General features: G+C 35.1%; 22 protein-coding genes across 31 annotated transcripts; 10 read left to right on the top strand and 12 right to left on the bottom strand.

The window, feature by feature from the left end:
- The first annotated feature begins 895 nt into the window (after positions 1-895).
- On the top strand, positions 896-6,999 carry LOC109194073 (homeobox-leucine zipper protein ANTHOCYANINLESS 2-like). 4 transcript variants are annotated; one of them, XM_019344939.1, is made up of 10 exons: positions 896-1,150; positions 1,278-1,320; positions 2,584-2,801; positions 2,887-3,004; positions 3,084-3,773; positions 3,881-3,982; positions 4,064-4,276; positions 5,310-5,484; positions 5,565-5,923; positions 6,112-6,999. In XM_019344939.1, exons 3-10 carry the CDS (start codon positions 2,593-2,595, stop codon positions 6,511-6,513), a joined length of 2,268 nt encoding a protein of 755 aa, XP_019200484.1. In that variant the 5' UTR covers positions 896-1,150; positions 1,278-1,320; positions 2,584-2,592; the 3' UTR covers positions 6,514-6,999. The 4 variants fall into 4 exon arrangements, with proteins under 4 accessions (XP_019200484.1, XP_019200482.1, XP_019200483.1 ...); XM_019344937.1 differs by lacking the exons at positions 896-1,150; positions 1,278-1,320 and adding exons at positions 2,187-2,197; positions 2,245-2,424; XM_019344938.1 differs by lacking the exons at positions 896-1,150; positions 1,278-1,320 and adding an exon at positions 2,206-2,424 and having other exon boundaries at positions 6,112-6,528; positions 6,628-6,999.
- Positions 7,000-13,365: 6,366 nt separating this feature from the next.
- On the top strand, positions 13,366-16,816 carry LOC109194074 (E3 ubiquitin-protein ligase XBAT33-like). 2 transcript variants are annotated; one of them, XM_019344940.1, is made up of 10 exons: positions 13,367-13,629; positions 13,730-13,789; positions 14,033-14,104; positions 14,255-14,442; positions 14,640-14,800; positions 14,888-14,946; positions 15,058-15,104; positions 15,203-15,346; positions 15,524-15,618; positions 15,887-16,816. In XM_019344940.1, the coding sequence occupies exons 1-10, from the start codon at positions 13,453-13,455 to the stop codon at positions 16,426-16,428; spliced, it is 1,545 nt and encodes a 514-aa protein (XP_019200485.1). In that variant the 5' UTR covers positions 13,367-13,452; the 3' UTR covers positions 16,429-16,816. The 2 variants fall into 2 exon arrangements, with proteins under 2 accessions (XP_019200486.1, XP_019200485.1); XM_019344941.1 differs by lacking the exon at positions 13,730-13,789 and having other exon boundaries at positions 13,366-13,629.
- A 343-nt stretch (positions 16,817-17,159) lies between these two features.
- LOC109194076 (CEN-like protein 1) lies at positions 17,160-18,592 on the bottom strand. Its single transcript, XM_019344944.1, has 4 exons — positions 18,260-18,592; positions 18,074-18,135; positions 17,942-17,982; positions 17,160-17,688 (listed from the first exon to the last, which is right to left on the bottom strand). Exons 1-4 carry the CDS (start codon positions 18,461-18,463, stop codon positions 17,471-17,473), a joined length of 525 nt encoding a protein of 174 aa, XP_019200489.1. The 5' UTR covers positions 18,464-18,592; the 3' UTR covers positions 17,160-17,470.
- A 9,881-nt stretch (positions 18,593-28,473) lies between these two features.
- Positions 28,474-30,282, bottom strand: LOC109194075 (heat stress transcription factor B-2a-like). The gene is made up of 3 exons (XM_019344943.1): positions 30,030-30,282; positions 29,663-29,939; positions 28,474-29,583 (listed from the first exon to the last, which is right to left on the bottom strand). Exons 2-3 carry the CDS (start codon positions 29,921-29,923, stop codon positions 28,834-28,836), a joined length of 1,011 nt encoding a protein of 336 aa, XP_019200488.1. The 5' UTR covers positions 29,924-29,939; positions 30,030-30,282; the 3' UTR covers positions 28,474-28,833.
- Positions 30,283-39,078: 8,796 nt separating this feature from the next.
- Positions 39,079-40,872, top strand: LOC109193842. Its single transcript, XM_019344671.1, has 3 exons — positions 39,079-39,519; positions 39,928-40,016; positions 40,547-40,872. Exons 1-3 carry the CDS (start codon positions 39,279-39,281, stop codon positions 40,631-40,633), a joined length of 417 nt encoding a protein of 138 aa, XP_019200216.1. The 5' UTR covers positions 39,079-39,278; the 3' UTR covers positions 40,634-40,872.
- A 277-nt stretch (positions 40,873-41,149) lies between these two features.
- LOC109193814 (3-hexulose-6-phosphate isomerase) lies at positions 41,150-42,072 on the bottom strand. Its single transcript, XM_019344638.1, has one exon. It carries the CDS (start codon positions 41,881-41,883, stop codon positions 41,275-41,277), a length of 609 nt encoding a protein of 202 aa, XP_019200183.1. The 5' UTR covers positions 41,884-42,072; the 3' UTR covers positions 41,150-41,274.
- A 1,237-nt stretch (positions 42,073-43,309) lies between these two features.
- Positions 43,310-46,378, bottom strand: LOC109146513 (protein phosphatase inhibitor 2-like). 3 transcript variants are annotated; one of them, XM_019294175.1, is made up of 5 exons: positions 46,292-46,378; positions 45,635-45,691; positions 45,026-45,138; positions 43,920-44,102; positions 43,310-43,802 (listed from the first exon to the last, which is right to left on the bottom strand). In XM_019294175.1, exons 2-5 carry the CDS (start codon positions 45,637-45,639, stop codon positions 43,546-43,548), a joined length of 558 nt encoding a protein of 185 aa, XP_019149720.1. In that variant the 5' UTR covers positions 45,640-45,691; positions 46,292-46,378; the 3' UTR covers positions 43,310-43,545. The 3 variants fall into 3 exon arrangements, with proteins under 3 accessions (XP_019149720.1, XP_019149722.1, XP_019149721.1); XM_019294177.1 differs by having other exon boundaries at positions 43,920-44,081; XM_019294176.1 differs by lacking the exon at positions 46,292-46,378 and adding an exon at positions 46,162-46,266.
- A 1,530-nt stretch (positions 46,379-47,908) lies between these two features.
- LOC109146512 (membrane steroid-binding protein 1-like) lies at positions 47,909-50,044 on the bottom strand. Its single transcript, XM_019294174.1, has 2 exons — positions 49,640-50,044; positions 47,909-48,522 (listed from the first exon to the last, which is right to left on the bottom strand). Exons 1-2 carry the CDS (start codon positions 49,948-49,950, stop codon positions 48,132-48,134), a joined length of 702 nt encoding a protein of 233 aa, XP_019149719.1. The 5' UTR covers positions 49,951-50,044; the 3' UTR covers positions 47,909-48,131.
- A 1,328-nt stretch (positions 50,045-51,372) lies between these two features.
- On the top strand, positions 51,373-53,574 carry LOC109146561. Its single transcript, XM_019294226.1, has 2 exons — positions 51,373-51,685; positions 53,315-53,574. Exons 1-2 carry the CDS (start codon positions 51,521-51,523, stop codon positions 53,387-53,389), a joined length of 240 nt encoding a protein of 79 aa, XP_019149771.1. The 5' UTR covers positions 51,373-51,520; the 3' UTR covers positions 53,390-53,574.
- Positions 53,575-53,644: 70 nt separating this feature from the next.
- Positions 53,645-59,962, bottom strand: LOC109146560 (DNA mismatch repair protein MSH3). 2 transcript variants are annotated; one of them, XM_019294225.1, is made up of 13 exons: positions 58,851-59,962; positions 58,202-58,390; positions 57,793-57,957; positions 57,299-57,397; positions 56,965-57,213; positions 56,444-56,534; positions 56,283-56,374; positions 56,052-56,183; positions 55,712-55,972; positions 55,560-55,631; positions 55,044-55,193; positions 54,325-54,816; positions 53,645-54,187 (listed from the first exon to the last, which is right to left on the bottom strand). In XM_019294225.1, exons 1-13 carry the CDS (start codon positions 59,856-59,858, stop codon positions 53,852-53,854), a joined length of 3,336 nt encoding a protein of 1,111 aa, XP_019149770.1. In that variant the 5' UTR covers positions 59,859-59,962; the 3' UTR covers positions 53,645-53,851. The 2 variants fall into 2 exon arrangements, with proteins under 2 accessions (XP_019149770.1, XP_019149769.1); XM_019294224.1 differs by having other exon boundaries at positions 56,283-56,534.
- Positions 59,963-66,113: 6,151 nt separating this feature from the next.
- Positions 66,114-67,581, top strand: LOC109193840 (WD repeat-containing protein RUP2-like). Its single transcript, XM_019344668.1, has one exon. The coding sequence runs from the start codon at positions 66,265-66,267 to the stop codon at positions 67,420-67,422; it is 1,158 nt and encodes a 385-aa protein (XP_019200213.1). The 5' UTR covers positions 66,114-66,264; the 3' UTR covers positions 67,423-67,581.
- Positions 67,582-71,155: 3,574 nt separating this feature from the next.
- On the top strand, positions 71,156-74,146 carry LOC109194005 (pre-mRNA cleavage factor Im 25 kDa subunit 2). Its single transcript, XM_019344841.1, has 7 exons — positions 71,156-71,402; positions 71,657-71,702; positions 72,337-72,430; positions 72,591-72,664; positions 73,092-73,178; positions 73,275-73,385; positions 73,589-74,146. Exons 1-7 carry the CDS (start codon positions 71,284-71,286, stop codon positions 73,658-73,660), a joined length of 603 nt encoding a protein of 200 aa, XP_019200386.1. The 5' UTR covers positions 71,156-71,283; the 3' UTR covers positions 73,661-74,146.
- Positions 74,147-81,630: 7,484 nt separating this feature from the next.
- LOC109194002 (transcription factor LAF1-like) lies at positions 81,631-85,275 on the top strand. The gene is made up of 3 exons (XM_019344838.1): positions 81,631-81,841; positions 83,354-83,483; positions 84,470-85,275. Exons 1-3 carry the CDS (start codon positions 81,703-81,705, stop codon positions 85,068-85,070), a joined length of 870 nt encoding a protein of 289 aa, XP_019200383.1. The 5' UTR covers positions 81,631-81,702; the 3' UTR covers positions 85,071-85,275.
- Positions 85,276-85,420: 145 nt separating this feature from the next.
- Positions 85,421-87,446, bottom strand: LOC109194004 (remorin-like). Its single transcript, XM_019344840.1, has 5 exons — positions 87,049-87,446; positions 86,418-86,474; positions 86,241-86,328; positions 85,970-86,051; positions 85,421-85,860 (listed from the first exon to the last, which is right to left on the bottom strand). Exons 1-5 carry the CDS (start codon positions 87,272-87,274, stop codon positions 85,666-85,668), a joined length of 648 nt encoding a protein of 215 aa, XP_019200385.1. The 5' UTR covers positions 87,275-87,446; the 3' UTR covers positions 85,421-85,665.
- Positions 87,447-94,097: 6,651 nt separating this feature from the next.
- Positions 94,098-96,606, bottom strand: LOC109194003 (transmembrane ascorbate ferrireductase 1). Its single transcript, XM_019344839.1, has 4 exons — positions 96,268-96,606; positions 95,198-95,246; positions 94,915-95,114; positions 94,098-94,610 (listed from the first exon to the last, which is right to left on the bottom strand). The coding sequence occupies exons 1-4, from the start codon at positions 96,409-96,411 to the stop codon at positions 94,311-94,313; spliced, it is 693 nt and encodes a 230-aa protein (XP_019200384.1). The 5' UTR covers positions 96,412-96,606; the 3' UTR covers positions 94,098-94,310.
- Positions 96,607-101,613: 5,007 nt separating this feature from the next.
- On the top strand, positions 101,614-105,523 carry LOC109193998 (centrosomal protein of 290 kDa-like). Of its 2 annotated transcripts, XM_019344833.1 has the most exons (7): positions 101,614-101,935; positions 102,070-102,270; positions 102,357-102,479; positions 102,986-103,023; positions 103,107-103,209; positions 103,557-103,844; positions 103,908-105,523. In XM_019344833.1, the coding sequence occupies exons 1-7, from the start codon at positions 101,864-101,866 to the stop codon at positions 105,198-105,200; spliced, it is 2,118 nt and encodes a 705-aa protein (XP_019200378.1). In that variant the 5' UTR covers positions 101,614-101,863; the 3' UTR covers positions 105,201-105,523. The 2 variants fall into 2 exon arrangements, with proteins under 2 accessions (XP_019200378.1, XP_019200377.1); XM_019344832.1 differs by having other exon boundaries at positions 101,615-101,935; positions 103,557-105,523.
- Positions 105,524-105,633: 110 nt separating this feature from the next.
- Positions 105,634-106,557, bottom strand: LOC109194008 (heavy metal-associated isoprenylated plant protein 39). Of its 2 annotated transcripts, XR_002056358.1 has the most exons (4): positions 106,435-106,557; positions 106,278-106,356; positions 105,804-106,154; positions 105,634-105,773 (listed from the first exon to the last, which is right to left on the bottom strand). XR_002056358.1 is itself a non-coding variant. In XM_019344843.1 (3 exons), exons 1-3 carry the CDS (start codon positions 106,441-106,443, stop codon positions 105,898-105,900), a joined length of 345 nt encoding a protein of 114 aa, XP_019200388.1. In that variant the 5' UTR covers positions 106,444-106,557; the 3' UTR covers positions 105,645-105,897. The 2 variants fall into 2 exon arrangements, 1 of the variants encoding a protein (XP_019200388.1); XM_019344843.1 differs by having other exon boundaries at positions 105,645-106,154.
- Positions 106,558-113,224: 6,667 nt separating this feature from the next.
- On the bottom strand, positions 113,225-114,362 carry LOC109194006 (heavy metal-associated isoprenylated plant protein 31-like). The gene is made up of 3 exons (XM_019344842.1): positions 114,310-114,362; positions 114,066-114,144; positions 113,225-113,625 (listed from the first exon to the last, which is right to left on the bottom strand). Exons 1-3 carry the CDS (start codon positions 114,313-114,315, stop codon positions 113,285-113,287), a joined length of 426 nt encoding a protein of 141 aa, XP_019200387.1. The 5' UTR covers positions 114,316-114,362; the 3' UTR covers positions 113,225-113,284.
- A 1,612-nt stretch (positions 114,363-115,974) lies between these two features.
- On the top strand, positions 115,975-119,235 carry LOC109194000 (O-glucosyltransferase rumi homolog). The gene is made up of 7 exons (XM_019344836.1): positions 115,975-116,136; positions 116,583-116,840; positions 117,128-117,648; positions 117,764-117,956; positions 118,208-118,272; positions 118,475-118,685; positions 118,749-119,235. Exons 2-7 carry the CDS (start codon positions 116,670-116,672, stop codon positions 119,109-119,111), a joined length of 1,524 nt encoding a protein of 507 aa, XP_019200381.1. The 5' UTR covers positions 115,975-116,136; positions 116,583-116,669; the 3' UTR covers positions 119,112-119,235.
- A 1,596-nt stretch (positions 119,236-120,831) lies between these two features.
- LOC109194009 (DNA-binding protein HEXBP-like) lies at positions 120,832-125,559 on the bottom strand. The gene is made up of 6 exons (XM_019344844.1): positions 125,051-125,559; positions 124,776-124,917; positions 124,101-124,192; positions 123,828-123,953; positions 121,213-121,472; positions 120,832-121,128 (listed from the first exon to the last, which is right to left on the bottom strand). Exons 1-6 carry the CDS (start codon positions 125,366-125,368, stop codon positions 120,978-120,980), a joined length of 1,089 nt encoding a protein of 362 aa, XP_019200389.1. The 5' UTR covers positions 125,369-125,559; the 3' UTR covers positions 120,832-120,977.
- Positions 125,560-128,127: 2,568 nt separating this feature from the next.
- Positions 128,128-130,720, top strand: LOC109194001 (tubulin beta-1 chain). The gene is made up of 3 exons (XM_019344837.1): positions 128,128-128,661; positions 128,982-129,251; positions 129,852-130,720. The coding sequence occupies exons 1-3, from the start codon at positions 128,268-128,270 to the stop codon at positions 130,529-130,531; spliced, it is 1,344 nt and encodes a 447-aa protein (XP_019200382.1). The 5' UTR covers positions 128,128-128,267; the 3' UTR covers positions 130,532-130,720.
- A 1,237-nt stretch (positions 130,721-131,957) lies between these two features.
- On the bottom strand, positions 131,958-134,872 carry LOC109193999 (oxalate--CoA ligase-like). Its single transcript, XM_019344834.1, has 4 exons — positions 134,573-134,872; positions 133,328-134,375; positions 132,721-132,824; positions 131,958-132,423 (listed from the first exon to the last, which is right to left on the bottom strand). The coding sequence occupies exons 1-4, from the start codon at positions 134,771-134,773 to the stop codon at positions 132,205-132,207; spliced, it is 1,572 nt and encodes a 523-aa protein (XP_019200379.1). The 5' UTR covers positions 134,774-134,872; the 3' UTR covers positions 131,958-132,204.
- Positions 134,873-138,951: the final 4,079 nt, after the last annotated feature.

Genomic DNA, 138,951 nt, shown 5'->3' with positions numbered 1-138,951 from the left:
ATTAAAATAAAATACATATCATAATAAATTCATAACTAAATATACAAAAACATTAATTATAAACTCCAAACATCCATAATTTCAAATTAGTATTTATATTTATATTATTATTATTATTTATATATATATTAAAAACTTCGGTTAACCGTTCGGTTAATTCAGTTAACCGACCTTTCGAACCGAATTAACCGTTAACCGAAGTTTTAAAATTCCTTTAACCATTAACCGAACCGAAAAAGTTCGGTTCGAAAACGGTTAACCGAACTTTATCGGTTCGTTCGGTTAACCAAAAATTATCCGAAGTTTGCACACCCCTATCGATCACCATTTTTTTTTTTTTTTTTTTTTTTTTTGTAAATTAAAGTTAAATAAATTGTGATACTGCAAACATTTGTTGTTGATAAAATTTTAATTAAAACGAGCAGTATAACGATAACAAAGTTTCATCGCGAATATTAATTATTGAAGAGATGGATGGATTCTTAGAGTTATAAATTATAATATTGTTTTATGGTTCTAATTATATTGGTATTGTCGCAGATAATATCGGATCAGATAATGTACCGTAAGAGCAACGTATGAACTGTAATACTAAATCTTATTTTGCGATTTTGATTATATTAGTATAATCTCGCATAATCGTGTACTATAGCTGTAATATTAAACCGACATGACTAAATCGTATTATCAGCGATACAAAAGATAATCGTGCCGATTATATAAAAAAATCTTATAATTATAATAACCATATAGGGAGATTTTTTTTTTTAATTTTTATTTTTATTTGATGTGGAGTGTGGACCCAGGGACCTGCCCTCAGTTTCCTCTGTACACACCTCTATATACTCTATATAGCACGGCACCACCACCATTTATTTTTTCTTCCTCCATCATTCTTCCTTTATACGACTATGATAATCACATTTTGCAGCGCTCTGGAGAGGAAAAATGATCGTAGATTGAACTCTCTCAAGACATAGAGAGAGAGAGAGAGAGAGGATTCTCCCAGAATTCAGTGTTTTTCTTTACTGCCATTTTTCTTTGAGGATTTCGATTCGTTCCAGGAATCGAGACACAGAGGAAATAAAAGAAAAGAAAAGAAATCCTCCATCCTCACCCACTTTGACTAACGTGCGCCGTTGCAGACACAGTAAGTCAGCTCGCAATCTGCTGATATGATATGACTTATGAGCTTCATTTTCCTTTTTTTTTTTTTTTAAATAAATTTTATTTAATCTCCATTAAAGAATTCATTTTTTTTCTCTCTCTCTCTTCAGATCCCGACATCAGCATCTGGGTGTAGAGACTTCACTCGCAAAGGTCCACAAATCTGAACTTTTGTATTTACCCACACGTTAATAATATAATATTCGAAAAAAGCTTTCTTTTGTTTTAACTGTTAGTGGGTATATGCCAGATAAATATTTGTTGTTTTTTTTTTTTTCTTAAAAATTGCTTCTTTATCCGTACAAAAGTATATTTTTGGGGGTTATGATCTCATTGACAGAGAACTGTGTGAAAGGAGTTCCAATCTTGATTCTGGAAAGAGTCAACATAGTTGACAGTGGTGATCTTTTGATCTTCACAGTATTTTTACTATTTTCAATTTATGTTTTTTGTTTTTGTTATTGTTGTTGCTACTATAGTACATTTTCCTTTTTGTAAGGTTAATGAAAAGCCCAATCTTTTTTTATGTTTCTTTTTGGCTTTTCACTTTCTGGGTGGTTTCCTTTGAGCCATCTTTTAAACTCCCTTTCGCTTTCCGCTTTATGGGGACTTTCTTTGCCATGACAGATTGACAGCTATTAGCGGTCAAACCCATGCCCTCTGATTGAACGGGACTAGGGTTTTTTTTTTTTTTTTTTTTTTTTTTTATAGATTGACAGAGAGAGATAGAGAGAGAGAGAGAGAGATAAGTGCAATAAGGGGTCTTGGTTGGCTTGTACCAACCCATTTGCTTGTTCATAAATTTTGTGGGTTTGGGTTGGTGGAGTGGCGAAGTTCATTGGGTTCGAAGGCGGTGTGGAGTGTAAAAATCTTTAAAATCACTGAATGCTGTGTGCCCATGCGGCATTAATATGGAAAAAGGGTTGCCTTTTATGGTGTGGAGATTAGTGTAATCTGGACAGCCAAGAAGGGGTTCAAAACTTCAAATTCCATCCGTTTTCTGAAATCTTTATAGAGAGAGAGAGGTTGGGTTGTAAGGAAAGTTTAGTTTTTTATTTTTATTTTAGAGAGAGAGAGGGGTTTTGGGTGTTTATGATGACGACTTTTGGAGGCTCCATAGGTAGTAGTGGTGGTGGTGGCGGCGGCGGTGGAAGAATGGTGGCGGATAGTAGTCCATACAGTAGCATGACAACTCAGCCACAACTGGTTGCCCCACCTATGGTCCAGCCGCCCCGCTCTATGTTCTCTCTTGCCCTTGTATGAATCAATCAATCCATTCATCTTCTTCCCCCAAACCCTTTCTCACCAAAATCAAACTGTAAAAAGAAAAAAAAAACAAACTTTTTCCATTTCTTTATTTAATCAGTCTTCATTTCTGCGTTTTGATTGCCTTGCATGTCTGGGTTTTCCGTGCAGAAACCCAAAATGGAGGGCCTGGGTGAGCTGGGAATGATAGGCGAAAACTTCGATCCCGGCTCAATGGGAAGAGCTAGGGAAGACGAATATGAAAGCCGGTCTGGGAGTGAGAACTTTGAAGGTGCTTCTGGGGATGATCAAGATACCCCAGGAGATAAATCTTCCAAGAGAAAGAAATACCATCGCCACACTCCCTATCAAATTCAAGAACTTGAATCGTAAGCTATAGCTATGGCGTTTTTCTCTTTTCTTCTTATCTCAGTTATCTGGAAACTTGTATTTACAGTGGGTTTACTGTTGCAGTGCTTTCAAGGAGAATCCGCATCCCGATGAGAAGTCAAGATTGGAACTTGGGAGGAGATTGAACTTGGAAAGCAAGCAGGTTAAATTCTGGTTCCAGAATAGGAGAACCCAAATGAAGGTATATATGATAGGAGCTTTGTCTTTCATTTCTTGTGTATTGTATAATATACTGAATTTGTGTGTTTTAACTGAATCAGACACAGTTAGAGAGGCACGAGAATGCGATTCTGAAACAGGAAAACGATAAGCTGCGAATAGAGAACATTGCGATGAAAGAAGCTATGAGCACCCCAATTTGCAACCAGTGTGGTGGGCAGGCGATACTAGGCGAAGTTCATGTCGAGGAGCATCATTTAAGGATCGAGAATGCGAGGCTGAGGGATGAGCTTAATAGGATCTGTGTGCTTGCGAATAAGTTTCTGGGAAAGCCGTTTTCTTCTTTCCCCGGTGCAATGGCGCCGCCTGCAATGGCGAATTCCGGGTTGGAATTGGCGGTGGGAAGGAACAGCTTTGGCGGGATGAACCCGGTGGACAGTTCGTTGCCCCTTGGACTTGATTTTGGCAATGGGATTTCGAGTGGTTTGCCTCTGATGTCCTCGAGGGCTAATCCAAATATGACTGGGGTAGAGGCATCTTATGATAAATCGGTGTTTATGGAGCTCGCGTTTACTGCCATGAATGAGCTGCTGAAGCTTGCTGAAATCGGGGAGCCTTTATGGTACCGAAGCTTGGATGGATTCGGGGAAGCATTGAATCTTGAGGAATTCGATAGGACATTTCATTCTTGTCTTGGAATGAGGCCAACTAACTTCATAACTGAAGCAACTAGGGCGAGTGGCACCGTAATTTTCAACAGCATGGCCCTTGTGGAAACCTTAATGGATGCGGTAAATTGAACGAGTTTTATCCTTCATTTGAATGTCTACGGGTCATTTCTTGTTTTCTTAGACTAATTCCATAGGATATATATATATATATACTTTCCTTGTTGCAGAATCGATGGTCAGAAATGTTTACTGGCCTTGTGGGAAGAGCCTCGATCATCGATGTAATTTCCAGCAACTCTAGTGGAAGCAGAAACGGTTTCTTGCAATTGGTATATATGCACTTTCGTTATCTTTACCGTTCTTCTATTGTCTATCCCGAAAACTATAGCTTGAAATAATCGTGTTTGCAGATGCACGGTGAACTCCAAATTCTTTCTCCATTGGTACCCATTCACCATGTGAAATTCCTTCGGTTTTGCAAGCAGCATGCCGAGGGTGTCTGGGCGATCGTTGATGTTTCGGTTGACATGATCCGAGAAGGCACACAACCGCACGAATTTCCCAGCTGCAGAATTCTTCCTTCCGGGTGCATTGTGCAAGATATGCCAAACGGTTATTCCAAGGTAATTAGTAACTACGAAATTCATGTCTTCTGATAACATAAGATCCTCCATGATTTCCTCGAATTTGTTTAGGTTGCCCTTTTTGTTTTAATTCCTTAATCTGCTTGTGGTAATTAAGGTCTTTGTCGTAATCAACACATTTTCTTGTCTGTGAAAACACATAGGACTATACTATCTTGACCCTTTTAGATATATGAGAATCTGAACCTTCTGTTATTATTTTATTGATGGAGATGCCACTTTAGCATTTTAAAATTGCCCGATCAGCGAATTCCAATGTTTGGGTTTTTTAGTGTCTGACTTATATATTCTATTGAGCACTGCCAGTCTGAAGATGTGTAAATCGAGGGCATCCATACTACAATATTTCTGAATCTCCAATAAATAAATTGTTGGGTTTTTGGTTGAAAGGTAAAAAAAGCCTCGGAACCGTCACCTTTTTTCCCTCCACAAGCTTTCTGTGCAGTGCTTCTGTTCTTGCACAATAACCCTGCGCCTTTCCAGGATTTGTTTGCTAACCCCGAGGCTTCGTGACCTGGAGATACAATCTTATATTGTGCTCTCTTTCATCATCCCACAAATGCCGCCGTCTTGTTTTCTGTCTCTTTTGGTCTGCACTTTAAATACTATTTATCCTATTATGAAAGACAGGATTGAAGTTTCTATTATCTCTTTGATCCCGGAGATTGCAAAATGAACGGGATGTATTTTGAAACTTGTTCCTATCTTGTTATCTTCTTCCCTCCCGTAACTGTTAAACCATTAATTACCACTGTAATTGTTTCCATTCTTTTGCTCCTACGTGATATTATTATATTATTATCATCATTATCATTGCAACACTAGCAAGTCACCTGAATGTGTCAATCTGGAATATAAATCGTGTTTTAAAAAATAATTAAGTTCGATCCTTGATTTCGCTTGTTTGGCTAGGGTTCTCCACAAAAATACGTTTTCTTAATAATTGATGTTATGCTTAATAATATTTCATGTTTCTTGTCATCGTACAATTCTCTAATATGTGCTATTTCAGGTTATATGGATTCAGCATATGGAATATGATGATAGTACTGTCCACAATTTCTTCCGACCGATGATTAGGTCCGGTATGGGCTTTGGAGCGCAAAGGTGGCTTGCCACCCTTCAGAGGCAGTGCGAGTGCTTGGCAGTCATAATGTCTTCGTCGATGCCTAGTACAGACAATTCAGGTATTTCCCGTCAATTTTGTTTTAATCTTAATGTCTTTTATTAGCTTCGGAAGTTCTGATGAAGTCAAATGTTGTCACAGTTGTTAGTCATGCTGGTCGGAGAAGTATTGCGTCATTGGCACAACGGATGACCCGCAGCTTCTGTGCTGTGGTTTGTGGAAACATTTACAAATGGGAGCCGATCCAAACGGGAAATGGGGACGATGCTGCGAGGTTGAACATGCGTAAGAGCGTTGGTGAACCGGGAGAGCCCCCGGGTGTGGTCTTAAGTGCCACGAAGACCATTTGGCTGCCGATTTCGCGGCAGCATTTGTTTGATTTCCTAAGGAGCGAAGAAACGAGGAACCAATGGGATGTCTTATCCAACGGCACCTTGCAACAGATGATCCACATTTCTAAGGGCCAGGATCCTGCCAACCAAATATCTCTATATCGAAACGTAAGTGTTAAGAGTCCACATTGATAAAATAAGATAGAACAAATGGGTTCATAAGGCCATGGGTTAGACTAGCTAATAGGTTGGATTCAGTCTTTTAATGTAGTTTGGCTCATGTGCATTATAGCCCAGTTGAGTGACTCTTCCGTTTCCCTCGAATCCCGCTAATTTTCTTCGACTTTTACTTGCAGACTGCTTCTGCCAGCGTGAACCAGAACAGCATGCTCATTTTGCAAGAATCGTGTAATGACATCTCGGGCTCCCTCATCGCATACGCTTCAGTTGGTGCACCCGAAATGACAATGGTGATGAACGGAGGGGATTCTTCGTGTGTAGCTCTCCTGCCATCCGGATTCTCTATTGTTCCCGATTGTTTTAATAGCTCAGGCTGGCCCGACGATCATCCCAAAGGAACCCTCCCGAAAGAAGGTGGCCCGGGCAACAACAGCACCGGAGCTCTACTCACTGTCGGTTTCCAAATGCTAGTGAGTAGCCTCCCTGGTGCCAAGCTCACGCTGGAGTCTGTCGAGACTGTAAACGCACTCATCTCCCGTATGGTTCTGGACATCAAAGCTGCTTTCCATTGCAACTGACAAACCCCAACGCCCGTGAGTAACATTCCCCGCCCCGCCACACATTTTCTAGCCTTTTTTTTTTTTTTCTGTTTTTTTTTTTTTTTTGGGTTAAAGAACCTTTTTACATATCAGATGGTCATATTCATATTATGATAATATAAACACCAAGGATGCATATTAGGAGCTTGAGATTGAGACGAAAGTTGATAGCACAGAGGGTTTTGAGTCAAGAACGAACCGAAGTGGATCCTCGTACGGTGTTTTTGAGGGTATTTTTAAGGTAAAATACGGCTTGGCATCATCAAACTATAGAGGGTGGTGGTTCGGGTATTGACTCAGTTGATCCGCAAAGACAAACTGCTCTTTGTAACTATTTTTATTTTTGTTTTTGTTTTGGTGTTGTCAGTAGTATTGACAAGGAATTCTTTTTGTCTTTCTGCTGCTTCAATTTCTTTTCTTTAATTACTGTTTTATCAATACAAAAATGCGTGGTTTGTGGGTTTATATCTTTTTTGTTTTTGTTTGTGTGTGAGAGGTGAGAAACTTGCCATCTGTGTACGAGGGTGTGTATTGACTATTGAGTAAATTATATTTTAATTTAGGTTGTTTATACTTTATAGTTGAGTTGTTTAAATCAAGAAAGTTATTAGGATATTTTTGTTGAAAGTTGAGCTTGTAACATTGTGGTTATTAAGTTAATAATTTGATCAAAATAAGAATATTTTTTTTAAAAATAAAAATAAAAATTTGATAGTACACTTTTTATGGTTTGGAGTAACTTTTTAGTTGATGAAAATAATTGATTTTAAAATTAAATTTTGAAATGGCAGAAATAAGGTCCATGGCCTATTTACTTGAGGAAATCGTTATGCTGGGCCTAAAAAATTTTGGGCACTTGAGCTCCAAGTGCGACCACAAAGCCCAATTTGATATTTTTAGAAGGATTGTGTTTTAACTCCATCGTGATTACCTTATATTATGGACCAGAGTTTACACTCCATTGTGGATTTTGTGTGTTGTGAATTTTTGTATCTTGTGTTATGAAATTCGATGCTTTAAGAGTATAAATTTTGTGCTTGAAACAAATTAGTAATTATGTCTTATGTTATGAATTTCTGTGTCTTGTGTTGTGAAATTTTGTCTATGAATACAAATTTAGTACCTAAATCAAATTTGAAAAATAAGTAAATATATAACATGTGTATGTGTCTTGTGTTATGATTTGGGTTTCCACCATCGGACACATTGATTGATCTCCTGTTCAATTGTAGATATTTTTTTTTTTGGTGAGACAGTTGACCTAGAGATTTTGGGTGTGTTTGGTTCGCACATGGAAATCGGAATCGAAATAAGAATCGAACTTGGTAATGGTAATGAGTTTTGATGGAAGTATTTTGCATGTTTGGTAATATGGTAGAGTTGGAATGATTATCAATATTGTTGTTTGATTGTGTATGATCTTATTATGAACAAAAACGCAAGATTGAAATCAAATTACCAATTAGAAGGGGAATAATGGAATGAAACCAATTTTTTTTTGTTAGGGAATGGATTTTCTAATTAAAGGGGTAATGAAATCTCAAAGTAGTGTTCTATGAACCTTTCAACCAAACAATAACGTAACAATGACTTTGATTCTCATTCATGATAGCTAAACCCATAAACCAAACACACCCTTAATGTTGCTCTGTACCCAAAAGTCAAAGATCGAACCATTGACCTTTGGTTAAGGATGAATGAGTCTTTTTTTCACTCAACCACAACCCCTTAGTTAATGCTATGTGGACTCTGGTCCATGATATAAACTGCGGTTCTAACTTCTAGAGGGTGTTTGATTTAAGTTATATAATATAATCAAGGGAATGTGAGATTTAGGTTGTTACATTTCTATGTTTGGTTCATGTTATATCACTTTTTCAATGGAATAGTACTTTTTATCAATAAATGCAACATACCATCCACATAAGATTTTGAAGAGAATGTGATTCTGTAAGAGAACATTTCAATTTTGGTCCATTGACTATTGGGGTTATGTTAATTGCAACACTTGACTTTCAAAAATGTTAATTTAGTACCTTAACTATGTAATTTCTATCAATTTTGGCCATGCCGGCCAAATTTCACCGGAAAAATTTAATGGGTCAAATAATGAGGGCATTTTAGTCATTTTACTCAACACCCCTTTCTTCTCCGATCTTCTCCCCCATTTCCGATGAGAAATGGGTAATTTTCTTGCATTCCATCCCCTCCTATTGCCACCAGATCTGACCCACTTCTTCATTCACACACACAATTTGAATTGCAATTGCTCAATTTATCATCCAGTTCCTCATCTTCCTTAGAATTGCAATTGCAATTGCTCAATTTATAAATAAAGAATATATTTCGCCGCCGACAAGCCGGAAATAAAGAATGATAAAAGCAAACAGTCTGCTCATTTTGAAGAATAGTTTAACGGCGGGTTTGGGTTCAAGAGAGAGGCATTGAATTGCAATTGCTCAATTTATAAATAAAATTTAACGGCGGGTTTGAAGATGAGGAGTAGGATGATAAATTGAGCAATTGCAATTGCTCAAACTGAGCAATTGAAGAACAGTTTAGCGGCGGCTTGGGGTCCTCCGGCTACAGTATAACGCCGGAAATGGAGAAATTCATCGGAGAAGAAAGATGTGGTGAGCAAAATGACTAAAATACCCTTGTTATTTAACCCGTTAAATTTTTCCGGTGAGATTTGGCCGGCAATTTGACTGGTGTGACCAAAATTGATAGAAATTACATAGTCAAGGTATTAAATTAACATTTTTGAAAGTCAAGTGTTGCAATTAACATAACCCCAATAGTCAGTGGACCAAAATTGAAATTTTCTCGATTCTCTAATAACTCTATATTCTAAGATTCCCTTACATATTTAATATTTTTGACTTTTTTATTTTTTTTTTAATTCTAATTATAATGTAATACTCTAAATATATTTTCTGTTAGCTTATTATACATTTCTTACTTAATTATTTTGGTGATTATATATTTTATATATTTTATTTCTTATTCCGTCATGTTAGCTTATTTTATTTCTTAAGTTCAAGTCCTTAATTAATTATTTTTAAATCATTTTTTAAAGGAACTCATTTACTTTTATATATATATATATATATATATATATATATATATATATATATATATATATGTTACCATTGCCTTGTTTATTTATTTTAATTTTGAAGTTCATTGATATACATAAAAATGTGTTAAGGGCATTAAATTAAAAAAAAAAAAAACATAAAACCTGTTTATATTACATAACCTAATTGTAATTAAACACATGAACCTAACATTCCTGAAGTAATTTATCATTCCGTGAGCCATACGATCCCTACGGGCTTTGACAGCTCCTACCTTTAATAGGAATTGAATTTCGTACTTTGATTGATATTAAATTTATTTGGATTGGTAATCAATAGAATTGTGTTCAAGAACTCCAATTTAACATTATTGTTTAGTGTTTATATAGTTGTTTCAAAGTCAAGATCGTTATTTTCTTGACTAGTATCATTTGACGGTAAAATAATTAAATTAATAAGTAAATAAATTTACATCTTTTTACCATCTGTGAAGGATATCCATCAATGTATGTATAAAACTATCATAGATAATAATCTATTAATATTCAAGTATAGATAAATTATTTATTGAACAATATGCCAAACAGACAAAACAATTATCTATATTGCGTGCACGCACAAGCTTGTACTAGGTTGGGTTTGTCCGGCTTCATTCGTCATGGAAATTACTTGATTTGATGAGGGTTGAGGGAGTAGTATGTATTGTTTCTCAATCAATAATTGAGATTGAGTCGCACCGAAAGGTATGATCGAGTTTATAGAGTATTATATTGATGTGGTAAATACGATCGTACCTACAAATACATATAAACAGTAAGGTCGGATCGTAAGCGGATTATTTTGTCATTTGCTTGTTAGTTTAAGTGGTTGAGCTCTGGTAAAGACGTGTGGTCAGAGGGTTTCAAGCTATATTGTGGTAGGTAAAAGAGCAAAAAAAAAAAAAAAAAAAAAAAAAAAAAAGAGTCCACCTCTAGCATTAAATGCGGTATTTATAGCTAGGAAAGGGAGACACATGTCGGGCTCCCAGCATGTCTGACACGTGTTGCATATGCAATCGGCTGACTCGTGAATAGTGCCCGTCAGCAAGGTGAATAGATATTCCTGACCATCCAATGAGAGATGTGGTTGGGTTAAAATTAGAAACCTAGGTCCAAATCCATAAGTAACTTGGCTCGGGAAGACCGTTCTGACTTAAACAAGTCGGGGTTGATCCCATGACAACGAAACACTACTGCAATTATGCATTAGCTCGATCGTCGCATTTAGGTAAGGAATATCAAGCTAATGGTTGGTCAAGGTCGGGAATGATCCCTCGCTGTGACCTGACCAGGCACCGAATTGGTAAACGGTACTATACGTAGAGGGAGGTATACTTAGGGAGCATTCTCTTCAAGCATGATTCTTGTACCAACTTGTTAACGTCATCTCGATCGAGTCCCTTGCATAGAATTTTCCTAATATGATTTACCTCTCCTATATAGTTTGTGAGTTATTACACATGAGCGCATTTACCCATTGCAAACCTTCAAATACGGGCTTCAGGGATAGAGATTGAGTATTAGAGTTTTGATCATAATTGATCTTATTCAATAATGTAATGTAATTGTTATCTACTTGAATTAACATCTTGTTTATTGCATACAAAACAAAATACCTTACGGTAGAATTTTCATTATACTCATGAAGGCAAGACAATTGATACTTTTTAGGTTCATCATATTAAGAATTATCATTATGTTGCAAATATCGTTACAAAATTTTCTGTCTACTAGTTGGATATTTTTGTTAACAAATGTAAAATATACGATCCATATAAATTAAATTATTAATTTGTGGTGGATATAATATACGCAAGTGAATGAAACATATCAGCTTTTGTTGATGACTTCATCTAACATATATTTAATGTTCATTGGTTCAACCATCTTTTCTTCCACTTGTTAAATTAGGTACATAAGTTCGTGTTAAGTACGTTAGGAATTTTAGTTGGGAACAAAGCAATATTTATTAATCACTGAAAAAAATAAAAGAATTTTTAATTTAGACATATAAAAACATGAGAATATTTTTTCATTGCTATTAATAATGGCTTTCCAATAAGAGTCAAGGATGTCTTATATTGAAAAATTATAAAGTAAATTTTCTTTTAAGTAAGGGACAAACTTTGTAGATGCGACCTTTGTTGAATTCATATTAATTTAATATTTGTGAAAATATTGAAAAAAGAGGAATTTTCTCATTGTCTCAATATACTTAGTTTGTGAAGTTGAGAAAGACTCCTAAATGTTATTTATGTCGTGAATGACTTACCCATGCAGAATATAATGATAATTTTGTAAATGTACCATAGATTTATGTTACATATAAATAGGATACTAATAATCCCAAATATATTATAATCACAATTAATAATTAAAAAAAAAAAACTATTTTGTTCCAATGTACGTAATAAGCACATTAATTACCAAATAATGTAAATCTTGTATCCTTATTTCGTTTTCGATCTTTATTCTTGATTTCTTGATCTCGTTTTTTCAATAGTACAGAGTTCTTGTGGTCACAATATGCTTGGGTTGTGGAGTTAAGAAAGACAAAAAAATCCACACCAAAAAAAAAAAAAAAGGAATAAAGAGTTGTGAAAAAAAGACAAATGCAACAACACTTGATGATGAACTATAAAATAAGGGAAGTTTGAAGGGCATTATAAGGAATGAAGACAAGCACATAAACTAAAGTTAAAGAAAGGTAAAGTTGCCTTGGCATTGCCCATCATGTTGCCCCCCCTTTTTTCCTCCCTTTGCTTTCCCAAAGCTAAACATTTTGCAATTTTCATATTATTTTTTAGCCAACCAAATTCCATGGTGTTATACACCTTCCCAAATAAATAAATAATACTTAAATGAGAGAAAGGGAAGACAATAGGTTGGCATGAGGAGTTAAGTTTCTCTTAGTTTCAGGGTCATCTTTTCATTTTTGATATAAAAAATCCTCAAATTAAATGAAAAGATTTTCAGTGATTCCCATCAAAATAAAAAGTGTATAATATTTTAGTCATATCAAGTTGTTAAATAAAGAAGGAAAAAAAGTAATTTTTTTAAAGTGTTATCATTTCTTGTTTAAACATGACGATAGAGTAGTATGAATCATTAAAATTATTCTCTATATCTAATATTAAAATTTATTAATTATTCCGTATATATTATTGAGTTCTTAATGATAATTGATTCAAAATGATATGAATTTGATTTTTGATGTTCCTAATATTTCACATATAATTTGAGATCAATGACATGCCTTGTCCTAAAATGGTCCTTTACCTAATCTTTGATCTGCCATAACTTTCTTTCTTTATTATTAATTATTATGCCTAACTATTTATTGGTTCAAAAGATATTATCAAATTATCCTTTTACTTTTATTATTATTATTTCGGGTACGGTGAAAAACCTGTTACCAAAATGTATACTGAAATAAATTTTATTTTTATGTAATAATTCATAAATTATATATATAAAAAAAAGACAACTACAATCAAAATACCGTACGAAAATCATGTTTTGTTTACATTTACTTGATTAACCTTTTCTAGGCTTGTTTTTATCGTATTTGTTTGTATGACAGTTGACCAGATTTTCACTTGGATGGGTCTTCACTTAGAAAACCCCACTTGGCCACTTCCAACCAAAGCTACATATAAAATACGAAGACACAATTTTTATGTATTTACTATTTATATACACTCCGTATATTTTAGATTCTGATAGAGAAATTTGAGCTATTTTCCATAGAGAGGGAGAGAGAGAGAGAGAGAGAGAGAGAGAGAGAGAGAGAGAGGAAGATGGGGAACTCCTTTGGTTGCTCTGCGTCGGGAGAGAGATTGGTGTCGGCGGCGAGAGACGGCGACTATGTAGAAGCCAAGATGTTGCTGGATTGCAATCCATGTTTGGCAAAGTACTCAACTTTCGGTGGTCTCAACTCTCCTCTTCATTTTGCAGCCGCTAAGGGCCATAATGAGGTACTGCCCTTTTTCTTGCCCTTCATTTCAGTGCCATCAAGTTTTGTTCTTTTTTCATCTGTTTCTCAGTGTGCTTGATTTGTGGGAATTGTGTTTTTAGATTGTGGCATTGTTGCTTGAGAATGGAGCTGATGTGAATTCCAGGAATTACTGTGGGCAGGTATGTGATTTGAGCCTTGTTTTGATGGTTGATCAGTGCTATTTCTTGAGTTAATAATGCCTGGTTGATCAGCTCCAATTCTGATTTAAGATTCTTGAAATTGATGGGTGTTTGAGATGAACTGGATTCTTGAATTGTTTTTTTTTTTTTGGGTAAACCTTAAATAAGTGACCCTAGCCAGCAAAGGAACACTAGAGGGCTAGGTTTGCCATAGCTGATGATTCTTGAATTGTTTTTTGTCAGACGGCATTGATGCAAGCATGTCGGTATGGCCACTGGGAAGTTGTTCAAACTCTTCTTCTCTTTAGATGCAATGTGAGTTTGCTAAGAATTTTGAGTAATAAAATTCTCATCTTTACTTATGAATGCAATATAATATGATGATCACTTTTTCAAAAAATAAAAATAAAATCCTTAAGAATTGGTTGGTATATGAGCGAAAATCATATCGTGATGCCCTTTTAGGTTACGAGAGCTGACTATCTTAGTGGGAGGACTGCTCTCCATTTTGCGGCAATGCATGGACATGTTAGGTGTATGAGGTTGGTGGTGGCCGATTTTGTCCCGAGTGCCCCTTTGGAATCTCTAACCGGTGAAACCAACACTGATAATGGACGAGGCAGTTCACAATCAAAAACCAAGCACGAACAAGGGTAATAAGCGGTTTTTTTTTTTTTTTTTTTTTTTTGTTTCATTGGTTGGGATGCACAACTAGACATGTATATATAATTCAAGGAGTGTTTCTTTGACATGAATATGATAAAGAACTAACCTAGTTTTTACTCCGTACAAGATTTGGTTTCCTAGGATCTGCTCCTTCGTTTATGTATTTGCTTTATTCCCATTGCAGTGGTCTGTCGAGGTTTGTAAATAAGGCTGCTGATGGTGGGATTACTGCTCTTCATATGGCTGCATTGAATGGATATTTCGATTGTGTCCAGCTCCTACTTGATCTTAACGCAGATATATCAGCTGTTACTTTTCACTACGGATCATCTATGGATCTGATAGGCACGTTATCCGTTAAGGATTCATGTAAATATTTGTTTGTTATCACTATGATCCTAACTTGACGTTCTGGACCACATCGTTTTCTAGGATCCGGAAGCACTCCTTTGCATTATGCTGCTTGCGGGGGTAACCTTAAATGCTGTCAGGTGATGATTGTAGTGGGAAGGGAACCGAGAATAACTAAACTTATTTTCCACGATTTCTTTGGAATTCAATTCTCCCCGGTTGATGTAAAACGATAATTACTTGGTTTACAGATGCTCATCGCAAAAGGTGCCAGTCGGTTGACACTGAACTGCAACGGGTAATGCTTAGTTTCCTCTTCTAGATTCCTAAGCGTTCGAGGAAAATTGTTGAATAGTTACTAGAACATATCCTCAATAAATTTGTCCGCTTTTCCAGATTGGTTCCTCTCGATGTTGCTAGGATGTGGGGGCGTCATTGGCTCGAGCCGTTTCTTGATCCAAATTCTGATTCCATAATTCCGCCATTTCCACCCTCGAATTATTTATCGTTGCCCCTCCTGAGTGTCCTTAACATCGCAAGGTACCCAGCATTTGCTCTTGAAAGTAACAAAATATAATGCAGTTTGTCGTTTAGTTGCTAACTATGTGTAATTTAGACTAGAATTCACAGTTTTTTTTACTAGCAAATCAATCCGTAAACTTTTTACGTGTATATTTATGACTGGAAACGAGTGCTGACGATTGTGATTCACTGCAGAGAGTACGGGTTGCGGTCCTCAGCAACAACCCCTTCTGGTGATGTCGATACGTGTGCTGTCTGCCTCGAGAGAGCATGTTCAGTTGCTGCTGAAGGTCCGTTTTTTATCGTTTTTTAATGTCGTCACTTCGCATTAATGGTATGCAAAAAAAAGTCTTTACGTTTACAAATCAAAGCCCAATCTGTTTCCATACATGACTGATTTTGACTTGTTAAGAGTCCCACATCGAAAATATAAGAGAGAACATATGGGTTTATAAAGACATGGGTTAGTCTGACTAATTTATTGGATTCCGTCTTTTAGTGTGGTTTGGCCCAGCTACATTCAATCATTGTTGCATATGTTTTGGAATATACTTTCAGGCTGTGGGCACGCACTTTGCGTAAGATGTGCTCTCTACCTTTGCTCCACGAGCAATGTCCAATCTGAATTGTCGGGTGTTTCGGGCTCCATTCCCTGTCCCCTCTGCAGACATGGCATTGTCTCTTTTGTCAAACTGCCCGGTTCTGCAGCGAAGGAAATTAAACTACATGTATCTCTGAGCTTATGTACCCCGTGCATGCTACATTCTCGAGACGAAGAAAAGTCGATGCCTCCAGGCAGCGGACAGGAAATTAGGAAGAACCGTGTTGCTTCTGTATCTTCGGAGATGCTGTGTCCCGTGACCTGCAGCCCCTTTCCTTCGGTTGCAATCCCTCTGTGCACATGCAACGAGGGGCCATACCCGACTTTTGAGCCAGGAGAAAACGGGAGCCAGGAAGAGTCTCCTAACCGGGGTGAATCCACATCGGAGGAGCAAGAAAAGATGGGCGTGAGATTGGAGAAAACCACGTGTTCGAACATGTTTTGGGGCAGGAGGAGTTGCAGTAGGGAAAACCAGTGTAATGCCGAGATAAACGTTTGACTGACTTGGCAAAACATCTCTAGAGACGAAGTTTTGTCGAATAGCGCCACCCCATGGCTTCGAGATTTGACACCTTCAATCTCAGCTGGTGATGTTTTTTCCCACATTGTTGCCCAGGCATTGCGATTTGCGATGGTTCAACCCCGTCCAGCATTTCTTGTTGCAGCTGGAACTGTAAAGAATTTACGACTTCGAATGCATTTCTTGATTAGTCTTACATTAGTTGTTGATGATTACATGTAGAGGCCCCTTTTATTAGTCTCCAAATGTTTCTGCAGTTTGTATTCCTTAAATTCCTGTTTTTTTTTTTTTTTTTTTTAAAGGTCAATCTAAAGCTCTGTGAGCTGACAGACATACCAATGAATATATGAATCATTTGTTAATCCTTTTGTCTTTTTCATTATCAACACTGATGGATTCACGGAGAATCCCCGGGATTATTCAATCATGTACTGTGGATTCTGGTCTAATACACAGAATTCATGTTCATACATACACAAAAACACGATATAGTGAACATGAATATGAATTATGTGCATTATGAACATAAATTTTGTATATTATATAGTTGAGAACATATAAACACTTAAAGATAATACACAGAATTCATATTCATAATATTGTGGACAAAAGATTATGAGAAGCAAATTCATAAAAACAACAAAAACATTATACTAAACATCTCAGCCCAGTTCAGTAGTACAAACTAACGTAACCCAAAAAAAAAAAAAAAAAAAAAAAAAGAAGAACGAACTAACTGTGCCGTTATGACGGCAATCATCACAGCAACCCAACAGAATACGACACGTACCCTCACACATCTAAAGTCTAAAGAAAACCTAAGACTTGTGATGGGACCCCCAAACAGTTACCCTAACACAACGTAAAGTACAACAACTGTAGGAACACATGTCAATCCTTGATTAGTCAGTCAGCGGATTTCCTGGGACGCACGTTTTTTTTCGGCTATCTCCGTTATTTAACTAACAGTCCGTTGTAAACTCGGCCGGAGGAGCTTTTAGTATATCTCTGAGGAATTCGATCATCTTCTCCGGGCGGCGGTTTCTCGCTGCGCATTAAAGTAGACGGCGGCGACCGGCGTCCCCAACCCGTGCTCTTGGCAGAAGGCGCGAGTGTTGAACCGGTCCCTTGACGGTGGGGCCCGCACCGAATGCCTCGCCCGTTGCTTGAACAATAAGAACACGTAACGGTGTATCCCAATCACCGGCTTCGGCGCTTCATAGCTCACAATTTCCCTTCCTGTATCCGTATATAAATTCATACTTAACTAACTTTGTAACTGTAAAAGAAAATGAAAAAGATTGAATTTTAACAAAAACTACTTGGTTTTCCAGAGATACAACTTTATTAAACATAAGACACCGTAACGAACTAGTTAGTAAAGAACATTTGTTGCCAGAGATACAACTTTATTAAACATAAAGACACTGTAACTAGCTAGTTAGTAAAGAACACTTGTTAGGAGAGATACAATTTTACAAAACATAAATACCGAAAGATACATCAGTGGTGCCAGGAATATCAGTGACAATCCTGCAAGGAAAAACCAGAAAAAACACCATTACTCCATACATTATATTAGGTAGGTTAAGATTAAGACTAAACATAAGACTATGATACGAACCAGTGAAGATGTTCCCTCAAGTATGGATCACTAGGCCCGGGAGCATCCGGATCAGTCATGATCTTTTCTTCCAAAACATAAAAAAACAAGAATTGAAAACCCAGTAATATAATCATCATTCGTGTTCAGATTTTACCATAATAATGTGTGTTCAACTTCACATATAATTTGTGGCCGGAGACTTACAAGAGTGTAAGCAGCTCTGAGATCATCGCCGCCGATCTCAACGCGAGGTTTAGCGGCAATGAGCGGCGGCATGAGTTCATGGCCGTTGTACACTTGGCGGTTGCTGTTGTATGTAACGTTCATTCTCACACTGGGGATGAAGTTATCCACAACTTCCCCAATCACTCTCCCCACCGTAAGTGGCTCTAAAACCCCCCTCGACATTATATTAATTATAGCTCCACTCACTCACTGCTACTATAATACTAGCTAGGTTTTTCTAAGCCCTAAAATGGTGGTTTTGGGTAGCAGAAAACTAGAGTTGCTGCACTGGATGAGTTGCAGAACCAATAGGGCGAGAGTTTAATGTATATATAGATGATTAGTAGGGTACTATAATACCAGCTCGTGGGTTTGGCTTACAATTAAGTTTAAAGATATTCGGAGAATACTTTGGAAGTGCCACATATAAAGGTCGTATATGCCCGCACAATCAATCAAAATAAATTTTCTTTACCAAAAAAAAGACATAATTTTAGGTTTGATAAGTTACCTGGCCATAACTTATCGGTCTTGATTTAAGTTTGATTTATTGAAAGGTTCGGGTAAAATTCACTTTGTAAAATTTAAGTAAAATTCACTTTGTAACCTTAATTAACAAATGACAATAAGAAGATAAACTATGCTATGTTGTCCATAGATTATATATGCCATATTGGCTCAAATCAACCTGGCCAAACTTTAGGTTTGAATAAGTTTCAACTTTGAAGTGATGTGTTTCTTTTACTATATGATCGTGTCGGATGGGGGATGGTGGAAATGTGGAATCACTAGTGAAATTAGGGCGGCAGATGATCAAGCTTCCACCCTTAGCTTGTCTTTAGTGGTGGCTTAGCTTAGATGGCAAGTTTTTGTTTTTATTTCTATTTTTATTTTTTGATCAAAAAGTTTACAACTACACAACTACATGCAATGTCACATATATATATATATATATATATATATATATATATATATATATATATATAATTTGTGTGAGACAGTGTTCGTTAGACGAGTCAGGTCAAAATTAAATATAATACTTATACTAACAAATTAAATGTAATACTAAATCAGGAATAAAATGTTTATTACTTATATAGGAAAAATGTAATACTTTAGAGAAAAAATGTACATTTTTCATTAAAAGTATTATATTTTCCTTTATAAGAGCAACATTACCTAAGGAATACTTTTGATGAAAAAATGTACTCTGGTAATACTTTTATATCAAAATATAAAAGTATTACATTTGTCTTTAAAAAATATTATGTTCCCGAAATCCTACCTCTCTTAAGGGACAAGAGTGCACTACCACTCACGCCAACTAAATTGATGCTAGTATAAGTATTACATTTGCATATTGACCCGATCCAACCCAACTCGATCCGTGAGACGGTCTAACACAAGTGTACCCCACATGAGTAACCAATAAAAATAAATTCCTGGGTAACCAATACTTTTTAAGAATTTTCTTTAATAATTAACATTTGTAAAGTTCCTACTTTCTAGGGAATTGAAGGACTTAGTTTAATGTATCTCTTTGGCTTGGAGTAGGAATGTAGGATGGATCGTCACCATAAGTGATTGGCTTGAGAAGAATGAAGAATATATATTGCTTTTTTGGGGGAGGCTTTAAAAATCATATCTTGGACAAATGGGGAATTCAGGTTTTGATGAAGTGCCGTAAGAACGGAAAAATACTGCTATTAAAAGTATTATATCTATGATCTTCAAAACAAGTACATTCCTTCGTTAAAATAATTTATAAGATCAAACGAATCACAAATACTTAAAAAAAATAAGAAAATTATATATTTAAATTGTTCGATAATGGATCTAGCTAGAACCTTTAATTTGTAGTGGTTCAAGAGATGACTTTAGTTGTACGTATGATCCAAGATAGTATAATTTGAAATACTATACTGTTTTGACTAATTAAGACTATTTAGTTCTTAGAATTTTAGTTTTCTCCAAAAAGTTAAATTTCCAATTCTAACTTAGAGTCTTAGTTTGATTTGCGCGTAGGTTGATACCCCACCTCCATGTATTTGTCATTTGATGTTCTGCATTTTAATTAATTCAAAACAAAATTATTTCGAAAATATTTCATAAATAATAATATAATATGAAAATGACAAGAATCTTTGATGTGTAATAATTTATACATTTGTTCACAGAGGACGATCTTTCTATGAATGATCAAACGATAATTCAACAGTGGACAGAATACGACAGCCAATAAATTATAAACCAACACGAGGCACCTCTTCATTAAGTTATTCTGGCCAGGCCAGCATCTCATTATTTTTGGGTCAACATTTCCAATATGAAATGACTTTGATTTTCTTTTAGTCACATAATGTCGGATTCGCAACATTAATTAATAGTCTTCTTTCTCGGACCAATGAGATCTCTCATTAGAATAGGGTAATGGCTCTATCACAGTAGTTTATTAGTCAATTTTAACTCATTTAACCACTATTAATTGTTTAATTTTGGTTAAACAATCAATATGAGTATTTGATTAATTAGCTTTTCGTAACATCTTATTGCTTTAAAATGCAAATGCTCAAATTTATAAAACTGCTTAAAATAATTTTTTTTTTTTGATCAGTTTTTTGATAAAGGCCCGTTTGGTAAAATAATTAGCCTTTCAGTCAATTTTGACTTATTTAATAAGAATTAGTTGTTTGACTTTGTTAAGCAATCAATATGAGTGTTATTCAAAAAACTATTCAAAGTAGCTTTTTCGATCAGCTTGTTGAGAAAGTCATTTTGTATGTAATCAGCTATCAGCTAACAATTAATTTACCAAACACTTTTCTACAATCAGTTAATGCTATCAACTAGTCAAACCCACTAACCCAATAGCTAACAACTATCATCCATCAGCCATTTACCAAACACCCCCAAAGTCATTTTGCATGTAATCAGCTATCAACTAATAGCTAATTTACAAAACACTTTTCTACAATCAACTAATGTTATTAACTAGTCAAACCCACTAACTTAATCAATTAGCTAACAGCTATTTACCAAACACCCTTGATATCTTCCTACTGAATACAGGCTTTGCCGCAAGGCCAATACCAAGGTCGAGGCGATGGGATCCGATCCCTGCCGTCTGGGCCTCCCCCATCCTAGGGTCCCTAAGGGTAGAAAAAAGATATAGATACCCTAATAATGTAATTAAGTTCAACTCTAAATGCCCTCCAAAGTCTTCTGAGTATGGTGGTTTCGAAATCTTTAGTCCTAAACTTTTAAATCGATCGTCTGTGATCCTTTGAATTTCGAATTCGACCTGCTGTAATCCTTTCGTTAACTGTTGTCGTCTGCGCCGAGAAAAGTAAGGACAAAACAGTCTTTTTTATTTCAACCCCAACCAAAACAAATCATTTCCCTAAAAAATTGTAGAAATGTAGAGCTTTTTTAAAGAACGGTGTTTGCTTTATTGGGAATTATTGGAGAAGAAGTTCGATGGGAGGAGATTAATTAGTGCTAATTTTAATCTTTGAGGGAAATGAATTATTTTGGTTGTGGTTAAAATAAATAGATTGTTTTGCCCTTACTTTTCACGCCGTAGACGGCATATGTTAACCGAAGGACTACAGCAGGTCAAATTCAAAACTCAGAGGATCACAAACGATCAATTTGAAAGTTTAGAACTAAAGGTGGTAAAATCATCAAACTTAGAGGAATGTAGCTGACATTTACTCATTGTATTTATAGGTTCCGGACTTCTGGCCTTAAAGAAAAAATTATTTGACTTTCACGTTTTATTCTGAATATGGAGAGAAAAGGTGGGATGCGAAGTAATTTTCTCAAAATGCATAAAAAAACTATACAAGTGGAAATGATAAATAAAGAATCTAGGGAAAGTATAACAATCATTACCTTAAATGGAAACAAAAAGGGATCGGGGAAGCATCCAGCATTCCACCTCATGGCTTCCAACAAACACCATCTTCAATTCAATTCATAAATCTCTGCCAAGTGTTCTCTCCACCTACAACGTAACAGAGAATTGAAGAATAAAACATTAATGGGAATCTGAGGAAAAAATGTCGTGAGAATCGGTGGGCAGCTGCCAACACCATTTTCTGCCGTTTCTCGATCTAATATAATGTTCCATCCTCAATGCATGTATATGTATATATATATATAATAATGTAAGCTGTGGTGTAATTGGCATCAATGGTGTGTGGGTCCTCATCTTTCCTGGATCGACACCTACCCATCCATGTTTAGCAAATTAAGTGTCGAAGAATAATTCAAAGCAAGAGATTACGAACAAAGATAGAAAAACGAGCGAAATACTTGATTCATCAATTATTGTCTATGTTCATGATAATTCATTCATGATACAAGCACTACTGAAAATTATGGAAATTTTGACCATCTGAAAGTGATCTTAAATCAAGTCGAAAACTTTATTTCGACTATTTTTGATATCTAAAAAAACCTTTGTTGCTATTTCCGATCACTTTTTTGCTTTCGACTTGATTTAAGATTAATTTCAGGTGGTCGAAAATTCTATAATTTCTAGTAGTGAAGTATAATATAATATTTATAAATAACTCTCATGATATATTTACAAAACTAGTCATATAGAGTATCACAGCTATACACAATATAAAGCTTTAATTAATTAATGCATTCTAGCTAATTACTCTAATTATGGCTATGTTTGGTAAACCTATACTAACTGAAAAGGTAGTTGAAAACTGGAAAACTATAAGCTAGAAGCTGAAAATTGTAGAGTTATTAGCTAGCTGATTATGCAAATGTTTGGTAAAATTAATTTTTTTTGATAAACTGATAAATGTAAAAAGACTACAAAGGACATATCTATAAAATTTAAATTAAATGATGCAATTATTATATTATTTTTATATTATTAAATATATGAGATATATCTAAGTTATTAAAAAAATTTGTTTTTATAATATAAATGAGATATATATTATATTATATTAAAACAAAAGAAAAAAAATAATTGATAATGATAAAGGATGTCATTTTTTTTTTATTACAAAGGAAGGGGAATACCCATACAAACTAGGGGTGTAAACGAGCCGAGCCGAGCTCGAGCCTGGGTAGGCTCAAGCTCGAGCTCGTTAATGAAGGCTCGGCTCGAGTTCGAGCTCGGTAATTTTCGGGCTGCTCGAGCTTGGCTCGAGCAGCTCGATTGTTCGAGTTCGAACTCGAGCTCGATCTTGAGCTCGAGTTCAAGCTCGATTTTGACATTGAATTTGACATATTTAATACTTTTGATTTAAAATTCAAACTACTTTGTTTTATCCATACATAAATAATAGAAATCTTTTAGGGATTTTAAGTTTAAAATTTTAATTTTTAATTGTTATTTTTATATATTATATGGCTCGACAAGCCACGAGTCTAGAATATATAGGCTCGGCTCGAGCTCGATTACTAACCGAGCTCAAGCCGAGCTTTGACCGAGCCGCTCGCAAGCGGCTCGGCTCATTTACACTCTTAATACAAACTACGCCTACAACGAGGCTCAAAACCTAGACCTCCCACATAAGGGAGCAATCCGATACCAATAGACCACAAGCCACTTGGTAAAGGATGTCCTTTATTTATGAATAGACGATTGGAGTTAGAACTTTAAGGAGATGCTGGGTGGTGAAGAGTTTCGGAAGAGGATGAATAAAAATATAGGAGAATAAAAAAAAGTCAAAGGGTTTTAATTGGGAAGATTAAAAGATGTCACTTATTTAAAATAATAAGGATAAAAATAAAAAAATAAAAAAAAAGTTAGGAAGCTATTAGCTTATTTTTGAAACGCTACCTAAGGTAATTTTTTAAAATAAATTCTTAAGCTACTAGCTTATTTGGGAACATTACCAAACAAAGCTTATAGCTTATTAGTAGTTTAAAATAAGTTATAAGCTCCAAAATAAACTTTGCCAAACGGAGCAATGTATGTGGGTTAGCTTTGAGGTGTCGATAACTGAAATAGAAAGAAATTAGAAGATAATGACAAAAATGATATGGTTTTAAAAAATGTACAATTTTAGTAAAAACTCATTTTTTTAAAAACAACCATAGAACCAAGTGTCACTTGCGTCTCTCCTCCATGGAAAAGGAGCTCACTAGTCTCATCCCTTCTCTTCGCTTCCATAAGTAACTAGGATTCAGGTTCTTCATTCGCGAAGGGAACTGCAGATTCACGTGTTTTTTTTTTAAATGTTGTTATGCTAGTAGTGGGATTCAAGTTCTTCATTCACAAACAGCAGAATTGATCTGAGTTTGGTGAGCTCTTTTTCCATGGCCAAGAGACGCAAGTGGCACCTGCATCATATACGTGAGACGCAAGTACCACTTGCGTCTTTGGTTGTTTAAAGAAAAAAAGAATTAAGTATATTTTAAAAAAACTCATTTTGAAGATGTGTTTCTGATAAAAAAAAAGAAATACATGTCTCAACTATATTTTCTTAAAATTATACAATTTTTAAAAATATTTCCATTTTTGTCATTGTTTCTAATTTATTTCTATTTCAGTCATGCTATGAGAGGGTTACACGTTGTGCAACTTTACTTTGTGTCAGGGTCAAAGCTGGGACGTGTCATGCTATGGTAGGTGGAGCAGAGTACATGGTCCGACCAAAGCACTTGAAAGTCAAACATTATAAAAGAACACACAACACGTTTGTTGCCAACCATTATTGTGTGGATCATAGTCCACATAAGTTGTATGGACTATATTTTGTATAGTGTAAAATAATATAATTCAATACAAAAATAATATATATTCAATATAAAAATAATATCAGTTGTTATATTATAGACCGCGGTGCATAATCGATTATGCACCGCGGCCCATATACGGCGCCGTTTCTTTAAGTAAAGAAACGGCCCGCCGTTAGAGTTAACGGAGTCCGTTTGTTTGGTATATTAAACACCAACTGACACTACAGTATATCCAAACCGACACTGCAGTTATATCAAAATGATACTGTAGTTATAGTGAAATGAAACTGCAGTGTATATAAACTGAAACTGAATAACATTTCACATATTTGAGTGTATATTGTACAATGAAGCTGTAATTATATCAAAATGATCATGTAGTTGTGTTTTAATAAAACTATAGTGTATATAAAATAAAATTAAATAACATTTTCACATATTTGAGTCTATAAATATCGAATGAAACTATAGTTATATCGAAATGAAACTGTAGTTGTGTTCAACTGAAACTGCAGTATATACAAAATGACACTGAATAACAGAGTTACTTTTTGCAAAACAGTGCGAAATGGCGGAAATAAACACTGTTAATTTTCATTTAAAAAAAAGACGCGCGGTGCATAATCGATTATGCACCGCGGTGCATAATATAATTTGCCAAATAATATACATTGTATTCAGGGAATGTATATTATTTTTGTACTAAATATACACTATATTGTATAATGTACATTCAGTACAAAAATAATGTACATCTAATATATTAAAATACTTTTATTATAGTCCACGTAACATTGTGTAGACCACAATAATTCAATCGTTATGCGTTGAACCCGTGTCCAGCATGCTAAATATACACTATATTGTACAATGTACATTCAGTACAAAAATAATGTACATCTAATATATTAAAATACTTTTATTATAGTCCACATAACATTGTGTAGACCACAATAATTCAATCGTTATGCGTTGGACCCGTGTCCAGCATGCTTGCTGGACACGGGTAACAGTGCCGTTAGGCACTGTTATCTCTTTTTTTTTTTTTTTTTTTTCAGACCGCTTCGTTATAGGAGTATATGTTTATAATTTTATTACTATATGTTAATAACTGTACATTCATAACTCCATAACTGTACGTTCATAACTCTATAACTGTACATTCATAACTCCATAACTGTACATTCATAACTCCATAATTGTACATTCATAATTTTCGAAGCTCTATGTTCACAATTTTAGAGCTCTATGTTCATAATTTTATCATCACTATATATTCATAATTGTAAGTTCATAATGTTAGAGCTCTTTGTTCATAATTCGATCAATAACTATACATTCATAATTTCATACTGTAGATTCATAATCTCATAACTGTAGATTCATAACTCCATAACTGTAGATTCATAACTCTATAACTGTACATTCATAACTCCATAACTGTACATTCATAATCTTCGAAGCTCTATATTCACAATTTTAAAGCTCCATGGTCATAATTTTATCACTATATATGTTCATAATTGTAAGTTTATAATGTTAGAGCTCTGTGTTCATAATTGCATAACTGTACATTCATAACGGCATAAGTGTACATTCATAACGGCATAACTATACATTCATAATCCAAAAAACAAATAACGCCGTTAACGGCAAAACGCGCGCGATTTTTTTTTTTTTTTTTTTTAACTAAATGACGCGTTTTTTTTGAAAAACGACGTCGTTTTGGGCGCGTGTCCACAATTCTTTGTGGACACGAGTCCAGGGCATAATTTGCCACAATAATTTGCCGCTTGTTGCCGTGTCGGTTTTATCCTAAATTCTGAGTTTGCTGATGAAACTGAGGCCCAAACGATTTCATAGAAACTAGAATGGAGATTTGAGTACAAGCTGGGCTATTTTGAAAATGAAACCCATTTCGGCTGACGCACGATTGGGCTCAACCAGTCAAAGCTGGATAGTTATGCTGTGCATCCGTATGCATCATGCATGGTGTATATGGATACCAAAACGACGTCGTTTTATTAAAAAACGTGCGTCTTCCCTTTAAAAAAAATTCAGGTTCGATTCCCAGCAACAACATTATATTGTTCATTCATTCTGAAATTTTAGTTCATAGACTATGGAATTATAGTTCATTGATTATGGAATTATAGTTCATCGATTATGGATTGTAGTTCATCGATTCTGAAATTTTAGTTTATAGATTATGGAATTTTAGTTCATTCATTCTGGAATTTTTAGTTCATAGATTAGATTATGGAATTATAGTTCATCGATTATGGAATTTTAGTTCATATGTTGTTGCTGGGAATCGAACCTGATTTTTTTTCTTTTAAGGGGAGACGCGCGTTTTATTAAAACGACGTCGTTTTTGCATCCGTATGCACCATCATCATAATTTGCCGTCAAAGCTTAAGGATTTTTAATTTATTTTTTTCTTTAAAAAAAATCAATTACCAGATTCAAAGCATATTGACACCTATTCCATTCACAACCAGCAATAAGCCATTACCTCCCGATCGATCATTAACATGGCGTTTGGTTGGAAGAAAGGGAAAAAGAAATTATAATTTGATAGGAAAAAAAGTGAGAATAAAGTAAAAATTCAAATTACATTGTTTGGTAAGGATGAATAGAATTATTGGGAATGAGATGGAAAGAAGGGGTATAAAGACTAAAATGTCCTTGTATAATAATAATGCTAATAATAATCAAGGGTAAAAAAGTCACTTTCCTCTCTTTTCCCTTTCCTTCCTCATTGAATTGCAGTTCATATGAGGTATGAAGAAGGGTATGAATTGCAATTCCCTCCAATCAAACAGTGTAATTTAGATAGCCAAAGAATTAAGCTGTAATTGAATGACAACTACATCCAACCAAACAACCCATTATGGCCTAAGAATATGCAAATCGAGAGTGTTTCACGTTATGACCTTAAGCAAATTGATATGTTCACTTCCAATGTGTTTAACAGAACAAATGAAATTTCAATGAAGCATGTAACGTAAATCTTTAATGATAATGATAAAACACTGATTACTTAGTAATTTCTCTTCAAATTTTGCAGGTTGTTACGAGGTAGCTTGTCTCTAACTCTACTCTGTCCAAGCATTGATAGACCCACCCATACGTGAGTTATGGTGCTCATAGCAACTCCCACACCATTCCAAAACCTAACTAAACATTGCCTTCGTGCATCCCTAATATAATCCCCCAATTGAGATTTGTTAGGAATACCCTTTTTCACTACTATCCATGTTAAGAAGATGATGATTGTGTTCTAAACATTGCTAGCTAGTCAAAATTAGATGTGACACACACAAGGAACATAAATATATCAAGAAAAGCATAACATGAATGACCAAATGTTTAACTCAAAATAAACATTTGTTCATAGGAACATAAGTAATCACCATCGAAATATACTGATGAATGATAAAGACTTCCGTATACTAATAATAAGAAAAATATTCTTTTAAAAACAATATTATTGTAATTATTATTGGACAGACAATTAGTACAACAACGTAACGGCGTAGATGTTTCAGGGTTGATTCGCAATGGTAACTCCGAAACTCCGTTATTCGGTACGAAAAGTAGTTACTGCCACACATGAGAAAAAGGTAATAATAATAATAATAATATATAAAAAGGGCTAAGAAGCTTCGGGAAAATGGACCCCAAGAAGACAAAGGTTAGCCGAGACACGTGACTCATTGTCGCACGTGCCTCTCCTCGTAGTCGTACAGAGACCCTATCACGGATTCACACCTCTCCGCCATTCTCAGCTAATCTATCGATCTAATCATTCATCATCATCCTTCCCTTCCCTTTCAATTACAAACCCTTTGATTTTGCCTGTGGCACTGCCTAAGCCACGGCGACTCTTCGTTATCCTCGCCGTTTTCCGGCTCCGATTTCACGTCCGTCCCCGGCTGCTGCAGCCGTAAATCGTGATCCTGCTCCGCCGATCCATCCTCGCCTTCACGCACCCGCTTTGACCCGATCGAGACTCCGAATAGTCTCGCTCGCATTTCGTCAGGCTCCGTTTGGTTCTCTCCGCCGCAGCCGGCGGTGGCGGTGGCGGTGGCAGGCATGAGATCGAGCGGCTTTAGGGATTGCAAGCTGCTTTCCGCCGATTGATTGCTGGAGTTGGAGTTATTGCCGGAGTAATTTGACATTAATGCGTATATATTGTTGCATAGGCTTTTCATCTGGCTCAGCTCCTTGTTTAGCTCTATGTTCTCCTTCCTCAGCCGCTCGTTCTCTCCGATCAGCTCCGATGTACTTCCTCCTTGCGATGCATCTATCGCGGCTGTTCCGGGAGACGAGTTAGATGACACTACTTGCTCTTCGCCTGAATTCGAAGGTGTAACCGTCTTCGATGGCTGTGCAGGAACGGCTGCTACAGCCGTAACCGTAACCGTAGCAGTAGCCGGAGCGGCCGTTACAGCGGTGGAGGGCACGGCAACGGCAGCTGCCGCTACTTTCCGGCGCTGTATATCGCATAACAAACGTTTCTCACCTCTCCGGAAGCAATCGTTGGAAAATTCCCATCGATCGGGTACAACTTTCCGGAATCCCTGAAAATCGCGATTGATTCATAAACTAAGCATCAAATCAAAAGAGTTTCCCGTACAAATTTGGTGATATAGAACTCACGTATGTGTTGAGTTGACGAACGAAGCTGGAGAAATTGTTGTGTTTGAAATATTTAGGAAGCAAATCCCTAGCGAACTCAGTCGGATTCCACACGATGAAGCTAGATCCGTCTTCGTTCCAGGAGATCACATCGTCGATGGAGCGGTCGTCCACAAGCTGGAACGTTTTCGTCAGAAACGGCGTCGGAACACTCCTCTGCGCCTCTCCACCAGCCGTTGTTTCTCCTCCGTTACGCTCCACCGGCGGCACCGGAGGACCCATAAATTCCAAAATCAACCTGAATCACAACCCAAAACCATTCACAAACAACGCAAACGCCAAAACGATTCTTCTAAAACTTCAGAAACAAAAACTTAAACACAGAAACCTTTGAGCTGGAAAACAGACAGGGATATTCACTTTAACGAAGCTACTGATGCAGATCTGGTGTGCAGATGCACGGCGGCGAAGAAGGAGACGTCTGCAGCGGTGGGTGTGGAGGAGGAGGAGAAAGAGAAGGAGAAGGAGGAGAGATGGGTAGGAATAAATGGTAATTCTAGAAGGTTCCTATGGTGTATGTTACTTATTTCAGTGGGGGGTGGGAACCTAAAAGTACAGATAAGATAGGAAATTTCGAGATATCGGAGAAAATGAGAAAAAAGAAATTGAAAAGTGGAATAATAAAAGTTGAAACAGTGACTACATACGTTACACCTATTTGGCCATTTGTGCATAATAAATAATAATTAAATAAAAATAAGGCTTTTCCAGAAGTTTCTTTCCAGATGTTATGCGTGTCCAATAGTCCATTGAGATAAAAGGTTGTTGTGATGTGTTTTCCGAATTTTTAAAAAATTCCAAATACTATTTTTAAAATTATCAAATAAATTTATTTTTTAAAAACATATCACCATTTGCAGATATACCTTCAGTCCTTCACCACAACTGACCAATCTATTATACGCTCATCACATGGACATCTATCCCACCCAAAGATAATACTACAATCTTTTCTCTGAGTTTTTTCTTGATTTAACTTTATTTTAGCCTCTTAATTATTAAAGAGCTTTTTTCTTTTTTAAATTTATCATATTTGGTCTCATAATTATTGAAATAATTAATTAAAAAAGTGACCCTTTTAATAGTGGTAGACTAAAAGTGATACATTTATCAATAGACAATGGAGAAAATTCAGTGGATTTTGAATACAAAAATCAAAAGTTAAAAAAATATATGCTCTGTTTGGCAGAATTTATAAATTATTTTAAGCTACTAATAACTTATAAGCTCTGTTTAGTAATTTTCTCAAAATAAGCTAGTAGCTTAAAATAAGAACTTATTTTGAAATATACATTAGCTAGCGTTTCAAAATTAAGTTAGGAGCTTCCTAACTTTTTTTCATCTTTATCCTTATTATTTTAAATAAATGACATTTTTTACCTCTCCCAATTAAAATCCTTTTCTCATTTTTTCTTCTCCTATATTTTTATTCACCATCCAGCAACTATTTAAAGTTCTAACTCCAATCGTCCGTTCATTAATAAATGACCTCCTTTACCCTTGTCAATTAAAAACTTTTATTATTTTGTTTTAATTTAATATATATCTCTAATATATTATAAAAACAAAAGCTTTTTTATAAATTAAATATATTTCATATATTTAATAATATAAAAATAATATAATAATCACATCATTTAAATTTTATGAGAATATCATTTTTATTCTTTTTACATTTATCAACTTATCAAAAAGCTAATTTTACCAAACACATAATCAACTAGTTAACAACTCTTCAGTTTTCAGCTTTCAGCTACTTTTCAGATAAATTTGCCAAACATAGCCATAATAGTCGAGAGGATCGAAAGTATAATTTATTCCCTTTTTTTCTCTTACAGCCCGTTTGATTCACTAGTAAATATTTGAAGAGAAATAGAATTGAAATTCAATGGAAAATAAATTTCAAGTGTTTTGTTGGTGGAAAAAAAATACTAGGAATATGGATTCCATTATTTGGTTGTTTTTTTTTTTTTTTTTTTTTTTGGTACATATTTAGTTGGGTTTTGAAATGTAAGGAACAATGAATATAAAAACCAATATGTCCCTAAAGATGAATAAATAAATGGGTATCTATGTAATTAAGAAACTTTCATAAGGGTAAAATGGTCCGTCCAATCATGTTATTTTTTTCTCAAGTTTTGCGGAAAACAAAATCTCACCCCTTAACAAAGAATTCATTTTTCTCAACTTTGAAAAATTCATTTTTCATGAACCAAACAACATAAAATTATATTTTCTTTAACTTTTAGGAAAATATTTTTCATCCAACTAAACACCTCATTAGTTCTCGTCAATAAATTATAGTCATCACACTTAAATTTCAATGTTTCATTTATTCACCACCGTTATATTTATCACGTTTTTTTTTTTTTTATATATATCTATTCACACCTTGATTGAAATTTAGATTATTATTAAAAGAAATTTTGATATTTCAAATATTTTCAACGTAATTTTTGATATGCGGTTACCAATATATTACTCCATTGGTACTTTTATATGAATAAAATAATGAAAGTAAAAAATGTTTACAATAAAATAAATATATAGTGAACAACACCTGTAAGGCTATAACTGAAATAGACCTTTAAGTGTCTTTGTAATATTCTAATTGATTGATTCTAATTCAGCCACATAACTCGATAAAGTACTACCTATTACTCCTAATTCGTATATAGCAATCGGTTGTAAAGTATTGAGTTAATTACAATGTTTCAACTTTAAATTAATTTTTTTGTCAGAGTTGTTTATTAGATTTTTTGTTTGAGCCGATAAGCTATTGTTAATTTAGGTTGATTTATTTATTTATTTATTTTACAGTTAGGGTTACAGAACAAGTTATGCACAGCACAGGACCTCAAATTTTAGAGCGTCTAATATTTAATTTTTATATATAGTTCAAATGAGAATAGTCCACGTGTAAAAAGTGAAGAGTGATCACTATCGTCGTCACTTTTTATGTAGGAATCTGTTATCATTTGAATTTTGAACCCTCTTATATATGGCAAGAAAGTTTAGGGCAGTAACACGTCGGAGATCTGATCTGTGTGATGGTCGACGGCGGGAAGTGATTAGAGCCTTAGAGGTGAAAAGAGGGTAAGGTTGGGTGATGTTAAGGCAAGACAGGAACATGTTTGAACCGAAAGGTGATTGTGTGTCCCCATTAAGCCAAGAGAGCCACAAGTTGGTTATCCAAACAACCATCCCCTAACTAACACTGCCCCATGCCAACCTTAATTAGCTACATATATGCTGGCCTTGCCACTTTTCTGGTTTAATTTCAATTTTGTGGGTTCCGGCCGGACAATTGATACTCGGAAAACACATCACTCAAACTACTAAAGATCAGATATATGATGGTGATTCTAATATCATGTATTCATGTATATGTTAAGAAGATGGCTCAATCATCTCTTTAATTTGTCAACTTCACAAGGGATTATAGAGTGATTCAATATTTCAATAATTTAAGATCAATTAATGTTGGTTGGAATGAATTGTTGAGGAAAAAAAATCAAATTGACCCCCTAAGTTAAATAGATAGTACAGTATTTTTTTTTTTTGAATGCTACTAGCTCTATTACATTGTAGTATCTGTTCATATACTTTCTCAACCTACTGAAACACAAAGAGCCAATAACGCCTCCACTGAGGCTCGAACTTACAACCTTCCAAATAGATAGTACAGTATAATTGAACATCTTAATTAAAAAAAAAAATTCAATTAAGGGTTTGAATTGAGGGTTTTTTTTTTTTTTTTTTTTTTTTCATTTAGGTGTCTGAAATGCACTTTACATTCAATTTAGGGGGTTAATTTGATATTTTCTTCTCCCAAAAAGTTGAATCCATAATCTTAAGGGCCTCCACACTCCGACCTGATAGAACATAAATCACGGTGACTCAATGGTTCGGCAAACAGAGCCAAATGCCCGTGCACACAATGAATCTGTCCACTTTGGACATAATTCCCACACGGACCCCCGCACAGTTTCAAATCTTGGTCTCTTCTTTTAAATACTGTCCACTAAACCATTGAGGTAAGTCCGGATGTTAATTTGATATTTTGTTTTTATAAATGGTTGTTGGGAGTTGACTGTTGGTGCCGTAGTTGACACCGTTGTCAAGTTGTGGGTGGCGAATGAGATTTTTGTCGATAAAAAGACAATGGAACATGGGCTTCACCCTTTGTCTCTGGACTTTCTAGAATTAGGCCCGTATTCCACAAAATCACCCACTACGAATCTTTCCATCTTTTTTCAACTTTTATTTTATTACACTAAACCCCTTAGCTTATGTATTAATGTTTTTTAGATAATATCTAATTTCTCCCTTGACTATAGTATATTTTTTCGATTTAATCTTAAACGTCTTTTTGTGTTTAATTTGATCCTCAATTTTGATAATTTCCCCTAATTGAGTCCATTGGTGGAGCCACAATGGGGGCAGTGGGGGCAGCTGCCCCCACTGCCCTACCCTATATAAATGGTATATATACTAAATATATTAAAATTTAAACAAAGTTTGTGTTGGTTGGGATGGTAAAGTCATTAGTTTTCCACCTAATATAGTGAAAGGTTAGCAGTTCAAACCTTGTTGTTGGCATTTTTTTATTTTTAATAATTCTAATATTTGGCATTTTTTATTTTTAATAATTCTAATATTGCCTTTTTGTAATTGTGTTTAGTTGCCATTTGTTTTTCACTGCATTCCAGTTTGTTCCTATTTGTTTTTTTTTTTTTTTTCGATCTACTAATATTAACAATATTCTAATATTGTCCTTTCTAACTGTGTTTAGTTGCCATTTGTTTTTCACTTCTTATGCATTCTATTTAGTTTCCATTTGTACTGATGTAGTTGTTTAATGGTTATGTTAATTACTAAGGACGAATACATTTGCTGAAAATTCGTTAGTGTTAGTTGGTATAGTTGTTTATTTGGAATAATTAGTTAATGTTAGTTAGCATATAGTAGTTTAATAATTTTATTTGTATTTGATATTTTGTATTTTGTAGTTGAACATTTTGTAATTTATTTTACCTTTGCTTTTTCGCCCCCACTCAACATAAATCTTGGCTCCGCCACTGATTGAGTCATCAGCTATTAAAGTTAAGGACCAAATCTAGAAAAATCACTAAATTCGAAGACTAAATTGGGTATTACTAGATAGCTCAATTAGGGAAAAATCATTAAAGTCGAAGATCTAATTAAGCATAAAAAAATGTTTAAGACCAACTCGAGAAAAATCACTATAGTCAATGACTATATTGATATTAACTCAATATTTTTAAAAGTTTAGTTTTATATTCAATTATAATAAATAGAGCAACAAGTATTGAAAGAATTTTCATGAATAAAGACTATATATACTTCAACTTTGGACTAATTGAAGCTAAAGAACCCAAATAATAATAATAATAATAATAATAATAATAATAATAATAATAATAATAATAATAATAATAATAATAATAATAACAACAACAACAACAACAACAACACATTGATGGAAACATCACATTTTTCTATGTATATATTCGATTAACGGTATTTGATTCAAGTTATTTACAATTATTTTTTTGTAATATTTAATTTAGTTAATTTAGAGTTAATATATATAATTTATATATTTGAAAATTACAAGGAAAAGTAATACTAAATACCAAAAAAAAAACAGAATTTAAAAATTATTAAAAAGAATATGAAAAAAATAAATAAACAAAAAAAAATTGACTTGTAAATAAATAACATTTTGACATATTGAATAAGATATAATGTCATGTCAATGCGAGTAAAAATAAATATATAAAATGATTTATTTTTACGAAGGCGACATAGCGTAACTATTTCTTTATTTTTATAACCCTAATCATGTGGGCCCCACCAAAACATAAATATCAAGACCCACGGTCCACGGATGGATGAGAATCACCCTCCATGAATAAAAAGGTTTAGATATTTTTATGTATACAAGTTTTATTTTTACTTCTTATATTTAATATTTAATTCTCATTTATAAACTTTGATGTCCATTCCAAAAATCTTTTTCTGATACCCTGAAAAATATCTCCTCTGGTTCCTTGAAATTAACCTCTTTATTGTCAACTATTATATAGTGTAATGACACATCTGTTACTATTTTAAATGGACAATCACAATATCGAACACTGGTGGTGAGGACATTGATTCTTTAGACTGAAAAATATTGAGAAAGTATATAACATATATACTACTGATGGGAAAAATTCTTGAATCGTAACCCACTATATGTGCTCCGCATATTCCCACCTAAGTCCAGAAGTCCCGTTCCCCAACCTGGATAACCTCTAACGACTTCTTAGTTATTTATCGTGCTCGGACACAAGAACCAACCTCGTACGGTCGGAAGGACTACCCTGACCCCATAGTATTCAACTATTCACGATTCAAGGAAATAACCTAAACCAACCACCTCGCCCGATCACATCCCAATAATATAATCAGGAATCTCATTACATGTGTACCAATTGAGATCGCTCCATTCAAGGTCGCTGGTGCATGCAAGACGCGTGGCTAACATGCCGAGTTCCTGACATGTGTCCCCTTCAAACCTCTATATAAGACACATTTAATGCCTTGTGGGATGACTTTTGAATTTTCTCAATGACAAGACATCTTAGCTCGGAAACGTTCATTCCATTGTCTAAGTTACACGAACTCACGCACCTACTTCGTAGAGTATACGCAAGTATATTTGAAGATACCAGTGTATTTACCACATCAATTACGTACCTTGCAAAAAATAATGGGTGTTAAAAAAAAATATTTACCCCAATAATATGGTATATGTAAAATATGATAACGATTAAGAACCCCTAGTTCTGATAAATAAGGCATACTGAAGACATAATAAGAATTTAAGATATAAACAATGATCTTATTAAGATACAATTACCAAACGCAACTTATCAAGTTGTAATGTAGGATTAGGTTTGATCATCAATCTTGAAAGCAAGCATGTGTTGCAGATTGGTACTTGTAACAGAGCTAATAATAATATAATCCAAAGATTCCAAAACATTTTGGGTTAGGCAGTTATGTCTCATTAACAAGAATCAATAAAAGCAGTAGGAAATTAATATATACTTGGCAAGAAAAAAGAGTTGGAAAGGTGCAAAATATATAAATAAATAAATAAGTAAAAGAGAAAAGCACATGTACTTTCCACCTAACTGCCTAAGAAGAACACCCTATTACCCTACATTATTCTATAAAAAAAATTTCAATTTTGGTCACACGATTATAGAGGCTTTGTTAATTTCAGCACCTAACTTTTAAAAATGGTCAATTTAGTACCTTGAGTATGTAATTTTTGTCAATTTTGATCACTTCGGTCAAATTTGGCCAAAAAAATTTAATTCAACATTTAGTTTAAAATCTTAGGGCAAAATGATCTTTTCTATCATTTCTCCTAATTGGTGTTGACCGAGGGACGTGTTGGTAACCGGGGGAAAGGAGTGGCGCCGCCATAAACTACGTTGACGGTATTTCCTACTTCGGCTATGCACCGAGAACGGCGAAAGGAGTGGCGTTGCGCTCTTGTGTGGCGGTGTACAAGGTCAACTGGGATGAAGGAAGCGTCACTTCTGACCTCATCGCCGACATGGACCAAGCAATCGCCGATTGCGTAGATGTAATTTCGGTTTTCCTCGGTTATCGACATGTCCCTCGGTCAACACCAATTAGGAGAAAGGATAGAAAAGACTATTTTGCCCATAAAATTTTAGACTAAATGTTGGATTAAAAATTTTCGGCCAAATCTGGCCGGCAAATTGGCCGGAGTGACCAAAATTGACAAAAATTACATACTCAAGGTACTAAATTGACACTTTTGAAAGTTAGGTGCTGAAATTAACAAAGCCTCTATAGTCGTGCGACCAAAATTGAAATTTTCTCTTATTCTATATCTCTATGTGATATTTAGGATTTGTTTAGTTCATGGGTTTATACACCAGAAATAAAAATTAAAATTATAGTTAGTGTTTAGTTGACAATTTTGTAAAACACAACATATTTGATTACTCATTCAATTAAAAATGAATTTCATTCCATCTTATTGGTAATATGATTTTTAAGTTTAGATTATTGCTTTTATATTTTGTTTTGATTTTTTTGTTCATATTGATGCTTTGGATGTTATTATATTAAGATCAATTGCCTTGATTTTTTCTATTTTTATATTTTTAAAACTTTTATTCCTAGTATTGAATCATACGTAACCAAACATCAATATATATAATCATTTCAATTCCACCCTACACTCAAATATTTAAAATACTTTCACCAAAATCATTACTATTACAAATATTTTATTCTCATCTCAATTTATATCCTATGTGTTAACCAAACAAGAGTGTAGGGCATTTAACAGCTGAAAATGTTGACAAAGACATCACGAAAGCATAGATGATATTTAGACTACCCATACAATATCAACCAATATACACTGTCAATTTCTTCTTCTTTACGCGCGCGCGTATATATATATATATATATATATATATATATATATATATATATATATATATATATATATATAAATAGAGATCAAATGCGGATGATGTGCCCAGATGAAAGCTGTAGTTGAATGATATAGTCGTTGATCTCGTTAAAATTAACTGTTCAGATTGAATATAGATTAAAAAAATGCAGTGGCAATTTGTTTTTTTTTTTTTGTGTTTAGGTCAAACTTAAGGTGCGTAATTTTTGTGTTTTAATGTGCGCCTTTTTCCTTCTTAAGGTGCATGATTTGTGTGCACGTCAGATATTCAGTTGATAACTTAAGGTGCATTTTTTTAAATTTTTTATTATAAATTTTTTTATTGATTTGAACCGTTGATTTAGATTAATTAGATCAGCGACTCAGATCTCATCTAATTTTTCACCTAAGAAAAGCTTCACACGTGAACCATCCCCTATATAAGGATGTAAATCATAGTTTATCGGCTCAAATTGATAAGACTTATAGACAACTCTTAAAATCAAACTTGAAATTTGATGATTATCAAACCAACCATCTAACTAAATTAGAGTTAAAATAAGATGAATCCTTTAAATATGTTTCTTATTATTCAAAGCAACTCTCCTAAAGGCATAATTATAAGGACCTTATATTTGAACGCGGAGAGAAAACGTAAAAAAGTGCAAGAAAAGAAGGTTATGCGCATAATTAGAAAAGAACGAGTTTATGTCAAGTGTATAGTATATCAAAAAAGGAGAGTGATTATTTTCTTCCAAAATAAAAAAATAAATATATTTAATTTGATATCACGTGAATGTTTTTCCTTAATTTCTCCACAATTTTCTAATTCTTTTTTCAACCTAAATAAGGGAAATTAAAGTTATACTCCATATTTTCTTTTTCTCACATTTTATACCCATCTAAACTCACTATAAAATTTCGTCATCGTTACCGTCAACAATCAAAGATACCAACAACTAACCCCCGGGTTCTCCGGCCCTCGACAACCGCCGAATCCCATGTAGTTTTGTTCTCCCGGCGATTCTCGGAAAGGTTCTCCGGTGATTCTCCGTTATCGCGATGGATCAGAACCAGAGTAACAGCAGCACTAGCAGTTCGAGAACCTCGTACTGGACGAACGAGAGGCACGGACATTTCCTGAACTCGCTCGAGTCTTCGTTCGTTCGGAACATGTTCGGAAAACAACACCGCGACGACGACGACGAGGATCGGCGGCTCGACCGTGTTTTGCCGGACAGTGCCGAGTCAACTCTCGACCACGGATCGGGAAATGGAAGGGGAAGGAAACATTCTTCTACAGGTAATTTCCATGTCAACTTTGGATCACCATCACATTATTCATTCATTCATCCATTCATTCGCATTGCATGCCTAACTTAATTATTAATTGCTGTTTTTTTTTTTCTTAAAAAAGTGTTTTGAATATTAAACTGTATAGTTTTTATACGTTTTTTTTTAAGAACTAAGCAGCTTTTATATATATATATATATATATATATATATATATATATATATATATATATATATATATATATATATATATATATATATATATATATATATATATATATATATATGAATGTGTTAAGTCATTATATAAGCGTACAGTTATATTGTTATTGGCTATATTATCCATAACACATGTTTAGTACAATTTGAAAAGCCAAAAGCAACAAGATTTGACATTTATTTTGTTGTTAAATGCAAGGATTGCAAGATATTTTAAGGAAAAGAGGTGATACGGACAAGGCAACAAGAAGACCGTCATCCAAATCTTTTACCTCAAATCAAGATCAGGTTTCAACTTTTTTACTCGCAGTAACAAATATAATATCTCATCTATTTTACCAACCAAATAATAATAACAATAATAATAATAATAATAATAATAATAATAATAATAATAATAATAATAACAATAACAACAATAAATATTATTATTATTGTGTGGACAATAATCAAGAAATTAAATACATTATTATGAATGGGGTCAGATTCTCGTGCGAATAGTGATTCCCGTTCCGTGCAGTCACTCACCACCATTAGATATGTATAAATACACTACAAAATATTAAAAATACACCATTATGTGAGGTGCATTTTTATATACCTAAGTGTAAATACGCACTGATTGTACAAGAAACCCTTCAATATTTGAATCAGTATAATGAATGGGGATGATTGGTGAGAGGCATATAGGCAATAAGACGCCGTAATTTTCCCAAAAGATCTTGCATTATATTTGAGTATTAAAATTATGATTAATATATATAATGATGATATGAATATATTTACATATATAGATGATGGAAATGTTATTCTCACAGGTGGTCCCACAGCTAAAATATGCAAAAGAGGATAAGGATGCTGAAAACAACGTTGATGCTTCTCAAGACCGACGACGACAAAACTAATTAATTAAAACCAGCCATAGCCCATCCCTATTTCTTAATGGTCGTTTGGTACGGTGATTTATTAGTAATATGTTGAGGGGTACGAACTTAGAGTCCATTAATAATGGCAGTTTTTTTTTTTTTTACCTCAATGTATAGATATGATCGCGTGTGTCACTGTACTCCCGAGTGTATATATGCTACAATCTTTCTCATCTCTATCATCATTTTCTTTATTAATAATACTTTCTTTTTATTTATCATTATTGATTAATCTTATATGCAACCATTTCATATACTTTACTCACTACTTAAAAAGATTTTAGATAATAATCAAATCAATCAAACACTTAACATCATGTTTAGTAAAATAGTTAATTTATCAGTTAATTTTCACTTATTTGACTACTATTAACTTTTAAAAAACTGTTCAAAGTAATTTTTTCGATCAATTTTATAATAAAGTCATTTGTATGTAATCAGCTAATAGTGATATTTTTCTACAATTAGCTAATGCTATCAACTAGTCAAACCCACTATATAACATAAGTGTAAATAAATATTAGATTATATTAAACATGGAACATTGGAGAATGAATAATGTCATAGTAGTTTAGGCATTGATTTGAGGAAGTGAGGAAATAGGCAAATAGCTAATGGGGTTATTCTAGGTTGGTATGGCGTGCGCGGACGGCTTCAGGGCTTTGCCCCAAAACTTGACCTAATTTGTAAACCACCATCTCAAACAGTACAAACATCGCCGCTTCATACAAGCTTCCCATGGGTAGCAATGCGCTGCTGCTTTCCTCGCCGCCGGCAACGGCTTGATCATCGGCCATAGTTTGAGCCGGAATATAAGCAACGGAGGTGGCGAATTCCACGGAAGATCCGGAGTGGGGCTGAGCCGTGAGGAGCAGAACGCGGGCGCCGCTGGATCTAGCAACCCCGCAGATGGCATCGACGGTGGAGAAGCCTCCTGGGCCGGCGGAAGCGATCAAGAGGTCGGAGGCGGAGGCGGGAGGAGTGGTCATGTCGAAGACGCAGTGGGCGGAGAGTCCTAGGTGGAAGAGGCGCATGCACAGAGCCTTCAGCATCAGACCTTCCCGCCCTACGCCGTATACGAAGATGCGGCTCTTTCTGGTGGCTGCGGCCGCTATTTCTTCCACCATCACATCAAGCGCCGCCGGGTTTGAAGTAGATTTGGAGAAGACGGAGCTTATCTCTTTGCATATATCAGAAGCCAATACTGATGACTCTGTTGATGAGGCCATTGCTTTGCAGCTGCAGGTGTCAAACTTTCTCTCGGGCTATACCTATACTATAATCCACAGTCTGCGGTCTAAATTAAGCAAGCCATCTCCACTGACGTCACAAATACCATTTTAATGAATTATTATTACGGAGTATTATTTTGGGTGATAGGAGAAATTCAATGATTTAACTTGTGAACCACCCATAAGAAAGGTCAGGAGTTCAAACCTCTTCTGGTATGATATGAAAAATCAATCATAATAGTACTTTATTCTTTAATTAGGTTAATTTGAAATCAGATTAGCACTTTGTTCTTTAATTAAGTCGGCTCGGTGCAAATGAAAATAATGAGAATTAGTCTGAATATGATACGATCATATGAATTTAAATGTACCTCTTACAATTAGAATAAACCCGTGAACCTCCCTCAAATACAAGAATCAAACTCATTATTATATACATTGTTGAAGTTAAGGATCAGAGATGCCTCTTATCAGCTACAAATTGCTCCAGTTGATTAAATACATTTGAAATTCGTTTGTTTTTAGTGCTATGTTATATAACTGTGAAATTGTGCAAATAATGAATTACTATGGCATTTTCATAAATAAATAAATAAAAGCATTATTATACTTCATACATTCAGTTATTTTTTACTTTTTTTTTTGTAAAATAAATATTTTGACATCAAAAATAAAATTTTAAAAGAATTTAAATGATACGGAGTATGATTTTACTGTTAAACTTCTTTTTTTTAGACAGTTAAGGTGTTGCAATGACTCAACAAATAGACTAAACAACTTGAAACGTTACAATTTCACATTCAAATAGACTCACAACTAGTTCTTGCTTTAAGACATAATCGGTCCAAGTACATATGAGGTCCCTGTACTATAATGTTTTATTTAATTTAGTCTTTTTACTTTAATTTTGTTCATATTAATCCTTATACATTAAAAATTATTAATGTAATATATTGATAGTAAAAATAATTAATTTTAAATATTTATAAAATAATATATGAATTGGCATATAAGTATGATGACATAACAGAGATAATGTAGCGCCACATAAACTATTGACCTTAATTGTTTTACTTTTGAAAGTATATGGACTAAATTGAACAAAATTAAGGTAAAATGACTAAATTAAACAAAACACTATAGTACATGGACCTCATAGGTACTTTGACCGACATAATCTAACAATTTGAGAGAATTAATAATCAAACTATTTTTTTTTAATACTATTGACTCTATTACAAGGTAGCATCTGTTCTATACTTTAACTCTTTTTTTTTTTTTTTTTTGAATACTATTAACTCTATTACAAGGTAGTATCTGTTCTATATTTTCTCAGCTACAGAAGTGTCATCTGAGCACAAGGTATAAATTGAGTATGGTTAAACTATTAATACAACTATAAAGTCAAAAGTTTGAGAGTGAGTTTGGTTAAAAGAAGTTTAATATTGAAATATAGGATAAGCCTTAGGAAAGAAATTGTAGTATCTATACTATAGAAACATTATCCTAAAATGCGTATTTACAACATACCATACCAGCAAAACTTGCAAATCCTATCCTTATAAGAACAAGGATCTAATGTTCTACTGCAAGGTTGATATAGAATTAAAATGAAACTGATATGGGAACAGCGATGTGGACTACCTTTGGAATCAGCCTCTAGGCTCCATTGACTCTGGGAGAGGACTGTTTGGAATTATCTGGACGGCCTTCCTCAATCTCCATATCCTTGGCAGCTGGTGTTGAGGACAACGATGAATCACGACGTCCATTATTTTTCTGGACGCCGCCATTCTCTTCATCAGATTCATTGTCCATGAGGGGGCCACCACGAAGGAGTTCTCTGACCCGCAGATATTCATCATAGTGGGCTCGCCTGTGTAACCTGAAGCTCTTGCTGCTTTCTGAATCAAAATCTTGTAGGGTTGTGAGAGAAAAAGGGACAAATCCATCAGGGTGCTATAGTAAACCTAGTTGAAATATCAAAGATTCAAAACAAAAGCTAATCGAACAGAATAGGAATTGAACAAAACCTTCACCATCTTCATCCATTGCATCTGCCTCATCCTCGGATGATGTCCACCCAGTGCCCCGTGAAGTGTTTTTACTTGAAGATACAACATCATTCAATGCATTTCGTATAGCTTCAGCATGCATTGCATCATCAATCCCATCCTCAAAGGAGTCAAAGCTCACTGATACAGGAGAAGTTGGTCCTATTAAAATCACTGATATCAGCTTAAACTGATGGGGAAGAGCATTAAATTCAAAGCCACAAAAAAAAGTTCTCCTTTGAGATTCAATCTTCTCTTGTCTTCAAAATTAAGCGCGGAGTCGGAAAAAAACACAATTAATGAAGAAAAAATAATTAATGATTCAAAATTACCAAAAGTATGTCACAATTTCCAGTTACTGCAAAGAACCCTTTCACATAGTACCCACTGTTTGGGAATCTATCAAGAGAAGCTTTCTTTATTAGAAAAATTAAATTCAAAATAGATAACAAACAACCAATCAATGTAACAGACCAACTTTTAAGGTGACCCAAATTACGTCACCAAAACAACATTATCTATTTTTTCCAAATATCTTGTTCTCCAGTCAAGAGACACAAACACCAACTAAAGTTTAATAAAAGGTACCAATTTGAAATCCAAGGTTTATCATCACAAGATATCACATAAAAGATGTAATCACTCAATTGAATATATCAATTCAGCAATGCTTCTCCTGGATTACCCAAAAAAAGGTTAGCTTGTCAAAGAATAATAGATGAGTCAAATTTGCAGACGAAACATCAAGAGGAAGCTGATAAATAAACACAGTCAGCACACTTCTGAGTCATGCAATAAGTCCTGACTGATTAGTATAGATCCTTGACATATTTTAGACTAGAACATATTAGAGTCGGTAGCAGTTGGAGTTTTATGCTGCTTATATTAGTGTATTTGTCAAACTTTGTAAACTTTGTATTACAGAGTATCAATTAAGTATGTGGTAGTACAAATTGTGTGAGAAAATTATATATACTCTGTTTTACTTCAGTTGAGGGTGTGTGTGTGTGTGTGTGTGTGCATATGAAAGTTTTCAAAATATAATGCAGAATAAGCAAAGTGGAAGGATGAAATTTTGAATATACCATCATCTTCAATCATGTGGTGATATGGTGTCTTTGGTTCATTTATTCTCTGCCTTACTGGTTTATTTGCCTCAATTTCCCCAAGATTAGCCTCATCCCAACTTACACGAGCCCTGGCACAATACAAAACTTTTAACATAGATTCATTGGGTAAAAAAAACATAAAACATGAGAGAAACTAGATTACTAGAATAATAATCCTCTGACAAGAATCATCTGATACTAAGAAAATGACATCCCCTTCGTTGACACTATGCACATCACATCAACAGCAATCAATTGTAGACATACAGATATTAATAGAGAATTATTGCCATTAAGGACACAATTATAGAAACAAGTAAGATGTAGTTTTACACACACACACCATATGCACGTCTCAGTCTTTGCCCAGAAGAGTCCAAACAGTTAAATGTTATAGCCACTGTGATTTCATTCCTCTCGATGAAGATCACTTCACATCAATCAACACTGACAGAACAACAGACTTCAATAATCAATAATACTCGCTAACCTTTCCGTTTTCAAGTTAACACTTACTTTCTACTTCCAAACATTAAGTAACAATAACCAGTCAAATAAACTGCAATTAGAGGGTAGAAGGATTACTTCATTTTCACAGTCCAACAGTAATCCTTTTGAGAATTTGCAACTTTGTCTACTTCCCTGGAACGATGAAATAGAATTACAATTATCAAATTAAACATTGTAAGTTAAGTACAAAGGCCACAGCAATATAATGAAACCACTTGGAGATTAAAAAGAAATGCTGAATATCAAGCAGAAAACCATAACATCTGAGGATGCAATACACTACCCTAGACACATATCAGCCAAAAACCATAATGTCTGAGGATGCAATCAGATTACTGGGATCATAGATCAACTAATCTACTGTTACAAGTTTGACAAAGATAATATGGATTATACAATATTATTCAATCCAATAATCAGTAAGTTGAAGTGGATTACGCATATTCACAATCCATAATCATATGCTTTGCTAAATGAGACATCTACGAACAGAAAAATCGTAATTGAACATACGACATTGCTTTCAGTTAAACACAAAAACACCAGAAACATTATTCATTGCTTCAGACTAAGCAAAATATACATAAATATCTGATAGGAACCTTTTTAATCACCGTAAGTACAGGAAATAATTATCAATTTCAATAAGAAAAAAACCAATCGTTTTGGGATAATGATTCAAATCGTGCTGAAAAGGAAACCAATGAGAAATGCAAAAAAATGAACTCAAACCTTAGCGAAGAAATACAGATTTATTCCCAATGCTGCAACTTCCAGAATTATCCTTCGTTGTAGAGAGCATGGAGCCGGGTTTACCCGGTTCTTGGTCTAAGGTAAAACTATATATTAAATTAATAATTGGAAAATGTTTAGTGCCCTACACCAATTATTTATAAATTTGTCACTACCCATTACCTATTACCTAATGTGACAAGTTTTAATTGGTTAAAATATAAATTAAAAAAAAAAACTAATTAAAACTATATCAATGAGCGACAAGTTTGTGAATTATAAGTGGAATGGTACTAAGTATTTTTTTTATATTTTATTATGTGATTATGTCATAATAAGAGTAGGAATAGGTTGGGTCTTATAAGAGCATCCACACTAGAAGTTTTTCTTAATTTTTAGAATAGTAAAAAACTTGTGTGTTGATTTTTAATTAATATGGAGTGGGATTTTTTCATGTTTTTTTATTTTGTCTGACTACGAGGTCTCATGAGGAGGTCCTAACTGTAAGAGACACATTTAAGTTCGTACTATATTCATATTTTTTTCTCCTGCAAATGCTAAACTTTTGTGGGGTCCACTGAATTAGAGAAGAAAACAAAGCAAATGAAGAAAATTCGCGTGGCAGGGACAGCTGTTTAGCGCGTGAGGGAATCCATTTCTTCTGTTTTTTTTATGTCAATTTTTTTTCTCCTTTTCTCTCTTCCCTATTTTCTTCCATCTCTTATGTGTATCTGGAAAAAAAATTAAAATAAAAAAAAAAAAAAAAAAAAAAAAAACCAACAAAAAACTCATACTAATATGGATGCTCTAAGAGGCCTACCACCTAGTTTGAGTTTAGTGAAAAAGTATGGCATACACCTATATGTTTAAAGCTTGATGGGTAAGCATGCAAGCTTCACCTATATATATGTCGAAGCATATAACATATAGGTCTTATCATGTTATGTGTTGGTAATTACTATGTTATATGTATTCAATTTATTTACAAGTATAGAAACTGTTAACTGCATGCATAAAATGCATCAACTGCAAATACATAATCTAAAGATTATTTTTAAATAGGGTTCACAATATAAGACAAACTCTGGTCCATGATATAATTTGCCTATTGTGTACTCAAGTTTGGACAAAAAAAAAAACCAAGTTTACTTACAAATTCAAGCCTTGGGTTCTTAAAACCTGCTCGAGCATAATTTGTCAAAACTTGACCAACCCACAAACATATAGGAGAAGTAAATTGTATTAAAAACACATTGTGTGACAAATTCGACCAAGAAAGTACTGAAAAGAAGATAAAGTTGTATTTTTTTAAAACTCAAACTTTAGAGTCGCTCCTACCTTTTTGTTAAGAACACAAACTTAAGAGTCACTCCTACCCTAGATACCAGTGAAGAAGGTAAATCGCGAAATATGTTTTTAACTACAAATAAGTCCTTAAATACTTATAGAATAGTATCCACACAAAGACAAAATCCATAGCTCCTTTTATATTTGTGTCAAAACATGTAGTACGACTTCAACAAACATATGGTACCAATAGTTATGTTAATCTATGTATAACAAACTGATTATATAGGTAATTATATGTTGATCAATAATTGGGAAATCAAGATTTGAGGAGACAAAAGTAACTTCCATTATATATGCAAATGTCCATTGCAAAGATAGCATGTATGAAATATATGCTTCTTTATTTCAATACTTAGATATTCAGACAAGTTGGCTACCTAAGATGTATTCTATACTGGAATTAAAATTTCAGCAAGACAATAAACAGACAACAAAGCTGCTCTTCCCCATCCCTCCTTCAACAATCAACTGTTTTCCTCAGTGGCCACATCTACTCCTTTTTCTCAGCATCGACGACACCAGATGCATCCCCGTTTTCAGCTGGAACGCTTTCTGATTGAGCGTGTTCGGTGGGCTTAGCGCTCTCTGGTGGGCCATCCTCGGCTGGGTTAACACTGCGGTCAGTTGTTGTCTCTGAAGGTCCATCTTCGTTAGACGACGTCTCCTGCCCACCTTCTGCCACTGAACTCTTGACAGTCCCAACCTTTACATATTTGCTCATGAATTTGTATTCCCAGTCACGTAGTGCATCGAGCTCGAAAGGACCAAGGCCCGATATGTCACCGGTAAGGTCTTTTTCCTCAAAGGACATCTTAGCGAGTGCTCTACTAGCATCCTTTCCGGCAAACAATGCATAAGGTCCCCCGGGTCCATAAAACATTCTGCAAGAATGCGAAAATAAATAGATATTACAGAACACGGATTATTAAACACCAGGCATGACAGACATCACTTCCACAGCAAGATTATTAATTATTACGAAACATAAACCACACCGGAATAGAATGTTCCATTGCAAGAAACAATGAAGCCTTAGAATTTGTCTCGAGGCCAGTTAGCCAAGAGGAACAAGACTGGCATCTTTTTAGGAGACTAATTAAGCCCAATTTTAGACGAGACTATGATAAACCAGCAGCCAAAGAGTTCTTCATTGAACCACATAGTGAAAGAAGCCGCATCCATTCCATGGAATAGATGCTGAACAAACTGCAAGCCAGTAGTATATGGAAGAAACAATTATAAAGACAAGACAACAGTGAACTCGAGATAAACAAGGTTATCCATTAGTTAATGCAGCAAATAGATTTTCAACCATTATCTATACTACACAAGTATCTCTTGCCCCTATCAAAGGTTCATCAAGACAACAATTTCATACAAAAAAGCTTTTAGCTGATAGCTGTTAGCTGATTGTGTTAATTAGAGGGTATAAATAGTTGATAACATTAGCTGATTGTAGAAAAGTGTTTGGTAAATTAGCTGATAGCTGTTTGGTATAATTTCTTTTTTCAAAAAGCTAATTAAAAAAGTAGCTTTTTGGATTTTAGCCTTTTGGAGTTGCAAAAAGCTAATTAACCAAACATTTATATTGATATTTTAACTAAATCAAACAATTAATAGTGGTCAAATAGGCCAAAATTGGCCTATAGGCCAATTTTTTTACCAAACAGGGCCTTAGCCTTTCACCTTTGCATTAGACTCTTAAGAAACTTTAGCTGAAAAGTCCCAAGTAGCTCAACAAAGTTTATGCTTTTCCCAGAGAAAAATGTAATGCTAATCAGGTTATGAGTGGAAAAAGTGAGATTCTCTCTCGAAATCACCCAAAGTTAACCTAAAAGTTCCAATTTTTTCCACAAATACTCAATTTTGCAAAAATAAAAAATAAAATTGAAATTCAAACAGCAACAGCTATCAAAGACTTGTAACAAAGATAACAGAAAACCAAAATCAGAACCTAAACTATACATAAAAATATACGATTGAGGAAAAGAAAGTTGCCTGCTTTGTGAAACATCATAGATCTGACTCTTGATAGCCATGAGCAGAGGCTTCTTGGGATCAGAGCCATCGTACTGTTTCAGCTCCTCCTCGGAGATCTCGCCGAGCTGAACCGGCGGCGGCAGGGGCTCCACGTGCTCCTCCACCTCCCTGGGCCTTCCATAGTTGCCTTGGTCCGATGATCCAAACAACCCAGAAGCCACATAGTAGATTGCAAGAATCAGAGCAGAAACCGTGAAGAAAGTTGCCGGAGATAGACCCGTGTACGTTGTGATTGCGGCTTTCAGTGTCTCCCAGAGTTCTATCGCCATGGTGAGAAGAGAGATTGAAAGAGGGGAAGAAAAATCTTCGGATAGTCGATAGTATCAAAGAAGACAAAGGGTCAATGCCACGGAAAAGGCAAGATTGGGTTTCTTTAAATTAGGTGAGACTGCCCAGTGAAAGTGTGTGAATTGAATAGAAAAATCGTACGGTGTAACATTACAGCTATTTGGTGTAGTTATTTTTTATGCTTAAAATCAAAATTCTATATCACACGATACATTATAAATGTAATTTTTTTTATTAACTTTAATTATTTTATTCATATTATAATATAAATGCATCACACACCCCCCACAAATAGTATTTAGTAATTGTGGACAATTACATGGTTCAGTAAACAATATTTAGAACAGTAATTGTGAGTAGCTTTGAATGGCTAGATGAAGATCATTTGTGCACAAAGTATATTGTTATGTTTTAATATGATCATGCTATTGAAGTTGTGCTCCTTGTGATAAAAAAGGTGGTCTTAACACCGGGCATGCTCGATTTATCTCATTATGAGTTTTTGGGACAGATCGAAAAGACTCAAGATTATTCTGATAAAGTTAGATACCTTATTCTATTTTTTTTTTTAAATACATATTTAATCCTTCAATTGTTCATTGCTATTCGTTTTAGTTCTTAACTTTTTACTATTACAATATATATCTATAATTATTCAAAAAATATACAGTTTTAGCCCCTAAAAGAACAAAACTACTAAGCTCGGTTAAATTTTTACTTAGTACATGAATGTTTTAAAAACTTATACGAAATAACATTTAGTCTTTATAATTTTTTCATATGCAAAATAGAAATTTGACAACATTATTATCTAAATTTTTCCTATTTAATTTTAGTACATCGTTTATATTTTTTTTATACGAATCTGTTAAAATAATTTTTTTTTAAAAAAAAATTACAAATGATATATCAGAGTAAAGAAGAGTATAATTAAAGAAAAAATATTTAAAAGTACTAAAATATTAATGTACTAATTACTCTCACATTTTTATTTTATGTGTCTAGTTTGATTAATGAGACTTAACTGGGTTATTTTGAATTCAATTTTTCATATCATTAAATTTAGTATTAGTATATAAATTTATATATTTAGAAATTACATTAAAAGTATTATAAAATACAAAAAATTAAAAAAAAAATTATTATATAATATAAATAAAGAATAAAAAAATTGATTTGACCAATGAATAATAAACATAACAAGTATAATGAAACATGTGGATTAATATTTTAATAGGGCTTAATAATTTTATTGTTCTAAGAGTTAAAATTATAAGTTTTTAAAAGAGTTAGGTGTATATATTGCAATGATAAAAAGTTAAGGACTAAACAATTAATAATAAATAATTAAGGAACTAAAAATGCATATTTTCCAATTTCGTGATTTAAATTTTAATTAAGAAAAAAAAAAAAGTACAGCATAGAAATCTATCTCGCAGGTAGCCAAAGGTGTAAAACAAACAGTAATAACTAGAAGTCTAAAACTAAACGAAGAAATAGTAAGTAGAGTCGATTCCGATCGTTCTCAGCGGCTGAAGAAGAGTGTAAACCATGGCCGGAGGAGGAGACCACGGCGGCGACTTCCGGGAGAAGGTCTGGACCATGACCGGTGGCCCTAACTGCAGGCCCAGGTACTGGAAACGCAACACTGCCATCGCCATGGCCGGCATCGTCCTAATTTGCATTCCAATCGCCATGAAATCCGCCGAGCTCGAGGTCAGTGTCTCCAATTCTCCGTCCCCAATCCATCTGGATACGCCTAATTCGTTTAGTCTGTTTTCCATTCTGCTTATAAATTTATATTGAAGACCTAAATTTGACATGACTTGCTTTGATGCTGTTCAAGTTACGGTATTTTCTAAATTAGATCCTTTTTTCTCTATTTCTGTGCGATCATTAAACGATCTCTCTGGAAATGTATACCCTGGAATGCTGGATCAGTGGATCCGACTTTGTTGTTATCATTTATTTGTGAACTATGGATTACAATTGCACATTTGCACTATTCAAAAGTTAATATAGTTAACAATAGTGGTGTTAGGGGTTTTCTTCGCCTAACTCCACCATGACTATGAGTTTGTTCGAGCTGGAAAGTGATTCACAAGTTCATAGGTGCAATGCTAAGTGTGTATGTTTCTGGAGTCTGGGATAGTCAGGATTCAGGAAGTTGTACAATTACAATGCTGAGAGTAGAGGGGTTGAAATTGACTATTGGTGAGACTGTCATTGTGCTATAGTTGTGACCTCAATGTTCGCCAGACAGTGGTGAGAATCAGTTAGTATAAGAAAGATGCTACTCTATTTGCAATAGGATGATAAAAAAACATGTATTTGTTATGATACTTAATCATGGAGCATAGTCAAGACTCAGCTTCAGTCTTTCAGTCTGTGGCGTGCTATCTTTTTTTTTCACTTTATAGAATGTGATAAACCCATTACATTTGGGTCCTATTCTGTGAAACTGTATGAAGTCCACCTCTAATCAAATCACTAATTCTAAGTTTCTAACTACTTTGACACTGGTCTGTTGAATTGTGATGTAAACTTGGATGTTCACCAGACAGTGGTGAGAATTAGTTAGCATAAGAAAGATGCCTACTCTATTTACCCTAGGATGATAAAAAAAAACATGTATTTGTTATGATCCTTAATCATGGAGCATAGTCTAGACTCACTTCAGTCTTTCCGTCTGTGGCGTGCTATCTTTTTTTCTTTTTTTTTTTTCACTTTATAGATCATGATAAACCCATTACATTTGGGTCCCTATTCTGTGAAATTGTATGAAGTCCACCTCTAATCAAATCACTAATTCTAAGTTTCTAACTACTTTGACACTGGTCTGTTGAATTGTCATGTAAAATTCTATCCAAATATCCATGTCCAGTAGAGTGTAGACACTTTCTTCGTTCTCTCGTGGAACAGACATGGAACTTTTACAGCTCACCTTTTCTTTCATTCTGGTCATAATAAGATATACTTTGAAATGTTGAATTGGTTTATATTGATGTCCAGGTGTCCAATGTAAAGTGTTCTTAACTACTGGCTAGGAACTGAGTTTTGTTGCTTTAGCATTTGGAATTCTAATACCACCACCACATATGATCAACAAGTTATGCTTTGCTGTTAGCTGTTTCTCTTTTGTCATTTAACACCCAATGTCTCAATGGTGTTTGTTTGCTGTACTTCTCCATTCCTTCGCTTTGCTTATATTTCCCTTACTATGAAAATTTGTTTAAATGAAGATCAATTAGATTTAAGCGATGTAACCTGCTTTGAAGGTCATAGAGCTGTTATGTGCGGTATTCAATTTTGCATTGAGGAATAATGCCTTATTTTGTTTTGCAGCAAAGGCCACATAATCCAGTCAGGCCTATTCCCTCTCAGCTCTGGTGCAAGAATTTTGGGACAAAAGAATACTAATTTGTCAGAAAGATAGCCTATTGTATTTCCATTTTTTAGGTTCTGCATATCTTTGATGATTTATGCTGCATCAAGAAAACTGTGTTGGATTCAATATGCAGGCTACTAGCCTGCCTTCCTTGTACTGTGTGGAAGCTTGTAATAAAGCCAGTGTTTACAACATTTGTGATTTTATACTCTTTTTTATTTTTTATTTTTTTGAAATTTATACTCTTTTTGTTGAATCTTGAACCCACTCCACTGTTACTCTTTTTATTGAATCTTGAACCCACTCCACTGTTCCAAGCACATTGAAGAATAGAAGGGATTTTAACTGTGATTTCATCTCTAATGTTATTCTTTACAGATATATTCTCAATTTCATACTTGAGACAAAATAATCAAAATTTATACCCCCATTCATCAATTTCCCTTGTTCGGAAGTGGTCTACATTGTTAAAGGGGGAAAAAGAGAGATCACTTTTATGCTCCTCCATAGGTCTTTATCAACTCAACAGCAAGGCTTTTAGCCTGCATCAGAAATTGGAGCCTCCTCCCATTATCAGGTTCTTCAATCAGTGTTGAGCTTATTGATACAATAAAATCCTTCCAGGAATTGGCAAATTCCTTCTCTTCAATGGTCCCCAAGTCCGGGCGATCTGGTGACGGGATTCTTTCGACTGCTTCATGATCCTTGTGGTCATTTTGCATCATCTCTTTCCTACAATCTTGCAGTAACCATCTCTGCTCTCTGTTACGCACCGCTGTTTCTAATCTTCCAGCCATGAAAATGGCTCGTTGGATGCATGAAGTTGGCAGCTGGGATCAAAAGCGTAATTTGGCAGAAATAAGAACAGGTTGAATGAAAGGAATCCATGACAGTAACTAATGTCAACTGAAACGAGAATATATTACACACACAACATGTATGAACATGCAGGCATAAGGCAACAAACCTGTGCAAGCTGAGCAACCTTGAAACCGAAGCTTCTCTCTGAGATACCAGGCACGAGTTTGTAGAGGTAAGTGATGTCATCATTATTCACGCTATCCAGTTTCTCATTTGACTTCAATCCAGTATCCGAATCTCCTTGTGATGTCAAGTAAGAAACACGATATGATCCAATGCTGCCTGGAAATTCGTTCTTGATATCGAGTATCTTGGGGTAGTGGGTGACAAAGAGAACTAGGCATTTCTTACGATCTAGAAGATATTGCAATGTAGCATACGCAATTGCAACACCATCATGTGTGCTCGTGCCTCTCCCAAGCTCATCGATTATAACCAACGAGTTGGCCGTGCAATTCTTCAAAATGTGAGAAGTCTCGCTTAGCTCTTCCAAGAAAGTACTTCTTCCTTGCTGAATACTATCCGATGCGCCCATGCGAGTGTAGATGCCGTCTAACACGTGGAGTTTTGCCGACGATGCTGGTACATAGGAACCAATCTAGAAACAGTTCATAATACATCATTTAATTGCACATTTCCAGTCCAAAGGATATCAACTCCCACCCTCTCCCCTTTCAATTATTGTGCTCTGATAATCAACGAGCAAAAACTAGCAATTTTATTTTATTTTTAGTTTTCTTATAAAATCACGACTGTAATAGCTCACAAAGGAAATTTATCAAAACATTAAAAACTTATCAAAATGACCATCAAATGTTGTCTCACCTGAGCCATGATAGCAATTAGAGCAACCTGGCGGATATAGCAACTCTTTCCACCCATATTTGGTCCGGTTATAATTTGACAGTACTCACTTTCTACGTGCAATTTGGTATCATTTGGGACAAAATTATCTTGTAATAAAGTTTCCATAACCTGGTTAGAATTGGCAATATAGAAGACACATATAAGCAATGACATTAGGATCCAATACACTAACCAAAATGCCCTATCAAAAGGGAGAAACTTTTTTTGGTCAGACTATGAGGTGTCCTGAGCAGACCCTAACTGTAGGAGGCACCTTAAAGCCTGTACCATACTCAGACTAATCCCCATTCGCACCGAGCCAGCCCAATTAAGGGGCAAAGTGCGGACCAGATTGGTTTTTCCATACGAGAGGGAGTTTGAACTCCCGACATTTCTTAAGGGATGAGAGTGCACGACCACTCACACCAACCAAGCTGGTTAAAAAAAAAAAAAGGAGAAACTTGACAAGAGACACATAAAGCATTATTTACATACCGGATGGCGACCAGAGGAGATATGCATCTGTACAGGTTCATCATCACTAACAAAAATCGGACGTGTATAATTCTACAGAAAATCGAAAGGAAATCATACGGATCAGCTACATGCATCAAGGCATTAAGTTGAAAAACAACACAAGAACTAACCTTATTTCTTGAAAGAATAGCAAGCGCATTTAGACAGTCCAATGAAGCTAAAGCTTGAACGGTAGCTTGAAATTCCGCATAGCATTCGCCAAATGCTTTTAAAAAGTCATCCCATGCAGCTCGGCACACTACAGATAGCTCCTCCTTGGCCAATGATAATTGGTCTAAGACAGTTAATACTTCTGGCGGATGATATCGTATTGTTTTCTTAGTACTGTTCACCTTCATCCAATTAAGGGGCACCTTAACATTGAGAGGCAACTGGAGTCGAAACTAGATTAAGTTAGAAACTAAACTTCAGTGCTATTAGATCTCCTGAAAACTATGTCAACTCACGTACCTCTATCAAATGTGTTACTCCAGATACAGTCAAGTATTCCAAATTGCGAATTTGAAGCTGTTTCCGAAATTCACCAATCAAGGAATCTAACTTCTCATTCGCCAATTGAACGCTTCTTTGAGCTTCAGCTACCTAGTAAACAAATAAATGATTGGAAGTAGGGTGAGAAATTTATAAGCAAGGCATATACAGTCTAAAGCTGGGCACTAAGACGGAACTCTTTGTTTAAACCTCTGGGAATTTCCCATCAGAAATGATAAATAGATTGTGAAGATCCCGCTGATCAGCAGCTTCCTTGTTTAAAGTAGACAAAAGCTTTGCAGCTGTATTCATGACACTGGATGAGGAGGCAGCTGCTATCAACTTCCGTAACAATGAAGAGTGCACAGTACCTCTACCCAAGTTATTGTTCTCCTCTTCTTCCATATGAAGTTGCTGAAGTTGTTTACCAGCAACCAATATAGCTTGAATAACTGCAATAAACTGTTATAATAGCTACATCAAACGGTAGTATAGCATGATCAGATATCGCAACCAGGATACAAAATTCATTGATGACAACCAGCTTGGTTGGCGTGAGTGGCCGTGCACTCTTGTCCCTTAAGAGAGGTCGAAAGTTCGAACCCCCTCTCGTATGGAAAAATCAATCTGGCTAGCACTTTGCCCCTTAATTGGGCCAGCCCAGTGCAAACGGGGATTAGTCTGAGTATGGTACGGGCTTAAAGGTGTCTCCTACAGTTAGGGTCTGCTCAGGACACCTCGTGGTCTGACCAAAAAAAAAAAATCATTGATGACGGGTCAATCTAAATAATGAATCAATGCCCGCCATTCTATTAAAAAACTCCAATGTTGGAAAGAACAGAAAGCATATACATTAGAGACTAGCTATGCTAAAAATAACTCCAATTATCACCTCAGATGCCGTAGCTGTTCGATGAAAGATTCTTGTTATCCCTCGTTGAATGTCAGGCAATCTCCCTAAAGTGGATAAAACTGAAGTAATTAAATGGTGAATCTCTGGCTGAACAACGGTTACACCAATATCATCCTCATCTAAGTCAAAATTATGAGAAGGTTTAGAAGATTTAATAGAGTCTGCAATCTCAGAAACTGCATCGAGGCGAGCATTTATCATGCTTCTATCACATAAAGGATGAGTCACCTGCAGCAGAAGAAACCAATCATGTATCTATTAACTGTACATAAATGATAAACTAAATATATTAGGAGCAAATACACATCCATACCCAATATCTGAGAAGCCTTGAACCAAATATAGTAAGTGTATGATTCATACACTGCAGCAAGGAGCCAGATTCTGATCCATCAGAATTATTCTTCAGAATCTATGAGAAACAAATAACATTATAAAAAGGAAAGGCAACATATGTAGAATTCTGGAAATTACCCAATAGCTTATGGAGGGAGTGCACAAGCAATTCGAGAGAGGAAAGAAATAAAATTAAAAATATGCAGATTTAGAACTAGCAAAACTAGCCTCAACAATATTACTTTGAGTTGATAACTCAAGCAACATTTCTGTTCATTCTCTCAACATACATTACTTTAGTATATACAAGTCACCTAAATCTCTTTCACTAACACACACATCCCACCCCACTTATTCTGAGCTCCATCTTCAAGAAACAACACATTAAAATCAAGTGAAAATCCCAATTGGGATACAGAAAATGGAATTTGAAACAAATGAATTCATCTGATTATTTTAGGACGCACTCACCTCCAACTGTTGAAGTGCATTGGCTGAAAGTGTCGTCTCCATTTTGCTGGAGAAAGTTCGAAATGAAGCTCCCAGGCATAGAATTCTATCCAATCCAAATTGTTTAAGATGATGAATAGTCAGGGCTAACGATACGATAGCCAAATCAGGCATGTCCATAATTCCCTAAAAAATATATTATAAAGAAATTATGAATTTGGCATGATGGAGCAAGTATGAACCCACCAACAGACCTACAAAGAAGAAGAAAACACACACACACACATGACACATACAAAGAAAGCACAAGAAAGAGATACTAACTGTGACAATTTATCTATTTTAACTTCTGTTAGCCATTATATGCACTGCTTGACTGTTTTTCAAGTACAGATGGTTCCATGCCTATTTTAAATAATAGCAATCATACCTTAACTGTGAATTGATTAGTGCCTTGTGTTTTCACTGCTGCATCTTCAGTGACATCTAAAGAGCTGTTTTCGTTCATCTTCTCATAAAGAGACAATACCTCAGCACGGGCACCACCATCCCTGAAGCAATCTGGTGAGACATCTTCCACCCTAACATTTGAGGTTGGTCCAGCATATGCTAATAAAAACTGAAAAAAAAAATAAGATTCCATTTATTACATTAAAAAAAAAAAAATCAATAAAGATGACCGCTGGAACAAAAAGCTGAGAATTAGTATAACTCAAAGTTGCAGTCTGTCCGTGTTTCCCCTGCCTCTATTTTAGGTAAGATGAGACTTTTAATAGACAAAACAAAGCATCAATTATGTGAAAATTTATTGAAGCTTAAATCTGTAACTGACATAGAGTAACAGTTTAGCGACCCTGACTTGCTTTAAGTCTTTAATTTTTCTCTTGAAATGATAAAATTGAATATAAGTTTGTCATCAAGGTCCTCTGTAAATAGAAACCCGACGTGAAAGATTGACAGTTTGACACAGATGTCCTCATGCTAGTATATTTAATGATATAAAGTGATAGTTCATTGATAAAACTGAGTATTACTTTAGTTTAAATATAAGACAAGATTAGCATATAGTTAACAGCTACCTTCTCTGTCTGTTTAGACAAAGGCCTTCCAAGCAGCAATTCAGATGGAGACAAGTTCAAAATCATAGCTTCCAACCCAGCCCTCATAAAATTATCATTAAACTCCCCATACACAACATCCCCTGTGGAAACTTCGACTCCTACAACCCCAATTCTCACATCACATCCACCCTCAACCCCACAATCCACATTCTCAATCCCCTTCTCAACAACGCAAACCAAATAGTTGTTACATGACCCACACCCTTCTTCTCCACCCCCCAAGTCCTCTGCTGCTTCCAACGTTGCTTTTGTGTACAATGCCGATAATCCCCGGCAAAAAGGGCCTGATTTGTTCGATCCATGAGCTTTAATAGCAGCACTTTCAGTCTGTTTAACCACACCCACTTTGTACCCTGCACTCACAAGCCTCCTCACATGAACATTCAGCCGAACAGTTGGCACACTAGCAGTCAAGAAATTGTGATCCATATGAGCATAAATACCCAGAACTCTAGCAGCATTCTCTGCATCCACACCAAAAAATCTATACTTGTATCCAACCTCAATCATCAGAAGAACATCTGGGTACTTAGCCTTAAGCTCCACTACTTGTTGCTCTAACGGGGTGTACTTGGAGCTGGACAGCTGAGTTGCTTTCGGAGGTTCCACTAGCTCTTGGGAAGGTTCCAGAAGTTTCTTCAGGAATCGTTGGTGAAGAGTAGGGTTGGATAGTGGGGGGATTGAGTTGTGAGTGCGGGGAGAGAGCTTAGGGTTTTGGGTGGGTTTATGGGGTGAAGATAACAGTTTTGGGATTTTAGATGGTTTAGACTCAGGAGACGAGAGCTGTGATGTTCTGAGGCGTTTGGCCGGAGAGAAACTCACGGTGGCCGCGATTTTTGGGGGCGGTGTGGGTGGATTTGTATGAGTGGCGTGCTGTGATTGTGAGGTTGATGTCGAAGAAGGGTCCGGCGGGTTAGATTTTGGCGCGAAAAAACGGGAAATGACTTGCTGCTTCTGCTTTCCCATCGTCGGCGACGGTAATGGCGCTCCCGGAGGTGATAGTGGCGTTAGGCGGTGGTGGCGGGTGGACTTTGGCGGTTGGGGGCACCTGGTTTGGCGCGTTAATATTCACCCTTTAATTTCGATTTGCCAGAAATTTTACCATTTCGATTTTCCATGAACGCGAGTCAGTAATTACTAATTTACCGTTTTCTGGGCCATTAGCCTTTGGGCCCATAAATAAGATTAGTCTTTGTCCATCTTTTTGGACTTGGAAGACCCAATTGTTATACTGTGGACCACGGGGTTAAGCCCATGACCTGTTACTGTAGCATTTCTTTTTAGTATTTTGTTATTCATAATTAAATGTTGGGGTTACGAGGAGTAGCCCATACCCCAGAGTCTAATTGTTCAAAGCCCATAGCCCGAAAGTCTAATTGTTCAAAGCCCATTCTTGGAGGGAGGGAGCGTTATGCTATGGACCCGTGTCCACTATGTGCATGGTGGACACGCTATACATTCATAATTTCTATACTGTAGATTCATAAAATTTATAATGTAGATTCATACAGTACAAAAATTATGAATGTGCAGTATAGAAATTATGAATCTACAGTATAGATTTTATAAATCTACAGTATAGAAATTATTGATCTACAGTTTAGAAATTATGAATCTACAGTATAGAAATTACGAATGTACAGCGTGTCCACCATGTACATGGTGGACACGAGTCCATAGCATAATTTCCTTGGAGGGAGGGAGTAGGGGCGCTCACAATTGTTAACGCAAATTATGCCGTGCAACCGTGTGCACCATCGGTTGCAAAAACGGCGTCGTTTTGATTAAAACGCGTCCGACTTAAAAAAAAAAAAATCATTTTCGATTATCGTTAACGGCGTTATGTTGTGCATAATTTGAACTATATAACCGGAATTAATGAACTATATATTCAGAATTAACGAACTATATATCCAGAATTAGTGAACTATATATCCATACCGGTTACTGGTACTCTGTTTTGATTTATGGCAATTCACTGCGTCTGTGTATTCATGATGAATGAACTATATATCCAGAATGAATGAACTATATATCCAGAATGAATGAACTATAAATTCAGAATTAGTGAACTATATATCCAGAATTAGTGAACTATATATTCAGAATTAGTGAACTATATGGTGGAAATCCCGTCGATTGGAGTTAAAAATAAAAAAATAAAAATTGATTGGTGGAGTTAAACGGTGTCACTAACGGAACCGCTAATCCCAATAGTGAAACGACATTGTTTGCAACATGGTGCACACGGTTGCACAACATAACGCTCCAGTTGTTATGCCATGGACCGGGGTCCACCTTGCAAGATGGACCCAGGTTCAAAATGACGCAGTTTGCGCGTGTGAAAATAATTGTGAATATAAAGTTTTGTAATTGTGAATATAGAGTTCTTTAATTATGAATAATTGAATATAGAGTTTTGTAATTGTGAATATTGAGTTTTGCAATTGTGAATATTGAGTTCTGTAATTTTGTATATTGAGATCTAAAGTTGTGAATATTCAGTTCTAAAATTGTAATATAGAATTCTACAATTGTGAATATAGAGTTCAAAAATTTTGAATATAGAGGAACGAATTATGAAGACAAACGGCAAGGAAGGAAGCAATTTTTCTTTTTAATTCATACGGCGTCGGTTTGGATCAGGGTCCACCTTGCAAGGTGGACCCGGATCCACATCATAATTTGCCCAGACGCTCATGCCATCAGTTGTTATACAGTGGACTATGGTTCACACAGTGTTGTGTAAATCATTAATCATGATTGTCAAATTAAATTGTAGTAAAATTAAAATGATGTTTTAGTGCTATTATGATAAAACTAGAGTGTGTGAAAAATGAAACTAAAAAACAAAACTTATTCAATAACGTATATTGTCAAATGAAACTATAGTATAATTAAAATAATACTTTAGTGTTTTTTATAATGAAATTAGAGTGTGTGGAAAATGAAACTATAATTCAAAGCCTATACAATAGCATATATTGTCAAATGAACATGAAGTGTAATTAAAATAATACTTCAAAATTATTATAATTAAACTAGTGTATGAAAAATGAAACTAAAAATATAGAGCTCATGCAATAATATATATTGTCAAATGAAACTATATTATAATTACAATGACATTTCGATATTATTATAAAGAAATTAGTTTATGTGGAAAATTAAACTAAAAAATAAAGTAATATTATCAAATAAAACTTAAATATAATTAAAATGATATTTACTTCAATTCATATTTTAGGGTGCTACATACACCATGTTCGCAAATTATGCCGTGCAACCGTGTGGACCATGCATGGTGCACACGGTTGCAAAAACGACGTCGTTTTGATTAAAAACGACGCGGCCGACTTTATAAAAAAAAAAAAAAACCAGTTTCGATTGCTGTTAACAGTGTTATGTTGTGCATATTTGAACTATATATCCAGAATTAATGAAGTATATATCCAACATGAATGAACTATATATTTAGAATGAATAAATTATATAGTTCAAATTATGCACACATAATGCCGTTAAAGGCAATCAAAACTGAATTTTTTTTTTTTTTTTTTAAGTCAGACATCAAAATAACGTCATTTTTGCAACAATGTACACCATCACAGCATGCATAACGCTCCCACCATGTTCCACAGTAAAGTTTGCCTCGTGGCATATAGCGGTAGAACCCCACAAAGATAAGAATACAGCTCACAAAGATAGTGGTGCATAGAATTTAATACACTATTACTATTGGTTAAAGGAAAAGGACAACCATGAATCACCACCTATTATAAATAGGATAAAATGGTCCCGGAAATGGAGCATAGCATTTTTTTTTTTTGCAAGTGTTTGATTCTTTTTAATACTCTTTCGATTGAATCTGTTGTACAAAATTTGTTACAAGAGATCAAGGATTGAGTCTTATCAGCAACAGTGTGAAAATAACCTTAGCTTTCAAAATGAGGGAGACTCCTTGTACGTAATGAACAAAAGTCTAACATCAATTAATCAGTTGAATTACGTACTATGATTTACCCCTCCACAAACTGTTGGGTCAGGGTGTGGAGACACCTAGGGTGAGTGATTCCACCTTTTATCACAATGACAAAATGGTCCGAAAATGGAGCATAGCATAATTTTTGTAAATGTTTGATTCTTTTTAACACATTTTCGATTGAGTCTACAAAATTTTCTTAGTACATGTTTTTTTTTTAATGTAAATTACAGATTATTATACAAAACATGATTTTATCTAATGCACATACACAATCCTTAGATAATAGCTGTCAGTTTTTATTATCTCTTATCATCCAAATAAGCCAAAAATGAGACGTCGGAAGGGGATTCGAGTTATCTCATTCTTGTAACAAACAATACAACTCGGGAAATAGTCTTCTTTAATTTCACATTGATCTTCTTAATAAGTGTTTAAGTTTGGCCACACTCCAAAACCTAACATTAACAATTTAACACGTTTAACAACATATATTTAAAATTTTTGTTTCAAATTCTTCATTCATTATTTTTAGGCAAATTATTGTGTGTACCATGGTCCACGTTGTGTGAACAATAACAAAAAGTACATTTTTTATATACTAAAATACATTATTCGTGTATTTAATGTACATTATAAAAAATAATATATATATATTTTTGAATGCTACTAGCTCTATTACATTGTAGTATCTCTTCATATACTTTCTCAACCTACTGAAACACAAAAAGCTAATAACGCCTCAACTGAGGCTCGAACTCACAATCTTCCAAATGGAAGTTCAACCCGGGTACCATTGGACCACATAGTCCTGGTAAAAATAATGTATATTTAATATTGAAATAATATGTATATTTTTAATATATTAAAAGTACATTATTTATATACTGAATGTACATTATTTGATAATATAGTCCACATAGTTGTACAATAATGATTGTTTTTTTTAATAGTAAATCATAAGCAAAACAATTGTTAAATATATTATTAATTTTGATTAAGTGCATCACAAACAAAGCTTGGTTTTTGAAGCTTATTTATTACAAAACGTAGGTAATCCAACCATTAACAACATATAAAGACTTTTCCCATCAAATAATTGGAAGCTAGAAATAAACATCATTTTTAAAATAAGCCCCTCTCAAAATATTCCCTTATAAAAATGAATCCACACTATATCCATACCTTTAACAAATATCTATACCTAGGATGATGTGGTCCATGTAAATTGATGTGGTCTATGATATATATATATATATATATATATATATATATATATATATATATATATATATATATATATATATGTTCAATATATTATAAGGAAATGCCATTTTGTAATGAATTAGGTAGGACATGACTTCAATTTACGGGAAAGTCCGCAACTGTTATCGAAAGTACGTTATGGGTAAAAACATGTCTTGTAATCTTAGTCAGCTAGCAAAAGACTACAATAAAATAAACTAGCTTAGGATATCCATAGCTAACCGACTCAAACCAATAAGGTCAATAGACATCTATACAAGGAGTCATATTTAGAACCTTATGATTACCAAGTCAACTTTTCAATTAACTTGGTCGAGAATTGCCCGCACGTAACATGCATAGAACTAGTATTATATCTCATTATGACTTTTTATAGAATTAATCATCTATTATTAAACACTGATCATATAAAGTCAAGTTATATAATATGGAGTATAAGTTACGCACAACAACAAACTTGGCTCTCAATAAACCACATATTTGAAACGTTGAAGATTTATTTTTGTAGACATCTAATAATAATTTAATTACAACCATTGTACCATATAGGGAGTTGAGCATTAAATTGAGCAATCCATCATCAATTCATCATCAACCAAAATCAACATATAGTTGGGTGCAGATTTGATAAGTTGAACGCTTTGGATAACACATTCAAAAGGCTCGACTTAGACCACGTAAATATGTGGGAAGCAAAAGCTCATGTCCACAACTTTGAGTCATGGAAATGAGGTACAAAAGCAACCAACGTTACATTTTGTCTCTCCTCCACTTGTAATACTATACTATCATTTAATGTACCGTTTCTTTCATACTTTTTTGCCCAACATTCTTAATTATGAAAAGGCATGCTCCATAATTTCCTTAAAAAGGACTTGTTTCTCTTCCCTGATCTTGCATGGTTTAGGAGGAAAACCATAATATACCGTTTGTAAATAATGATGAAGCTGAATTATGTGTAGTTACATTATAGATGTGATGTCTTTATTACACTTAATGATTAGATAAATTATTATTATTATTATTATTATTATTATTATTATTATTATTATTATTATTATTATTATTATTATTATTATTATTTTAGAGAAAGGAAGATAATATATTGAATTGTATATTTGAAATACAAATAATAGAAACTCAACAAATTGAGTTTGTTGGTAAGTTAATATAAACAATTATAAGGTTGATAATCGACTATTTTAGGGGCATGTCATGTTAAAGAGAGATCAGACTATACGTGTAATTCAGCTAGCAATCAGATCTCGAATCCAACCCAAGGTATTTACGTCCCTAAAGGGGTTTCAACCAAGAATGTTGAATTAGCACAGAAGTCTATGAGCCAACCACCTAGGCAGTGTGGATGGAGTGAGCCAACATGTCCGTTAGAGGCCGTCTTTGTATAAATAGCTACAACGTAACATTGTAATGAATATATACATACACTATTTTCTTTGTAATGAATTACATACACAATACAATTTATATGCTCCATGTAATCATTAGGTTCAGGTTCACTATTCTAATTTTTTAGTATTAATATCAATTATTTCCGTCAAAAAGTTATGACTAACATTTCTAGATAGTTTTTTCTAATATAAGAGTCAATCTTATAAATAATAGAAAATGATGAAAACCTAAAAAAATACAAATTAGAGTAAAGTAAACCAACCTTAAAACTAACCCTTCAATTGCATGCATATATATATATATATATATATATATATATATATATATATATATATATATATATATATATAGAGAAAGATAAAAATCTCAAATACATTAAAATATAAATTAAACAAGGAATATAATTAATAGACCACACATTGCATATGTAGTGTAGTGTATATATAGAGTAGGAGATAATGAAAAAAATCTTAGTTCAAATTAAACTTCAACAATAAAGTTATGACATGTGTAGTATTTTATTACAAAAAATCAATAATTTTTTAGATAGGATTTATAATAAAAATAAGTGGAAAATTGAAGCTTCAAAATGGACATATATAATATAATATCACTTAAGTGGATCTATAGGGACCTTTCATTGGCCGAAAACTCTCAAGAAAATCCAATTCCTTAATTTTTCCAATCACCACTTGATATGGAACAATATGGGCAATGAAAAACTTTTCTTCATCACCTACAAGCGCCGCAGAAACCTCACAAACTATACAGCAAGAAGAAGACGACGGAGAAAAAGCCCGCTGCGACTGGGATTTTCGCATCTCCGCCGTAGTTTCTTCTCCCACCTCCGCCGTGGGAGCTGTTTCCGACGCTCTTGGGGTTCTAGAGTTTGACCCTTCTGATAACTTCTTGGCCACCGGCGGAATAGCCCGGAAAATTAGGGTTTACAGTGTTAACTCGCTGGTTGATCCTTTTTGGGATCAGGACGAAGGAAGCGACGCCGTTTCGCTTGATCATAGCAGTGCATGCGATTATTACATCTGCACGCCGGCGAAGCTGAGTAGCCTGAGATGGAAGCCGGGGTGGAACAGCCGGGTTCTCGGGTCGGGCGACTACGACGGGGTAGTGATGGAGTATGACCTGGAGAGAAGAGTCCCGGTTTTCGAGCGTGACGAGCACGGCGGCAGGCGCGTCTGGAGCGTGGACTACTCCCATTCCGACTCCGTCGTCGGCGCGTCCGGCTCCGACGACGGCACCATGCAAACGTGGGACCCGCGCTGCCCGAACGGGAACTGTCTCGCGACGGTGCAGCCGAGCAAGGCGCGGAGCGCCGTCTGCTGCGTGCAGTTCAGCCCCTTCGCCCCTTCCATCGCCGCCGGCTGCGCTGACCGGAAAACCTACACCTACGACCTCCGCAACACGGCGGAGCCGCTGTTCATCCTCGACGGCCATCTAAAGGCCGTGACATACGCCAGATTCCTGGACCGCCGTACGGTCCTAACATCGAGCGTCGACGGCTGCATCAAAATGTGGGACACCGACCACCGCAACCTCGTCCGGACATACAAAGGCCACATAAACACCACCAGATTCGTAGGTTTATCGGTGTGGAAGAACGGCGGATTGATCAGTTGCGGGTCGGAGAATAACCAAGTTTTCGTGTACGATACGAGGTGGGGCGAGCCCATATGGGTATACGGGTGCAAATCCGCCACGGGTCAACCCGGGTCCGAAAATGGGTTCATTAGTTCCGTGTGCTGGATGCAGAGGGGAGACGATCACTGCACGCTTGTCGCCGGCGGCTCCGACGGAGTTTTGAGAGTTTTCGCCGGCAAACGGCGGAAGGCGGCGGTCACTTACAAGCTAGCTTAGCTGATTTTACACAACAGCAGGTGTTATTAACTTATTATGCATATACCGCAACATTATTAATAAGAAAATGAATGCGATTTTTGAGGAATCTCGATTGAATGATTCCTTTTTGATCAATTGATTGTTTAAATCAGAACTTCTTTGAATTACATTATTTTTTTAAATACTAAATGACTGCACAAAAAGTTAATGCGTCACTAGAATGGAATTTGAACTTGATATATTGGGTACTAGTTAGACCAATGAAAGTTTATATATCTGTGTCTCGAAGAGGATTTTTTTAATTTTTTTGAAAGTTACTAGCTCTATTACATTGTAGTATCTGTTCATATACTTTCTCAACCTACTGAAACACAAAGAACCAATAACGACTTGAACTCATAATCTTCCAAATGGAAGTCCAACTCGGGTACCATTAGACCATATAGTCCTGGTCGAAACGTTTAAATCGAAACGTTTTTTAATTGGATAATCAATCAAGTTGTAGTATTGAGTATGAGTTTTTGGGTCTAATAATTTCAGTCTATAAAGAGTTATCTTCTTTTATTGCACAATAAGATGGTAAACTTTTGTCACCGTTAATATATACATGTTCAATTTTTCCCGATTTTTAATAATTTCATATTAGTCCTATGACAAATATACATAGTGTTATATGTAAAATAACAAGTTATTACTTTATGTAATTCACTTGGTTTTGCTCTTTCTATTTGGTGTAAGAAATGCTATAATTATCCACTTAAATTAGATGAGGGCCTACATAGTTGCTCCTTTTGCCAGGTAAATTATATTGTCAACTATATGGTCCATCTTGCAATGTGCATCTTCATCTAAGTTTATTTTTAATGTATACTAGGTTTGTGTATTCATTTTTAGTGTATTATAAGTCAAAATAAAATTATAGTACATTAAAAATGAATATGCAATATACTAAAAAAAAAAAAAAAATTATATAAGAAGTTTATCTCAATGTGAATCCATGATATACCTTGGACTAAGATTCACCTTGCAAGGTACGATAGCATTTTACCATGCTCAATGTGTTTCTAAATAATAAGTTTTGAGTTTTTTAACATATTAGTTTATGAATATTAAGATTTGAGTTGTTGAACATATTTAAATCATGTTATGAACATGTAACAAAGTGAATATTGTAGTGTTTAATTTATGAACATTAAGTTTTGAGTTTATGAATATATAGGTCAAAGTACCTATGAGATCCTTGAATTATAGTGTTTTGCTCAATTTAGTCATTCAACCTTAATTTTGTTCAATTTAGTCCATGTACTTTAAAAAGTAAAACAATTAAGGACAATAGCTGATGTGGCGTTGGCATCATCTATGCTACGTCATCATACTTACATGCCAACTCATATATTATTCTCTATGCAAGAAGTTAGGTGTTCAAATAATATATGAGTTGGCATGTAAGTATGATGACGTCGTAGAGATGATATCGACAAATCAGCTATTGCCCTTAATTGTTTCACTTTTTAAAGTACATGGACTAAATTGAACAAAATTAAGGTAGAATGACTAAATTAAACAAAACACTATAGTATAAAGACCTCATAAGTACTTTGACTGAATATATATTGTCTAGTTTTTAAACATTAAACTTTAAATTTTTGGATGAAAGCAATGTCGTTGTGGAATAGACTACTGGACCTTGGTACACGATATAATTTGCGCATCGATTGCTTTTGCAGCCACCCATGAGCAAATTCCTTGGCAAATTATTTTGTGGACATGGGTCCACCTTGCAAGGTGAATTTGAGTCAAAAAATACACAATTTACATACTGAATGTTCATAATTCAAATTGTGAATATTCAATATGTAAATTGAGTATTTTGGATCTGGGTCCATCATGCAATGTGAACCCAATCACATTGTATAACTGTTGAAATTCCTCCTTGTGTAATAATCATACAATCGTTATGCGTTGGACCCGTGTCCAGCATGCTTGCTGGACACGGGTAACAGTGCCGTTATGCACTGTTATCTCCTTTTTTTTTTTTTTGTTTTTTTTTTTAAATTTCAGTCCGCTTCATTGTAAGAGTATATGTTCATAATTTTATTACTATATGTTAATAACTATACATTCATAACTCCATAACTGTACGTTCATAACTCTATAACTGTACATTCATAACTCTATAACTGTACATTCATAACTCCATAACTGTACATTCATAACTCCATAATTGTACATTCATAATTTTCGAAGCTCTATGTTCACAATTTTAGAGCTCTATGTTCATAATTTTATCACTATATGTTCATAATTGTAAGTTCATAATATTAGAGCTCTTTGTTCGTAATTCGATCAATAACTGTACATTCATAATTCCATACTGTAGATTCATAATCTCATAACTGTAGATTCATAACTCCATAACTGTAGATTCATAACTCTATAACTGTACATTCATAACTCCATAACTGTACATTCATAATCTTCGAAGCTCTATATTCACAATTTTAAAGCTCCATGGTCATAATTTTATCACTATATATGTTCATAATTGTAAGTTCATAATGTTAGAGCTCTGTGTTCATAATTTCATAATTGCATAACTGTATATTCATAACGGCATAACTGTACATTCATAACGGCATAACTGTACATTCATAATCCAAAAAAAAAAAAAAATAACGCCGTTAACGACAAAACACGCGCGATTTTTTTTTATTTTTTTATTTTTTATTTTTTATTTTTTTTATAACTAAATGACGCATTTTTTTTTAAAAACGACGTCGTTTTGGGCCCGTGTCCACAATTCAATGTGGACACGGGTCCAGGGCATAATTTGCCATAATCATATGATTGGGCTGATTAGGTAATGGATGAATAGTTATGCTATGCAACCGAATGTACCATGCGCATGGTGCATACGGTTCAAAACGACGTCGTTTTGATTAAAAACGCGCGTCCCACTTAAAAAAAAAAATCAGGTTTGACTCTCAGCAATAGCATTATTGTGGATATATAGTTATGAAATTGTGGATATATAGTTATGAAATTGTGGTTATATAGTTATGAATTTATGGATATTTAGTTCATTCATTGTGGATATTTAGTTCAATCATATATTGTGGATATTTAGTTCATTCATTGTGGATTTTTACTTCATTCATTCATTCATTGTGGATTTTTACTTCATTCATTCATTCATTGTTTGATTTTTACTTCATTCATTCACTGTGGATATATAGTTATGAAATTGTGGATATATAGTTATGAAATTGTGGTTATATAGTTATGAATTTATGGATATTTAGTTCATTCATTGTGGATATTTAGTTCAATCATATATTGTGGATATTTAGTTCATTCATTGTGGATTTTTACTTCATTCATTCATTCATTGTGGATTTTTACTTCTTCATTCATTCATTGTGGATTTTTACTTCATTCATTCACTGTGGATATATAGTTATGAAATTGTGGATATATAATTATGAAATTGTGGTTATATAGTTATGAATTTCTGGATATATAAAAATGCTATTGCCGGGAATCGAACCTGATTTCTTCTTTAAGTGGGACGCGCGTTTTTTTAACCAAAACGGCGCCGTTTTGCAACCGTATGCACCTTGCAAGGTGCATTCGGTTGCACAGCATAATTTGCGGTAATGGATCAGCCCAATAATTCAATGATGAAATGAGCAGCCCACTATTTCATCAAAAGAGGCCCAATTTCAATATTTAATTGCTTTGCATATTAAAGGGAGAAAATATTTGCTCTGAGACGCTCCTCTTCCTCTTGGGTCCTCTCCGGCCACATCGGAATTATAGAAAGAGAAATCAGCTGAAAATCTCGCCGGTCTACGGAGAAAAAGGGGAGAGTTAGCAGAGATGATAACGTCGCCGGTGGTGAACACATATCCTCTAGCCAGCTACAGCTTCGGCACCAAAGAGCCGAAGATGGAAAAGGACACCTCCGTCGCCGATCGCCTTGCTCGCATGAAAGTCAAGTAAGTTTTTCCTATTTTCCATGCCTTTTATGTTTCTCTCTTTCATTTATCTTATCAATTTTTTAAAAAGTTTAAGTAATTTCCGAGAGATGGCATTTCATGAAAAACCCTAGATAAACCTTATGAGCTTAAGTTTGTAAAACCAAATGGAAATGCATACTGTTATGATTCCTTTTTTTGCAATTTTTTTTTCTAGTTAAAGTTGTAATTTGTAAGGTTGATATTGCTAATTGATTGTTGGTTATGATCTGCAGTTACATGAAGGAGGGAATGAGGACTAGTGTTGAAGGAATTTTGTTGGTATGTTTTATTTTTTTAATAGTCACATAGTTGCTCTATCTTTGCTGCTTTAGACGGCTAATTATGCCTCAATGGTATCCAAGCACTGATCTTTTGACTTGGATCTTTCACTTATTCTCTGAATTTATGCTGCTAAGGCTTGATGTGTACTCATATCTTAGGCAACTTAGTGCCAAAATTGTTACATTTCATGTGGACTGCTTGAACTTTCCAAAAATGTGTGATTTTTGGTCCATTTTGCTAGATTCTTTAGCATGGGACAGAATTGTAGTGATGCAAATGTGCAAATTGCATGTTTTTTAAATATTAGCTTCTGTTAGAGATTAGTTATCTCTCAAGAAGAAAATTTTCTGAGGGGAACTTATTGTCATCCACTACACATTCTTGTGTCATCTTTCCTTAGGGTTCACTCTGTTTCCAGGGTAAGGTGTTATCATTTTGTTATGTGGATTACATTTTGAGAAATTCCTTTCTTTAGTTCTTTTCTTTGCTAGTGTGAATGAGGCATGGTTTCCCTTGTCTAGATAAAATTTTATTTTCTTCATTGATGTATGATGGTTAGATAGGTATTATCAATTGCTTCATATGGTTAGATTAGATAGTGAATGCTAACTGTGTGGTTTGTAACCTACAGGTACAAGAGCATAATCATCCTCATATTCTTCTTCTTCAAATTGGGAACACTTTTTGCAAACTTCCTGGTGGGCGCTTGAAGCCTGGAGAGAATGGTATGAATTTTTTGCCTTTTACCTTTTTCTTTCTTGTTATTGCCACATCCTGCACATTTTGTTTCTAAAAACTATCATTTTCGCATTAAGGCTTTCCTCAACTTTGCTTACTATAGTGCTCATTGTTCTGATTGAGTGATTTGTATAAAATCTTCTACAGAAATTGAGGGGTTGAAAAGGAAACTCTCCAGCAAACTTGCAGCTAATAATTCCGCTGTTCAGCCAGATTGGCAGGTAAATTGTTAACACATTATATTATTTACTCCTTTTCTTGGCAGCACTTGTGAGAATGAGCTAGCTTTTGGTTTGGTCCTTGAATTTAATTTAGAAATTTTAGGAGTTATAAATGAAAAATAAATTAGCCCACTAGAAGGTAACGGGGTTTTAGATGAATCATACTGTGCTTGAATTTGATTCTATTACATTTTAACTTCAATGCAAGGAATAGAGTGGAACGGAATATTTTCTTTAGTTTGTTTCCATACTATGTTTTACAATTAAGTTCATTCTTCTGGTTGTTTTGTAAACCAAATTTTAATCAATCCAAACTGGGCAACTTATTAATTGACATGGATTGTTACGAATTCATCAATGATCAATCAGTAATTCCCCTATTGTAATTGTTGCTTCCTTGATGAATTTATTTGTGAAACAAGTGCAGATTGGAGAATGTGTGGCCATCTGGTGGAGGCCAAATTTTGAAACAATCATGTATCCATATTGCCCCCCACACATAACAAAACCTAAGGTATTGTTCAGTCAAGCTTACTATAATGGTGATTAGGAACTTTGGTCTCATTTTCAAATTTTCAACATTTCTTATTGTTCTTTGATGGTAATGTAGGAGTGCAAAAAGCTCTTCCTGGTTCATCTGTCTGAGAGAGAGTACTTTGCTGTCCCCAAAAACTTGAAACTTCTTGCTGTGCCATTGTTTGAACTCTATGACAATGTTCAGGTATTATCAATATATCGGAGTTTCCTCATCTTGCTCATAGCTTGTTATACCCTTCTGCATACTTATAAGTTGTCTCTGGGAGAGAAGTGACATTCTCCTTATGACGGAACTGCTCTCCTCTAAACAAGTGCTTAACCTTTGCAAATCCTCGGCTTAGCTCACTGCACTGTGTACTTACACGTTCTTCTTTCGATTGGTGACAGAGATATGGACCTGTCATATCCACAATTCCACAGCAGCTGTCTCGGTTCCAGTTCAACATGATCCATCCATAGTTTCATGACATCCAAGAACTCATGCCCATGCAGAACATAGAGGACATCAAATTAACCGGGTATAGGTCCAATTTGAAGATACTAGAACAAACACTCGAGACACAAAACCCCTCTTTTCTACTTAGACATTGAAGTGAAACCGCAAAACATGCATGAATTTAGGTCTTTTTATGTTTTATTTATGATGGATGATATTGCTGCTGATATTTGGATGGTGTAATTTTGAAGACAGGGTTCATCTGTTGTAGACATGTAACTTATTTTATTTGTATTTTTTTTGGGGCACATCATACTAGATGGGGGTAGAAGTCTTAACACATGTAGTCGTCGTGATTAAATTGCAAAATATCTGTAGGTTTTGAATGACTCTTGCGGCTGAGTTGGTGAAATGCTTGACATGTTTAGGATGTAAGTTTCCAAAAGACAGCAATTTGTGTATTTAGCAGTGATTTATCAATTCAAGAATGTTTTTTGTTTTAGATCAAAGCTACCTAAGATTTGCATGTTTTTACCAACACATTACCTGTCTGGAGATTTAATCTGTTATTTTATTTTGGGTGACAGAAGAAAATTCGTAGTCACTAACTGAGGATATGTACTGCCCGTACTGGGTAAATTTTATCGTAGTCACTATCTGAGGATATGTACTGCCGAACTGGGTAAATTTTATCTTGTAACATTAGTTGTTAAAGGATTACAAGGATGGGTTAATTTCATCCTGTAACATTAGTTGTTAAAGGATTACAAGGATGTAAACAGACTGTTTTTATTAGGAGTCAAACTTGAAATCTTGTGGTTATCAAGCTAAATTAACTTTGTTGGGTGCAGATTAACATTGGCTAAGATTATCCTTAATATGTGATTCTTTGTTGGTCAACGAGTGTGGTTTAGTCAAAGGTTTTTAGCCGGTGTTGTCATGAAAGATGCATGCATGATTTTGAGATGGTAAAAGAGTAATAGTATAGTGGCCAGTGGATGCATGGATGATGTGAGATAAAAGCTACCCCTTAACACGTAGTTTTATGTTTTCCAAAGGTTTTTGTTTTTATAATCGGTTCATCGTCATATGTTCAAAATGGATGAGGACATGATACGGGCGTTTCACATTGGAATTAAAATTGTAATAGTTGGAATAAATTTTAATTTGAAGTAAATTTAATTTCTTTGTGTGGTAATAAATAAAAATTGAAATCAAAATGAATAATAAACAAAATATAAAATACATATATGCATTTGTCAAAAAATAAATAAATACATATATGCATATATGTGCGTATACGTGGTCATCAGCTTGCTGCTGCGTTTGTCATAATTCTTTATAATTTTCCTTTTTTATTTTGAGACATTTTTATACTGCAAATTGGTTATAATTAAATAAATCAATCAAAGATAACTAATGAGTACCTTGTGGGTAATTTTAAATTGTAAACCATTATTATTATTATTATCATTATCATAAAAAAAGATTTTTTTGTATAGAAATATATTATTAATAATCCACTTAAGGCTAGGCATTATAATTATTACACCTCTATTATTACATTTATTTAGACAATTAAATGTAATGGCAAAATTAAATAGAATATTCCGTGTTATCATTCTTTAAGGACATCCACAATAGTAGATTTTATAAGGTTCTTGTAGGTTTTTAAGCATACGCGGAAGAGAGAGTGTAATGGTTTTACTGCAAAACCTGGGTTTTATCAGACTTATAGGACCCACCAAGAAAAAAATAAGTCACGCTCAGGTCGTGTGAAGCGCAACCACAGCGCCCAACCGGGCACATTAATATGAAGCTTTTTTTTTTTTTTTTTTTTTTTGCAAATTTGTTTTGCACTTTTTTCTTTTTCCCTTTCCTCACATCAATCTTTCTTAGTTACACCTGCAAAAACTCCTAAAAAACTATGGCTATTGTGGATGCTCTAAATCGCCTCCAATGGAAATATCCCTCAAGCCATTCTTCATCACTGTAAACTTGAATTTGAATTTATGAGCCCAGGGGGTTTAATATGGCGTGATGTCCTTGAAGATGTCTTGGGCTATTATCACGTCATGCATCCCTCATATTTGACGCAATATGGATTACCAAATGTGCTTATGCTAATAAGTTATTTACACTAATTTATTTGGCTTTAATTTATTATTCCCAATCTACCCTCCACTTGTTGTCCTCTTAGCTGTCTTATATTCTTCCTTACCGGGGGAAACGGTCTTCTCCTTCCTCGTTGTCGTCCATATATACATTAACACACAGCTGTCTGTTGTTTAATTAGCTACTTAGGATAAATCATACCGACTTTCCATTTTTCCCTAATCATTTTCTTAATCATAATTAGAATTTTCCCTCTCTGTATTACATCATGCCATGGATACATTACTATAAATAATTATAATATGAATTGTTGTAGTCCTGAGCCCAAATTGTATAGAAAAATTCATGGCCCCGGGCATAAAAAAAAAAAAAAGCAAAGTCTTAAGTACATAATTAAACGTTAAACGACATTTAATAATGTTTGTATATTGGAGAGCCGTAGGGGACCATAAATTATATATCTTGATAATGAGTAATGGAGAATGACGCACTGTACTAAACTAGATTTAAATTTTGGAAGAATTTCACATTCAAATTAAAACCATCTAGGTACAATTTGCAGCCCGAAATTATTTTTATATAAAGAGTGTATTTATATAAATATTATTAGAATTCTATGTATTGAGTAAGTTTATGATTCGTTATCCCAGTCATTATGTGACTCTTGTATATATTCTTATTGTCTGTACTTTTTGTGAACACATTATTCAATACAATTATTACAGTTTTCATCTGGTATCAATTAGCTAGGGTTGTAATTATGATTAATTCTTGCCAAAAATTTCTTGATTAAATTAGTTTCATCTATTTTTTTTTTTTTTTGAAAACTTCATCTAATGTTATACAAATATAAATGTAGAATGTAATTTAAAAAAAAAACAAAAAAACAAAAACAAAAACAAAGATGTGAATTTCAATGCTTTATTTTAAATTTTGTAAACTTTATAGTTTTTACTCAATCACAAATAATTGGTAAATAAAAATATATATAATATTAGAATAATCATATTAAAAGACTTGAATTACATGTATGTATCACAAATTTGTGGGAGTTAATGATTTCTTAGTACATGTTTTTCTAATGGAAGGAATTTTTCCACGTAGAAGCCCAATCAATTATAGCAAAAGATACTAAGATAGGCATTGCCGATCTCTTGATCAATCATAATTTGACTTTCATTTAAACCGACAGCTTGATATTCTTGGACTTCTATCTAACAATATTGTTGTCCCTATATTTACACAAAATAACAATTTTAGTCCTTTAATGATTGTTTATAAGAGCATCCACACTAAGGGGAGAATGTGGAAATAATGTCAGATGCTTTCTTTTGAATGGGGTGAATAACTAGTGTGGAGAAGAAAGAATAGTGGGAAGAATTACTCTACAAATATGTGGAGCATAGGAAAAAAAATAAAAAAGAAAGATCACATGCTGTGCGCGTGCAGTGCACGTGCCAGGCTGTGCGTCAGGCGCGCCTGACATACTTTTCTTTTTATATTTTATATTTTTTATTTTTTGTTTTTTTTTTTGGTTTTGATTTTTTTTTCTCCCATTCCCACGTTTTCTTTTCTAATCACTCTTACATTATCTCTCAATTCTCCCCAACCATTGTGGATGCTCTAAGGTAACAATTTTGATCCCTAACCAATACAGACTGATAAAGTTCATCAATGTCATATTATACCTATGCATCAGTGTCACACTGAACAATCAAGTCCCTGCAATCTGCCACCAATGTAGAACAAACTTGCTCCAAAAGTCTGACAATTCTAAATCATTATGGCCTTGTTTGGCAATCAGTGGTTAGCGATTAGCGTTAGCGGATTGTGTTAGCGGTTAATAAATAGCGGATTAGATTAGTGGGTTTGACCAGCAGATTGTATCAGCGGTTTGTAAAAAAGACGTTTGGTAAAATTAGCTGTTTAGAATAGCGGTTAACATGTAAAATGACCCATAAGGACATTAGTGTAATTTTTTTTATTATTATTGGTAATAATATTATAATAATTATAACTATATAAAAATTATTAATTCAAATGAGCAATACATTTGAAATTGAATAAAATAAGTGTGAGTGTATGCCACCAAATTAAAAAAAAAAATGTAATTGTATGATATTAAATTTAATTAAGAATTAAATAAAGAGGGAAAAATAGCTAGCTTTCAAAAAAATAAAGGGGGAAAATAGCTATTAAATTTAATTATAGGAATGCAAAGTTGCATTTTAGATATATGGAATGAGGCATACAGCAAGTCATTGTAAAAAAAAAAAAAAAAAAAAAAAAAAAAAAAGAGAAACAAGGGCAAAATTGAGATTTAGAAAATAAATGGAGAAAAGCTAATGCTAAACGCTGCTCCTAGTAGCGTGTCAATTTTAGCGGATTGGACAGCGATTCGCTAAGTGAAAAAGCCATTAACCAAACGTCTTCTTTAGCGGTTTGACAAAGTCAAACCGCTAAAGATGGTCAAATCCGCTAAAAAATGACGGATAAGCTGATAACCAAACATGGCCTTATGTCTCCGTTAACAAGCCAATGAATCAAAACTATCACTTTGTTAAAAACAAGTCCATAATAGCCTACTCGTAAAAAAAATAGGTCAATAATCATTTTGCATTCCTCTAGCCTCTGCACATGATTCTTGCCATTATAAAGACAAAATTGTAATTTACAATTCTAAACTATTAATGTATAACACGTTGAGGAATAGAACCATCAAACTGCCCATCCGTTAAAAAAGATTTAAAATTACTAGCTAACTCATGGAAAAATAGGTCAATGATTAAGAAATTGAAACTATTATTGTGTATAAATATAAGAACAAAAAAAATGTTATTTTTTTGGAGGACAAACATTGAATTTTATAGTTCCGAAAGGGGTGGTTGAGTGGATGAAACATGATTAGTATCATACTTAAATGTTACGAGTTTAATTTTTATCAACATCTTTTTGACCGAACTCTTTGCTTAAAGTCTTTCTAGTATGATTTACCCATTTTGTGTAATTTGTGAATTATTATACAAGAGTAAAGTTTATCCAATACACACCCTTAAGTATCCTGTATCCCAAAAAAAAAAAAAGAATTTTATAGTGTGGATTAATGATTTTGCATCCCTCTACACGCGATTCTTGCAATAATAATTAATAAACACATTTACTTCGTGGAAATCAAAAGAAATCAGAACCGCCAAATGATTAGGTGATATAATTCTATACCTCCAAATCCTACTTAATTTTATATTCATCCTTCCAACCAACCATATGCATGCTTCTTCACCAACGAATCAACGTTAATGGATGATATTCTTTATTTATTTATAATTCAGATTTCAAACTTTTTTTTAAAACATAGGTGATCCCAGCTTCGCACCACATATTGCTGCCTTTAGTCATAACAACAAACCAACTACGCTAAGTCCCAAATCCCACATCAAATTGTACCATCCCGTGTACAAGGAGGGCAACCTCAACCCCAACGGGCGGGCTCATTTCTAAATTGTTTGTGATAGGGTTCGAACGGGGAATGAAGACATTATTCTAATTAGTAGACTTGATAAAGAGTTGTTATTAATTAACACGTACGTGTAACTCTAATCAAAATATTGACAAAAATCGAACTCAATCTATAAATATGATAATCATATTTCACCCACTATTCAATTACTCCTTTGAGGGTTTTACCAGCATTTCTTTAAAACTAATTAAGATTCAATTCGGAAAATAATATCTTCAGCTTTTTTCTTCTTCTTATTTTCTTATTCAATTTCACATTCAACTACTTTGCTACTCTATTTTCACATTTTCCCCAAACAGTTGTCATTTTATTATTGTGTAATGTTAATTAATTTTATTTTTAATGTTTTTACAACCATTAGTAAATGGGGTTGACAATTTGACCTAATGCTGTTGGTTCATACACAATATACAATATGTACAAATAAAAAATAAAGATCGTGGAATTTCCACTGGGATTTATTTTTATTTCTACCAATAATTTAACAGAATATATAAATTTCAGTCAACGGATTTTTAACTTAATTAATATATATATACGTTAGAAGCTTTCCCCCGAGCTGCTTTTCGAGTTCTAGAAGAAAATTCAAAGTTTGATTCATACCTCAATCCATTGATTGCTTCTTGTCTTGTTCATCCAATCAAATACAAGAATATATAAATAAGATCGAAATGTTATTAATATATTTCTTTTAGATCAAAATGTAATTTATGAGAAAATGATAATAAAAACGGGAGCAAGATCAAACTCCAAGTTCCAACATTGAGGACTCCTACTTGCGCGGCTTTTAGGGCCTTGCGGATAAGGTAAGTAACCGGATGTGTTTTAGTGAATAGGGTTCTAGGAGTCTAACTTCAAATTTTGTCATTAACAATAACCGAATCTCACTCAGCTCTACCGCAGTTAGAGTTGTTGAGACTTAACTCACTCTAATCTTTGCACTATGAAGATGACAAGGGAATTGAAACTCACAATGTAACAAACTCGACTGAGAGAGTGTTGATAAGAACTGAACTTGTGACCTTCAAGTATGAGAATCATGATATTCTCACTCGACCATTTCTTTGGGGGGGGGGGGGGGGGGGGACTTGAGATTTTCTTATACATGTGAAAATTGAAAATTATACTCCCATCTCTTCATAAATCATATGTCCATCTAAACACAATAAGAAGCAAAACGTACTAAGCAACGGTGTTTAGAGAATATATATATTAACTTAAAACTTAAAAGTCATGTAAAACATACCTAAACCTTACTCCATAAAATATAAGAGTCAGAAATTAGGTGATTAAGGATGAAAATGCACCAATAATGTAGAGGTGTTTAAGGTTTAACACTCAAACAATGTCAAACACGTCGGCTAATACAAGGGAATAATTACACGTACAGATCCACTCCCCCTAAACTAGTCTGAATCTTCTGCATCTATGGCAATTTACAGCCGTTTTAACTTGATAATAATCATAAAGTTCTAAATTTGACTCTCGGTGGAAGCAGCCTATTAGCCCTCTTAGTTTGAGTCATGAACAACCTAAATTGTTTTATCTTTTGTGATATGATCCTTTAATTTATTGGTTAAGGTCACAAAACGGGACTTATCTCAGAGTAAATTTGAAAAGATCAGCTTAGCTTAATGGATAACTAAACTTGGCATTAATTATTAACTCATGTACAATATTAAAGGCTCAACTTTGCACACATAAACAAACAAAAAAGATGATGATAATATAATGCCCATATATCCAGAGCTTGAAATGCAAATTAAAGCCGCCTGATGAAGAAACAGTGGGGTGGTGGGTATATGGAGTAGGTGTAAGCCTGATGAATGACACAATCCAAGGAGTGTTGTCTCTAGCGCTGCTGTCTCCCAAAGGATTCTCTGGGAATTCTCAAACAATGCTTTAATATAATATATTCTCTTAGCCTGTTTGTTAAATCCTAGTCAATGCCATCCTTAGCTTGTACAAACCTTAATAATTCTTTATTCTTCAGTTTCACCTCCCACCCTTTATGTTGGGAAAGTGGGGGTTAATCTTAAGTTTTATTAATTTCCTGCTTAGCTTCTTTCTTCTGTTGTTTTCTTTACTGAAATTCACTAAATATCCCGCGAGGTTAGCTCAGTTAGTTCAATCGACCGATTACCTTAAAGTTAACCTTTAACAGTATTGTGGGGTTTAAATTACACTGGAAACTTGGAGAGTCATTAAAAAATTTTGACCGAACAGCCTGTAGAACGGGTGGAAACTTGAGAACTGACGGGATGACGTGATGGATAGCTAAGAAAACTCAGTAAATAGTCTTAGCTAATCCACTCTTTAAAAACCCAAGTCGGCTCATCTCATCATCAAGTCTTCTCTCTCTCTCTCTCTCTATCAGGCAAATTAAAAGCAAAAAGCCTCTGATAATTCTCTCTCTCTCTCCCAGTCTTGAATATGGGGTGCAAGCCTGCAGAGAATAAGCCAAAACAGAAGCACAAGAAGGGGTTGTGGTCTCCTGATGAGGATCAGAAGCTTAGGAGCTATATTCTCCAGCATGGACATGGCTGCTGGAGCTCTGTGCCCATCAATGCTGGTAATTTTACTTCATCTTCAATTCTCTCATCTCAACTCTTCATATTCTTCACCATGCATCAGAACTAGAGTTTGCCATGTTATATATATAGAAGCTAGCTAGTTATAATATTGAAGGATCAAGATAGTGTCATTTCATACTCTTTTCCAGCTTAGAAATCTCTCAAATTTCAGCTGATCATACCAAATATTGAAATGCAGAAGATAGCACCAAACGTAAGATTTTTATTATTATTATTATTATTATTTTTAAGGAGAATGATATTTTTGACCTATGAATTATAGTGATATATTCTATTTTACTTGACACTTTATAGAACTGCTAAATATCGATTTAGTAATTTAGAACTTTAAAATTTGAAAAACTTTTTATGTAATTTTAAAAAGCCAGAGGGCAAGTTATTTCGATGGTTGGGAAGATAATTAAGGGGATGATAGTTTATAATTACCAAAAAAAAACCTTCAAATTTTAGAGTTACATATAATTACTTTTGATATTTAATGGTTTTAGGTAAAATTATTCACTTTAAGGATAGTTGAGGAAGAAAATGTGGATACACTTATAATTGAGAAGAAAAATAAACTATGGTCTTGTTTGGTAAATGGTTGTTAGCTGTTAGCTGATTGGGTTAATTAAGAGGGTATAACTAGCTGATAACATTAGCTAATTGTAGAAAGGTGTTTGGTAAATTAGATGTTAGTTGATAGCTATTTGGTATAGTTTCTTTTTATCAAAAAAACTAATTGAAAAAGTTGCTTTGAGTAGCTTTTTGAATTTTAGCATTTTGAAGTTACAAAAAGCTAATTAACCAAACACTTATATTGATTTTTTTAACCAAGTTAAAGAGCTAATAGCGATCAAATAAGCCAAAATTGGCCTATAGTCTAACTATTTTACCAAACAGGGCCATATCAATATAAGATTTCTAATCAGTTGAAAATCAACATTAACCTGCAAATTGCGAACTTGTGAAAGATTGCATTACAACTACTATATGATTGCACTGTTACGGCTCCCAGACATGCTTGAAGGACTTTGCGGTGCAATCATGTAGTAAGTGTGGTATAATCCTTCACAAGTTCGCAGTTCGCAGGTTAAGATTGGTTCTCACTAATTATGAACCATCAATACAATTTAGAGGTTAAAATGTCATTCCCTTACCCCACCCTTTTTATCCAATTGTTTAGTTACAACTATGTATGAAACAAACTTTGTTATCAATGCTTTTATGAAGACCACATCTGATTTTGAGGTTCAAGAACAGATAAAGTAGCAGACTGATTGGATAAAATGAGTTACCATGATGATTGTCTTGGAAAGTAAACAAGGAAGGAGTAAAAGTGGGAAGGAGAAAAATAATAGAATAGAATAGAGGCGGTGGATTACGTGTGTGGCTTTGAACTGTTTTGAATAACATTTTCTGGCATGACTGAGATATTCAGCAGAAAGGGATTGATTGAGACAGGTTGAATCTCCAAACAGTATGACAGTTGACTTCTCATCTGATTGCAGGGTTGAAGAGAAATGGAAAGAGTTGCAGATTAAGGTGGATTAACTACTTGAGGCCAGGACTCAAGCGTGGTTCATTTAGCCTGCAGGAGGAAGAGACAATCTTGACCCTTCATGGCATGTTAGGCAACAAGTAAGCAACCTTTGCTAGCTTCTTCCTCTTATGTTGCATTACTTCACAAGAAACAAAGCAAGCAAGGAAGGGGTTTTTACCTCCTTGTTGTCATTTGCCGACAGCGTTTGCCCCGTGTATATCCTCGGGTAGTGGTTGGGGGCAAGAGTTACCCAATACATACTCTCGGGTAGTGATTGCGAGATTCTCTCGTCTCTCTAAGAAAGAAAGTAAGCATTAAGCAACACTCTCCAAGCTTGTAGGGCCACCTAGTCACTTGGTGTTGTACTTTGACCCTTCACTAGTCTGAGCCCAAAAATTCCTCCCAGCACTTGCTGGTCCTAACTCTGATACCACTTGTTAATTAGGATCAAGAGCTTACCACTACGCCAAAAGCTATAGCTCGTAGTGAAGAAGCAATTTTATTTCCTTATATTGCCACATTTTCGGGAGGTAGAAGGTTGGACTTAGCCCTTCAAGCCTCCGCCTAACAATCCCTAGCAACCTAGTGTTGGACTTGGCCCTGCACCGGCCTCGCGCCAGCAAGACCAATGCATAAAAAGAAAATTAGCAATGTCCTTGAGAGAGTTATTCCTGATCGAGATCAGTTGAATTAGTTTCATCCTGTGAGACTTAGACCAAAGTAAACTCTTTTGGTATTATTTACTACATTCATCACTACCCTTTGGGTTTACCTAATTGAGCAGTCAATAAGTTTTGGTAGGTGATACTATTAAGGTTTTTACTTTAATAAAGTATATTAGTAACATTTTACCAACTTGGTTCCTGGATTACATAGGCAGGGAAGAGGTTGATAAAGTAAGGTAAGGTTTATGTTGGAGGAGGTCAAATAGACAAATGCAAATGTTCCATTGCAGAGAGATTCTGTCAAAGATTTTGGAGTTTGGAGATCGAATTGTCATTTTCATTTGATACAAGTTGAATTTAGTGAGACTGTACGTTTATTATTTTATACATATTATGCTCAACGCTAATTTTATTGGCAGGTGGTCGCAAATTGCTCAGCACTTGCCTGGAAGGACAGATAATGAGATAAAGAACTGCTGGCACTCTTATCTCAAGAAGAAAGTGGCAAGAATGGGGGAAACTGAATCCCAGGTTAAAGGTGAATCCTCAAGTATGGGAAATGGAGATTCTTCTCCCCATTCATTGAAATCGAGTTCCCAGAATTCCGGGTTGGAATCATTCGAGCAAATGGAAGGATCTTTGACAGATACAGATCAATCTGTCCCAGAAATGGACTCTTCTGCAAAAGACACTCAGAAAAGCATCTTCCCAAAGATACTGTTTGCTGAATGGCTTTCTCTAGATCAGTTCAACAATGGACAGGAGTTCCAGAACCCGAGCCTCGCAGTTCCTCCCAAGAACACTTTCGGGTACAATGATTCGGGGTTTCACGACGATTTCATGCAAGGCTTACTGTATAACGAAGCCGCTGCATATGATAATAACAGCAACAACATTGAGCCAGTGCCCGGTGACATGTTCCAACCACAGTTGAAGTTCGAGGATCAGATTTCAGATTCTGGATTTCCCGAGTTTTTCTCTGGAGGATTCGACATAAATGATGGCATATTGTACATATGATTTGTTTATCAGAAGCAATTCCTCAGAAGAATAACTTCTAATTACACTGTCAGTGGTTAAGATTGGAACTAATAATAACACAGTAAGAGAAGGTCTAATTAGCAGTTATTCTTCTGAGTTCTGTCAATTTGTACAAAGTCAAAACACATTTCATTTGTAATAAGTTGAGACATTTGAATCACAACATCTAATGATGTTCTTCAAAGCAGATCCGATGTTTTTTTACTTCCATTGCCAATTCTCAGTTTTTAAGGATAACCTCAAAAACACCGGATTCAGTGAACAGAACAAAATTAACTGTTTTTTTTTTCCATTGTAACGACAGACAAACTCACTTGAAGAGAAAAATATTTCACAAAGTTAAAAGCTTTTTGAGACAACAGACGTCTTTCAAACTTGTTTCTTTAAGATTATAGCATATCGGTTTTATCTGATATATACTCACAAATACATCACTATGCACACATTAATAATGAACAACAATCGTTTCTACACACACATTGCTTCTAGGTAACATATAAGTCCCCAAGACATGAACTTTACAAATACAATTTTTCAATGGTTTTCGAAATAGACCTGACGATAACTCGAGGCTTCAGAAGCACCCGCAAGTTTTCGTTGGAACAGTTCCAGTGGCACGGTATTTTGCTGACAACTCCTCCGCCTTGAGAAGATCTTCTCCGCGTTTAGCTTCAATCATAGCCCTCTTTTCCTCGGCTTCCTTGTGGAGCATAGCAATCTTGTTTTTCATTTTCTCAATATATTCTGCCTTCTGTACCTCCAATTTCTCCTACTCGAGCATAAAACGTTCGAGGTAAAAATTGTAAAATAAATCCAAAAATAACACAAACAAACATGGGTTTCATAGAACTATAGAACGACGAAGGAAGACTTTTCACCTCAATCTTTTTGAGCTCAGCTTCTATGCTCGCTTTCTTCTTGTTTTCCCATGAACTAACTTCAGATAGCTTCTTTTGAGCTCTGTTACCAAATTCAGAACATCAGTTTAGTTCACATAACGCATCATATCTCAATCCCATAAACAATCATAGACAGAAACATAATACTAAATCAAATCTGAACTGAGAAATAGCCAATGTCCAAACTAGAAACCAAAATGTTATTCTTAAAAATGCTATCCACAATTCCACCAAGAAACGGAGGACATACTTGTTCTCAGATTTTGATTTCTCACTCTCTTCCCACGCTTTGATTAGCGAATGCTTCTTCTCTGTCGCCACTCGTGCAAGCACTACATCTGTCAATGATTAAAGTGTCGAGTTAGAATCATTGAACTGGAGATGTATATAATGAATGGATTGGAACATAGCCGCGGATTGTGATTACCTCTATCAATAGATCCTCCCTCCTTTTTCTCCTCAACGGGTTCTGGCTCAGGTGCTTCTGCAAGGGACAAAGATTCCAAACACTATAAATGATCATATTTATGTATGTGTTTCTGGACATTGCTTTTTGAATTTTAACAAGATTCAAAATTGAAATAGCAGAGATTAAGGAAACTGGTCTCCTTGAATAAAGCCAGGTTCAAACAACAGCCTAGTTTTAGTAAAAAAGGGAAAAGGACCAAAAATACAAAAAAAAAAAATGTTTTTTTTTTCCTGCAAGAGAGGAAGAGAATCTTGATGCAATAACACACAGACACACCTAGCAATCAGGAACGAAATTAATTACTCAATTCTGGGCAAAACATCATTAATTCCATAATCAGAAAACCACACAATCATTCAACTGTTCCTGTCATCCAAACCGTTTTCAGTTCCGCATATGACTTCATCAAATCAGGCGAGGAATCTTCCATGTCCGACAAAGGAACAGAAACGAAAAAGTTTTTTTTTTTTAACCATACAGACGTTTGTGCACGTACGAATTTTTACCTACTACGATTGTACGTATATATAAAAAATATAAATAATTAAAAAAAAAAAAAACAGGGGAAGAAGAGTATATATATATATACTGTTCTCAACGACGACGAGAGCTTTGGAATCATCGGGTTTCTCCTTCTCTTTTTCCTCTTCAGGAGGAGGAGGAGGAGCGGCCACGACGACAGCTTTCTCTTCAGCTGCGACTTTCGGAGCTTCAACGGGGTTGGGCTGGGGCTCCGTCGCCGGCGCCGGAGCCGGAGCCGGTGGCGGCGGGGTCTGCTCCTCGGGCTCCACCTGCTTGGGTTCCACCTCAGCCATGGCTACAGAGAATTAATTGAACTGAGAAAAAGGAGGAATTGACAATAAGAAAGAGAATTATGGAAGGAAGATCGACAAGGATAGGGAGAAAGCAGAGAGAGAGAGAGAGAGAGAGAGATGATATAATAAGTAGTTGAGGAAGGTAACAGTCGAGTTGAGATGAAGAGAGTACAGAGTGGATAGTATCCCGCATAGCTGGATCTGATTTGCACACATATGCCCGTGGGACCTACCATGCTTCTAATTTATAATATCTCTGTAACTGTTATTTAACTTACCATTTCAATGGTACCCGGGTTGGACTTCCATTTGGAAGGTTGTGAGTTCGAACTTTAGTGGAGGCGTTATTAGCTCTTTGTGTTTCAGTAGGTTGAGAAAGTATATGAACAGATACTACAATGTAGCTCTTTGTGTTTCAGTAGGTTGAGAAAGTATATGAACAGATAGTACAATGTAATAGAGCTAGTAGCATTCAAAAAAAAAAAAAAAAAAAACTTACCATTTCAATACCTCTCCAAAAACACTAGTCCGAGAAATCCTTTTTCTTGAGAGTTCTCACATCTCAGTCTAACTAGGGTTGTAAATAAGTAGAGCCATTCGTGAGCGGCTCGGTCAAAGCTTAGCTCGAACTTAGTCAAAATTGAACTCGAATAGTTCGTTTAATAATCGAGCTCGAGCCGAGCCTAGATATTCTAGGCTCGTGGCTCGTCGAGTCGCTTGCGAGTCATATAATATATAATATTTATAATATATAATATAACATAATATAATTATAATATTATAATATATATAAAAATAATAATTAAAAAATTCAAGCTCGAGCTCGATTTCAAAATTGGGTTAGAGCTCGAGCTCGAACAATCAAGCAGCTCGAAAATTGTCAAGCTCGGCTCGGCTCGTTTACACCCCTAAGTCTAATAAGATTTTAGATGGTAAGACGGTGAAACTCTCAACTTTGATCTTACGTCTTTGTTCACAATTTGTTACTCAAAAACTAACTGAATTATTCATGTAGGCAATTCTCTTTAAATACTGCTTCTTCTGTCCCATTTTATCAGTCCTACTTACTATTCGTTGGTCAAGCCAACTATGACTGAATAAAAGTAGTAGATGCTAAAGTATGAGCTAAGTAATTATCTGATCTAGGAACAAATTTAAGTGAACAATAATCAAAAGAAGTTATACGAACTCTGCAGTTATCAATAGCATAGCCAACACACGAACAAGGCGAAATAGTCGTAGATGATAGATACTGTTGAAGTGTTAAGCAGTCCGTGGAAAGCTCGGCAGATCGTTCCCCACGTTCCCATAACCATGACCAGATTTCTTTGCATGTGAATGCCTCTGCCATAAGCGGGGAGAAGCAGTCCAGCATAGGTGCAGAGAGAGCTGAGATATACCTTCCTTGTCCGTCGAGGAGAATCGCCCCAACGGCTGCCCTGCTTGTCTCGTGACAAAAAGCGGCGTCGAAGTAGCACCGATTCCGTGTTGCAGTAGGGCCAAACTGGGGTCTGACCGTACGTGAGGCTGCTCGCTCCGGTTCGGTAAAATAGCAGTAGTGTCGCTTCGTGGTGCAGTTGGGGCGGCGATCGTAGCACCGGGCAGTGTGGCAGTGATATCCTGGGTTGGGGCCATAGTTGTGGCGTTCGGTCCACCAGTATGTTCGGCCATAAGATGATTTCGATCGGGGTGTACCTATCGCCATGTATGTACGTCTAAGGTGGCTGCATCAATAATTTTTCGTGGTCTCGGTAAACAAGCATCCCATACAGCCTCATTCCTTGCTCGCCATATATAGTATAGAAGCGCAGCTACATAGATAATCCCATTATCATCTAGAAAATTAATTAATCACTAAACCAAGTATGAAAAATATCTGTCACACTATTGGGGATTGGAAGGTGGGATGGAGTCCAAATGGCCCTTGCATAATCACATCTGACTAGAGAGTGCATAGTATCCTCATGCATGATCCCAACATGGCACAAGTAGGATCAACCTCCATTCTCTTTATAATCAGGTTCTTTGTAGTGGGAAGTATATCACTTAAAAAGCTCTTCATAAAAAAATCTTCCATTTTGGGGGATCTTGAGTCTCCATAACTTGAGCCATTTATCAAAGGTGCCTGTTGTCTCAACATAGTTTCCAACAACCCGTTTGTATCCACTCTTTACTGAGTAAATACCTTTAGGGTCCCCATGTCAATACCACATATCTTCATAATCTGGTGATTCGGGTATCTTTAATATTCATGTCACATTAGTTGAATAAAAATATCTGTGAGAATAGCGTGATCCCAGGTCCCAGTTTCCTGATCCATTATTCCATCACAGTCGGCTGAGCCAATTGGGGCGGTTTTTCAGTATTTATCATCGGATTCTGCTCATCCTGGAGCCATGGATGGTCCCAAATAAGAGTTGATTTTCCATCCCCAATTCTGCGCTGAACCTCGCCACAAATTAATTCCTATGCTGTCAGGATACTGCGCCAACAGAAATTGGAATTATTCCCTAAACATGCATTAAAGAAAGTTCCTCTGGGGTAGTACCTGGCTTTATATACTTTCGAAACCAAGGACTCAGGTTTTGTAAGAAAACGCTATGCTTGCTTACCCAACATAGCTAGGTTAAAAGCACGTAATTCTTTAAAACCCAACCCTCCATATCTTTTAGGGATACATAATTTATCCCATGCTTTCCAGTGGATGCCCTGGTGATTTCTAGATCCCCACCAGTAGCGATTCATGGTTCGCTCAATAGCTGTACAAACTGTCATAGGTAGTAAAAAGACGCTCATTGAGAATGTGGGCATAGATTGGGCCACACTTTTAAATAAAACCTCCTTACCAGTCTGTGATAATAATTTCTTGTTCCACGATCCAATCCTTTATCTGATTTTATCCTCAATGTATGAGAAAACTGCCTTTCTATTTCTCCCCACAAACGATGGAAGCCCCAGATATTTACCAAAATTAGGAGCCTGCACAACCCCGAAGATACTGCCACCTCTTCCCTGACATCCTCACGTGTATTTTTACTATAGCATATACTCGACTTGTGATAATTAACCGCTTGCCTAGACATTTCCTCATATAGCGATAAACAATGTTTAATTACCTCAGTCTCCTGAACATTTGCCTTAAAGAAAAGCAGACTATCGTCAGGAAATAACAGATGGGAGATAGAGGGGCACCTCTAGCAACCCTGCAACCATGACTGCGCCTGTTGTAGTAATAAGGAAAGACCCTTAGTACAAATAATGAAGAGATAGGGAGACAGAGGATCACCTTGTCTTAAACCACGGGTTGGGGTGATTAGATTGCTTCAGGAACCATTCAATAATACACTATAGGATACTGTGGTAACACACAACATAATAAGTTCCACCCATCTAACATCAAAACCCAATGCCAGAAACATACTATGCAAAAATGACCAATCCATACGATCATAGGTTTTTGCCATGTCTAGTTTTAAAGCCCCCCACCCTGTCATCCCGCATTGTTTTCTATTTTTATATTATCTGTAATCAGTCTGTCAGGTATAAAAGCACTCTAGGAGTCAGATATAATATCCCCCATTAATGGTTTCATTCTGGCTGTAATAACCTTAGCCATAATCCTGTATATCACATTACTTAAGGCTATGGGTCTAAGATCTGAGACCAATTCTGGGTTATTCTTTTTAGGGATCAAGATATGTCCGTATCATTCAAACTAGCAGGGAAGGAGCGAGTATTAAGGCAATTTACAATAAAGTTTGACACATCTCCCCCCCCCCCCCCCCCTCCCCACCACATCCCTCAAGTGTTGATAGAAACCCGGATTCATTCCATCCGGTCCCGGTGCCTTATCCGGAAACATTGAAAAAAGTGCAGATTTTACCTCATCAGCGTCCAAAGGCCTCAGTAGCGCCTCATTATGTGACTGTGTTACCCGCGGTTGAATATTCTCAAAGAAACCCTCATTAATATCAGGAGAACTTGAACAAAAGATATTACGATAATAATCCAGGACAACATTCCTCATGGCCTCCCCTTTGACCCAATCCCCATTGTCATTCATGATTTTAGAAATAGTATTCTTTTTCTTATGGTGAGAAGCGTACCTGTGGTAGAATTTTGTGTTTGCATCCGCATCCTTGAGCCAATGCTACTTGGCCCTCTGCCTCCAATAAGCATCTTCCTGTGTTTCGATGCGAGTTAGGCACTCTTCGAGACACTGAAACTCGGCCAGGGAGGTCGGGTCTGTACATCCCCTTAAGCGCATTTGTTCTTTCCGTAGGTTCATTATCTGTTCGTCGAATTTATGGAATCGATCTCCACCCCAGCATGTTAATTGGTTTCCACAAAACGTAATACACTCCTGCAAACCCCTACTCCTTCCTTCATCCCAAGAATTTTCTACCACACTTCTGCATCCCAAAACGAAACCCTCTTTTCACACCACCCCCTTTCCCGAAGATTCAGAATCCCAAGGAAAAGAGCAGAATGATCAGAATTTCGGGTTAATATATTCAGCACACTAGCCGCAGCCACCAACTCTCGCCGACCCTGGGAAGCCAAAACCTTGTCTAATTTTTCCTCTATCTAGTTCGATGTTCCCTTTCCCTTGTCCCATGTATACGGATACCCTGTCATCGGTAACTGCGATAAATCACAATCCTCAATAGTATCCCCAAAGCCACGGAGGAGGATGTCTGGATAGGGATTTCCCCCTCATTTCTCATACTGAAACAAAAGATCATTAAAATCCCCTATCATTACCCATGGGAGGTCTGATCTGTGAGCTAATGAACAAATAAGCTCCCAAGAGTCACTCCGCCTTCCTCGCTCTGGGAAGCCGTAGAAACCTGTCATCCTCCACTTATTAAATCCCGAAATACTCACTTCCACGTCTACATGATTCTTCGAATAGTTCAACAATCTTGCCGTGTTATGTTCTCCATAACAGAGCCAATCCACCGCTCAAACCAGTATTATTAACATAATAAAGACCATGAATCCAAGCTTAACACGGAGTCGTTCTGCATGATCCCAGCTAACCTTGGTTTCCATTAAAAATTAGACCAGGAACATAAAATTAGACGGAGGGAGTAATACGCACAACTGAAAATTTAAATTGAAAAATGAATTAAAATAATATAAATATTGTCACTTTATCGAAATAATTTTAAAGAATTTACAATTTGTCGTCGTTTATCAAATAACGCAAAAAAAAAAAAAAAAAAAAAAAAAAAAAAAATTGTATAAATGTACTCTTCCGTTTATAGATTTGAATATATACAAAATTAAAAAATGTTTTCTCTCAATCATTATAAGAGCATTTGATGAAGCAAAATGTGCGATTACAGACAGCTTAACAGTTGCAGACTTGCAGACTTGCAGGGGTTCTTCTGCTGTTATTCAGTTTCCAACATCTTATCAAATTCCCCAACAACCATTGAAGAAAACCACTACAAATATGAAAATCCAACCACTCAAAAAACACATGAACAGTCGAACAGAAACCCAGAATCATCGCAGGATTTTGACAGCAGGAAAGTTGCAGTCTTTTCATTAAAAAAGATATTTTGAGTCATAAACTTAATTAAGAAGGTGTTAAAAAAACATACGAGAATCATGTTTTTATTGATTTAAGTATACCCGAAAGTTACAGTTTTCTTAAATCTTAATTAACCTTGTTGCCGCATGGCTCAGCCGACAATAGAGTGATCGAAGAGGCCCCATAGGAAATTGGGTTACGCAACTGAATATTTTCTTTAAAGGGTGGAAACATATCCGTTTGTTGTCACACTCAATATACAGCTGGCCCAATTTTCTCGTCGCTTACCTTAATCATTGTTCTCACAAAAATGTAAATAATATATTGGTCCTGTCATTAATGGCAGCCACTTAATCACACCAAAAGTGAAGAACAATACTAAAAGCAAACAATCATCGCTTCTCTTTTGTCTCCACCCTTCTTTATCTTCTTTTTTACAATAAAATGATAATACATTTAAAATAAAGTAATCCGATTTAAGTAAATATATGAAACAATAAACGTAAATTTTATGTCGATATCAATTCAAAAGCATCCTGAAAACGAAAGGGCATCTATAATTGTGCCAGATAAATGAGTCTAAGAAAATATGCATCCAGTACCCACTTTGAGCTGGCAAACTCCCTGTATGTGTGGCTAGAACACTGCTGCCTGGACACATCTATCATCCTTTCCACCTTTACAAAAACTTGTTTTGTTGTCTCATTGTAGAAGTTTTTTTGGGCATAACATCCTGGATCTTTACTAGTACGAGACTAATTTAGGTTTAGGTAGAATCACGCTCGTAGAATTTGACTTTTATACAGAAAATATGGTCTAGAGCTTTTTGACATTGCGCACGCATACTGCACACATATAAGAATGAATCTTTTAGCTTAATAGTTGTATGACAGTAGAAACTCCGACTAAGTGGACAGACTGTTGACTTGATAACCATAAGGTTCTAAGTTTTACTAAATGTGACAGTAACCTATTGGCCTTCTTAGTTTGAGAAAACCTCCTTATGGTCCTTTGCTAAATAAGGTCACAAGGTGAGATTTATCCATAGCAAGCTCTCAAATAGTGACTGAGGGTTTCAATCGTCACTCAAAAAAGATATATATATATATTGGATGTATGACCTTGTGGTCTAGTGACATGAAGTGGCTCTTCCAAATGGAAAGTCATGGGTTTGAATCCTAGTTGAGTGGTATTAACTTTTTATGCTTCAATAGGTTGAGAAAATAGCTATAAACAGATACTACATTGTAACAAGGCTAGTAGTACTAAAAAAACAGATAATTATTAGTCTCAAATGCAAAGTAGATCATATATAAACCACATGTTTTTCAACATACATATAATAACCTGAGAAATACACTGAGTTGTGTTACACAACTACTTGAAGAACAAAGAAAGCTTTAAGTCCAGCCTGCTTGTATTATAATTTATAACACAAAGGGGGAATAGGGATCTGTCTATGTCCACAGGTAGAATGATAGTGGATATATGCCATCATATTGCAGAGTAACTGTGATCATCCTCGGTGGGAGCCTGAGAAAGGATCGTCAAGAACACAAAGACTCCATATATAACCGTAGAAATAGCAGTGAAGTTGACAAGAAAGGCCTCAGACCCATATTTGTCCAGGCCAGAGCTCTCAAGGAACGTGAGCTTCTCGAGGAATCCTAACAAGGCGTTGGCAACAGCTAAAATGTACACAAACGTGCCAAAGAGCACGTGCCAAGGAAGTGACTCGCGTCTGATATCTGCTGTTCCACCCGGGTAGAAGAACACCACAAAGCCATAAACCCACTGCAAATCATGTGTCATCAGGTAAAATGAGAGCTCGGATTCTTGATCAAGAAAGGCGATTATTATATGATTGGATCAGCCAAGATAGCAAGGTTCTAATCTACAAACGCAAAAGAAAACTTCTGCAAATTGAAGAAACTAGCGTTTCTTCCTGATCCTCATCACGTGCAGGTTTTGTGCTCAACATGGTAATCGTTGAATTAACATAGTACAAGACAGGTTATTACTTCATAGACATCGAGCCTTAAAAAGCCATAACAGAATGGTCATGTGTATACCAAAGTTTACGATAAAACTAAATTACCTGAATGCCATAAAGAACAGCAACCCCAATTCCAATCCAGGAATGTAAACTGTACAAATTGGCAATGCCACTTTCATTGTGATTCTTAAATGCTGCGCATATTCCCACGATACCAAGCACCAAGGCAATGGCATGCAACACCAGATGGATCACTTTCTTCACTTCTTTCTTCAATGGGAGCGATTTATAGCTCATAATAGCTGCAGTTTCAGAAAAGAAACCGGAGGTCCATTAGTAACTCGGGAATCAAAAAAAGGAAAACAATAGGTGATAGTGCCTTCACCTTCTCCTCCAAGAATAACGAAGCCAATAAGCATTAAAACAGGGTGAAGCTGTAAAACAAAAAGAACAAAATAGAATGAAAACTATGATACAAATGGTCATCTACAAGCCACATCATGATAAAACTAGCAATCCATCCTCATCTTTCCAACTATTCACACTGGATAAGGTAGGGAAACCACTGAAAACCAAAGAAGCAGTTACTACTCAGCAGCTACATAGCACAGATACAAGAAAAGAGAAATATGGCCCACATGGACAGATCAGTTTGTTCTTGGGTGATAGATTGTGAGAAAGAAACGAGAAATATGGCCCACACGGGCAGCTCAGTTTATTCTTGAGTGGTAGATTGTGGGCAAGAACACATGATTGATCCTAGCAGTCGTAGTGTGGGAGTTACAACTAATGTAGTGGGCTCCTTGTGGGCACAGATACCGATGCTCTCACCTAATTTAGCCCCTCACTAAATAAGAGATATGGCATGGGAAAGGCTAATCTAGAAACAATTCTTCATTTAAGAAATGACTTTATTTTCTCAATTAGACCTTGAAACTCTTTCAATTAAACCCCTAAAGTGCATTTCATTTGAGGAAAAAGAGTAATTAATATTCTTTTCTTTTTTTAAGTACTATTGACCCTGCCCAATGAGTCATTCAAGCCGCTTGACCACAAGGTCTTTGAGAAGTAATTAATATTCTTAATTACAAAAACAGCTATGAACCATTCTTAGAAGTTTTGTGAACTTATGAAACATCATAGGTACACCATACACAGCCAAAATCTAAAAATATTGACTTCAAATTCAACAAACACATTGCAATAGGTAAGACAAGTAGTGATCACAAACTTAAGGGTAATCTAATGCACCCAAGAAAAACACAACAAATTCTCAAACAGAGAAGCAATCTTTATATTCCATAATATGTATATCAGCATAAGAGACATAACCTCTGATAGTTAGCAGATTAAATAAGTGGTGAATGCAAACAGTAGAGGGACACAAGGTACATCACAAGTGAGAGATTTTTGTTGGTAGTAATTGATGAAGGACAAGAACAAAAGATTACGTACGTTAAAGATGAGATTTTTGTTGGTATCTTCCCAAGCCAATCCACCCCTGAAGTGAATGTTCCATACCAAAACCAGCACCGCTAATACTAGAGCAATTGCGTGTGCCACGCACGAGAAAGGCAAGGCCTTTGCGGCTATCGCCATGTCTCTTTCCTTCAACTCTTCACAGTACACTGTTCCCTGAGCAAAGAGATGACCTAAAACAGTACGTGTTGAAAGAATTTCGTAATCTCTAGAAGCCCAAATTTCAAATGGATTAATAGAGATGAGGATCGGTCTATCTTGTTTGGGTCAAGAGGCCACGTCGCCGCCCACAATAGGGTGGTTGTGTACTCGTGTCTTCTTATCCCACCAACCAGAGTCCTCTTGGCTCTGGACGACAGACTGACTTTTCGTCAATTACTCAATTTTCACGTGAACGATAGGGACTCAAATAGTCACCACGGTTAGCTCAATTCGTTATTAAATAACAAATTATGAACAATGATATATAATGGAACTATCAATACTTCGTAGTTTAGTGTCACCAAGTCTCTCCTTCATATTAGAATTATAAGTTTGAGTTTTCGTAAAAATGGTATTAACTCTTTGTAATTTATAACACTAGTCTTATATGGTTGAAGTATGGGAGCGCCTGAGGCGAATTTTGTTTGAGTTTATTCCGCTAAAGATCATTTGTCTTTAGTGACAATTTTAAATTTAGTCTCAACTATCAGCTTTGCCATCTTTTAATCAATTTTATGACTTTTTTTATTTTTAGTAAGGACAATTTTGTCTTTTCATATTTTTCTTTTGCTATTTTTTTAGTTTCAACCAATTTAATTGATTTAAAACTTTAGGTAACCTCAAATTTTTAGTAACAATATTTTTCAACAGGTTTTTAGTAAAGTTCTAAACTAATTAAATCGGTTGAAAAGGAAAAATAACAAAAGAAAAATATGAATAGACAAAAATATCCTTACTAAAAATAGAAAAAATCATGAGAATGACTAAAAGTGTCCAAAAACTAATAGTCTGGGTTGTTAAATGACAAAAACGATAATTTATGACTAAATTTAAAATTGCTATCAAAGACAAAGGAAACTTTGGTGGAATTAGCTCAATTTTGTCTTTATGAACAAGAGATAAGGACTAAAATAAATGTTTAACTACATTTTGGTCCCCCAAATTTACACATCTTAACACTTCACCCCCTTTACAAATTTATTTTATCACTTACCCTCCCACCACTCACCACCCACGCACCCCTTCTCTATCCCTCCCATTTCCTTCAACTACCCCAACTACCTAAAATTTATTTTCATAAACAACATTTGTGACAAACTCGATCAAATGGTATTAACAAGTATTAAACTTGTGACTTTTTAATATGAAAATTATACTTCACTTATTAATCTTTTTTAGAGTAATCGATTTTATTTTTTAACTTCATATGCTTTGACTAATTTATTTACGACATAATATCATATAGACAATTGGTGTATATATAACTTTATAGTATATTAGTATACCAAGACAACAAAGATACATTATTTTTGTCATAATACATGTTCAATATTATTTATGTCTTATACCTAACTTCTTTTCTTTTTGTTTTTGTTTTTGGTTTTTTTTTTTTTTTCAAGTTGTAGTTTTGATCTCTTTGTCTTCGTGATATACATTTTTTCCTCATGTGTTTGTTATGGACTTGTACTAACCAAGGTATGCCTTGTGTTTATTTATATATTTCTCTTGATTCTAATATAATTTATCTTTATTTAATAAACAAATAATAAGGACGATACCACTTCACACTACAACTATAATTATTAAAGATATTCCTTTGTTATTTTCACCTTTACCAAAGTATGATTATAACCTAAGAAGACATTTTTTTTTTTTGAAAATACCTAAGAAGACATTTGATTTGAGGATTTTTATAAATAAAAAGATAACTAAATACTTATTTTTATTTGATAATTAAAATATTTTATTCTTTTTTTTTAATGACGAAATAAACATCACCCCCTATCCAAGGATGCAAGTTTGTTCGTGAGAGAATCTTAATAATAATCAAACTTGTGATGTTTTGATACAAGAATCATATTCCAGATTATTTTTTTTAATTTTTTTTTAAATCATTAACCATGAAAATCTTGAAAGGATGGGAATTGGTTTGAAGCAGGGATGAAAACAACTCAAACAATATGACCCAAAAAAAAAAAAAGAAAAAAGGAAGAATGCCCAAATATGAACCACCCTTTGAAACTCTAAATTTGTGTCATTATAAATTTATTTTTCAATGTTATATTATTACAAGTAACCACCTATTATAGAATTAACTAAGCAATTATTTCATTAAAGATAATTTTGTCAACAATGAAGAAAATTGGGCAAGTAATTATTGCATATGGTCCCATTTGTTGTCAATTATAAGGGGAGGGGGGGGGGGGGGGGTGTAGTTGGGGCTATGTTGGTCTCACTTGCAAGGCTACAATTTAAAGAATAGCTAGAGCATTTCTATTGTAAAAAATTTCATGATTTTTTGTCATAGGTTTTCAAAGTGGATGAGAGATAAGTGATTAGAAAAAAAAAAATGGATCAACATATTAACTGAGGTTTATTTTAGAAATGAAAATAATAAAGAAGTTACGCAGACGTGACTTGCACACCTAAAGACTCATTAGGGTGATCGTCAATTGACAATCACTCTAGAATTTACGTTTTTTCTTCTCTTCAACTTTTACAAAAAGTCATAATTGAGTTTACCAATGAACTTGCTCTAATAGGGCATTTGGTTCACTGTAATTTCGTTGTAGTTAAATTGCAATTCAATGGATTCCTCAATTACATTGTTTGGTGGGAGGGAATTTCAATTCCCTTCTTTTGTTGAATTGCAATTCATGGGGGTACCCCATGAATTGCAATTCAATGAATTTGGGAAAGGAAAAACAAATGAAATAACAATATTACACTTAGTTGTTATTACTATTAGGAATAAGGTTTAATTTGGCCGCTGAACGTAACCTGAAAATGCATTAGGCCACTGAACGGAAAAAAAAAAAAAAGTGTAATTAGGCCACTGAACACTCCAAATGTATGCAGTTTCACCTGATAGCAGGTTACCATCAATTTTAGCAGGTTACCTGCTTACGTGACAGCTGAATTGGCATTTTTAATAATTTTTAATAAAGTTTTTTTTAAAAAAAATTATTTAAAACAAATTTAATTTTTTTTAATTATTTATTTATTTTTTTTCAATTTTTTTAAAAAAATTTATTATTAAAAGTTATTAAAAATTATTTAAAAATTATTAAAAATGCGCTGCCACGTAAGCAGATAACCTGCTAAAATTGATGGTAACCTGCTATCCGGTTAAATTGCATACGTTTGTAGTGTTCAGTGGCCTAATTGCACGTTTTTGGGTGTTCAGTGGTCTAATTGCATCTTTTTTTCGTTCAATGGCCTAATTGCATTTCCAGGTTACGTTCAGTGGCCAATTTGAACCTTATTCCTTACTATTATTATTACACAAGGGTATTTTAGTCTTTATACCACTTATTTCCTTCTCAACTCTCAAATTCTATTTCTCCCCACCAAACAACGTAATTTGAATTCCTACTTTATTCTCACCTTATTCTTTCCCCATCTAATTCTTTCCTTCCAACCAAACACCCCGTAAAGGGAAAATGGTAGATATTGTATAGGATACTATAGGGCTTATCAACCCCTCACTATACAATCTTGTACATTATAAAAAGTTACACTTATACAACCTAACATTGGTTCAAACTTTAAAAATTGAGAGATTTTTTTTCCTATTAAAGTAATTTTTTGTCCTGTAATTGAGTAGCTATCGTATATTTATTTATTTATTTGCACAATTTTAAGAACGTTGTTATATATGTAGGTGGGGTGTGAGAGTCTAGCCCACCTAATTGTATTTCAAGTTTGCTTTAATATATGTTTTATCCTTTAGTTTATATATATATATATATATATATATATATATATATATTCAAACTCCAGATATCATGTGTTGTGATTTTCATTTTTATTTTTAATGATAATATTGTATAACGGGTTTTTTCTCAAAAATAAAAATAAAAAATAATTGTAAAACGGGTTTTCCAATGGGCTAAAGCAAAGATGGGTTTGCCTCGCTTCGGCCCAATCATTATACCATGCACCATGGCGCACGTAGTCATGTGCGTCCCGCGCCTCAATGACGTTGTTTTGTATTCTGTTATAAAATTTTGTGTTTTCAGATATAAAATTTTGTACATTCGAAACAGAGATTTTTTATTCCTTTTAAAAAATATTATGTGTTTTCAGGTATAAAATTCTGTATTTTCTATTATATAATTCTGTACATTCGAAACATGAGAATTTTCTGTTATAAAATTCAATGTTTTCATGTATAAAATTATGTGTTTTATATTATATAATTCTGTACATTCGAAACATGAGGATTTTCAGTTATAAAAATCATGTGTTTGCAAGTATAAAATTCTGTGTGTTTTAAGTATAAAATTATGTGTTTTTTATTATACAATCTTGTACATTCGAAATATGAATTTTTTTTTCTCTTAACAACAAACACGTGAAAAAAGTACAAGACAATATCGTTTTTAGCCAGAACGTACAATGTATTGTGCGCATTGGTGCACGGTATAATTTGCCGCCTCGGCTGCCTTAGACCATGAGCTGGGGTCACGGGTTCTTGAGCGACAATCTCAGTGCGCTGAGGACCTGCTTTGTATTTCTTAGTTCTCTTTCTCGGGCTTTGTCCCTCTCTTTGCTTCAAAAAAAAAAAGATGGGTTTGTTTTATCTTAAAAGCAAACAATTGTACAAGTCGTATGATGCGTGTTGTCCACAGTGGGATAAACCAAAGATGTGTCTTCCTTTAAGGTGGGTCCCTTGCCTGGTAAGATGGAGGGATCCAATAATAGTATTCCATGATTGGCCACCACAAAGTTGTTGGGCTGAACCTAATTCCATCTACGTAACAATCTTCAAACTAAACACCACTGCCACTCATAAGTTGCCCATAGCAAAAAGTCAACAGGTAATTCTTATTCCAAATTTTCAAAGAAATTTGAGGTCGAGCGATATAATTGTGACTTTTCTAAATAGGGTCCGACTAACACTTAATTGAATTAGTTTTATCTTGTAAGATGTAAAACATGATTAGATTAGTTCTATTTGCAACTCAACTGAATTATGCTCGCATTGTATGATGCTGAATTTTGAATTCCCGTTCACGAGGTGGAAAAAAAAAAAAAAACAAAGGGAAAAGATATAGACAACCGGAATAAAGAGACCACAGGGTTGCTACAGAAGTAGACATCCAAACTTGCAACTGCATTTGAAGTGACACTGAGGTGGACTTCACCTCTTTCAGCTAAACCAAACATAAAAAACATAGTAAATTTATACCATTAGCCCACAATCAAGAACAGCATTTGCCCATGTAGGAAATATATGAATTCTGACAATCAAACTTAGAATTTCATCAACCATAATTCCTGTTAAAAACAGAAACCTTAAATCACCAGAATACAAAGCACAATCAAGAAATCAGCAGTGTGTGTTAGTTCAAGGTTTCAGATCATCATGTTCAAGTCTGCAAAATGGAGAAAGGAGAAGATCAAAGCAGTGTTTGGGATGCAGTTTCAGGCAACCCAGGTATGCAGTTTCTCCTAAAAGTTGCAGGGAAATCTGCAGCAGCCAAATGTTATACTCCATGGATATTTGATGAACTTGCAGCTTTGTATAAATGAACATTTGGTATCACCTCTCTTGCATTTCACTGCTTTCAGGTGCCTCAACTGAAAGCCAAAAGCCTGATGATTTCGCTCATCTCTGCGGATACCAGAAGGACAAGTGTGAAAATGGGAAGAGCTAAGATTGTTGAAGGAGCCTGTTCGTGGGAGAGCCCTGTGTGTGAAACAATCAAACTGGAGAGAGATCCGAAAACCGGGAGGATTCAAGAAAAGATATACTATTTTGTTGTGGCAACTGTTAAGAAACAATGGAACTCATACTTGTGCATATCTGTAAGAAAGAGAAGATGAGACACTAACTAACTGTATTCTTATTCTTTCAGAAATCCTCAAAATCTGGTTTTCTGGGAGAAGTTGGTGTGGATTTTGCAAAGCTGGCAGAGATAACAGAACCATTAGTACTGTCTCTCCCCCTTATGCCATCAGACTCAGGTGTAATTCTGCATGTTAGTCCCCTCTCTCCATATATATATATATATAGAGAATTGGGATCAAATGTCAACTACTCTTCAGAATGTGAAAACTAATCTCACCCGTCCATCTAAAATAATCAATGGATGATTTTTTTTTTAAATGTTTTTTTTTTTTGACATTTTGTAATTACAATTGTGCATTTGAAAATGCTTGTGTGCATTTGGAAAATAATTGGCAGTGAATTTGGTGAAAAGTTTCTAAATGCACAATCAGTTATCTACGAATGCACAGTCAAACATTACTAAATGCACAATCATAATTATAACAATAATTATAGAAATGTCACCGCGTTCTTTAGGAAAATACTTGACAGTGCAGTTGAGAGAAGTTTATAAATACACAATAAGATATCTGCGAATGCACAATCAGACATTACAAGATGCACAATAGCGGTAGTTTGCAGCTCCTCTAAGAGAGGTAGTTCTAATAGGATCCTTCCCCTACATATATATTCTGAAAATATTCATCTGAACAACAGGTGACAGTGCAGAAGATGCAAGGAACTCTTGATCAAAGGTTTCACTTATTTTTCAATCTTGATTGTACTAAGTAACAGGTAGTATATATGACAAAAATACAAATTTTGTTCACATTTGCAGAAGCAAGGAAGACAATGAAGTTATGATGACATATGATCAGTGCTCACACTGCTCAGAAACAGAAGTAGATGGCTATGGAGACACAACCACTACATCCACTGAAGTAAAGTTTCACTTTCTCTCCTTCTCTAGCATCATTTACTTCCCGGGGTCACCCTGGGACTGTTCTAAATCAAACACGCTTAATCACAGAATTCTTTGGTTATCTGGTTGTCATATCCTACTTAAAACCAATTGGTGATAAGTAAATGGACATTAACAATTTAATCATATCCCTCCATGGTAAGCCACAACGTCACGTCTCTAATCGAGCAGGGACTAAACTCGACCAACCCGGTCGACGCCCAACAATTTACTGCATCCTGCAAACATAGAATGAAAAATATGAGTACAAAGAAAAGAGATTTTCTGATGATGATGATAACTGTTTCATAACTTCCATTTTAACAGGCTTTAGAATGCAACAAAACATCACAGGATTTCGAGCAAAACTGCATCCTCACGGGTCATCCACTCGATGATACCAGTGTTCAACACGACCTTAACGGTCATGAACACAATCCCAAACTTCAGAAGTCCCTCGAAAGGCATCATCGTTGGCTATCCTCCACCGATATCTCACTGGGATATACCTCAGATGGAAGTATAATCGATGCATCAAGCGTGGCTAAGGAGGACCTTTCGGGTGATATTGTTCAAGAACCTGAAAGCCACAATCTTGAGAGGATTCAAAATCAAATTGGAATGGTGGGGAGCCAAGCAGAAGTTTCAGAGACAGAGTTAGAATCCCTGGGGAAACAAATTATAAAGGAAATCAGAAGGGGAAAGGAGCTATCAGAACAGATAGTTGACCTGCAAGAGAGAGATGCAGATATGAGAGAATGTGAGAACATCAAGTTACAAACCAAAGATCAAAGATTCTCGAATGCATCAGAAACAGAAATGGAAATTTCGCGGGCTAAGTTTGAAGAACTTAGGCACGAGCGCCAGCAAGAGAAACACTTAAGAGACAGATTGAAGTCGAGGCTGCAAGAGACAGAAGACTCAAATTCCGAACTGATCATTACTATAAAACACCTTAATCAAAAGCTGGAACAGAAAAACAAGGAATCAGAGGAGATGAAGCAAAAGATAGAAAAACTGTTACAGGAAAGAGAGGTTCTTTGCAAAGAAAACGAAGATCTAAAGATGCAGAAGGATCAACTCTTAAGTGATTATGCAATCCTGAAAAAGGAAAATGAGGAAAGCGAGACAGAAAAAGTTGAACTGCAACAAGAATTCTTGGAAGCATTGGCCAAAATAAAGCAGTTTGAAGTCCAAGCAAAGGAGTTAGAGGATGAGATACAAAAGCAATCAGTGCAGTTTCTAGAATCTATGCAGACAATAAACAAACAAAAAACCGAGATTATGAGTCTCGAGAAAGAGGCACGAGCGTTTGAAGATGCTCTCGAAGCCATCGCTCTATCCAAAGTCGAGCAGGAGAAAAGAGCTGTACAAGCAGAGGAGGAAATCAGCAGGATTGCAGCTGAAATGGTGTCAAAGATTTACGAGAAGGAAAAGCTGGCAAATAATGCAAGAGCAGAAGCTAACGCTCTGCTCTGGAACAACAAAGTTCTCGAGGAATCATTGGAGAAAGCAAACGAACAACTCAAACTAACAAAGGATCACTATGAGAGAGAGCTCTATCACCTTTCCACCCAAAACAATCTGAAACTCTTGGAGGAATCAACCAAAACGCAAACTCTAGAAGACGAAAACACACGAATAAAAGAGACATTACTATCAGAAATCGAGAAGCTGCAGGCTCAACACAACGAAGCAGCTCATGGTTCTGATTCATTAAAGCTGGAGAATGACAACCTCAAGAAACAGCTGCACAAATTGACAAATGGTCAAGCAGTTAACATATATGATCTCGACGAGGTACTAACCGAAGTAGCATCACTGAGAGAAAAGAACAAGCACATGGAAGATGAACTCAAGGAAATGGAAGAGAGATACTCAGAAATTAGCCTCAGATTTGCTGAGGTAGAAAGTGAAAGGCAGCAACTTGTCATGGTGTTACGAAATCTGAAGAACGGCAAGAAAAATTAATTCAGCATCAAATGCATAATCAATGAATCTGCAGATTATCCAATTCAAGAAGATCTGCACAAACAAAGATGGTTTCCTGAGACTAATCTAGATTCTGGGCAGAAGTTTTTACATTGGACTTCTCAGTTGCCATGTTTAGTTAGTGCCTTCATTCTCATTATACACAGCAAGTATAAGGCATACCTTCTCATTCTTGATATGCTTGAGCTCTGTAGTGGGCTTTGCCACCATATTTAGACACAAATGTTTACAAATGTGAGATACCCACATTTTTTAAAAATGTTTTGCAACCACTACATAACAATATTGTTGATGTTATCCAATCTTCTTTCTGTTAAGATCAAACGCTTACCACTAAGCCAAAAAGACAACTTTATTTCTTCTCGACTTGACCCTCACCAGCCTCCGCCCAACACTTTCTCAAAATACAACATTTTCACCAACTTTGGTAAAGAAAAACCATTTCTTTCAGTAGAAACATCTCATGGTTTGGTCATTTGTTTGCTTTGGACATCAAAATGGAAAGCGATTGATACAGCACACATAGGCAAAATATTTGAATGTTTATTTGTCTTAAATACGTAAGACAGCAAGGATTCTGTCACAAATTTCTTGCGTATAATCTACTCAAAGCCCCAAACTCATATTTCATCTATCAAATTCATTGAAGTGTGGAGGATTTGGTTGATGAAATGGATCACTTCTTCTCTTCCTTCTTTTCTTCCTTCTTTTCTTCTTTCTTCTCCTCCTTCTTCTCCTCTTCTTTCTTCTCTTCCTTCTTCTCCTCTTTCTTTTCCTCTTTCTTCTCCTCTTTCTTCTCCTCCTTGGCTGGACCGACTGATATTATATCAACTTTTGCCACTTTCTTCAACTTCTTCACCACTGCAACTGCGTCCATTTGGCCTATAACAGTAAGTTTTTGATCTTTCAGATCTGCGGCTATGGAGTCCACTCCTGTAAAAGTAAAGGGGCAGATGAGAAAGATCAATCATCAATAAACTTAATATTCACAAAACTAAATGCTTTTAACCGATCTGTTGAAACTTGGAATACATACATACATACATACATACATACCATGTATGTCAGCTGCGGCTTCGATGGCTTTCTGCTTTGTCTTGTCATCAGTCATTGTGAGCACCTTGAGCACCACTTTCTGTTGCAGAAAATAATGGTTAAGAACACGAGCCCAGAATAAGGAATGAATTAACGGTTTGAGTGAGAAAAGTGTTACCTGAGCCATTTGAACTTTGAAGATCAGAGGTGCTGAGGCTTCTCGGGGAAGGAAATGGATTAACTTTTTGGCAACAGGTGCAGTTTTTATAGGGGGATTGGTAGAGGCAATTCTTAGGTGGAATGATGTAGACGAAAAGTTGGACCTTTTTGAGTGCAAATTTTGACGGCTACAAAAGCTTACAAGCCTTACAACATTCATATGGAACTTAGCTCAATGGTTTAGTAGAGGAGAAGAGACCAAAATTTAAATTTAAAAAATAATATGTCTAAAGTAAATAAATATCTTGTGCATTACTATTTGATTTTACTTAATTATTGAGTTATTTACATCATTCTAAACACTCTATTGAAATATAAGATTCATTCCAATTGGTGATTCAATCTTTTAAAAAAATAAGCCATATACCATTAATTTCTAGACCCCATAAATTCGCCTTCAAGATTCATTGTATCCATAAAGTTCCATTAGTATGATACTAGTATGATGTACAAACTACAAATTTAAAATATTAACTACGCGACATAAATGATGTTAGAGGGAAAATAACAATAATAATAATCATCTCGAAAAGCCTTTATTCCTTTTTTTTTATCCCAAAAGTTTGTATTTTCAACTCCAGTGGTCCATTACATTCGATCCAATGGAGCGTTTGAGATGATGTAAATTACAGTAACTCAATGACTTAACATGCAGGGCCAAATGTTGGTGCGCACAACGACGCAAGGGATCTGTCCACTTTAAGCACAATCTCCACACTATAACTACCAAGATTTGAATCTTGGTCTCTTCTTTCAAATACTGCATACTAAATTAGTTAACTAAAGCTTTTTTCCTATTAGTGTGATTAATTGCATAAAAGAATGATAGACCTGAGAGATGATAATGGAAACTTCCTTGCTGCCATGAAACATGAGGATTCCTAGGGTTTTTATGGCTAAAGAGGCTGAGGCATTTAGCATACGGGAGGCTTTGAGTTGGTTAAAGACTACTGGGATGGGAGGTGTTGATGTGGAAACGGACTGTCAAACTGTTTTGGAATAAGGTTCAAATTGGCCACTGAACGTAACCTGAAAATGCAATTAGGCCATTGAACGAACAAAAAGTGCAATTAGGCCATTGAACACTCCAAAAACGTGCAATTAGGCCACTGAACTCTCCAAACGTATGCAATTTCACCGGATAGCAGGTTACCATCAATTTTAGCAGGTTACCTGCTTACGTGGCAGCTGAGTTGACATTTTAATAATTTTTAAATAATTTTAAATAATTTTTAATAATTAATTTTAATAATAAATTTTATAAAAAATTGAAAAAAAAAGTAAATAAAAAATAAAATAAAGTCGTTTTTATTTTTTAAAAATTTTTTTAAATAAAAATTTATTATTAAAATTTATTAAAAATGATTTAAAATTTATTAAAAATGCCGACTCAGCTGCCACGTAAGCAGATAACCTGCTAAAATTGAGGGTAACCTGCTATAGGTGAAATTGCACATTTTTGAAGTGTTCAGTGACCTAATTGCACTTTTTTTTCGTTCAGTGGCCTAATTGCATTTTCAGGTTACTTTCAGTGGCCAATTTGAACCTTATTCCAACTGTTTTTTATGTTGTACGTTCGCCATCTTTTAATTCTGCTTTTGATTTTTTTAGTTGAGGACATTAAAAATTTAGCTTCTGTAAATGTTGATTTCTACGGTGTGAAGCGATCTGCGAATAGTGCCGCCCATAGTGTTGTTAGGGAGGCCTTTTCTGTGTCAGGTTGCGGAGAATGGCTTGATTCTCCACCATCTTTTCTTGTGAACACTCTTACTCATGATTTAATGAATTAGTTTTTCATCTTCAAAAAAAAAAAAAAAAAAAAAAGAGAATGATAGACCTATAGGGAGGATGAAGACTCTGGTGGTCAAATTGGTATCAACTAATCCCATTCTTAGATTTTTGTCTTAATTTCTCTATATTTCAGTATGATAATCGGTTGCTCTTGTATCAATAATGATCATGGGAATTAAAAAGTTAAGTAATTAGCTTCACCAAGAGGAACTTATAAAAATCAATAATGACCATGAGAATTAAATTTTATATTTTTGACATATGATATAAATTGTCCAATTGAAAAAGTAACTAATTAAGCAATGAGCCAAGCATCTTGTGCTCAGATGGCATGTAGTGATCTCTTTCATGTGGGAGGTCATGAGATCACTCTTTGTGTTTTATTAGGTTGAGAAAGTATGTTTAAACAGATACCACAATGTACTAATTAAGCAATGACATTTATTTATTTAACATAAAAATTCAATTATTGATTCAGAATGTTGAGAAACTCATCAAGATTGGCTAATTGGCCAATATCCAAGTGAGACCTTCATCGCAATAAGCCAAATTTGTCTAATTTCGTCATTAATAGAAATGAAAATTCTACATTCACATACCATATTGAATATTTATTAGTATTACATTACATAATATAAATATACTATTAAATAATGGCATTATCCATTGCCCACTAGTAACATTTTGATAAACATTTGGACGAACTAAGCATGTCGGAATGGTGTTCGATCTCTTCCATATCATAGACGTACATACTCATCATTTTAACTTCTTCAGGATTCAAAAAGGTAAAGTAGATTGAATTTTTTCTAACACAGCTTGACGCCCCAATGCTTGAGCATGACATAGAAATATTATCACTAGTGAAAAAAAAAAAAAAAATACTCTATCGTCACCTAAATTGTTTACACTTTTCCATTCTAAGTTCCTCAAATTCATTTTAAACACACACATTCCTAATTCTATTTTTACAAGTGGTAATTTTTCCTCTTTGGTGTTAAAAAAAAAAAAAAAACATTTTTACTCTTAAAATAATTATTTTATTTATATTTTTTCAACAAATTATTGCTTATATGTAGAGATGACTACAGTTCAATTTGAACCAAACCGGACATTGTAGCAACCGAACTGAAATAGTATGGATGATTCTTGTTACGATTCAGATCCGAAAAAAATAAAATAATGTTGAATTTAGACTATTTTAAAAATAGAAAATAGAATTAAAAAAAAAACAAAAAAAAAAACTCATATTAGGTAGAAAAAGATAAGTTATCACATCGACGGCAAGTCCATGGTCCTTTTCCTGTCTTTGCTTTTCCTACCCAATTTGAGTTAAGCACTCGCACCAATAAAAGAAAAATTGGCATGTAGGTATTTACATTTTTAACATTTGTATTTGATTATTATTTTTTTTCATTGAAAAGTGTTTATTTAACAATTGTATTTGATTATTAGGGAGTATTATTTTTCATTGAGAAGTACTATAGTCTAAACTTTAATGATGTTATAATACTCAAATATAGGATGGGTTTTGGTAGATAAATAAAATAGTATGTGCTTAAATTTTGAGTTTATTTTTGAACCGAAATTCTATAAAATCTTTAATTGAAATATTTCGATTGAAAAAAGGTTAACCTAAACTTTTCGATGGTGGTCTTTCCTAAGTCTTTTTCTCATCTGTTGGCTCTAGAAGGGTTGTGTTTTTTTCTTTTTGGGAAAATGAAAACTTTTTTTCCCTGAGTTATATACATATAGCATTTTTTCTTCCTGAATTATTCAGGTAAGCACATTAGTCCCCTCAATTATTCTAAAAGTGACGGTTTTCCCCTTTGATATATTAAATTGACATTTTTACCCTTAAAGTAAGCATTTTATTTATTTTTTCTTCTCAAACAAATTATTGCGTATACGTAGGGATGACCACGGTTCGGTTCGAACTGAACCGGACACTATAGCAATCAAATTAAAAGTTTCCGGTTATGATTCAGATCCAGAACCCAATATTTGGATTTCAGTTTATTAAAATTATGAATCGAAAAAATTGGATCCTGAACCGTGAACCAGCGATTCCGGATTCGATTCGCGATTTTGAACCGTCATTATTTTAAAATTTTATCCTTTATTTTAAAATAGTCTGATGGGGAATATACCCGGGTTCAGACTCCCCGTACGCTCCGTACTCCTATTCGGGTCAGGTCAAACGGTTCGGGCAAGATCAACGGGTCAAGGTCAACCCGCCAACCCTTGACTCTATAAATAGGGCCTTAGCCCTCCAAGTTAGGGATTCCTCCCCTTTCTCTCCTAGACTCTCTCTCACTCTAGAATGTATAATCTCTCCCTTCTCTCTACAACACACAAGAAGATTATCAATAAAAGATCTCTTTAAACTACTTCCTCTTTCCTATTCTTTAGATTATTCATACATACATTATAGTTTATACATACAGCATACTCTCTACATACATCGGGATTAACCGTATCATAGTCTAAATTTAACAATAAATGTATTTTATTTTTTTCAATTCGGAACATGAACCGGCCGTTTCAGTTCGCGATTTTAATAAACTCTAAATATCGGGTTTCGATTCTAAATTGTAATTGGAATATTTCGATTTGGTTGCTATAATGTCTGTTTGGTTTGAACCAAATTGTGGTCATAATTCGTTGGAGAAGAAAAATAAATAAAATATTTTTTTTAAGGGGAAGTATGTCCATTTAACACTTCGGGGGGGGGGGGGGGTGGGGACAGCCACTTGAATAATTTAAGGCAATTTATATCCTGCACAAGGGTGCGCATTGCATTGTGCGCCCTGATGCAAAACGACGTTGTTTCAATTTTATTTTATTTTTTTGAAATATCTCTACCATGTGTTGGCGGTTAATTTTCTTTTAAAAAAAATCTCATGTTTAAAAATGTACATAACTTTATACTAGAATACACATAATTGTATAACAAAATACACATATATTTTTTAAAGATAATACATATAATCTAACATAATACATAATATACATAAACTTTTAACATAATAAACATCAACTCTTAACATAATACACATAAATTTTATGTTTCGGATGTACACAATTGTATAAAAAAGATATACATGATTGTATAAAAATGTACATAATTGTATAAACAAATACACATAATTGTATAAACAAATACACATAATCACGTCAACTCCCTACATAACTTACCAAAATGACGTCGTTTTGGGAGGCGCGGGACGCACAGTGCTATGCGCGCCATGATGCAGGGTATAACAATTGATAATTTAAGAGAGGAAACTGCTATAATTAAGTATATAACCTAGGGAAAAAGTGCTATTTTTCCTCTTTTTTTTTTTTTTTTTTTTTTTTTTTTTTTTTTTTTTTTACTTGGTATTGACTGTGTCAGCTAATTGTGTATTTTCTTTAGGTGTGCAGGTTTTCAAAAGTCTTGATACCACTACCATACCACCACCGTCATCCCCACACCACCACCACCACCACCATACCACCACCACAATTACCACATAATAATAATAATAATAATAATAATAATAATAATAATAATATTATTATTATTATTATTATTATTATTATTATTATTATTGTTATTATTATTATTATTATTATTATTACAAATAATATGTTAATTTTCAGAGAAATGAACCAAACAGAAAAATATAAAATAATCTTTTGACATTCAAAAAAATACTAGAAAATTAAAATATTTTTCAAAAAAAAAGTTATTTTTTAAAAATCAATTTAAGAAAAACATTTTTCATCAGATTTTCAAACTAACCTTTAGATTAGTTTATTAATTGTACATTTAATATTTCACCAATGTAGAGAATGAAATACATTGCCACTATTAATAGCGACATAAATAATAGTAAATTATTGCACATATTATTAGTACATTTAGAGTCCGTTTGGAAAGCAGGAAAATGACTACTGAAAAATGAGTCATTTTTCAAAAGTCATTTTCCTTTCCGGTGTTTGGCTGCAAAATGAAAAACTGTATTTTGATGTTTGGCTCATTTTCTGGAAATGATGTAGAATTGTATAATTAAACATTTTATATAATTAATTATTTTTTTAAAATGTATAAAATTTACAATAATATTATAAATAATAATATTTATTTATAAAATCGAATAATATTATTTATTAAAAAAAAAACAACAACAACAACAACAAAACAAAAAACAACAACAACTAAACTCTCTGGTTTCCGCCATTCTCTCTGGCTTCCGGCCGGAAAGGCGGAAACCAGAGAGCTCTCTGGTTTCCGCGGCCGGAAACTAGAGAAAAGCTGCTGGAAACCAGAGAAAAGCTCTCTGGTTTCCGGTCGGAAAGCAGAGAGCTCTCTAGTTTCTGCGCTTGTGTGAATGTTGTTGAAGGAGGAAGGCAACGCGAAAAACCCAGAACGAAAATCAACTAGTTTCTACTGTCGAAAACCATCTGGTTTCCGCACCCAGAAACCATGGTTTCCGGTGGTTTCCACAGCCATAAATCAGATCTGGAAAGACGTGGAAGAAGATGAAAAAGAAGTGACGGTGGAAGAAGACGAAAATCAGACCAACTATTGGAAGTAAATGGAGAAGATGTTGCCTCTCTAGTTCTGCTGAAGGGAGAGTGGAAAATGACTTCCCTCCAAAAATAGGGGAAGTCATTTTCCGGAAAAGATGGGTTATTTTTCATTGACTGCATGCCATTTTTCTTTGACTTCCCTTTTCTTTGCTTAGCCAAACACCAAAAATTCTAAAAATCATTTTCCAGTTTCCAAACACACTATTAATTTGTAAACACAAAAATTACTCTGTAAAATATTAATTTCATAATGATACAAAATTATATATCTTTTTCTTGTGTTTTTTAATGATAACATTTGGGGATCAAACAGATCTCTACTCATATTTATACAAATCAAAATAATTAACTTAATAGTTTCTCCCGATAAGAGTTTGAAATGATCTGAAAAAAAAAAAAAAAAAAAAAAAAAAACTAAAATGATTTAATTTAGGATTACTTCACATAATGGTGCATGCATGGGGATTATCATCGCTGAAGATAGAGGCAAAAGCCTCGTCCGGCGCCACCGCGACGGAGTAAAGTGCCGGCGTGTGGAAGAAGGCGTGAACGGCTGGGGCGGCTAAGTCGGCGGAGGAGATCATGGACTGGTAGTAATGGGCGGCGATCTGAGTAGGGTAGCGGTAGAAGGAAGCCAAATGTGAGGACCCCACCGGGTACGGCCATGGCTCCGCTACTTTCCCCGCTCGCTTTATAGCCTTCACCACTTTCCTTTCTTCCAAACCGTATCCTCTCACCGTGATCTTCTTCATCTCCATCTCTATGTCCACGTCATCCACCCCTACAAAACAAAGGATACCCCTTCCCATTTTGAGTCGAGTTCATGAAAAGGTAAATTGAACTAATATAACTTCAAGACTCGATATTGTTATAACGAAGTCACAAAAAATTAATATACCCCTAATTAGGATCACACCGAAGTCAAAAGTTATAACTAATAGTGAAAGCGCAATGGCCATCACATTTTTCGGGACACTTGACCCCCTAAGCTTTTTACCCGCCTCCGCTCAATAATTCCCCAGCCACGGGGTATTAGACTTGTCCTTAACTGACCTCCACCCAACAAATACCAAAAATACTTCTGCATACAAAAAACCCAACGAACTCAAACTAACAATATTCGTGGGTAAAAATTGAACTTTTTCACTATTTTTAATTTTTCAATGTAAGACTGTCTCATCGGTCGCATGCAACCCGGGCATTAATTGAAGAGTAAATTACCTTTAAGCTTGAGAAGAGCTTTTCTAATCTTGGCAGCACAACCATCACAATCAAGGGTTGGAACTCTAACCACCACCATCTGCAAAATATAATACATATAACACTCAAAGTCCACTCACATTATTATTGTCACATACATGTAGTATTTGCATGCCATTTTAGCATATATATATGTTGCTGCGAATTATATTGAACAAATTAAATTAAAACAATAACACATGCACACAAAAAGAGCACTACTTACAGACATCCTGAAACTTAATTGCTGTGATCTAATTAATGTTGTTGTGGGCTGGAAGATAGTGTTTTTGGGATGAAGATCAGATGTGAAAGGGGGAGCGGCACTATATATTGAAGGATGAGAGGTGATGTGGTCTTGGTAACCATATTTTGGGGTTTTGGTAATAATTATGTTTTTACAACAAAGGTGGTGCGAAGTACTATTTAATTCACTTTGGTCGCCACCAGATGAGACCACTAATCAGTCAACCACAACACAGCCATTATTGTGTTTGCAATTCGAAATGGAAGACCCCACGACCCTTCATCACGCCGGCCTGTACCATGCACCAAGCCCCTCATCACATTTTGCCCACTTCAATTTCGACACTTTAAGAATAAATACTATGTTGGAGGGCAATCTTAGTCAAGTTGATCAAATTGTTTATTGGTCTTCTTAATTAGTTTGAATCAGTCAACAATTGACAATCTAAACGAGTTTACTTCCTTAAGGTCCTTTGCTGGCAAGGGTTACAAGTTTATATTACTCCATGTACAAACTTGGATAGTGGTTGCGGATGTCCAGGCTATATATGGTCACAAGGCGGAATCGTACACACTCTAAAATAGTACTACGTGATTAAATAACATGTTAATATTAAAATGTCTTATATGTTAGTAAGTGCACAACTTCAAATAGTAGTTGTGAAAGTCCTCTGCCGACAAGGTAAGGGTCACAAGGCGGAGGACACACCTCGAATAGTGGTTAAATACTATATTAATATTAAAATGTATTATGTGTTATTAAACCACATTATGAGGGCAACCTTTGTGCAATGACAGCTTGATGAAAAGAGTGCTGACAATAATCCAATTTGTAATCTTTAAGTACAATAATAATCATATTCCACCTACTTGGTCACCTCATTCCGGAACTATATATATATATATATATATATATATATATATATATATATATATATATATATATTGATATTGATATTCTTAATTGGCATAATGATTTATATGATCTCTAGCAGATTGAACTACTAATTAAAATGATGACGATTTTCATTATCATATGCTATAGAGACTTATAATTAGTAAGTAGCTCCATTTCAAATTTCAAATTTGAAATTCGGTTCACCTAAAAATATATTGGTAATAAATATATGATACCTCGTATGATTTTTTTTTTTTTTTTTTGAGTACTATTATTTTGTTACATGTAGTGTATATGATACTCCGTATGATGGAAAAATATAATGCTATAAAATATTTAATATTAAGAAAATAATATAATATTAATATATATGTTAATGAGCTCGACGCTAACTTTGGTAACATGTAATATGTTGTGAGGATGACAATCTTGTTTGTGTTGAATTAATATATATATATATATATATATATATATATATATATATATATATATATATATATATATATATATATTATCTATGATCTCAGTAATTTTTTATTTTTCCTTTTCTTGCAAGAATTTTTTATTTAAAAATATAATTTTATTGTATTTTTTTTACTAGCCTACAAACCAGCACAACCCCAAGATTATAGTTAAAAGGTTGCTTGGACACCATAAAAACATCTGGCCATTTTACTGACAAGCGGAGAAAGAGATCTGTAAAAAAAATTGTAGTAATTTTTAACAATACCATAAAATTTACTGAATTATTTGGTTTTACAGAGGTAAAATAGCTCACTTCTCGACTTCCCAGGATCAAATTTCTGTTGTCCAACAACACAAACAAAAGATCAGACAGGAAAAGATGAAGAACAGAAGCAGCTAATTAGAGAATGCTGTACAGGAGCCTGCAGCATCAGAAGAAACTGAGTAACCCCAAGCCTAAATTTTTCTTTTTAAATTTATTTATCCTGAAATTTGTTTGTTTTTTCTAATATAAATCCCAGAAAAATAAAGTGCAGTTTGTGAAAGACAGAGGGTATTTTGAAGATCCTTGAAATTAGCAAGTAAATTATATGTGATTCTTGATGGTTAAACCTTGGTGTTTTGTTCTTGCATGATAGATCAGACATGTATTATCCTAAAGTTAAGTAACCCTTGATCTTCTGTTCTTGCATGATTAATGTATTATCCTAAACTTATGTAATTGCATGATTAATTCATTGGAATGTTGATAATACAAAGGAGAATGGCACCCTGAAAAAGAAAAGCTTCCTGTAATAGAATACTCTAATCCTAAGAGAAAGTGGAAATTGACCAGCCAAGAAACAGGCTTCAACTAAGGCTTTTTATCTATGATTATATTTCGATGTCAGGGTCGTTTTAGGGGGGATTCGAATAGGCGTAATTTGTGCTGCTGGATAGCCCCGTTGAGACGGTGGAGAAGACAGCTGGGGAATAGTATGCAGGGGCATCATCATAGGCATGGAGGTGATAGACATTATAGTGCAGAGAGGTTCCGGCTTCACTATGTTGGAAACAAGCCTAATGTTATAATTTCTGGTGTCGCCTTCGTCTTTCTCCTCGGGTTCTTTCTATACATATGGGCTGCAATGCTAGGCATAACTGAACCCGTAAGTTTTCTTGATGAACCATACATTGAAAACCAAATTTTACATAATTGTTCGTAGTTATAGATCAAAACTATTGATTACGCTTCATGTTACAATGGCTATAGCTAATACCCAGGCCACATTTTCGAGAGGTAGGGTGCTGGACTTGGCCCTTTACTGGCCTCTGCCAGCACTTTATCTTATCGGTTAATGTTTTGCGTTATCAATGGTGTTTTGGCAATTGATGAAGATATTGGATGAGTATATTTTACTAAGAGTTAACTATTTCCTCGTGTTTTCGTTTGAAGGTAAACGAGAAACTGCTTACTGAGACTCGGGAATTTCCAATAAATTGCTTATTTGGTAGCCTCACAAGAACATGCCCTAAAAAGTACTACCCACCAGATTACCACGTTCCTCCTGAAACCCCTCTGGATATCGCTTATAATTGTCCCCAGTACTTCCGCTGGATCTATGAAGATTTAAAACCATGGAGGGAGACGGGGATAACTTTGGAAATGGTGGAGAGAGCGAACCGGACCGCTAACTTCAGACTCGTAATATTGAACGGGAGGGCGTATGTAGAGACGTATACACAGGCCTACCAAACTAGGGACATTTTTACTCTATGGGGCATTCTACAGTTGTTAAGAAGGTACCCTGGTCGGGTGGCTGATCTAGACCTGATGTTTGATTGTCTAGACTGGCCAACCATCAAATCGAGCGATTATCGAGACCCAAATTCTCCAGCTCCACCGCCTTTGTTCCGGTATTGTGGGGATGACGAGACACTGGATATAGCTTTCCCCGATTGGTCCTTCTGGGGATGGTAAGTCATAAGTGCCATGTTTAATTAACCAAATCATATGATTGTAGCCGAGATAGTCAAGTGTGGGCATTTGCAAACTAAATGACTTTTTTTTTTTACTGTCATAAATTGGTAGGCCTGAAATCAATTTAAGGCCGTGGGAGTCCTTGCTATATGACCTAAGCGCGGCGAACAGAAAGGCAGCATGGAAAGATCGGGAGCCCTATGCTTACTGGAAAGGTAATCCCGATGTTACTGAAAAAAGGATGAAGCTCCTCAAGTGCAATGTCTCCGACAATCTGGACTGGAATGCCCGTCTTTACGCTCAGGTTAGCTTTAATAACGCATTCTGCCCGCCTTCGTGTAATTAAAAGTATATATATGCAGTCATTATCGACTTATCATGCAAGAAATGTATCTTCGTGCAAATGCAGAACAGTAGTGTTACTTCTTCTTTTTTTTTTTAGTGATATTCGAATTTTTATGGTGTCTGCCAAAGTCTTAGGACTGAAGTGACAAAAAAGCAAAACTAATGGATTCTAGAACTTTGAAAAGATTGAGGAATCTGATCATATTACAGGATTGGAACATAGCAACTGAACAAGGATTCAACGACACAGACTTGACAGAGCAGTGTAATCATAGGTAGGCCATTTTGAACTACCTTTACCCCACTGCCAATTTAACATGTTTCAGAAATTTTAAGGTTTTCCTGTCTGGCAAAATTGAAGTATGTGCTCCATTTCAACTAAAAGCCTAAGCTAATAGTTGGATTGCACATTAATGGTTATATGCTCAATAGGCAATTCAACAGTTCTGCAGAATGTGACCGAACAGTTTCTTGCAGGTACAAAATTTATATCGAAGGATCTGCTTACGCTGTCAGCCAAAGGAACATTCTCGCTTGTAATTCACTCGCGTTACTAGTCAAGCCCCGTTATTACAATTTCTTCTCGAGAAGTTTGGTGCCCATAAAACATTACTGGCCTATAAGGGACGACGACACATGCAGGTCTATCAAATTCGCGGTCGACTGGGGCAACAGCCACAAGAAAAAGGTACACTTGAATAAATTTCAAGAAAATGAATAGTACTAAATTGATTCATTGCTTAATTATTAGGCGCAGGAAATTGGTAACGCTGCAAGTGCTTTCGTCGAAGAGGATTTGAAGATGGATTACGTGTACGACTACATGTTTCATCTCTTGAACCAATACGCTAAGCTGCTAAGGTACAAGCCGAGTATACCTGAAAATGCGAGAGAGCTTTGCTCTGAGGCAATAGCGTGTTCTGCAGACGGGTTGCAGAAGAGTTTCATGCTAGAATCTATGGCGTCGGGACCAAAAATCACAAACCCGTGCTTCCCTCCCATTCCGTTCTATGAGTCTGAGCTCGATTCGATGTTTAGACAAAAAGTTTCTACTATACAGCAAGTAGAGCATTGGGAGAACAAGTACTGGGAGAACCAAGAACCTAAGACATAGAAATGTAGCAGTAGCAGTAGTAGTATTATTGATAGCCCTATATATATGGATTATGAATCAAACTTACTATTAATGTATGTATGTAATGTTTCTATGCTGAGCAATGTTTAAGCTATCTTAATTAGCTTTGGAGATCTGAAAATGGCATTAGAATTCATGTCATTCTAGGGTGCCTTTCAAATACAGGCGTTGCTCTTGACTCTTGTCATATCACTTTTGAGCATGAGCATGGTTGCAATAGGCGTTATGCGCTAGTCGGGCGTCTGGGCAGCGCCTAGGCGGTCTAGGCGGCGCCTTGGAGGAATCTAGGTGGTGTTAGGCGGGCACCAAAAAAATTTAAAAAAATAGTGACAGACTTGTAGTTTGACAATTTTAATGAGACTATTTTCAACATTCAATAATTAAATAACACATCCAAATAAATAAAATAACGATAATTTATAAGTCATAACATCATAATAATATTAAAATTAATAATTAATGAAAGACAGCATGGGACGGACGAAATCGGACAAAATCGATAGACTCGGCTGAGTTGACCAACTCGGTCGATTTTGATCGAGTAATGGCCGACTATAATCAAAAGCGGCACGGCATGGCACCGCCTAGCGCTGAGGAGGCTGAGTTTTACAACACTGCTTTTGAGTGATCCTAGCCAACAAAGTACCTGGGGTAAACTAATCTAAGTTGTCCCTAGCTGATCGGCTCAAACTAAGAAAGTCAACAGCTCGCTCTTAGGAGTCAAACTTGTAATCTTGTAGTTATCGTTTTTTTTTTTTTCTATAGAAACAGTAGCCATTGCAATACATCTTGGGATTTGGGTCAAACATAGCTGTGTTTTCTTTGGAATGACAAGAGAAACTCGCAGTTGCTATCCAAGAATGTGCACTGGGTAAGTCCCGTCTTATGACTCTATTCAACAAAGGACTACAAAGAGGTAGACAAGTTTAGGTTACTCGTGGTTGACTAACTCAATCCAAGAAGGACAATATAATGCTATTATTGAAAGTCAAATTTAGAATCTTGTAGTTACCAAGTGAAGTCAACCGTCTGACTAACTTGGTTTAGATTGCTCTATTTCTGAGCAATGTTTGGTTTTATGCATTAGTGACAACAAATATGTTGAGGGGTTTCAAAGAGTACATAGAAATGCTTTAGGGTGCGTTTGGTTCATGGGTTTAACTATCAGGAATAGGAATCAAAGTCATTGTTACATTATTTGGTTGACAGGTTTCTAGAACAGTACTATGAGATTTGATTACCCCTTAACTTAATTAGAAAACTCATTCCTTAATAAAATAAAGGTTTTATTCCATTATTCTCCCTCCTAATTGATAATTTGATTTTTAAGTTTAGATTAGTGCTTTTAGATTTGTGTTTTGATTTTTTTGGTTCGTATGATGCTTTCGATGTCTTTATATTAGAAAAAATTGTCTTATTTTACCTTTATTTTCATTAGAAGATCGTACAAAACCAAACAACAATATTGATAATCGTTACAATTTTACCCTATTATGAGCATTATTGGTATTCCACCCTACTAAAAAACATGCAAAATACTTTTACCAAAACCTATTACCATTTGATTCTCATTCCGATTCCAATTCCAATTTCCATGCGAACCAAACACACCCTTAGAATGTATTACATCACAGATTACAGGCTACACGTATAGTTTTCTGTATAAGTGTATAACTTTAATTTAAATTTTAAACACCAAAACTTAAAAAGGGAAAGACAAGAAGCTAATCAAGAAGGGAACAACATTACAACAATAATATAATGTAATTAATTAAGAAGGGAAAAAATGGGGATTGATAGATAGATAGATAGATGCAGAAATGATGAGGGAGCTGAGGATTTAGATCAGAGACATCGAGCTTTAATGGTGTCAAGGCTCATTTCGCTAGGATCAGTGGCCTGAAGTTCAAATTGAATCCCATCTAGTTCTGTCTTGAACCGATCCTTGGAGCTCGCATACACCATCTTCATCCTCACCTTTGATGTTTCCGGCGACCTGAAAAATGCCCGCAACAAATTAAACCACTCAATAATATTGCAGATTTGCATGCATGCATGCATGCAGTATATACGTACGTACCAGGCGATGAAGAAAATCTTGCTTTTCTGGCAATTCTCGTCGGTGGTGAAATCGAAATCATAAACCGCGTAGCGGCACTCGTCTCTCGGGAGAGCGCTGGTGAAATCGGCGTAGCTTTCTTCATGGCCGCCCACCTTGTCCACCACCACCTGTTGATCATCAATCCTGAACAGTATGTATCTGTGGTTTCTCTTCGACTTTAATTCCAAAAACTTCAGCTTACACGCGTCGTCCACCAGGATTCCAGACGCTGAATTCGCCTGCATTATTGTAATTATAAAAATGTCACCGCATTTCATTAAAAAAAATATATATGTATGTATATATATAGTGGGGTGGGGGTGGGGGAGGGGGGCAACTGCCCCTATTGATCCCCTCTGGATCCGCCGTGGATCTTAGCATGGCTCATCACGATATGATATATGCATGCATGGCTGCATGCACAGAGGCCAAGCAATCTGCAAATGTTAGATTAATGAAACGATTAATTAAAACAAAAAATGAATGTTTGTAGTGATGATACCATGATGTTTTGCAATGAAAGATGAAGGTGAGAGTGGGTGCAGATGAGAGGGAGGAAGACGGGGGGAGAAAAGGAAGGAGAGAGTAGAAGATATTGGGAAGAATGAGAAAGAAAGAGGTTATTATAAGCCAAGAGAAATCTGCGGGGAATGAGAGAATTCTGAGGCAGAAAATAATGAAGGGCTGAGATTAATCTGTCATTCAAGATATGATCATGTCCACCATTACCACATAGTATTTGTTATTTCTTTGTTGTTCCCTGCATGTTTTATTTGAAGTTCATGGCATGGCACGAAGGGGGGAAGACCAATGGAGGACAGATTCTTGCACTTTTTAATTCCATTTGACTTTTCCATGGCAATATAAACTCTTTGATTTACGAAAAAGCATACCATCGTTATAGGTGAACTCAATTTGCAAAGGACTTTTATAAGAAAATAAATCAACTAGATCACAATGAGGTTATGCATAGTTGATCGGCTTAAACTAATAAGGATAAATCAACTAGATCACAAGGAGGTTGTGCATAGTTGATCGGCTTAAACTAATAAGGCTAATATACAACTGGCATATAATAGCATAGGAGGCTAATGATTATTAAGTAACAATACAAATATTAATTTCCAATACTATCTTATATTATTAAAATAATGAGTTGATACCTAAAATGGTCATCGACTATATTGGTTTTTCTCGATTTTATCCTAAAAGACTTTTGAGACGTAATTTAGTCTCAAACTTGTGTATTTTTGCTCAATGTAATCCCCCGTTTACATTTTCATCCAATGACTTCTAAATCGAAGGACATTTTAATAATTATAAGACTTTTTTCTTGATCATCTTTTTTCGACATCTTCCTTCTACAAACTCCACTCCGCCTAACAAAGAGAGATCGCGGCAGAATCAAAGATATATGAAAGCGGTAGCGGTAGCTCCGGTTTCCATCTATGTTTCTATCGCAATCTCCCTATTGGGCGGAGTGGAGTTTGTCGGAAGATGATGCTGAAAAATATTATCAAGAAATAGAGTTTTTGCAATTATCAAAATGTCCTTCAATTTAATAGTCATTGGATGGAAATGCAAATAATTGAATAAATATAAGTTTGAAACTAAGAAAAATCAGTATAGTCGGAGGATATTTTGTGTATTAACTCTTGAAATAATTTATGATGGTACCAAATACTATTGATCAATATCAGGTAAATGTTATCAGGTTTTATATCAACATTGCTGCCGATCGGCAAGATAGACGTTACTTATAATTTTATTATTAAAATACCCTTTTAAATTGAATGAGATAATTGAACCAAAAAGAAGTATCACACCATCACTTAGAAGAGTACAAATAAAAGAGAGGGCTTGTCCTCCCTTGTAAGCTCAAATAGTCTAAACCAGGCAGATGAGAAGATACAACAAATATTTCAAAATTGCAATTGCAGAGAATATTACACTCTCATATTTGTTCATTCATCAGAGATCCAGTACTTCAACCTACAAAGTTCACAACTTTTGGTCCCTGTTTCTTTTTCAACTTAGCACTGCTGTCTTCATTTCTTTCATCTATCATGAAGTCATCTTCCAGATCATCACCACTAGTGAATTTCGTGACTTGCCCTGTAGGCGTATCGTCAATTTTAACTGCACAAAAGCAAGTCAAAATGATCAGAATTCCCATTATAGCATCTTAATAGGAAACTTTGGCACATCTTTAGGCTCACATTTGTCATGTAAAGCAAATACTTCTTTGCAAATACTCAGTTCACCATTTATGGCTAACTCAGAAAAGTTCTAGCAAGTGCAACAAATAAAATGGATATATAGACAGTTACGCGGATTCCTTTTGTGTTCTCAGCTGGAAAGTCAATGATTTTAGAACACCGGGTCGTGATTAGTGAATCAGTAGAGTCAAGATCTTCCAAGGATGCGATAATAATCCTAATAGCTTATAGATTGAATGACTGGGAGAAATAGAAATGATTCACATGCAAAATTTCCAAGACTGAAAACCTCTATGATTGGAAAAGTTGACTGCTAGATGCCTTTTGGAAATTGCATCATAGGAGAGGTAAAATGTTAACAACGAAAACCTATACGGATGAAGTACTAGATTGCTTACATCTTTTATTGGAAGCATCGGTTGCCTTGGAAGCTCTGCTATTCTTGTTAGGACAATCTTTGGCCAAATGTGTAACACCACCACAAATTTTGCAACTACCACCCTGAAAATAAATGTTGGCAAGTGGAACGATTCAGTGTACAGTGAACTGAAATTAAAAAAAGGTCTAGTTTTTTCAGCAAGGTAACTTCAGAAGTTGATGATCTCCATCACTGTCAATCCAATCACAGTAAAAAACATCCATATGTACCTTCCAATAGATCCCATTGGTGTTTTTCGGGCAGTTCTTACTCAAGTGCCCGTGTTCTTTGCAAATAAAGCAACTGGCAAACTTTGTCCCACCTGCATTGTTGGAAGTGGATAAAACAGAATCAACATATAAAACCATAAAAGATTCAGCTATGATATTATTCTATATCAACTTACTTTTACCAATTCACTTGTACATAAACATGCTTCTAAAAGAAAGATACAACTGTCTTACATCCTACTATATGGCATTAACGTGCTAAGTTAAGCTCTTCTGATTACAACTTCAAACCATAAGAGTGAACAATAATTTCCTCTGTACAGTTTGATACACTAAACAACCATATTCCACAATGCAACTATGCAAGAATAGTAGCATTTGGCCCGCACAGGTAGCTCAATTGGTTCTTCGGTGGCAGATTGTGGCCAAGGACGCAAGATTGAGCCTAGCAGCCGCTGTGGGCACCGGGCATGGTACTCCCGCCTAATGGGTCACTAAATCATTGTGATTTACCCCTTCACAATCTTGGGGGCAATTTTGCCTTTTGTGGGCAAAGAAGAGTAGCACAGGATTTGTGTTATATCAGTAAATGCAAATTTAAGAGCAACTGCATCATACTATTAGTAAAAGATTTTAATACATTGTACAAGTATCATTCAATAAAAGCTGATTTACCTTCCTGCAATGGCTTGGGACACTTTGCCAAAGAATGCCCTGTTTCGCCACAATTATAACACAATTTCTGATCCATAGATTCATCATTCTTGTCAGGGCAGTTCTTGAGACTGTGGCCACGTCTCCGACAAAGCAAACATATCTACAAACATGAGGCAGTACAGAGAAATGGCTCATTAGTACAGAAACCCTAGTATATAATAAGAAACTCGAATGCAATAGAGCATATTGTTTGTAATACCCATTTCAACAAAAGTTGAATAAATAAAACACACCTTATTTCTCTCCCAGGAAGCTTTTTGGGGGCAATTTTTGGATATGTGGTCTTTATCTCTACAAATGAAACAGCTTTCGCCAGGTTTCATTCCGGGAACTCTAAGAGGATGCTTTTTATGCGTTGATGTCCTGAATTTCTTGCTATTCGGTTCTCCAACATCATCAGAATCGGATCTTTTGCGCTTGAAGTTGCTCTTTTTCTTCTTCTTCTTCTTCTTATCGGGGTCTTTTGGCGCGGTCGGTTCTGGCTCAGGGAACTGCTCCGGATGAGCTTCCTTGAACCGCTTTCGAGCTTCTCTCTGCCTTTTGTTCGCCATCCTCTTTCTTCTTTATACTTCTATATCTCCCTTGAGCTTTAAGAAATAAGCAGATTTGTAGTGGAAAGAAGGTATGAACAATGACAGCTGAATTGGCGACGGTGAGAATTGATAAACCCTGAGCAGAGTATCAAGGGTTTTGCCTATTCGGCGGAAATTTTAGACCCGACCCGCAACCTGCCGGGAAACTCGTGGCTGGGATTTTCTTTTTTTATTGGCTACATTTCTATACATTCTGAGTTTTCAGCCCAAGCCCTAATGACCCAATGTTATGTACTTGGGCTAATGTCTTGAATTAAACGATCCTTTTTTTTTTTTTTTTTTTTTTCATTTGTTACAATATAATTTGTTTGTTTGGTTGTCCTTTGAAATGTTTGCATTGAGTAAATTACTTTTATATTCATCATTTTTTTTTGGGTGAGAGACACAAAGCTACCAAGTCATCGTGTCATATGATCTTGCGAGAATAGCAACCACCCGCATCAGCTTTGATCAAATCCTCAAGCCCCCTCGAAGTATCCTCAAAGATAGTTAAGCCTCAATCCCCCGATTGTCCCATATTATCCCGCCAATCAGCGTAGCGGTTCCCTTCTCTAAACACATGTTGAAATACAATGTCTTGAAAACTCATGGACATAGAAATACAATCCACAATCAAGTTGGATGTCAACTCCCCCCTATTCTCTTTATCCTTCATCTTGACTACAACCTCCGCGTCAAGCTCTACTTCCACCCTCTCATAACCTATGTTTGTTAGGAACCGTAGACTATACCTTAGGCCCCACAACTCTGCAACGTAACTATCTTCTTCCCCAATTCTCATCACCTATTTGGAGGCAAAAAAAAAATATTGCAACTTATGCAAGTTGATTTTTTTTAATCAATAAACTTGTTAATTTGCCATTTACCAAGAACAAAATTGCAAGGTTTTTATTGGTGGGGGCAAAAAACCATTATATCCCAGTATAGGTAAAACAATATTGAGACGTGTGACACAAGACACGTTTGGTGGATTTGTCTACAAAGCAGCTATTGGAAATTGGAATAAGTTTAATGGGTTGTGTGTGGGGTACAGGGGAATGGCCTAAATTCCTTGGGCTTGTGGTTACCCCTACAAAAATATTTAGTCTAACACAATTCTACACCTAACACAACACAATAAAATAAAAGTGGCCAAGTGGGTTGAATGCTTCATCAACCAAGATGCAAGAAAGTGCAAAGCATTGAAAAATAGTACGTAGTGATTTCGTCCCGTGGGCTAACTTAGTTTGATCGATCATTATAAAGTCTTGTCTTACTTAATCATTGAGTTATTTGGAGACTACGATCAAAAGAGATAAAGATTTCTTGTGCACAAAGCGAACCGGCAATGATGTGAACTTGAGAACTGACGAGACCATTTGTGATTAGTATCCTCTAAGGACATCCACCTCTGGGATAATGCACAATTTCTAAGAAAAAATTGTGTCATGTTGGCGGCGAAAGAGGCAAGAGAGAGAGAGTTGATGAGCATATGCAAGTGAAGGGTTTATTGCATAAAAGTGGGTCCCACGAGAAAATAAGACAGCTGCCCAATGCGTCGCGTGCGCGTGCGACAATTAATTAATTTTTTTTTTTAAAAATCAATTTTGTTTCATTTATTTTTTCTCTCCCCCATATTCTCTTTCCTAATTATACTCCCAAAAACCACAAAATATCTCCATTACTACGAGTGGGGAGTATTAAAAAAAGTAGTAGTGATTTCTTGATTGCAAAGGCATGATGATGAACGGCTGTTGTAGATCAATTGGGCACACACACTCCCTTTGCTTTTGTTTACTGCTACCACAATACAAGTACAACCATCCAATCACATGTAGTGAGTTCTTAAGTGGGTGTCAGAGAAAAGCAATTTGTTGTTCACGTGCTTGGAGTGAAAAGCACGTATGGTATTGCTTCCCATCTTCATCTTCCTGGAATTCCTTCCATAGACGGCAAATTTAACGCCGTTATTGCTTGCTTCGCAACCTCCACCGCCATTTAAGGCCCATTTCGGACTAGGTAGCCGTAATTAATTCGCATAAAGTTCCTACGTCGTTGTTGCCTGTTGGGCATTAAAACTCGATTTGATACTGTTGGGACCTGCCGGTTCTGGCCCAGTCGCAACTCACCCATCAACTACACACGTATCTCAATTTTTAAAATAGCCTCACTTTCACATTATTAAATTAACAAATTCTCCACTATTTATGATAAATTCTTAAAATCACCGGAGTTCGATCCTGTAATATTTAGAGGGAAGTCACAGATGTATCATTTGAGCATAAAGGGCTTCGACATATTATAATAAAATAATATTATAAGAAATAATAAAAAGTAAAAAAAAAAAAAAAAAAAAAAAAACTAAAGTTGAAATGTTTCCTTCCATAGCAACGTCAAGGACTCAAGGGAAGGATATGTTTTAATTCCCGAAAAGGAAAGTACAACTTCCTCTAATTTATCAAACCTGGAATTGTGGAGTCCGTTCAGATTTCAGATCTATATTTTTCATTGATTGCAACTCACGTGCCACCTCCTCTCCCTTTCCCTTTGCACGCACGACAGAAACAATACGGCTTCCGACGTAACATTGCGCGTGTGGTCCACTCTCACATCCCGCGATTGCGTAGTTCGAACTTCGAACCCCACCTCAACTCCCGAAAATTCAATTCAAAAAGTCGAAACTCCCACTTAAAAATCGCCTCCGTCACCGTTATAACGGCAAATGAGACTCTGTTTTCTTCTTCTCTATCAATATAAACCCAGCAAATTTCTTCGATTCCCTCAGTCTCACTCCATAGTAGCAGCTTGAGTTCCGGAGCTTCCATTCTCTCCCTACTTCTCTCCGTGCAGGCAAGTTTCTTTCTCTAAAACAGCAAGGATGCGTGAGATTTTGCACATTCAGGGAGGCCAATGCGGCAACCAGATCGGAGCAAAGTTCTGGGACGTGGTTTGCGCCGAGCACGGCATCGACTCCACCGGGAGATACAGCGGCGACAACGACCTCCAATTGGAGCGCGTGAACGTCTACTACAATGAGGCCAGCTGCGGGAGGTTCGTTCCTCGCGCCGTGCTCATGGACCTCGAGCCTGGAACCATGGATAGCGTCAGATCTGGGCCGTACGGGCAGATCTTCAGGCCCGATAACTTCGTCTTTGGCCAGTCCGGCGCCGGTAACAACTGGGCCAAGGGACACTACACGGAGGGAGCAGAGCTTATTGACTCCGTGCTCGATGTTGTCAGGAAAGAGGCAGAGAATTGTGATTGCCTTCAAGGTATTTTATCCTTTTCGATTAATATTTCTTACGTACATACTGTTGTTCGTGTTAGATCTGGTCTTTAAAGCATCTAAATCATATGTATCGTAATGTGAATTTATAGTTCGCCTTATGAATTTCAGCATTTTAGTGGAAATTCTAAGTGTGAGTTCAATCAGTTCTTCTTTGTTCAAACTATAAAACCGTGTTCTATATTCGCCATAACATAAAAATTACTACGAGCTTAAATGTTGAAGTTTAAATTAAAGCGTCGTTATTATGGTTTATTGGTTTTTGTATATTGTTCTGATGAATTTTAAGTCTGCTTTTAATATCAGGGTTTCAGGTTTGCCACTCATTGGGTGGTGGGACTGGATCAGGAATGGGAACCCTCCTTATTTCCAAGATTAGGGAGGAGTACCCCGACAGGATGATGCTTACTTTCTCCGTGTTTCCTTCTCCTAAGGTGTCAGACACAGTTGTTGAGCCATATAATGCTACTCTCTCTGTTCACCAACTTGTTGAGAATGCAGATGAGTGTATGGTGCTGGATAACGAAGCTCTTTATGATATTTGCTTCCGGACACTTAAACTTACTACTCCAAGCTGTAAGTTCATTGCTGTTGTCTCAATTTATTTCTGTTCATTAGAGTTAATCATCTATGTGCTCATGCATGAAAGTTCTTATCACATTAGTTTTTTCGTGTTGGAGTATATGTGAGCTTAGTTGTCATTACTCATTAGTAATTTCATTGAAAGAAAAGGTGTTTGAAATTCGAATCTAAGCATCGGTTTATTGTAGAATTGTAGGGAAACCTGTTGCCACTACCCAATTACCCATGATGTGCATTGGATAAAACACTCCTTGTGGTAGAATCACAAGTGGGTAAACTAGTTTAGGTTGCTATGAACTGGTCGGCTTAGGCTGATCATGCTAAGAGTCAACTTGTAATCTTGTGGTTTTCAAGTCAAAAGCCTGACTAACTTTGCTGGGTTACCCTATTGTAGAATTGTTTTTGTTTGTGTTGAATCTGTTATGTATGTTTTCTGATTGCCTGATTGGATAATACTTCATGGACACTCAAACTTTGAGTTTGGTCTTTGTGTTATTTGTATTATTTGTATTCTGATGCATCTATGATTGATAGAGTTTTCTGAATGAACATTCAATAAGTTAAACCTGTTTGAGTGGATTGTTCTTGATGCAGTTGGGGACCTTAATCACTTGATTTCTGCCACCATGAGTGGTGTAACTTGTTGCTTGCGTTTCCCTGGGCAACTCAATTCTGATCTCCGCAAGCTAGCAGTGAACCTTATTCCATTCCCCCGGTTGCATTTCTTCATGGTTGGGTTTGCTCCGCTCACATCTCGTGGGTCACAGCAGTACCGGGCTCTGACAGTTCCTGAGCTCACTCAACAGATGTGGGATGCAAAGAACATGATGTGCGCTGCTGATCCTCGCCATGGGCGCTATTTGACTGCTTCTGCAATGTTCCGTGGCAAGATGAGCACCAAAGAAGTTGATGAGCAGATGATCAATGTGCAGAACAAGAACTCTTCTTACTTCGTTGAGTGGATCCCCAACAACGTGAAGTCCACCGTGTGTGACATTCCTCCCACCGGTCTGAAGATGGCATCTACATTCATTGGAAACTCCACCTCAATCCAGGAGATGTTCCGCAGGGTGAGTGAACAGTTCACAGCCATGTTCCGCAGAAAGGCTTTCTTGCATTGGTACACCGGGGAGGGAATGGATGAGATGGAATTCACCGAAGCAGAGAGCAACATGAACGATTTGGTTTCTGAGTACCAGCAGTACCAAGATGCAACTGCAGATGAAGAAGGGTATGACTACGAAGATGAGGAGGAAGAACTTCTAGACTCTTAACAGTAAGTTCAATATGGTATACTTTATATGGGATTGAGTTTTGCATGCACTTGTGCTGTAGGGATAGCTGACAAGGTTTTACAATTTTCTATTTGATCACTGTTGTGGCTTGACTGATTGTCTATGGGTTTTAAATTCTTTTGCGTGTACTGGTTCTGTTTTCTATTGATGTGCCTGTTAAATATTTATGTGTTATTAATGGAACTGTTTGACGAAATATTATTAAGAAAATAATATTTCTGGAAAAAATTAACAAGCACAAGCAATGAAAAAGGTTTTGGGTTATTAGTACGAATCGCGTGATAGGGAATGCAAAAATCATCGGTATTATTAGTGTATTATTAGTGTATATATATAAACTAGTTTTTTTAAAAAGCCATTGAGTATTATTAGTGTATATATATAAACTAGTTTTTTTAAATAAGTATTTTAAAGTATATCAATGCAATATTATATAAGAGATGTTTATGCATAGGTAAATAAATATTGAATTTGTTTATTTAAATCGGTAATTTAAAGTATATAAATTGAAAATAATATATGAGAGATTGATTATAATTGTCACTAAAATAAATGTTTGCAATTTTGTAATAACTCTAGTCCAAATACTTAGTTTTAAAGTGATAGTCTAAATAAATACTACTTTTAGTCTAAATTTATTTTTTTTTAAATTAAGAAAATCAAATGATTTTTAAAGTTCTCGATTTATAATCTTTAATGCTCAACTTTGAATGCTATGTATTTAGTCGGGCTAATTACTTGATCAAAGTTTATGTTTAATTTTATATTATATATTTTTTTAATACATTGTAACATATTCATAATATATGTTTAAAAATTATGCCAACTTTAATCGGGATGAGGTTCGAACCTAAGACCTTACTTATATAAATTAATGAGTATGTTAAGAATAATAAATAGTTAACGGAATATTCCGTTAATAAAGTTTATACTAACGAAATTTAAGGCTATTTTAGGGAAGAAAATAATATAATAGAGGATAAATAAGGAAAATCATTAAAATTACTAAAATCTTAAAATTACTAAAATCAAAATAATATTAACCATTCATTTTAAGAAACAATAGGACCGACATTTTTTTGTTCCAGTTAAGGGGCCTAACATTATTCGCTCTTATTAAAAGTGTAGATAGATGTAGATAGTGGTACAATCCTACTTTTCAAATCAATGTGGAATAAAGACTACTTTAAAGCCTTTCCACCAAATTGATTTCCTTTGAGAATCAATTTTTTATTTACTCATTAACCACTTTAAGCATATAATATATCAATCTTTTTGTTTCACTATGAAAAACTCGAATTCATTTTGACTCAACCCAAATCGAGAGTGGATCTCACATAAAATAATCACGATTTCATTTTATGTATTTTTCCAACAAGAACAAGGTTGAACCTCCGGGGTAACGAACAAAGCTATAACCAATAGTTCCATCCAATTCTATCTGATACAAACTTGTAGTTAAAAGGGTACAATCATTTTGCTACCTTGTACCCCATTTCATGGTTTATTCTACAAATAATGTAGCTGTAGAATAAAGATATTTAAAAAACGAAAAAATCTAGGACTAACGTTCGTCCTAGTACTACGAGTATAAGAAGACAATAGAGAACCAACGGGTCTTCCAACAATTGAGGATCAGCAGCAAGTGTTTTTCAGGCGCCAAACTTGGGGACCTTAGCCGTAGAGATCTGTGCGAGGAAGTGTTCGGCTACAAGTCTTCTCTGGATTTTCCCTGTGGCAGTTTTAGGGAGAGAATCTGTTAAAAACACCTTCTTTGGAACCTTAAACACGGCAAGGTTTTTCTTGCAGAATTTCGACACCTCTTCTTCATTGATGTTTGACCCTTCTCTTGGAATTATGGCACAGTTTATCTGCAAGCATGAGAATATGAGATAGATATATATATTTGGAATCAAACTGCTTATAGTATATTGCAAGCTATCCATGTTTCCATCAATGGTAATAATTTAGAACTTGAAGTTGGCACGGTATTAAATTCCATAAGCATATTTCATTAAGTTGATGAAAGATGCAAAAACTGATTGATGTGATCACCATCTCATTTGTAACCAATAGGGCAATAACAAAAGTGGGTATCTTAGGTTTTCGTATCAGAACAAAAGACATGAAAATAATTGTGCATGAAGACAAGAAGATCGTTTTCTCACCTCTTCGCCATACTTGTCATCCGGGACTCCAAAAGCCACGGCTTGAGCAATTTCTGGATGAGAAATAAGGACAGCATCTACTTCTATGGGAGATATCTTTTCTCCTGAAATTATAAGTTGGAAACTGTGTCAATCATTGAATAACAACAAAAGCAATTTTTGTATATTAAGACAATCTTTTTAATGCTCATGGAGGTAAGCCTAGGGATGTAATTGAGACTGAGTCGTTTTCTCAAGTCATGCATACATAAATGGTTACAAAAGCAATCACAACAGAAAATTGGTGACTTGATTAAGACTTAAACCTAAACCCGTTCTACAACAGCAAACAAAAAATCATGACTTTGAACGTGTGGTGGCATCAGACTAAGGCAAAAATCCAACTTTTGACCAAAAATGTTAAAATGTCACAGGTTAGGTTTAACCTTGAACCATTCCCACATGGCCACATTCAACATATCTGAGAAACCAAGTTCTAAATAGCAATACTATTGGTTAGGGCAAAGTTATGCAGTGTGTATCACAGTATTTAGGCATCATCAACTCATCAAATTAGCAAGAAATGATGTGTCTATATAAGAATTGCGGGTTATAAGTTATAACATACCTCCACGATTAATCAACTCCTTGATCCGGCCAACAAGATGCAAATACCCATTGGAGTCCAAATATCCAAGATCACCAGTATGGAGCCACCCAAACTGGAAAGCCGATTTGTTGGCCTCGGGATTGTTCTTGTACCCTTTAGTAACATTTGGACCCCTAATGCAAACCTCACCATGTGCATTAGCCTCCTGTGGCACACCATTCACATCCAGTATAGCCATCTCCTGACCAATGGGTCTTCCAACCGAACCAGGGAGATGAGGCCCATCCTCAGGCAATGGGTTTGAAGCCATCAAGTGAGTTGCCTCTGTCATAGCATACGCCTCCAGAACAGGGGCGCCAAATGCTTCCTCCAGCCGAGACAGCACAGATGGAGCCAAAGCTGCACTGCAGCTGCGAATGAACCGGAGCATAGGGTAGATAGGCTCGGGCTTGCTTAAGTGTCGATCCAATATGATTTGGTGAATGGTAGGCACTGCCGTGTACCATGTAGCATGGTAGTTGTTCATGTCTGACCAAAAAGTTGAAGCAGAAAACCTGCCGGCTGCTGGGAGGGTGACGGAGCCTCCGGCTCCGAGTGAACTCAGAAGCCCGGCGATTAGACCATGCACATGAAAAAGGGGTAACACGATCACCGTCGAGTCTGACTCGGTGAGCTTATATACCGATTTAATGTTTGTCACTGAAGAAACCAAGTTAAACTGAGTCAATGGAACTCCCTTTGGCCGGCTCGTGGTGCCAGAAGTATGGAGGAACAAGGCGACGTCGGAGGGATCATTAACGATTTTGGACACGGCGTCAGGGTCCGACTCCGAAGGAATCGGGTCGAGCGCGATATCCGATTCAGCATCGGAAAGCAACGCCGTAAGATGAGGGATCTCGAGCTTGGAAGCCGCGGCTTGAGCCGCCTCATTTCCTTCCTTGGGAGTCAACAGCAGCTTTGACTCCGAATCGGACAAATAGAAGACGAACTCTTCCGCCGTGTAGGCTGCATTCAATGGCGCCGCCGTGGCCCGAACCCGAATTGTCGCCAGAAACATAATTATAAACTGAATTTTCAAAAAAAAAATAAAATCAAATTAAACAACTGTATCAATTCCTTGATAGCAAATTCAAATAATCAATTTCATCGGAGAATCAATCACAACTGGATTTGAAGCAGAAGAGATATATATATATATATATATATATATATATATATATATATATATATATATATATATATCATATAATAGACAAGACATACCTCGACGGTGTTGGGGAAGGTGAGGGCAACAACGTCGCCGGGCTTAACGCCGGCAGCCACAAGGGAAGACGCGGCACGTTCAACGAGTTGATCAAGGCGAGCATGGCTAAGATTAAACTTGCCGGAAACGGAGATGGCCGTCCGGGAGGGGAACTTCACGGCGACGTCTTTCAACAAACCGGTAAGCGTAACAGCCGCCATTCCTATCCAAAACCACAATCAGAAGGTTTTTCTTTTTGTTTCAAGAGATTTTAACGAAGAAAGGAGAAATGAAATGCGATGAAATCGAAGCGAAAGGGCGGTGAGATATATATACGAGCAGCGTAGGGGAGAGGGAAGGAAGGAGGTAGGTTGGTTTCGCGAACCGAGAATCTAGGGCCTATGGGAGGTGGGATGACACGTGGCGGGCCGTTACTCAAACTGGGCCCGCGTTTAGCATTCTCGAATTCGCAACCTGCGATGCCAGGTGGGCGTATGGCAAGTTTGACCCAACAACAGCAGCCCGAGAAATTTGACGGTTTTGTAAAAACGCGGAGAAGGGAAGAAGAAATTTGGTGGGCCACTCACTGAGGGATTATTTTATTAATTTAATTGAGAATTAGTTAATCAGAGTTAAGTATAATTTTTTGTTTTGGGAAGAGGGAGTCAAAAATCTTAAGTGATTTTTACAATATTCAGATGATTAAGAAGGCTAAGCTCGGCACCATGTAATATATCTTTGCATTTGGTTCGTAGCACTCTTGTAGACGCGCACTCCTTCTTCGTCATTCTGCACATGCTTAGCAATAGTATCAGTAATTTTATTTTGTTTCTTCGGAATGTGTCTGAACTCGATCTCCCAGTTTCAACCTTTTGTAGCTTTGTATAGCTCCACCAAATTACTCCCTGGGCCTTCATACTCATTGTCATTGCCCAGCATTTTGATAGCGGCAACGCTATCGGATTCGAGTCTAACTCTTTGAAAGTCGAGGTCCAACGCCCTTTTAGTGTCTATATTTATTAAACTATGAAATGATAAAATAATATAAAAGTAAAACTAAACGTGACAAATATATAAAAAAGTTGAATTGCTCAATTATAAATGTGCCAATGACAAGCCTTTGTTGGGTTTGCTATTGTTCTAAAAGTAACCACAGTTGTGATTTTTTTTTTTTTTTTTTTTTTTGTAGTTTAATTTTATTAATTTGTGTATTTTTTTTTTTGGTCAAAAGGACGTTTAAATTCAAAGAATAGTAATTTTTTATTTTTTATTTTATTGTTTGATTGTTTTATTTATATTTTATTTATGCACTTTAATGTGTATTAACAAGATTGTAGTTTAGTTTTTAAGTAATTAATTTTAAAATTTAAGTAATTAATAGTTTAATTTTAGTTTTATAATATTCATTTCAATTAAATGTAAGTATGTTTATTTTAATTAATTATTTTTTAATTTAATTATAAATTTAAAATTAAAATAAATAAAGAAATAATTAAAATATGGTAATAAAATTGTGGGTACATAAAAAATTTATAAAGAATTTAAAACTAATGGGGTGAAGAGTTTCTAAGATTAGATAAGATACAGTAGATTATGAGGTAAATGTTAAAGTTTAAAAAACACCTCACTACTAAGATTGCTCTAATGTAATGGTCTTGTGATATTTTCCAGTTTTCCAACATGTGCTTGCTATTAATGATGACATGATGTCATATAGGAACTTCTAGATGAATTCTTTTCTTGGAATAGAGTTTCATCCATTTAAAAAGGTAAGACTAAATAGTAAAGCTGGTTAGGTTATTAACTTCATCGTTATCCTTTATGTTTCATTTTGATAAAATGACACTTTTCCTTTGAGTTATATGCTTATAACACTTTTTTCTCTTAAGTTATTCATGTATCCATATTTATTCCGTTAGTTATGTTAAATTGGTAATTTTCTCCATTTATTATTAAATGGACATTTTTATTCTTAAAAATAAGTATTTTATTTATTTTTTTCTCCAATAAATTATTACTTATATGTAAGGATGAGTACGGTTCGATCCGAACATTGTAACAATCGAACTGAAAAAATTGGGATGGATTTGGTTATGATTTAGAACCAAAATAAAATAAAATAAAATAAAATAATTGTTGAATTTAGACTATTTTAAAAATAGGAAATATAATTTTCATAAATAATTAATAATTAATTAATTAATTAATTTTTGGATCGCCGGTTCAAAATCGAAACTGGAATCAAACTGAACTGATTTATCATTTAACAATAGTGTTTGATCATTTTCACATTTATTCTAATTTCACATATGACATATATGTAGATATGATTGCGGTTTGGTTCCAGTTCTAGTTCACAGTTATGGGAAATGACAAATCGTAACGGGAACCTTTTAGGAAGGTTCAAGTTTCGATTTGAACCACCTATTCGATTCCAGTTCACAATTCTTGGAAATGATAAATCGGAATGGGAACCTTTTAGGAAGGTTATAGTTTCGGTTAGAACCGCGAGTGTAAAATTTATTTATTTATTTTTGTTAATTTTATTTCTTATTTTTAAAATAGTCTAAATTCAACAATTATTTTAGGAAGGTTTCAGTTTCGGTTCCAATAGAAGCACAACTTTAAACATGGTGACTAAGTGGGTAGAGCACGATTCTCGCACTAAAAGGTTACGAGTCTAATTATTGGCAACAACCTCTCAATTAAGCCTAATGCATCAAGTCTTTATAGTAATATTTACCTCTATTCAGGGCACATCTTTCTATAGTGATTACATGTTTTTTTCGTCACAAAAATTAAAAATAGAAGCACAAAACTTATTTGGTAAGCAAATGTAAAATGGAAATGAATTAAAAGTTATTAATTGGTAATATTACATAATTACACCTTTCCTTTTTGAAATATTATACAAGTTTATGATTCTCATATTTTCTACCTATAAATACAATTGATTGCTGAGTTTGGAAATTATAATTTTTCATTTTGCACTGTTTCCCTCTTCTTCATGTTCTCTCTGTAGAATCATATCTTGGTGTTGCATTCATGAAAACGTAAGTATTTTTTTTTTTACAGATTTCAAGATTATTATTATTATTATTATTATTATTATTATTATTATTATTATTATTATTATTATTATTATTATTATTATTATTATTATTATTATTATTATTATTATTATTATTATTATTATTATTATTATTATTATTATTATTTTGCAATTGTAGCTTGAAGAGTTTTTAGTGCCGCTGGATCCAACGGATTGGGCGTTGATGGAGACCCGGGTAACATTGACTACAAAGCTAATTTCTTAATTTCCGGCAGTAAGGAACGACCGGCGTTTTTCTTATCAGAAATTAAACTCTTCTTCTCCTCACAAGCAACGAAGCGCTTTGCCGAACCGGGAAGTGTTTTTTTTTTCTCTCTCTCTCTTTATTCCTCTGCCATAATTACAAGATGTATATAAAAAAACAAAACAGAACCCTGGTTTCAACACCAAAAACACAGAAGTTAAGTGTACAGATCGAGGACTAAGTCACGGATCTAAACTAACAAATAATGCATAATATTATTAGTACAAAATTTACAAAAATTATAATTAATATAATATAAACTTAATGTGTGTGTGTGTATACATTTAATGTATAATATTATTAGTACAAAATAAATTATACTTGCCTTAATAATTAATTATTAATATTATTGCCTAATAATTATGTATTGTTACCTTTTTCGGTGTAATTATTATGGTAATCTATATACATATATATTTTTATACTTAATATATAATATTATTGGCACAAAATAAATTATTAATACCTTAATATATAATTAATTTTTAATATAATTTCATAATTTTTATTAATGGTAATCTATATCTATATCTATATCTATCTATATATACTTAAAAGTAAAATTCTCCTACATAAATGTTCCTCCAAAATTTAAGGTCATTTATGTAATATTCGTGTATTAATTAATTATGGAAAGAATATTATAATAATATAAACTAATTAATTATGAAATATTCCATTTAATTTACTTGCATAGTAAATTAACATATATTATATATAAAATTACGTATATATTATGAATATTTACTAATTAATTATGGAAATAAATTTTTATGATAATATAAACTAATTAATTATGGATTATTTTTTTAATTAACTTGCATAGTGAATTAACATGCATACTGCATAGTGCATATATTATGGAATATTCCTTTTAAAACTAATCAACTGCTAATCTATATACATCTATCTATATATAATTAAAAGTAAAATCCCCTCCTAGTTAAATTTCTCTCTCCCCCTCCCTCCCCCCAAATTTAGGGGCATTTCTATAATATCCGTGTATATATAATTGGTCTATATATAATTCATAATATTTCGTG

The sequence above is a fragment of the Ipomoea nil genome, unplaced genomic scaffold (assembly GCF_001879475.1).
Source record: "Ipomoea nil cultivar Tokyo-kokei standard unplaced genomic scaffold, Asagao_1.1 scaffold1932, whole genome shotgun sequence".
NCBI classification, from domain to species: Eukaryota; Viridiplantae; Streptophyta; class Magnoliopsida; order Solanales; family Convolvulaceae; genus Ipomoea; species Ipomoea nil.
This window is presented reverse-complemented; position numbering and strand designations above follow the sequence as displayed.

Bases quoted from the DNA above. Each gene is read 5' to 3' on its own strand.
- LOC109194073 (XM_019344937.1), top strand. From the start codon at position 2,260: ATGATGACGACTTTTGGAGGCTCCATAGGTAGTAGTGGTGGTGGTGGC. The intron at 2,425-2,583 runs GTATGAATCAAT...TTTTCCGTGCAG, and splicing joins CTATGTTCTCTCTTGCCCTT to AAACCCAAAATGGAGGGCCT. The intron at 3,005-3,083 runs GTATATATGATA...TAACTGAATCAG, and splicing joins ATAGGAGAACCCAAATGAAG to ACACAGTTAGAGAGGCACGA.
- LOC109194074 (XM_019344940.1), top strand. From the start codon at position 13,453: ATGGGGAACTCCTTTGGTTGCTCTGCGTCGGGAGAGAGATTGGTGTCG. The intron at 14,105-14,254 runs GTGAGTTTGCTA...ATGCCCTTTTAG, and splicing joins TTCTTCTCTTTAGATGCAAT to GTTACGAGAGCTGACTATCT. The intron at 14,801-14,887 runs GCACGTTATCCG...ATCGTTTTCTAG, and splicing joins ATCATCTATGGATCTGATAG to GATCCGGAAGCACTCCTTTG.
- LOC109194076 (XM_019344944.1), bottom strand. From the start codon at position 18,463: ATGTCGAGGGGGGTTTTAGAGCCACTTACGGTGGGGAGAGTGATTGGG. The intron at 18,136-18,259 runs GTAAGTCTCCGG...TTGGAAGAAAAG, and splicing joins TCAGAGCTGCTTACACTCTT to ATCATGACTGATCCGGATGC. The intron at 17,983-18,073 runs GTTCGTATCATA...TTTTCCTTGCAG, and splicing joins TTGAGGGAACATCTTCACTG to GATTGTCACTGATATTCCTG.
- LOC109194075 (XM_019344943.1), bottom strand. From the start codon at position 29,923: ATGGGTCCTCCGGTGCCGCCGGTGGAGCGTAACGGAGGAGAAACAACG. The intron at 29,584-29,662 runs GTGAGTTCTATA...CGCGATTTTCAG, and splicing joins TTCGTCAACTCAACACATAC to GGATTCCGGAAAGTTGTACC.
- LOC109193842 (XM_019344671.1), top strand. From the start codon at position 39,279: ATGGATCAGAACCAGAGTAACAGCAGCACTAGCAGTTCGAGAACCTCG. The intron at 39,520-39,927 runs GTAATTTCCATG...GTTAAATGCAAG, and splicing joins AAGGAAACATTCTTCTACAG to GATTGCAAGATATTTTAAGG. The intron at 40,017-40,546 runs GTTTCAACTTTT...TTATTCTCACAG, and splicing joins TTACCTCAAATCAAGATCAG to GTGGTCCCACAGCTAAAATA.
- LOC109193814 (XM_019344638.1), bottom strand. From the start codon at position 41,883: ATGGCCTCATCAACAGAGTCATCAGTATTGGCTTCTGATATATGCAAA.
- LOC109146513 (XM_019294175.1), bottom strand. The intron at 44,103-45,025 runs GTATATTCAAAA...TGATTTTAATAG, and splicing joins CCACATGATTGAAGATGATG to GACCAACTTCTCCTGTATCA. The intron at 43,803-43,919 runs GTTTTGTTCAAT...CAACCCTACAAG, and splicing joins AATGGATGAAGATGGTGAAG to ATTTTGATTCAGAAAGCAGC.
- LOC109146512 (XM_019294174.1), bottom strand. From the start codon at position 49,950: ATGGCGATAGAACTCTGGGAGACACTGAAAGCCGCAATCACAACGTAC. The intron at 48,523-49,639 runs GCAACTTTCTTT...GCATTCTTGCAG, and splicing joins TATGATGTTTCACAAAGCAG to AATGTTTTATGGACCCGGGG.
- LOC109146561 (XM_019294226.1), top strand. From the start codon at position 51,521: ATGGCCGGAGGAGGAGACCACGGCGGCGACTTCCGGGAGAAGGTCTGG. The intron at 51,686-53,314 runs GTCAGTGTCTCC...TTTGTTTTGCAG, and splicing joins TGAAATCCGCCGAGCTCGAG to CAAAGGCCACATAATCCAGT.
- LOC109146560 (XM_019294224.1), bottom strand. From the start codon at position 59,858: ATGGGAAAGCAGAAGCAGCAAGTCATTTCCCGTTTTTTCGCGCCAAAA. The intron at 57,958-58,201 runs GTATGATTGCTA...TATATTTTTTAG, and splicing joins CTAATCAATTCACAGTTAAG to GGAATTATGGACATGCCTGA. The intron at 54,817-55,043 runs GTGAGACAACAT...AACTGTTTCTAG, and splicing joins TAATTGCTATCATGGCTCAG to ATTGGTTCCTATGTACCAGC.
- LOC109193840 (XM_019344668.1), top strand. From the start codon at position 66,265: ATGAAAAACTTTTCTTCATCACCTACAAGCGCCGCAGAAACCTCACAA.
- LOC109194005 (XM_019344841.1), top strand. From the start codon at position 71,284: ATGATAACGTCGCCGGTGGTGAACACATATCCTCTAGCCAGCTACAGC. The intron at 71,703-72,336 runs GTATGTTTTATT...TGTAACCTACAG, and splicing joins GTGTTGAAGGAATTTTGTTG to GTACAAGAGCATAATCATCC. The intron at 72,665-73,091 runs GTAAATTGTTAA...AAACAAGTGCAG, and splicing joins CTGTTCAGCCAGATTGGCAG to ATTGGAGAATGTGTGGCCAT.
- LOC109194002 (XM_019344838.1), top strand. From the start codon at position 81,703: ATGGGGTGCAAGCCTGCAGAGAATAAGCCAAAACAGAAGCACAAGAAG. The intron at 81,842-83,353 runs GTAATTTTACTT...ATCTGATTGCAG, and splicing joins CTCTGTGCCCATCAATGCTG to GGTTGAAGAGAAATGGAAAG. The intron at 83,484-84,469 runs GTAAGCAACCTT...TTTTATTGGCAG, and splicing joins CATGGCATGTTAGGCAACAA to GTGGTCGCAAATTGCTCAGC.
- LOC109194004 (XM_019344840.1), bottom strand. From the start codon at position 87,274: ATGGCTGAGGTGGAACCCAAGCAGGTGGAGCCCGAGGAGCAGACCCCG. The intron at 86,475-87,048 runs GTATATATATAT...TGTCCCTTGCAG, and splicing joins TCTCGTCGTCGTTGAGAACA to AAGCACCTGAGCCAGAACCC. The intron at 86,052-86,240 runs GTATGTCCTCCG...ATTTGGTAACAG, and splicing joins AAATCAAAATCTGAGAACAA to AGCTCAAAAGAAGCTATCTG.
- LOC109194003 (XM_019344839.1), bottom strand. From the start codon at position 96,411: ATGGCGATAGCCGCAAAGGCCTTGCCTTTCTCGTGCGTGGCACACGCA. The intron at 95,247-96,267 runs GTACGTAATCTT...TTTGTTTTACAG, and splicing joins ACAAAAATCTCATCTTTAAC to CTTCACCCTGTTTTAATGCT. The intron at 94,611-94,914 runs GTAATTTAGTTT...CATGATTTGCAG, and splicing joins CTGTTCTTTATGGCATTCAG to TGGGTTTATGGCTTTGTGGT.
- LOC109193998 (XM_019344832.1), top strand. From the start codon at position 101,864: ATGTTCAAGTCTGCAAAATGGAGAAAGGAGAAGATCAAAGCAGTGTTT. The intron at 102,271-102,356 runs GTTAAGAAACAA...TTATTCTTTCAG, and splicing joins ACTATTTTGTTGTGGCAACT to AAATCCTCAAAATCTGGTTT. The intron at 102,480-102,985 runs GTTAGTCCCCTC...TCTGAACAACAG, and splicing joins ACTCAGGTGTAATTCTGCAT to GTGACAGTGCAGAAGATGCA.
- LOC109194008 (XM_019344843.1), bottom strand. The intron at 106,155-106,277 runs GTATGTATGTAT...TTACTTTTACAG, and splicing joins AGCCGCAGCTGACATACATG to GAGTGGACTCCATAGCCGCA.
- LOC109194006 (XM_019344842.1), bottom strand. The intron at 113,626-114,065 runs GTAATTTACTCT...TTTGTTTTGTAG, and splicing joins AGCTCTTCTCAAGCTTAAAG to GGGTGGATGACGTGGACATA.
- LOC109194000 (XM_019344836.1), top strand. From the start codon at position 116,670: ATGCAGGGGCATCATCATAGGCATGGAGGTGATAGACATTATAGTGCA. The intron at 116,841-117,127 runs GTAAGTTTTCTT...TTTCGTTTGAAG, and splicing joins TGCTAGGCATAACTGAACCC to GTAAACGAGAAACTGCTTAC. The intron at 117,957-118,207 runs GTTAGCTTTAAT...ATCATATTACAG, and splicing joins ATGCCCGTCTTTACGCTCAG to GATTGGAACATAGCAACTGA.
- LOC109194009 (XM_019344844.1), bottom strand. From the start codon at position 125,368: ATGGCGAACAAAAGGCAGAGAGAAGCTCGAAAGCGGTTCAAGGAAGCT. The intron at 124,193-124,775 runs GTAAATCAGCTT...CCAACAATGCAG, and splicing joins TCCCAAGCCATTGCAGGAAG to GTGGGACAAAGTTTGCCAGT. The intron at 121,129-121,212 runs GTACGTACGTAT...GGCATTTTTCAG, and splicing joins AAGATTTTCTTCATCGCCTG to GTCGCCGGAAACATCAAAGG.
- LOC109194001 (XM_019344837.1), top strand. From the start codon at position 128,268: ATGCGTGAGATTTTGCACATTCAGGGAGGCCAATGCGGCAACCAGATC. The intron at 128,662-128,981 runs GTATTTTATCCT...TTTTAATATCAG, and splicing joins GAATTGTGATTGCCTTCAAG to GGTTTCAGGTTTGCCACTCA. The intron at 129,252-129,851 runs GTAAGTTCATTG...TTCTTGATGCAG, and splicing joins TAAACTTACTACTCCAAGCT to TTGGGGACCTTAATCACTTG.
- LOC109193999 (XM_019344834.1), bottom strand. From the start codon at position 134,773: ATGGCGGCTGTTACGCTTACCGGTTTGTTGAAAGACGTCGCCGTGAAG. The intron at 132,825-133,327 runs GTATGTTATAAC...TTATAATTTCAG, and splicing joins GGAGTTGATTAATCGTGGAG to GAGAAAAGATATCTCCCATA. The intron at 132,424-132,720 runs GTGAGAAAACGA...TCATGCTTGCAG, and splicing joins ATGACAAGTATGGCGAAGAG to ATAAACTGTGCCATAATTCC.